General features: G+C 32.0%; 1 protein-coding gene across 4 annotated transcripts; it reads right to left on the bottom strand.

Annotated features, from left to right (window-relative positions):
• Positions 1-64,931: 64,931 nt before the first annotated feature.
• Positions 64,932-140,253, bottom strand: pigs (pickled eggs). Of its 4 annotated transcripts, none has more exons than XM_040724374.2 (10): positions 139,966-140,205; positions 107,283-107,855; positions 85,032-85,384; positions 82,985-83,288; positions 82,563-82,670; positions 82,156-82,249; positions 78,438-78,516; positions 75,805-75,879; positions 69,862-70,075; positions 64,932-66,561 (listed from the first exon to the last, which is right to left on the bottom strand). In XM_040724374.2, exons 2-10 carry the CDS (start codon positions 107,679-107,681, stop codon positions 65,548-65,550), a joined length of 2,640 nt encoding a protein of 879 aa, XP_040580308.1. In that variant the 5' UTR covers positions 107,682-107,855; positions 139,966-140,205; the 3' UTR covers positions 64,932-65,547. The 4 variants fall into 4 exon arrangements, with proteins under 4 accessions (XP_040580308.1, XP_040580307.1, XP_040580309.1 ...); XM_040724373.2 differs by having other exon boundaries at positions 139,992-140,205; XM_040724375.2 differs by lacking the exon at positions 75,805-75,879 and having other exon boundaries at positions 139,992-140,253.
• Positions 140,254-144,179: the final 3,926 nt, after the last annotated feature.

Raw genomic sequence — 144,179 nt, 5'->3', positions numbered from 1 at the left:
CTGTTTGATTTTTGCTTAATAGTCAATATACACATTATGCAATGAATTGAAAGAAACAATCCTCTTTTTACAATCATCTTAAGAGGTACATTTTGGCGGGTCCAAGTTATATTCAAGCAGTGGCGCTGGAAAACGAAGGCCTCTATGACCTTTTCACGGAAAGCAACAATTATAATTCAATTTTATAGCGCAAAACTAAACATAAAACTATTTTTTTTTAAACTATAAATTAATAAATAAACTATAAATTTGTAAATTAGTTTTTATATTATTGTTCTTAATCATGTTTTTTCTTTAGAAACGTAAATTTTTAAAACTTTAGGGGCATTGAGCTACCTCTGATTATTTTTCTATTGTTTTTTTCAATTTTTTTTTATCTAACCATTTTGAAAAATAAAAAGTATTGTGCCCAAATTTACGTGAATCGTTTGATGATTGATACTAACTAATGATCATATGATTAAATTTAGTGGCTCTATCTATGAGACGGATTCGAACTTTTCAGCTGACCTAATACATACTACCCAATAATTAACGGACATTTATTTGTCCATTTTAGGCTCCATATTCAAATTTAAAGGATGGATTAGATACCAATGAATTTATACAACAGTTGATTTTAGATACTTATGTTGACCCCGGTTTTGGCACTTTTAAATAAAAAAAATTTAATTTATCATTCATTTATTAAGAATAATTTGTTAATTGGTATGAACATTAATTATGTAAAGAAAGCAAAAGTAATCCACAAATAATTTTGTAAAAAAAAAATCATTCAAGCTTACCTTGGTGTTGCCAAACCACAAATATATTTCAAAGGACTCTCGATACTTTGATCTATAAAATCTTTACAAAAATATCCATTTTTTTTTTTGTGAAAAACAGATAATTGTTAATTGATAATGCAGAGAAAATCATCACTCATGTGGTTCAAACATTTCCTTCTTCCAATAGTTTCCTAAAATAAACAAGGAAAACATTCGTTCTTAGAAAATCTATTAGTGTTTAAAGGAAATAACTACCTAAAAACATGCATCCTTACAGTTACGTTTACTCAAAATTGGATGATGCTTAAAATTAATAAGGAATGAGCTGATTAAAAAGACATTATGGTAAATATATATTTATTTGCTTTAATAGAATACTGACAGGGGCGTCTGCAGGGGGTTGACTGGAGTTGCTGTATCTCCCCCCCCCCTCCCCCAAACTAAGGAATTTTTTGCATTTTACAAAAGTTTTTTTTGTGTCATTCGAGCAAATTATGCAGCAAAGCAAAAAAAAATCATAGTTGAAATTTTTGAGTGAATAGTTGTGGGTTTTTCAATTTTTTTTGAAAAGTTTAATTATTTGTAAAATACTGAAGGTTTTTGAAATTTTTTGTGAATAGTTATGAGTTTCTGAGTTTTTTTTTTGAAAAATTTACTTTGTTGTAAATAGTTGTGGATTTTTGAAAAAAAAAAATTACTATTTAAAATTTTTTGTGAATAGCTGTGAATTTTTCTAATTTTTTTTCTTACCAAAAAATTTTTCTAATTTTTATTTCAAAGAATATATTTTCTGTGAGTAGATATGGATTTTGAATTAAAAATTTAATATTTGAAATTGTTTCAAAAAAGTTAATTTTGAAACTTTTTGTGAATAGCTTTGAATTTTTGAAATTTTTGGATTTTTTTTCAAAAATTATTCAAAAACCAAGCATCCCCCTCCCCAATATAATCCTGCAGATGCCCCTATTTGACGTCATAAATTGCATCTTAATTGAAGGTGACGTCATCTTTGTAAGGCATAAAATGTGAAAATCTCCAATAAATCTTGAGTAAACTTCATCAAATTGTTTTAAGCATCAAAAAATAAAAAACTTCACACATGCCTTGAATAATTTGAATATAAACATAGTAGTAAGTACGAAAGATCTTTAATAATGTATAGATTTCTACATTTTTTTTTTTTTTTGATCGATTAAGGGCAAGAGAAGTAGGTTAATGAGATAAAAATATCTAATCCATTCCATTGTAATAGTTATTTTTTTCTACAATATGCAAATAAGATTTTATAAAGATGTTATAATTTATTTTTAATATATTTTAGGGACTGATTAAAACAATAGATTTTCATAGAAAGTAAGGTTTAAGTTCTTTTATTTGTTTGTTCTATTTTGACATCCAAAAGTTCACTATTTTCCTTAATATTGCTGAAAAAATAGTTTTCATTGTTATAAGCCTTGGTGGTTTAGCCCTTCAAAATGGGTGACATCAACAGCAGTCATATCCCATGAAAACACTCTAGAGGTATTAAAATACCTTTTTCAATAATTTAATGGATTTATGAATATATGAAGACATAATACCTTTGTATAATTATTCACTAATATTAGTGTTTTAATACTGGGGTGTGAATTATATTATAACCCCCCCCCCCCCAAAAAAAAAATCAAGAAGTGGTTACATTTTTTTTCAACTTTAACTGGTATTTAAAGTTTTAAAATAATTTTGATAATTTTTCAGAGCATATTTTTGTTTCAAATACTACGAAGTATGGTTTTAATTAATAGTTTATGTTTCTGGATTATTCTAAAGAAAAAAAACAAAACCCTGTCTAAAACGTTGACTTTTATTAAATAACATTAGATGAATCTTAGTCAAAAGACGTGATAACAATGAACTATGCAAAAGAAGTTCAAAGTACATATACAAAATTTCAGATGAATCAGAATTAGGGTTAAGGAAAAACATTCTTGATCTATTTACTTGACGTCTCTTTCCCTTATCGTCTCTTTAACTTTACCTATTATGAACTCAAGGAATAGGATTTGCATTTCTGTATCAATTTACAATTCATGTCATTTCATACTCAGTTATTCATAAGATTTTTATTTCGATCTATACCAGTGTGGTTTGAAAAGCTTCCGACCTAACAAAGATAGAAGACATTTTTTCTGATTTTTATTTTATTATTCAACATAGACTTCTTGTAAGCGCAACTTTACGTACTTTTACCAGCGATGCTTCAATCTATGTAACCCACCAAAATAGTACTGTACGTTTTTTTTTGCAAAATAATTGTTCACGAGAGAACATTTTGATTTTTGGTTCAATTACTCCAAGTTTGACTGACATAGACCAGTCAAATTTTAACAAAACAAGTTTCTATATATCTGCTATTGTGTGAATCCATTTAAAGGTTACACTTACAAAGACAAATATTTATAAGAGCTCAATACTTGATTTGGTCCATTTTCACAAACCCCTCACATCAACTCCCTCTAACGTCTCTAACATAACAACTGCGCGTTCTAAATGGCTGAAACTTTTGTGATACTCTGTCAACAGATGCTAAAAAGATGTGACTAGCTTTTATTTGCGAGTGCTGTTATCCTCATGTTGAGGTCAGAAACTTGTGAGAACACTTGATCTGAATGGTACAAACTGATATTTGATTTAAAGTAATAACTTCTTAAAATGGCTATATTTGTATATCTTATTTTTTCCATTTTAATTGTTAATTTATTGTCTAGAGTATGGAAATAAGATTGTATAACGATGTAATAAGATATTTTTAATATCTTTTAGGGACTGATATTATAATATAACTAGGCATTAGTGGGATTTTTTTTGGATGAAACATTAAGTACTTAATGATTTCATTTTCACATCCAACTATGTTGAATAATAGGTTGGGTTAAAAGTAATTTCGTATTTTTTGCTCTATTTCACTACTTTATAAGAAGCGTTACAATCTTCCAATGTAATTCCCTGTTCTGTGCTATAACTTCCTACGAACGACATTGCTTTTTAACACTAATTACAATTTAGGAAATTACTACAAATTTATTTCAGTATTTGAAACTTTCAAATCTATTTGAAGGCAAATAACTTAACAGATAAGGATGCTAGAGAGTAAACTTTGGCAACATAATATTTAGTGCTATACAGTAATTTAAATTGGTTCAATTTGCCCACATCAAATAATTGCAAGATTTTTTTTTTTAATGTCAAAATTTTGAAAACCTTTGCATAGTCGTCAATTATCAATTACTTCATCAACTAATGATCCATATCCCAGATATGTTGCTAATGTAATTTTACATAATTTTGCATAAAAAAATAATTATTAGGAACTTCTCAATAAAAATTTATTTCAAGATAAAGATAAAATACTGTTCTTCTATTTATTCAGTGAATTGACAATGGGATACGTCACTTATCTTTTTAAACAGTGTAAAACAAAACTTTAAATGTGTACTAGCATCATGAAATTAAAAATAAAACTTTAATGATTAAAAAAACTTGTTTTATCCCCTTTTGTAAAAAGGAAGTTATAATGTCGCAACCTGTAAAATATTAATACATTGTGGCACATTAAAGTATGAGTATTTACTAATTCTATAATTAATGAAGGTTGAGTGATTCAAATTCATTCATATTCCGATAGATTAAAGCATAATTAATTAGTTACAAAACAAAAAAAAAAAAACTTGAGCTCTCTAGCTTACGTTCAAGTCCTGAAAATGACACTTGAGCGTGATCGATAAATTTTCATTTGCGCACACCAAGTAATTGGTTGTCTCCAGGACCACCTTCTACGCCTCCAGCAAGTCCAAAACGTTGGAAAGGTAGAAGTGCTCTGTCAAAAATATCAAACTGGACCTGGAGGAGTTAAAGAAAACAGTTCAGGCCACTACCTTGAAATCCACGAGGGCCCATGAAAGGTATCTTAGGATTTGATTTCACACCGGACTGTCTAAAGAGCTATCAAAAAGAGAGTAAAACTAGCCTTGTAAGGGTCGAGAGGCCACTTTTGACACCAAGAATGATCTCCTTTCTTGCAACACACTTTTCAATGAGTCTGTACTTGACTGGTTTGGCATCAGGACTATAGGGGGCTAAAAGTGTCAAACAAGCATTCAAAAGTGTATTGCAACCCCCTCAAGTACACCTTTTGGTGAAGGGGATGTCCTGCGGTATCTGTCATCCAAACACCAAGGCCCTCAAAGTCAGTGTCAGCCAGCACTGGGGCACCATGACAGAGGACTACATCCGCAGCGGGTGCAGTCCTTCTGTTGCAGTCTGGAAGCCATCATTAGCACTAAAGGTGGCTACATTAATGATTGAGAGAGCACGGATACACATCAATTTATGGTATAATTTTGTTGAAATTCTATTGTTAGTTAATCAATTATATCTTGATGAAGTTTAAAATTCAATGTTGATTAAATTATAGTGAGCCACTAGGTAGAGAATGATGCCATGTGATAATAAGGTCAGAATTTTTTTCAGTCACTTCGTCACATTTCGATTTGTCTGCGAATTTCTTAATGTTGACTTATCATTTGAGAAGAGTTAAAGAATCATCAATTCAAGTCTAATCGAACCAAGTCTATAATTTTTGGCATAGTACTAGTTGTAATAGCCCATAACCATTGAAGAGAAATAAGAGTTTGGTTTATGACTCTCGGAAATGAAAGGGATTCATTATTCATGGATCATTTCATTTGACCACCTAGAGGACAAAAGGCAAGAACACGGAATACAAATACGTACAAACAAATAAATGTATTGTGTCGCATTTGGGTTGTAATTTTATATTAATATATTTTCAAATATTTATTGTCAAAACATATTTGACACAAAATATATTCATTGAATACGAGGAATAAAAAACAACAACCTGGGAAATATATTGAAGTATATAATTTCAATATTCAGGAAGTTATTATCAAAACAATAATTTTGAGTAGGGTTTTTCTTCTTTAGTGTCTAGTTTTTTCTGCAAAACCAGTTCTTAGAAATGAATTTTATTGCATTCCGTATTCATTATATCATACAAAGAATATTAATGACTTAATCAAATGCTTAACATAAAGACTTGGATAAGTTAATATAATATTTGTAAGAACTGATTGACTCTTAAAATTTATTAATAGAGCTGGATAGTATCCTTGTATTAAAAGAAATGTTATACATAATAGTTTTTTGTGTAAGCAATTTATGTAAAAACATTTCTAAAAAACGAAACACTCCGAAAGTTATATTAATATTTGTAACGCATTCAATCGTTATTTGCTGCTGCCACAACTCAACAAATGGAAATGTAAGACTTAATGAATACATATAATATCAAAGAAAACTGGAAATTGGGTACATGGTCTCTGCGACAAAACGAGAAAATGCTCATGTATGTATTCATGAAAAAAGGTATACTTTTATGCAATGTAATAATTACTATGCGAAAAAACTGTGATAAGAAAGATTGTAGACATACAGAAGAAAACCATCAAAATTGATTATAAATTGTTAATATTTCTTAGTGGTCTATGAAAAGGTAATCTAAGTCGTTGCTATTAATGAGTGTTTCCAGTTTTTTTTACTTATTTATCTGTTATTGACAGATCATTGACCTTAGTTATGGATCCCATTTTAAGATATAGAAATTTATAGGATCTATCATGGAACTCTTGATGCATGGAAATCTATCGACGTCATTTTGTTTTCCCTTCCCCCCCCCCCCATATTTTTCATACTTCAGTTCTTAGTAGATTTGTATTACTGCAGTTCCGTCCAGTTCAGTCTCGGCCAGGTCCAGTTCAGTATCGGTCCGGTCCAGTTCAGTCCTGTATATTAGTTCTAAAATTGATAAAGTTCGGTGCTTGATGACGTTCATCAACTTTATTTCTTTTTTTCTTCATCTGTTCTAGAACTGACAGTCCGAATGGCATGTCACAAAGACTGATATAACCGTTCCTAAGACTGAACTGGACTAAAGAAATAAGGAATGAATCAATTATATAGATTTTTCTTAGTATTGTCCTCATGAAAGAAACTTTCAACATTAAAAGAACGCGAAAAGCTCAAAAAATAAATATTTTAGAGAGTTGTAACAGATTTTATCTGATCCCATTTCATTTAAGCTGTTTAAATTGGTTCAATTTGTGCAGATTTGTTGATGGTTTTAGTCCGGAAAACCTTCTTGCAAATGTATTAAAAATGTAAATTTTACAGGAATAAATCTTGATATTATGAAACTAATTTCAGCTCTTTAGGGTAAATATTTCTGGAGCTATTATGTTTTTTTTCTTTAATTTTGAAAATTTGATATTCCGCCCCTTATTATATTTTATAGCTTTTTTAAAGGATTGTTGAACAATTTTAAGGATTCCAACTCAAAAGCATAGTAGCTATCAGGGTTGTGGAGTCGGAGGATATTTTTATTAGTCCGACTCGATCTATTGGAATTATTTGACTCCAATTATTTGAAATTATTCTACTCCAACACCAACTATTTCAAAGTATTATCAAATCCGGGTTGGCCATATCAAGGAATATGGATTTTAGCTCAAAGGTACAGTGGATCATTCAGTAAGTATTCACCAATCCATTTGCTTGATCTTTTATCACATCCTTCTTTACCCTTCTTTTAATAATAACATCAATTTTGGGAGTTTATGTGACGTCATAAAATACTAAAATATTTAGAAGATATAATCTATTCTTCTTTGTTAACTTTTCTTGAGCCCTTCCAACTCCGACTAGCAAAATATGCAACTTAAAGACTGCGGCTCCAAAACCCTGATAACTGTTAGTAAAAACTGGTAAAAACTGTCACTCAATATGGTTCCTTCAGTCGTCATATGATATAATTTCTAAGATATTTATATAATATTAGAGGGACTAATTTCATGCCCACATATTATCTAACCCTTAGGAATCAACCTTTCGAGCCCGCTTAAAATGGAGTAGAAAGACTGAGAAATTACTTCAATGATATAATAGAAGTTTATAAGACCATTTCTAAAGCTTTTTTATATATGTTTATGGAAAGCAAAGCCATTTAAAAGATTCAAATAGCTAAAATATATAAATACCTAAAAAATGAAGCTTGTGATAGGCTTAATATTAGAACTAAATACTTTCATAAAAACTGTGATTTATGGATTTAACAGCCCTGATTTTTTTTACTTTATGTTGGTATATGTTTGACTATTTCAATCTAATAAATATATTTTTTTCACAAAAAATATGACAAAGGGTCTACTTTTGAACTTATATTACATCATTGAGCCTTCAGTTAGAGGCTTTTATTCTTTTTTTTTTGGAATTGGTAATATGAAGAATGAATTTTAATTATTTGTTCCTCTCCTAAATAGATTCAATTATATTCAAATATATATAAAACCTGATTGAACATTCGTGTGCGTTCATAAAAACAGAGAGTATCCTTTAGGGTTTTGTTCCTTCGTTATATTCCACTCATATGGGAATAATTTTGTGTGATTATTCCAGGTCTCCAGAATTCGATGTCTTTACCTATTAATGAAATCAAAGAAAAATTAATAAATTTTCTTTATATTTTCTCTCTTTTGTAATTTATGGATTCAAGCCAACCCAACGAAATAACTCACTTTAGCTTGACTCAACTCAAATCGACACACGATTATATTTATGGGTATGATCAAACTTTGTGTATTTACTATAGTTTTTTTATAATCTTAAACAATTCCTGTTTGATTAATAATTTTTCAAAGAACGTGGGTTGTCAATTAAAATCATGTCGTATTCCTATTTGTGTACTCATCTGCTGTGCTTTTTCTCCTTCATAAACTTTCAACTCTTTAATAATCAGCCTATTGATCTTACTATAAGCTATTGATATATCTACTCAATACTGTAGTAAAATTCATCATTTCCGAGTCCTAACCACCATGTTCCAATTCTGTGTCAAGTACAAACCCATTAAAAATTACTCGAGCTCAGAGTCAAGTATAACAGTTCTAAATATAGTTAAAATAATAGGTACAATTATATACTAGGTCGTTCAGGTAAATCCTGACCATCTTTAACTACACCTTGAATAAGAAAGAAATAATTTAACTCGGTTATTCAATTTTAAAGTCAGAGGTTGAGCGTAAGCCTTAATTTTGTTGCTCAAATTTTAATTGAAAACAAGTATTTGCTATAGAGGACACCTGGAGAAACACCATCATATAATTGGTTTGTGCAGGTCACATCCCCGATTAAGATACTTGGGTATCCAAAAAGCACAATATTCGACGTCTACAACCACTGAAGTCCTTGAAGTCATCTCCTGGGACGCTGGGAACGCTATGTAAAACCAATCTTGGCATTGATTGGCGATAAAAAAGATCTTTTAACATGAACCATCTACAAAAATAATAGCCTAACAGTTGCTAAGAGCCTATGATAAAATTAGGCAAGTATGTACTGTCATAACTTAGTTTTTTTTTCGTTTTGCAGATGGATAAAATAATAAAGTTACTTGCAATTACATCCCTAGGATAACTCATTAATTTAAAGACTTAAAAGAAAGTATGGAAATTAAGACGACGTTATTAATATTTGTACAGGATAGAAGTCAATGCAAACAAAAATTTTGTCTGCTAGGAGCGTTGAATATTACTCCAAAACTAACTTGGTTACATCTATAAATTTACCCTTCTTACTGAATTAGTAAGATAAAAACTGAGAAGGGAAGAAAAAGTTGCTTACTATATGTTGGAAAATAACAATGTCAGTGGTATCTTAGTTGCGAGGAAAGATAACACTACAACCATGTATCTCCTCAAGGTTAAATAAAAAAAACAGCTCAGGCCAATCTCCATCAAGTACATGAGGACCTAAGCAAAAAATCTTTGGGTTTTGCACCAAACTGTCCAGATATCTATCAAATAAGTGTGTGGAAATACCCATGTGAAGGTGGAGAGGCCACTTTTGACACTATCATTGAAAAAACCGTCTCCTCCGTTCCAAGACTCGGTTGAGCTCTTTTTCGACACTTTTGCCCGCCTCCTCCTTATATGGAAGACTTGCAGTGCCCGTCATTCAAACACAGAGGCCCTCAAAGCAACTATCAGCCTGCAATGGGACGCCCTGGCCGAGGATTACGTCTGCAGTGATTGGCAGGCCTTCCGCTGCGGTCTGGAAGTAATCATCGTTGCAATGGGCGACTACATAAAGAATTAAGAGAGCTCTGACACACAACTATTTAAAGTATTAATTTTGTTGAAATTCTATTTTTAATCAAATAATTTTTTGTTGTTGAAGTTTAAAATTCAAAGTGTTCTGATTTTAATGGACCACTCCGTACCTCACTCGTGGATTTTATTTCGTCTGTCAAGAAAAAATTATTATTTTTTCACCAATTTTGGAGAGGAATTTTCATATACAAGGCTTATGCACAATAGTATGTGGAAAAGCATAGTCAACATTGCATCAAAAAAAAATTGCAAATAAGGTGGGCAATTAATACCTCTTTTTGGGCATATCTCATTGATCATCGTCAACTAAAAATAAAAACAAGTATGGCTCAAATAGGTACTTACAATACGTAACAGGGTGCATACACAAAATGTGTATGTTTCATCACCTCAATTCTAAAACATTATAAATTTTTGTTTAATTGTTATATCACAATTGAAACACAATGGAATGGATGAATTTTATACTAATTATAATATTTAATTCCTTCTCTAGCCTTAATCATAACCTGAATCTATACCAGACACACGCCTCAATTATAGCTTTCTGTCACTTCACAAGCAGATGTGGGCTAATATATCAGATTGAAATAGGAAACTAGAATTAGAAATTTTGATATTTACTCCGATATTTTATATGATACAATCAGAAAATTGAGAGAATGGGAATTATAGAGTTAATCAATTATTGTTGCCAGGAAATGCTTATTACACGGAGTATTCAAATATAGATAAATGCAAATTTATCAATAATATCCAAGCAAGAGAAAATAAGTAGCGGCACGAAACTTCTTACATTTAAATTACAGGGTGTGCAAACAATCAGTGCCGCAAAAAATGATTTTTTTTGCAAATGCCCAAACAGTTATCAAATTTAAAAAAAAGATTCTGCACTGTTGATGGATTTTTATTTATTTTATTCAATAAAATTATCTCCAGCCTCAATTAAAGTATCTTTACGAGGCTGAAAGCCTGAGCAGGCAATCGACAATAGTCCCTTGGTAAATCCTGGAATTTCTATTTGATCCGACTGTTCGTCTTTGGTGTTGCAAGGGTTTCGATTGGTTTATCATTCAATCGTGGCCTACTCACTAAAATTCATCGGATTCAGATCCTGAGAGTTTTGAAGCCAAAAGTTGTGTGTTATAAAATCGGCAAAATTGTATCTTTTAACCTTAACATCAGCCCGCATGGCTCTTGTCTCAAAATCACCTTTTGATGCCTCGAATTCCCTCCTTACCTTGCAAACAAAGGTCTCACTGAGTCTCAGAGTTCGAGCCATTGTTATGTTGTTGCTCCCGGCACAGATTTCAAAGGTGGGCTTCGTGTCTTTTCAAATAAATATAATGGACAACGAATTCGTGAATTGATTCCATTTTTTTAACAACTGCTTAAGTTCCAACGTTTGCCCAATAGTGTGTGCCAAAGTGGAGACATATGCAGCTTGTGCAGTCTCTAATTTATGAAAGGAGGAAAAACATAATGATTTACCGACTTTTTTGTGAAAATAGCTTGTGTGATACATTTTTAGTTAGAATAGTCATATGCCATCATATTAATTACTTCTAAGAAAAATAAGGATGATTTGAATGGATTTTTTTTCGTAGAGCCTCTGGATTTATATACATATGTGCTTCCAATCATAGTTCCATTGAATTGATATCCTTATTTCATTTGTAAATCCTTGATGTCCTTTAAAAGGTCCTCGTGACTCACTCGATGGATCTCATCGCCTTTCATTGAAGTATCATTCATTGTGCAAACGCCCCTTCACACCCAAATAATTTTTTTCGTCATCAATTGCCTCAAATACACCTCCGTGCACACTATCATCGATGGAGTCATTGTATACTTCCATAAGAACAGAAAAGTTTGATGAGGATAAAGAATACCTAAATGAAATATTCATTGAGGAAAAAAGAGAGTTATCATCCTTCATTCGCAGTTCCTTCATTGAAACCCTTGAAACCTGTTTCTTTACTCAAATTCGGTCCTAATTCTAAGAAAACTCTGTTATTGATTTGAGTCCTTTGTCCCACATTTAGCCAAACAACTTTGAGCTTATCTTGTAAATCCAAATGTATACAGATTTTTCCCCTTTCAGCTCCCCGCTCAGATTTTGTTCAAATGAAATTTTATATTTTGTAGCAAAAGGATTTAAAAAGTTTTTTTTAATTCTCCTATATTTGGTCGGATAAAGTTGAAGCCATTAAGAATAAACAAAGAAGGGATCTGTGTAAAAAAAAAACTAAGTTTACCGATTACAAAAGGTAAAAAAAGTTTATGGGTATGCTTTTTTTTTTTTTTTGTTCATTATTTAATAAGTGATGAGTCTGTCGACATGCCCCTCTAAACAAAGAATTCTCAACTAAAAGATTTTCCTTATACTAATACTATTATGAATGCAGAAGGTTCTCTTTTTCATGACAGTAATTCATTTTCTCCCTCCAAAATCATATAACAGGTAGCTGATATTAACAAAAGTCATAATTCAGTTGCACTATATGCCTCGCTCCAACCTTATCATCGCACTCTTACACAAATACCATTCCTAAATATAAAAAAACAGTATAGTATTACAATTACTCCATTTATCTTAGGAATTTTTCTTGTAGTCAATATACAGAGTATATAATGTTTTAAATTGTAAGTATTTTGAGCTCGTAAACATTAAGGAAGGCAAAAATTAATACGTTTTAACCCTGACAAATTGAAGATAGTTTTGGAGGAGAGCAGCTCAGCTGTTATGAAGTTGTATTAGATTAACTGCTATCAGCTATTAGAAGAAGGAAAGTTAAACAAACTTCACCCCGTATCCACTTCCCATATACATGGGTAGAAATTACTCCGTTGTCGATACTCAATCATACTTCCAGTCTAAGAGGGATTTACACCCTAATAACATCCCAACAACTCCTCAGCGATACTCTCAGTCATGCACTTTATACTTAGATGTTCTCTCTTCCAGAATAATAACAACAGCATAAGAAAATATAATAAAACACTATTTAGATTGCCAAAAGCAACAAAACTCAGCCGCGTTAAAGTGCTTTGTACTTCAAACTTGATATATATTATTCTATAAGATGGACCGTGAATTAAACCTACGTCGATTGAACTCAAAAGAAACATTTATACAATGTTACAACGAGTTTAGTGAGCAACAATTTCAGTTTTCATGGAAAATTTATTAGCATGGTAGATGACGTCATCAGAACCCCAAATACAGGAATATTACTATGTCGAGATTATAATTGGAAAACCTAAATAAACAGTTCTGAAAAATTAGGGAATCCCTGGAAAAAAAAAAATATTTACCATTTTTTGACTTTAACTGTACATTTACTCAAACTAATGTACCCTATGACGTCACTATCAAGAAAAAAGAAATACTTACTTAATAATAATAATTAAAGATAGAATTTGAGTTAGCGCGCGAGGAGAAGGCAGGAGCAAGACATATGGTATAACTGAATTAAGACCATTGTTGATATCAAATGCCTTATTTTGGAAAGAAGAAATTAGAACTAGTACAGGGAAAATATCATAGGTATATTTAAAAACATATACATATATATATATCTCGTTGTACATTTGAAAAACAATCATCACTGATGATAAGTGATAATTCTATTTTTTGAGCAGCAGTTCCCAACTTACGGGTTGCAGCCCAACTGGTGTAGCCTTACAATTTTGCGTTGGGTTGTCTAAGTTCTTATAAAAAATTGTTGTATGATACCAAATGCCCTTGTCTTAATATTAATATTCTCTAATTATAATAGTCAATTAAGCTAAAATTTAATTTGCAATAATCAAATTACTCATGATGGATCGAAAAAGTAGATATAGTCAGGAATTTTTACAGTATAGATTTACTTTTGGAGTTAAAGCAGGAATCAAAAAGCCGCAATGTGTCATTTTGTGTCAAAAAAAAAAAAAAAACTAGGCATTTTTTTTGACTGCAAATACCAAATGCTAACTATGGCTGCTATTGAAACTTCATATTTGGTGGCTTTCAGAATCGCCAAAGCCAAGAAACCTCACACAATTTCTAAGGAATTACTATTTCCAGTAAACAAAGTCTTTATTTAAGGTATGCTTGGATCTGAATATGCTAACAAATTGAATACAATATCTTAGACTAATAACACTGTCACTAATTAGCACCAAAAACTTAGCTAACTTTGTTTCCTTGGAGTCACCGCAACCAGAAAAGTTGGGAACTTTTAGAGGGAGATGTTAACACACACAGCACATATTAAATAATCAAAAAAAGAAAAAAATAGAAGAAAGAGCACACGGGTGAACAGTTTTTTTCTTTTTTAATCGCTATACTTAGTTTTTTCTTTACACACATCACATCTTTAATAGTAATAAATATCCTGCATTTGCCCTACGATTTTTTTGTTGCCTTACCTTGCTTCAATAACATTACATTTCTCGCCGTTGTTCACAAAGCTACGCCACTCCATTTTAGCTTACGCACTCTGTACATCCATAGATATAAATATACATAATACTAATAGTAATAGACTTTGATGTAACAGAAATACCATTCAAGTATACATGAGTCTAGTCAACAACTCTCATGAACAACAGCAATTGGTACAATAATAATTACTTAACGGGTCCGTTAGTTTTTGTTTTTTCTATGAAGGAATGGATAATAGAGCCAAAGCAATTATATGCATATGAGATCCTTTTTTGTATCCTAGTTAATGATTCTACAGTTCTGTACTTCTTCATCTCCCTTTTCTCTCTCTCACTATAGTAAGAGAGACATATTAAGATGATGTCTTGCTGTAGACCTTTTGTGGATCCCTTAGGGCAGAACGGACCGTTGTGCTTCATGAAAATGAATATGCAATGAAGTAGGCAATGGTAATGATAGATAATGTCGTATAACCCTTTATTAAACCAAAAGCATAGACAACTTGCTTTGGTTATAATCGTCATTTGCCTTTTACAATTATATATTGAGGGTTGTAAATCCTAAATATTTATTAGCGCGCGAATTTTTTCTTTGCTGACAATCTGAATAGTATTTTTAATTTTCTGAATCTGTTATCATTATTATTGAAGAGAGAACATCTTAGATTAAAGTTTAACCAGGGTGATATGTTCTTATGATTGACGTAGAGTAACTTTGAGGTGAGTGTAAATGCAAGTCTTTGTTGGACTCAGAGTAGAATTGATTATCTAAAATGGAGTAATGCGAGCCTATGTCCTGCCTTCATACGGAGTGCAACTTGTTTTTAATTCAATCATAGTTTCCAAATAATAGTGAATACACACTGAATCGACGGCGGTATATCACCTATGTTGCCGAACTCCTGGTATCAAAAATGATCGCACCAATGTTTTAAAATTATCAACAAAAGAATAATGTTTGAGTCGATTCTGATTAATATGCATACTTATAACTCAAGTATTCACATGTTGCAATACTTCAAACGAATTAAGTCCTATATGTCTGAGTACTAAAATGATTCTACTGTCCCCTGAGTTAGGATAAAATATTTTAGGTCCTTTAAATTATGCTAAAATATGGGTCTAAAACTTGGTCTGGACGGACAAAATGGGAACTGAAACTTGCAGTAGCATTGGATTTTGAGATTACCTCCATTATTTGTAACTATACCTAAGGCTCCATTACGCAACCAAACGACAGCTGAAACACAAATAAACATGTTACTATATCTCTACATCTAAAAATGTTGTAGCAACAACAAAAAAGACTACGCCGAGAAGGCTTCAAAGATCGTTGGCATCTCCATCCCTACTGCATACATCATCAAGAACTCAATTACAGCCACTTACCTCCAAGAAGAAACAAAAAATCAGCAGTAGCACTATGGGTGACTTCCGACCTATCTCCAATGGAGGTCCTCCATGTGGTCCTCTTTGCAGCTAGTTGTGTCTTATAGAAGAATGTATCCAACATATTTCATTCAAATTTCAATGCACTCCAATCTGCAAATCTGTTCGCCGGCGTTATGGGGTTGTGTTTGCTTGTGAAGGAGGTCAATATCGTATTTAACTTCAAATTAAATGCAATACATAAAAGTAAAACGATAAAATAAGGTACTATGCCATACTTTTCATAAAATTCTTGATTATTCTGTCAAAAACTCTTCCCTAGTTGGAGGCCATAGATGGAATAAACATGATTACTTCTGATGCTGTGGAGACTGTATCTGTTCCTATGTTTGAAATTTCAGCTATTATCCCACATATCTCGCAGACGCGGCCAAAATTATACCTCTCAATTCTTCCACAACAATCGGTTTATTATGATAAAGGCCTTCTCGCAATAAGAGCTTTTGGTTTTAGCAGAGCAAAGTGAATTACTTTGGTTTCCAATATAGCTCTTTTTTTCTTCGTGAAAGTCCAAAAACCACAAGTTGGTTTGGAGTAATATTTTCTTGATTTCAAAGAATCCCGCTTTGAATCAGTTAGTCATGCTAGTGTTAGTTTTTGGGTCCCCATTCGTTATTGAAATGACCCCAAAATGACACTGTGGCCAAAAGAAGCTAACTGAAAAGATATGAACAGAAAAAATACCTTCTAAAAAGATGCACCCCAATGAGTGGGCACAATACAATTCTGAGTCCAAATGAAATCAAGTCCAAATTCATAAGGATCCGAAATTGAGTCAAGTCTAAATCCATATAGCTCCAATTTCAAGTGAAGTCCGAGTTTACATTGTTCTGATACGCGTACTGCAACTCTGTACAGCCCCTCTTGCCTTTTGTCAGCATTCTAATTGTTGATTTTTTGACAAAAACACCTACAAATTTGGTTCCTCACTCAATAGTGATCACATTCTTTGTAAAACTAAACCTTTTTAGAGCTAAGATTTTAAAATTGGATAACATCATTGTTCTTGGGTTAACTACAATATTTCCTCCAAGTAAGATTTGACTGGGATTTCAGTTAAACTGAAAACTTACTAGTTACATTGTGAATAACCTAATATTTTTTTCATACGAATATTTCTATTTAGAATACATATTACGTCATAGTTTAGCATAATTACGTTCAATTTTTCACAAAGGTAATTAGTTCAATGTTAAAAATTATTTATTATTTTCTTCTAAAGATGTATACATAACATGTATAAATATTAATAATAGAAGATAAGAAGGTTAAATAGAGGTTAACCACTTCATTAATTTAAATAATTTTTCGTCACATTCCATAAAATAAGAACACATTTTTTAACTATAGATATTCATAGATATAGGAGTTATAATGATTTGTAAAATGGTTGTATTGTTTTCATGTTTCATAGACATAAAAATAGTATCCTACTTTATGTAAGAGTCTAACGTTGTACCAGTCCCTCATATGGGACTTAAAATCCATCTTGTCCTTGTTATCGATCTTTGTAAACCGTTTTAAACTTTAGAGCTCCCTCTAGAGGGCATCAATTTCACTAATATTATAGTAAAGTATATTAGTTTACCATTTGAATGAGTTAAGTCAAACTTTAAGTATTTTTAAAACACGTTAATATTTTTCTATTTCTCTTTTTGAAAGATTGATTCATAATCCATGTACGCAAGCTGGCGCAAATATACTCAGCTGTCACAGTAAACAAATAAGTATACAGTGGAATCACCGTAGCTCATGGACAACGCCCTAGGGATAATTTAATATCTTGAACTCAATGAGCGTAGGTTCGTACCCCGGTCAAAAATATACTTTATCTATATGAACTACTCACAAGATTTTTAGGTTAAATGGAGTAAATTTAAATGTTTACAATAATACATCAAAGATGGCGCCACTGTATAATACAAATAAGTAACTTTTTATCATTACTCTTCATTAGACTTGATGAAATTATTTATTATTCTTATAAAAATTGGTGAAGATTCATTGAGATGAATTCGCTGGGTAATATCTATGATGACGCCATTTAACACTTCTTGTTTTGTGGGACAGCGTTTGCATCCAATGCGTACCTCTCCGTAAGATTTAGGACAAGACTTTATCGCCAAAATTTGGCCATTACTATGTCAGACAATATGTACTGGATGAAAGTTTAAAAGAGTGTTTCCCGTTATAAAATCCAATACATTTATATTTTTTCCAAATTAACCCATTATTTTCCGAGTGTAGAAATCGTTTGAATTTTTTGATAAAATTCTCTAAAGTAGCTTGTTTTAGTTTGTATATCAATATCCAAAATCATTTTTTCATTAAAAGTGTCCCTTGTGCCATTGGTGGTCATGTATATATATGTACGCTTGGGAAGATGTCCTACCAAAATATTGATACTTATAATATGACTAATTTTCGTATTCTTTTTTTTCCTAATTTACTTTATTACGATAAATATAATAAAAAATAATTTCTGATATAGATTGATAAAAACTGTTTACAAGCGCTCAATACGGTATTTTTCAAAACAATTTGCACACAAACCTACGTCACACTTTTTGCATCTATGTATGCCTCTTGACGAACAAGATGCAATTTGTTTATTTGTTTTGACAATTAAATGCCCTAAATTGTCGTAAAGTACAGAAAGAAAATATTTGTTTTATGCTTTAAAGTAGGCAAAATAATGGTTTGGATGTTTTCAGCATGATTTATTACCTAGGATTTTGTACATACTGAGTAAAATCAATTTTTAAAATATTTATTTTCTCCTTTGAATTTAAAATTACATTACTATTTGTATGAAAACTCCATGCTTGAACAATTTTCACATTTCAAAACCAATAATGAAATATCCAGTCCAATTTTTTTCTTTGTAAACTTATTGCATAGTTTGTAAACATATCCTCCAATTGGTCAAACTCTCCATTGTTATTGTAAATTTTGGATAAATGAGGCTGATTTACTGCAAAAAAAAAAAAAAAAATGTTTGCAATATAAACTGGTCTGCGCGTTCTTTCAAACAATGATGACTTTATCATTATCGTTAAAATTGCACATTGGTTCCTCTCTTTTCCCTTTCATTGATTCATTTTTTGATGGGATGAAAATTGAATTGAGTCTATTGGATCTAACAGTACCTAGTAGTCCAACTTTTTGTTTATCTCTCAAGTTGTCCATGAGGTCAAAACTAATAAAAAGTCTATCTATGACCACTTTATAACTTTTGAATATTGGTTCTTTTTCAATTAGTCCATAAACCACATCCCTCCTTTGTCCCAAATCATAAACATTTTGTTGTGTTTTGCCTACTTCATCACGAATGTAATGAAGAAGCTCGCTCCAAGATGAAGCTAAAACCTAAATCTTTGACTCAAATAGTGTTGTCTTTGATTTGACGTATTTTTCATACTGTGGGGTTAAAAGTACATGACCATCGATTTATCCACACAAATATATTCAGACGTTTCCACATATGTTTTTGCAGTTCCGTTTATGTTTCAAAGAGTATTGGAACTTTGCAAAAGGGATCGTAAAGATTCGGATAGTTGTTATTGGCAAAATGTGTTAGTGTAGAATTTTGAATTTTTATATGGTGCAACTTTACATAGGATGCGATATTTGGACGGGTCTGTTTTCTCATAAGATTTTAAATCGGTTTAGCGTTCGACTATCAGTTTAAAGATGGTTTTATTGTTTTATTTGTCTACAAATAGAGAAAATAAACACATCTGATAAACATCCTTGTTTACATATACTTGTAAGTTTTTTTGTTTTTTTTGCAAAATTGGGTTAAGTTTAATCGAAATTGGGCTTTTCATTTTCGTCTAAGGCATCTAGATGATGAGTACAAAGGTCAGTATCGGAGTTCAACAAACATGTTCGAGGATAATTGGGATTTTTTTTAATTTCTTCTTCGTTATCCTTATTTTCATCTGTTTTCTCATAAGGATCTTCGAATGGAATTACATAAACACTTGTAGATGCATCTGGAGGGGCATCCTCCAAAAGTGAAATAGTCTGTTGAAGATTCAAATTTTAATTTCGATAATTATTGGGTATAATTAATTTCAACATCGATGTTAATTAATTGATGTTAAGGTTTCTTTAGATAAAATTTCAAAAATTAAAACATTTGCAAAAGTATGTAGGAAAAATAAGATATTTCTGGGGTTCATTCCCAAACGTACATATATATGTACGTACAAAATTTACAGCAACTTTTACAAAATCCTCCAAATATTGGAGCAATTCTCAGAATAATCATGAAGACTATGACCCCAAGCAAGAAACAATTCAAGAGCCTCGTAATGAAATTTAGAAGGAGAATGATGAATTTCCCTACAATAAAAAAAATATACTTTTTTGAGTAAGTATTTAATATTAGGACTACTATTATTTAGGTCTATCATGAATCTGAATATTTTTATGACAGATTTAGAGGATCTTTAATACTTTTTGGAAAAATGAATGTTTTTTTCAACTATGCCATATTTTTTGACGGCATCAACTACTTTTTCACAACATAACTCCATGTATTTTATCTCTATGGCTCAGTTCCTCACTGTGAAAGAAAGAAAAATCAAAGAAATCAAAAGGAAAGACGTTTAAGAATAACAGATAGTTAAATTCACTAAACCTCAATTCAAAATTATTAAATATATAAAAAAATACTAAACAAGAATTACTTATAATTAAATTTAATGTTTTAGAAGCATACTGAAAAGTATTGGCGATAAAATACAGATTGAAAGGAGTCAGAAGCAAAATTAAAAATTTTAAGGTGTATAACTGCCTAACCCACAAAACTAGGGCTTATAACTATTTTGACATAATTCATGAAATTCAATGCAAAGGATTAGGCACCAAACGTTAAAAGAGTTTCATGATTTTTGTATATAATAACGTGTTTTAACTTTTGCTTAAAAATATGCCCGCTATGACGTAGGTGATTCAATTCAAACACTCATACTCAATCTAATTAACTCTTACTGATAAAATGAGTTGTATCAGTCCTAAATATGGGGTTTTAAATAATTCCCGTCCCTATTATTGTTCCTCGAAGAAGACCCAAATGTTAAATGGGCCCCTCTTCACGGCATTATTTTCTCCTTTTATTATCATATACCATCTTAGTTTAACCCTTTAAGCATCTTTTATTCAAAAGAATATTATTCATAATTTACGGCTAATTGAAGTATTTATAACCTAGACGTAGTTGAATAGAGGTTAAGCTTTTGTTTCTGTTTGTCTCTTAGTTTCTTGATCTGTTAGCCACCAGGATTACGACTAAAATTACAGATCGATTTTGATCGAAATTGGAACAAATATTATAAGTTAGAGGCCATTTTGAAATGTCAAGACCAAGGTATTACAAAACGTTAAAAATACATAACTGATCTTAACTTTGGAACATATTAAGGTAGAGAGCCCAAATGGGTGTTTTTATTGAGGTTAAATAATTATGCATGATAAAATGACAAATGTAGAGGATTGCACTCTACCGAGTGCCTATTTTAATTCGTCTTATAAACATTGATAAAGATAAAGCGGGGTTTGCGTACAATTCAGCCACGTCCTTAAAACTTAGGACGGGACCAGATGTATAAATAGATCGAACCAAAACCTCCCTATTGATAAAAAACTTTTTTCCCTTTATATAACTTCAATAAAATCAAAAAGTATTTTCCATTAACCTTGTAAAAGGATCCCGACATTTTTTTCCAATAAAATCACGTTCAAAGGATTATATTTATGCAAAGCAAACAGAAACTTAAAAAAAAGAGAGAAAATTATTGTATTTCATAATTAAAATACCAACTTTGAATATTGATGTACAAAATTTATTTCTACTCGATGAAATTTCACAAAACCGCTTTTGGCATTCAATAGATAAGTGTATATATACTTTATTTTAAAGCCTTTTTTTTCTTATTTGATGTATTACTTAGTGTGCAATTTAGCTTTAAGTGTGAAAATGAATCAATAAGTTAGTCCTAATATCATGGAATATTATAATGATTAATAGTCCTAATCATTGCAGCACTTAATTTATATAAATTAAAATTCCGACTGTATTTTGACTGCCCGAGACTTTACTTGAGCTCAAGTTTAGTAGTTCAAAACCTCGCTGGACTTACTTTCAAGATGGTGATCTAAGTACTAGTGATGACAGTGTTTGTTTTGTGTAGTTTTAAATTTAAAATTTTACCATTAATTTTGTTCCATTTTTCATTTATTTTTTTTACAAATATATAAAAAACAGTCAATATTTTAATATGAATTTGCTCGGAAGAATTGCGTTGTATTAACATAAATAAGGATTTTAGCTTAAAATTAGTATTCCTAGCCAAGATATACTTCTAAAAACAGTGAAACATTCCAACAATCAAACAGTCTTAAAAAAACAATCCCAAACTAAATAATAAAAAAACATAAAAAAAAACCAATCCATTGGTTTTTCTTAGTCGATCAGCACAAGGAGCTTTGTTGTCCTTAAAGTTAATTTTTAATGCAGTTCAATATCATATCAGAAGAAGAAAAAAACAGGAGCCGTAAATATTCTTACAATATTTAGGGGAGATAATTCTCCGCCTACCCATTGTAGCCTGAAAATCATTATAAACTATCCTTTTCTATACTTTAAACATTTCTATCAGTCTGAAAGGTTGTTTCAGTTAAAAAATCAAGGACTTTACTTGGTTAACATGATTTGAACTTATTATTCCATTATATATCTCTTGAAAAAATCCCTTTTTAGCTCAAGTTTAGTAGCCTGTCTTTTATTAAGAGTCTAATCCTCAACGTTACTCTCCATTATTACTGAGCACTTATACACTTAGATGTTCTCTCCTCAAGAATGAAAAAATAATGATAACAGCTTTTAAAAAAAATAACAAGCACTGTTCATGTTGCAAACAAAAACAACAACAGAACTCGTATGCTTAAACATTCTTAGGATATACAACTCAAACTATAGTACTGTATACCAAACAGCACCTCTATAGTAAGTTAAACTCCTCTTGAAATATAAGAACTTTCTATGACCTTTGTATACCCATCTTAAAATTTGATAAATAATTTATATTTTATGTATCAAATGTATTGAGGATTGACTAAAAATCTGATTAATGTTTTTTGAATTTGACATTTACCTATGATTTTGATCAGCCTAAATTTTTTTTGCCCATGAAACTTGGATACGCTTTCCATATATAGTATGGATAAATTTGTGAAGGACATGGCCTAAAACTTGTGCGATTTTTTTGTAGGTTTAGCATGAATTGGGTTTTTTTTATTACCCAAAGCTGCTCTTAATTTTTGAGGACATAAAATATTAGTGTAAAGTGTTGGCGTGATCATCAATAACGTGGAGTAACAATCAGAAATTCTAAGGATATTTAAGTGTAAGTTATTTTTCAACTCAGAGTACAATTGAAAATCGATATCCAAGATACTTCTGTCTTTTCTATTTACGATTATCTTTTTCTTTCCTTTTCTTATAACTGCATAACAGCTGATCTAATAAAACAATATGACAGCTAAGCTGCTCTTGTTCCAAACATTCTTCAATTGTCCGATTTATAACTTTCAAAATTTTTTCGAGAGATAACATAAAAGTATAAAGTAATCACAAGAGTAACTCTGAGGATTTGTGTTGAAGATATAAGTTGTAGTCCTTGGTGGAATCAGAATAGATTTGCCGATTGACACCAGAATAATTACATCCTATGTCCTTGTTTGATACAAAGTCGGGTTTGAGTTGATTTCATTCCCCTAACAGCTTCTTGCAATTAATTTAGTGAAACGTAACAAGAACTAAGCTGCTCTTCTCACAAAGATTCTTGAAATTGTCAGGGATACCATGATAATTTTTGGTTATTATTTTTTTTTTACAAATCGAAAATGTTCACACTTTACAACCTTATGTTCATAAAAAATGCCTTCTAACAGTCAGAGTACATTGAGAGGGAAAAATATTCTACATATTTGATTGATTATTTACAAGTTGCCAGAATGAAAAAAAGCTTAAAAAACATATCGAATTGACAACTCATGAATAAATGCAAAAATATTTGCTAAATATTTTATATGTCAATATGAAATGTATATACTTTTACATGCACAGAAAATTGCTGAGCATTATTTCCGTACAAGAAATAAATTTAATTTGGCTCAATGCAAGTACATGAATAATTAAGTGACAAGATGATTGTATCAACAAAATGAAAAATAGTTCTAATATATACATTTTACTGATGTATCGAATAGTTGTATTTGCAAATTATCTTATAATTGCCAGGGTTACATTATATATCTCCGGTTTATTTTTTTTTAGCATGCCCAAAATTCTCTGTATTAGCAAAACTGGTCATAAACTTTTTCAAAGTCTTTGTTATATACATGATATGCACGTAAGGGTTAGTACGGTAAGGGGTTGTACTGCGGTTCGGTCTGCTATGTTTTTACATTCTTGGTAGTACCTATATTTACATTTAATCACAAACTAAATATTTTGATAGGTATTATACAGGGAGCGGGGATCAAATTGTCGCCAAAATATTTTTCTACAAAAAATAACACAAAATATACATTTTTTAACTTTTTATTGAAAATCAAAACTATGACGAGCATATAGGTATAGAGTAGCCATTCATTCGATATAATCACCGCAGGCATCAATAACGGCCTCCATACGGCCTCTGAACCGGCCGCAGGCTCTTCTGACCATCTCATTGTCCATGTTGCCGAATACCTCCTTGATGGAGTCCATCAGGCTGGCCTTGGTGCTATGGGGATGTCTGTTGGTATATCTCTCGACATAGCCCCACACAAAATAGTCCAAAGGATTAAGGTCGGGAGATTTAGGAGGCCACAAATCCTGGTTACGACGTCATAACAGTTCTCAGTTAACCACTGCATGGAGATTTTGGACACATGGCAGGGTGCTGAGTCCTGTTGTCACACCCAGGGTCTGTCTCCGGCCACCCCTTGGATCCAGGGCAGAACCACCTTCTCTAAGGTAGACCTCTGTATTGACTTTTAGACCCGTTTCAAACATGTGGGGAGGCATAACATGACCTTCACTGCTGACCACCCCGAACACCACGACCATTGCATGGAACTTGGTATTCATTACCTTCCTCATATGGCTGGTGCAGTGGGCTATCCACCTGTTGTTCTGATATTGACAGAAATTATTTTCATCAGAGAAAAACTACAGCATCCCAGGCTGCTTTGGGTGCTTGAGCTTGTTGAGCAATTTTGTTGACTTCATCAGACTGTTGTCCTTTGCCTTCTGGTTCAAGATCTGGCCCACCTGCATCTTGTAGCTCCTGCACCTTAAATCCTCAGATACACAGTCCCTTATTGTTTTCTCATGGCAGCCCAGATCATCCCTCGCCATGGCCTTCATGGACCTGGTAGGGTCATCCTCAACCATCTTTTTCACCTTGTCGACAAAGTGGGTGTCCCTGACCTTCCTGTCGGCGCCCTCCTCCTTGGGTGCCCTCTTTATGGTGGCATCAACATCCCAGGTGTCCTCTAGCTTCTTACGGATATGCTGAACAGTCCGTAAATTCACTCCTAAGGTTGTAGCAATCGTTGAGCTGGAGATTTCACCTCCAATATGCCATGACTACGGCGGACCTCGAAAGCTCCTCGTTCCACTTATAGCTCTTTATCTCCTCATATGATGACGGAATGATGCTAACTGAACTACGTATCGTCAGCTGACGAAAATAGCTTTCCTATTTGGTAACTGGTTTTTTATTTGATAATGTCGTCTTCAAGTTATCAAGGTTTAAAGTAGGCGACACTTTGATCCCCGCTTCCTGTATATATATATATATTTTTTAATTAATGGATTTAGGTAGTGAAGTAAAATTTTAATCCATAAGCATCCTTTCATATCACAAATAGTATCTGTACTTTTTGTGACAACAAATAGACAATGACTTACAAAATGATAAAACACATCGAAGTTGACGAAAATCCCGTGATTGATGGAGAGACAATTGAAATAAATTTCCCAATATTTCCAAATAGGTTCACGATACCTGCCACTAACAGGAAGTACACTGTATAAGTTTGCCCGCACGCCATACTTTCTCTTTCTATCTCGAAATTGGAAAAAACAACGGAAGAAAGTCGAAACTCAACTATTGCCACTTTTAAATACGAAGGAAGTTACTTTGCAAAGCGAATAATATGATATTGTCATTCCAGTAGGATAGGGAGATCGACTTTATCGCGATATTCGGACAATTAGCACTTTGGAGGATCCTGAAAGTAGATGAAAGGTCTCATAAGGAGATGAAGTTATGAGCTCCTCTCTTATGGAGTATACAGGGGGGTAAAGAGGGCGTAGAAACAGTCGTTGTACTTTACATCATGAGAATTTCAATTTTCTGCTGTCACTGTTTCCAATTTTGATATAGAAAGATAAAGTATGACGTGCGGGCCAACTTATACAGGTACATCCGTATCAATAAAAATATTGTTTTTCAACGGCTGGCAGTATTGTGACTGCTAAACGCTCTTGTTTATTAACAAAAATGTAGACAAGCTTATACCTTTGCAAAAAAATTATAAATTCATGAATTATAGCGCTATATAAACCGTGGATGTTCTACATCAGCCTTTCTTCTTATAAGGGAAGTTATGTATATTTAGAATTAACTTATTTGATCAGAAAATAAATTATTAAGGAATAAAATATCGATTAATTTAAAAAAAACAGTCATTCTAATAAAAAAAAATCATTTTACTCTTATACCGTACCAAACTGCGTAACGTGAAGTGTGTAACGGGATTTGTACCGAACCGTGGGTTTACCATACTGTCCAAGCCATAATGTAAACATATTTCTAAAAAAAAAAAATACCTAGCCTTTCATCTTTTGAATGTTAATTATTTGGAAATAAATTATATATAGGTCTATTCTGTCAACCAATAGTACTATTTGTATATATGTATAATTATTTATATATATATAAGTTTCGTATGTGCTTTGATATCGAGGCCTATCCATAAAATAAAAACAAACTAAAAAGAAAAGTAACTTTTTATTTTTATATACATTTTGTTTGTTTTATAAGATATATACAAAGGTAACTCTTTGAAGTTTTTTTGAAAGAAGGAACCTTTTCAAAGTTATAAAATACATAATATTTAATATGAATGTTAGACTCAAAATTTATGACAAAAATGGTCGGTAACTCTCAAAACTGTCATATTATCCAACTCATTATTTATGTATAGAGTTGGAAATGCTAGGCACTCATAATTTGTAGTGCGGTACATAAAAAAAAAGAATAAGGACAAAAATCAGGTGAAGGAGAAAATACAAATTTATTTTTGTATTTCCTTTACCTACAGAATGGTCATCTACAAAATTCCGTAAAATACTAATTTATTTTAGCATTTCATTTACCTACAGAATGTACATCTAAAAAATCCATAGCATGACTAAGTTTCGAAGGGTGGTATTTTTGTGGATTCAAGAAAAGACAACTTCAAACCAATTTTGATTATGCTTGAAAACTATATTTAGCTATATTTTTTATTCAATATTTATTCACTTTCACATGCCATTGGCAACTCTCAATAATGAAGGGCCTGTCCATTGCTTCCTGCATTGCCATGATGACAGCTTAAAGCAAATTCAAACTTAGATAAGAGGCGTGGCAGGCATTTTCACCTAGACAGCTCCAACTGCACAGTCTTGGGGGTTGAGGTGAGGCCTGGATGAGGGTCACATTGACTTTGTTCCGTGTGGTAGTCAGAAAAAAAAATACAATGTCAAGCACACCGGATTGTACTCCTAGACCGTGTACAACGTCAAAAAATGTATGGAAGCCGAATAATTGCTGGACAGAAAGCCTGAAGGTGGTTGCCCTATGAAAAAGTCATCTTTCATGATCAAAGAGGCTTTCATGCCTGCATCAAGGAAGCTCATGAGATCACATACCAAGGACCTAAATGTTTCAATGGACACAGTTAGGAGGGCCATCAAAAAGAAAAATAGGAAGTCTTTGGTCATCAAGTACAGACATATTCTTCGTTGTCGAAAGTTGCACAATAATCTGATGTCAGTACCCGGCAATCAGGTCATCATCTTTTCCAATGAGATACTTGGACTATTGACCCAGTATTTAATCATTGAAATGAAATGATATATTTCATTTAGGAATGCTCATGAGGCGTTTAACATAATTTTAATCACAAAACGACTGGCCTCAGTGACGAGTCTACAATTTGTTGCATCAAGTGCCCTCAAATATCCTTGGTTTGGTAATCGGGTGTGTAAAGTCTCATGGTGGCCAACTACATCATCTATTTGAGGTCCAAGCTGATCTCTTTGGTGAAGGCCAGCTTCCCCAACGCGAGCATACTCACCAGATGTGAAGCCGTTGGATTTTAATTTCTGGATGTATGTGGAGAGCAAGGCCTGTGTCAAATGCTGCCCCAGCACTGAGGTCCTGAAAGCAGCTGTTAATGGATTGTGGACAGTATGGTCGAGGAATGGGAAAGGAAGTCATAAACTTAAACTATATGCAAAAAAGTACCGAATAAGAAAAGGTGTTAAATACATAGTTCTTGAATAAGTTCGTGGTTCCGAGTCGGGAAATTGTTTTGATACATCCGCTTTATGACCCGGATTCAAATTGTCTTTATTATCTAAGGTCAAACCAGACGTAATATCCCATTGATTTTTATGAACATGTCTTAATAATAAGCAAAGGCTTTGGTTCATCATTGATAAATGTCTATAAGGTATAAGTCTCAATTATTTTCCGCTGTATCTCTAATTAAAAAGTTGAAGGGAAAAAAATACATTCATAAGAGATGAATGAATATGCCTGCGTGTTTGTTTTGTCTATGGATGTAGAAATATATCATTAACCCCGCTTGCTAGACGAAGTTGTGTCTGGATAAGGAAGAACATGTATTTATTTATTCCAAAAAATCCACATGCCGATTCCAATAAAAGTTTCTGATTCTACATCCGACTGGGAGAATATTTATATTACTACTAAGGGCCTTTCAACTATTTTGCATATTATCTTATTTCTACTTAATGGGGGTCCATTGAAATCGGAACTCTTAAATGATTGAAATTAAATCATATCTCGATATATTAAAAAAAAAAAAAGCAATTAGTTATAAAACAATACAAACTTGAGCTTTCTAGCATACGCTGGTGGTCTCCAGGACTACCATCAGCAAGTCCAAAACGTTGGAAAAGAAAAAGGTTTCTGTCAAATAAGTCAAACTAGATCTGGATGAGTTAAAGAAATTAGCCCAGGCCAATCCTCTCAAGTCCATGAGGGCTCATGCAAGAAATCTTTGAGTTTCACACCAGACAGTTCATATATCTATAAAAAAAAGTGGGCAGAAAGAGCCTTGTGAGGGTGGAACGACCATTTTTGACACCAAAAATTAAAGAACCATCCCCTCTGTTTCTTTTTTGATACTTTTGGCCCCACTACCGCCCTGATGCCAGTCCACTGGACTACACCTTTTGGGTGCATGTCGAGGGGAAGGCCTGCAGTGTCCGTCATCGAACTTATAGGCACTCAAAGCCACTGACAGAGGACTACAGCAGGAGCCAGGCCTTGTGCCACCGCTGGAAGTGTTTAGATTTTAATGGACCACTCGGTACCTAAAAAAAATATTGGTTGTAGCGTAATATGCATTGATAAAAAACAGTTGTGTTTGTTAGCTCGCCTTTTTTAGGGGGAGTTGACCAACTGAAGAGTGTATTTCCTTCCTAAACTGTTGTACTTATTATTATTTTCCTGAGGAGTGAATCACCTTTTATACTCCAAAACCATTCAGTTATATTCAAAACCTAGTTGAACATTGGTGTGTGCTCATAAAAGACGAGGTGTAACACTGAGAAATTGTTGCGGCGTTATATGTAATTGTAAGTCTTTGCTGGACTCGAAGGTAAAATTGAGGATTAACGGGAGAGTAATTCTTGTCTATCCCCTTTTTTTTATTTCCTTCTCCCCTTTTTCTCTCCTCACAGCTGATTGTAGCTGATTTAATAAGACGTCATCACAACTACATTGCTCTGCCTCAAAATTGACAGGGTTACATTTTTTATCATACATTTTTAAATATCCTCGATTAGTATCACTGGCAATTTGTACACTTGAATGTTAACCGACATCACAGCTCTAATAGCGAGTTTAACTGGCAATCCAGTAAGGTTCCATGATGATACACGTTTAGAAACGTTCGCTAGAGGCCTGGATATGAGACAACAAGATTTAAATTTACAAAAATTAATGAAGTAAAATAACAATTTGGTGCACTGACTAAATGTCTTTAAAAGACGTTTGTTTAAATTGAATTTGTTTTCTTCTCAGTTTTTGAACATTTTTTGATCATTAATTAATTTACTAGGATATTTCACTAAATCATATATTCACAAAGTCGTTTCGTGTATCTTGACGGAAATATTTTGTATTTATTTTTTTCATAACATAGAAAAGTAATAAATAGTTATATACCAGTAATAAAATAGAATACATAAGAATCCGAATAATATAATCTGGAATCACATCTTTCTTCCCGATTCCAGAAAAAACATGCAATTTTGGTATACGATTAATCGTCCCATGATCCTTTGGAATCAAAAGTTTTGAATTGATCTAATTTTGATGATTCATGTTCCATATTTAAAGCAAAATAGTTTACTGACTGGAAAGCAGTTTTGCTATTGATGGGGTTGCATGATAATGACAGACCTTCAGGTTCGTCTTTATTTAAAAATATTTTTCTATCGACAACATGGCCCAAATGGTAGCAAAAAAGAAAAATGGTGGTTTAAATGTTCTCCGTGGGAAATCACCCACGGATTTATTAGGGATTTGTCTGTCAAGAAAATATCAATTTACTGGATTATAAGTTATAAATTTCGTAGAAGTGTTGCTAGAAAACAGAAAGAGTAATATTTGTACAAAAGCTGTCGGGAAGTACATGAAATATTGGATTATACCAAATCCCAAACGTATCATCAGAGGGATGTCCAGGTACAAGGATATATCAGCAAAAACCATGAACATAATCATAAAAGTGGAACTTCAAGCTAAGTCAAATGTAGAACGGAAGAAGATTTGATTAATGACAATACAGAGGAGAAAAGTGTGTCAAAATGTGCCCTCAATCTATAAAGACAAGGTACATGGTTCAATAAATTGATTTTGTTATAAGAATTAATGTAGTTTTTCAATTTTTTTCGATATTTTATTTTTTAATAGTTTATTTTCTGTACAAGTAAATAATTCCTAAATATACTTCTTTTCCAAAAACTTGAAATAGAATATGCATGGGTTCCATAATACAAATATTCATGAATTTATAATTTATTTTTTTTGCAAAGAGTCTACATTTTCCGGTAATAAATAACAGCGTTTAGCTGTCATAATATTTCGACCTGTCTAAAAAATTATTTCATTTGATAATGATGTTCCTGTAGGTGCGATATATTGTAAAGTAAGGCTTTAAACCAAGTAACGAAACGATTACTAACGTGATCAATACCTGAAAAATGTATTGATGCAAAGAAACTTTTTTTCTTTGCTAATGGTACTGTTTAGTTATTATTTGGTGATATAATTGTAAAAGTTATGGTTAAGATGTTATCTAATATATTTTACTCTTTAAAAGATGCTCATTCGAAGTCTGGAAAACAAACATACCTTAAGTAGAGAAGATTTTTATAATATGGAGTTTTGCTAAGCCAATCATTTGTTTATTGTAGTACAAAGATTAAATATTTAATGTAAAAAAGTATACTTTATACTAAACTATGGAGTCCAAGCCAAGTCCCGATTCCAAGTTCGAACCTCTTTCAATAATTGACCATAGTATCTTAAATTATACAATTAAGATTAGTGTTAATAATAACAAATAGTAAGTCCTAAATGGATAATTGAAAACTTTGGCCACTTCTCTCTTGGGGGAAAATCAAAAAAAGGAAAAATCAAAGAAATCAAAAATAATTTCTTCTTTCCCAACAGCAATTTTATAGTGTGAGCTAGGCCACGGAATTCTAGACACATTTAGGCGTGCTATATCAATCAGTCTCTTTATTACATCCCAGCCTCTGTCATTAGTAAGAAAAGTGACGTCATATGAAAAGCGTCATTGTGCAAAAAAAGTGTTAAAACGCTTCACCATTGTATCTACTCAGGCTAACGGTTATGTTCAATTTATAAACCAAATCAAGAATTATTTGAAATAAAAAATAATAATCAAAAAGTTTCAAATGAGATTATATATATACGAGGGTAAAACCGTACCGAACCGGAACTGCGGTGCAACTCTGTACTCTACCAGCCTTAATAATCACGAAGAATCCTGATCAAGTACCTGACAAAATTAAATTCACTTTTAAAACCAAACATAAACATCTGTACAGAGAAAGAAAAGAATTGATTTTGTGATGTGGTCTAGATCAGAAGTTCTCAAAGTACTATTTACTTTTAAAATCTTGCAACCTCTCTATTAGAAGTATTTATGTTTTAATTGATTAAGCTATTTAAATTTATTATTTTCTTGTCAATTAGATATGAACATGAAGATTTTTGAAGACTAAAAGGGCATTTATAAAAAATTGTTATGATGTCTTTCATAAAAAAATTCATCAAGTTTTGTTTCTTAATATTCACACAAAAATGATCAAATTTTCAACCATGATGGTACATGGAGAACTTTATATTTTCCTAGGAGATACAGAATGTAAAAGTTAGAAAACCACTGGTCTTGACTTCTATATCAATACATATTCAACAACAAAGGCCTATTATTGAACTTGTATAATATAGACCCCAGGATATATAAAACTGCTTCTTATTCCTTTGAATCTACATTTTATCCCCAATACTTTACAAATTGCCCCTCAAACAATAAATAAAATCATATGCAATTCTTTATATATCTTGATAATGCTTTGTTGTGGATATGTTAGTATGTTTCACAATTTTTAATCAAGGTTCAGTTCATTTGTGCTATTTTTTTTACTTTTGATTACCTTATTCAACATGGGTTAAGCATGAATTAGCCCATTTTTTGCCTATTTAAAGAAACAAATAGTTATTATCGGCACTACTAAACTGAAAACAGGGCACCTTATGAAGTTGCGTTGATATATATTTCATTTCAAATTGATTCTGATAATTTATTATAACAACAAGTTCAACATTTAATTCCGGATATTTATATATATATCATGTTATATTTAGATATGAATGCTATGAATCTTTAATCGGAATAACTCATGAGGAACCTATTTCTTGTTCAGTTCTAGAATTATTATTTTTATTTGAAAATCCTTGCATGTATTGCTTGCAAACAAATGATATTTTTTCATAGAAAATTAATTGAGCTAGATCGGATATGGCTTGATTGAAGCTTTCTATTCTAATAATTTATAATGTATTTATTCGCTCTGTAACCAACAATGACTTATTTCATTGATTAAAATCTTATTTGCGGTATTCTTCATTTGATATTTCATGTCTCTTTGAATTATTACACAAAATCTAATAGCTTGACAACCTAAAATGAATTATAACTAGTTATCAATCATTAATTAAATAAAAATGTAGTTATTCAATCAAAAAAATAATTAAGTATCTTCTCAAAAAGAGAGTTATTATTCCACTAATTTTGTTTGTTGTGCAAAATACCTTAATCTGATTTTGTTATGAACAGCAATTGAACTTCATCTTCTATTCAATCTACTATTATTTTTGTAGGCACATAATTGATATCTAATTTTTCCTTGAGCTCCGTCAAATTTTAAGTATCATCTTCTCTTAACAACTTTTGTACCCTTAATTTTATTTCATCATTTTTCCGTTTACGCCTCACCTCAGCCATTGACATTATACTGGTCTTTTGTTATTAATCTTAAAGATAGTATAACATTTTTTCTTAAGATACATCTTTTCAGTTCTCCAGTGTTTCATTTAGTATTTGTTTCAAAATCTTCATGTTCATATCTAATAGACAAGAAAATAATAAATTTAAATAACTTAATCAATTAAAACATAAATACTTATTATAGAGAGATTGCAGGATTTTAAAAGTAAATAGTTTATCCAGATGTTAAGTAATTCATGCTTAAACACACCATTTATTTTATAGAATATATTGAGTCTTGAGACTATAAACATAGATTTAATGTGTAGCTATAGGTACTTTTGCCAGCTATAAAGAAAATATTTAGAATATAAGATATTTATTGCGATGAGCAGCAAATGAAATGGATCAAAAACTTATTGCTAATGCATTAAATAGTTTCTGAACATAATTTATGTATTCGTAATCGAGAAACAACAATACAAACAATTTCTACCTGCAATGTTACTCTAGTCTCTGATGACATGGACTATTCACAAGACTAAGCAATGATCAAGTATGGCTAGTGGTCATGCTCTATACAACATAATCATTAAGACATTAGATATTTTTTGATTGTATAGACTTTCGAGCGCGTTTAAAATTTATAAAGTAAACTTATAAATGATTTACATTATCAAGATGTTTCATTTATATAAATTATAATAATTTTTGTAGTCGGAGTCGGTACAGATTTTCCGACTCTTGACTTTGACTCCGCCAAAAAAGGCACCAACTCCGACTATAGAGTCCTAAAATAAACACGTTTTATTTTTTGGGGATTTCTTTTTTAACAAACCGTGCTATAAAAAGGATTTACACTAAAGGAGGGGTAAGGGAATATTGTTCTCCATAGTATATGAAAGCGCCATATTGATCTGTCTTCATCTTGAGTAAATATTTGCCAAGTATTTTGATGCTCTATTGCTGATATAAGTATTTTCAAATACTTTGTAGCCTCCAAATGTTCCTGCCAAGAAAACTAAACTAAACATATTCTTAATAGTGTGAGGGGAAGCAAACGGCAACCTTTTTAAGATGTAATGATGAGGTAGTTTTTATTTTCCTTCTAGCGACGTCATTTCGAATGATTTCAATTAACTTTATATTTCACATCAAACCTTGAAGTCAAAAAACCAAATATATATATATATTAAATAAATTTAAATTCTATCAAACGTGAAATGCAATTAATTTTGATCACTATTTGTAAGGAAGGGGATAAAGAGATTAAATGGATTTAATTATTAAATTACTTCATTTATCAAATTGGTGCTTTAATTTGATTTATTCGAAGTGTTGAAATGAGGAAAGGTAAATTCTGAACCATTTTAACATTTAAATGTAGCTTCCCCTAAAATGAACATTACTTTTTTTTTAATTGATACTGAGGGGTCCATTAAAATCTAAACACTTTGTATTTTAAAATTCAACAATATATAATTTATGAATTAACAATAGAATTTAAACAAAATTAATATTAATACTATAAACAGATATGTGTCTGAGCTCTCTTTCTTAATCTTTAATGTAGCTGCCTTTAGCGGCAATGATGGCTTCCAGGCGGTGGAAGAGGCCCTGAAACCCTCTGCAGATGTAGTCCCTTGGCATGGATTCCTAGTGCTAACTGACAGTGGTATTGAGGGCCTCATTGTTTGGATGAAGGATGCAGAGGGTCTTCCCCTCAACATGCACCTAAAAGGTGTAGTCGAGGAAGTTGGCAACAGGGCTGTAGACAGCTCTACATCCCTGTTGCTAACTTCCTCGACTATACATACATTAAAAATAGTTTTGCAAGGGAAGAGATAGGTTTTTTTCATTGCTGGTGTCAAAAGTGGCCTCTCCACCCTCACAAGGGTCTCTAAAAGCAGTGGGTAGTCTGGTGTCTGGTGTGAAACTCCACGACCTCTTGCGTGGACTTTAAAGGATTTGCCTGGTCTGTTTTCTAGAGCTCCTTTGAGTCCAGGTTGGCATTTCTGACAGAGCCCTTCTTCCTCTCTAACGTTTCGAACTTGCTGACGGCGTGGTCCTGTAGACACCCAACTTCTTGGAGTGCACAAATAGAAATTCGTCGATCACATTCAAGTGTCATTTTCTCAACTTGTACGTAAGCTGGACTGCTAAGGTTTGTTTTGCTTTGTAACTATTTGCTTATACTTTAACATATCGAAATAGGAATAAATTTAAATCACTCAACCTTCATTAATTATTGAATTAATAAGTGTTCAGATTTCAATGGACCACTCGGTATAGTGCCCTTTGTGTCATTTATAAGATACAACGGGCCCCAGCAAATCGTTTATAAAATTTTGGAAAGATTTTATTCACTTACAAAACAATCTGCTGATTTTCCCCCGTAATATCCAATTGTAGAATGACTGTGAAACATTTTTCTTCATCAGACCAGGGACAACTGAAATGGACGCCAGTAGTAATAATTTATCAGCGTTTCTTGACAAGGGAATGATATATGATACGATCTCCTGCATCGTCCTCTGCTTCAAGGGTCTCATTAGCAAGATTAAAAAGCTATATAATTAAATATGTAATGTTTATTTATACTTGATCAGTGCAACTCCAGCTGATCCATAAAAGGAACATTAGAATGAAAAAAAAAAATTATTCTGCTCTTTTATATGTGAAAATGAATCATTTTTCTAAACTGGTATATATTAAAAAAAGATTCTAATTTGATCACACGACAGCTTTTAAAGATTCTTGGATGATATTTTTGGATGGAAAATCTACCTCCAAAAACCCTTCTCCATTAGGCTATCTTTATTTTAATAAGTAAAATTATGTAAATATATGACGTAATCAGGGTTATGATTATATGATTAGATATGTGAGAGAGCCAAATTTCGACAACAGCCAATTAGAAGAAGAGGAAAAATTGACTATTGAATAATTTTAGAAGATAGGAGAAATACTTTTGCACCAAATTTTGAAATCCTAATTTTCCATTTATGCAGAAAGTTGGACGAATAATCAGTGGTGATGATGATAAGAGGCTTCCCTCTAACAAGACTCTTGAACATCTCACTAAATTCAAATATGGTTCAACTACTAGTGTAAACGTCTTTTTGTATGTTTAAAACTACCAATAGAACAAATCAATGGCAGAAAATCTATATATAATTTTTCAATATAATATGCCAAATTTTATGATAAATATATAGAAATAATTCTAATTACTTTAAAGTACAATGACGTGTATAACATTTAAACAGAGATAACTTGGATTAATTTTGATCCTGCCGTCTCTTATATGTATATTCTAGAACTTATCGTGTACTTTTGAGATTTTTTGGAGAAAAATGAATAACAGTTGATCTAGAAAAAAAGTATTTCGTAATTTATGAGAACAAAAAAATAGGTCCATAGATTGAGATAAAAAAAAATCTGTCCACGGTCTGAAACCGTGGTCGGGACAAAAAAATCGATTTAAATCGGTCTAAAAAAATCACTTAAGACCGAACCGAAAAAAATTAATCGGTGCTGGACCGAGTCTCAGTACTATTAAGTACTATCAACTTAAATACATGCAGTGTCCGAGGAAAAATTGTTAACTTTTAGACAACAAAAATATTAAGTAAACTTTAAAATATATTTTTATTTTTCAAAATGATTTCTTTTGGCTGCTACCATGGCTTCCAACCTGGGCCCAAAAGGCATTGCAGCACTTCTTGATGAAGGCCTCGTACATTGCCACCCACTGCTGTCTGGGAGAGCCTTAAGGTTATCAAAATTTCAAGAGTGGAGCAATCTTGGAAGGAGGCTAGCCAAACAGAGTTTATGCTTTTACCAAGTCAACTAATTATAGTCTCTCTTAACCCAGTTCGTCTAGGATGTTAATGGAGTCGTTGTTGATGTTGTCGAATATAAGAGGTCTTCCTCAAGTCCTTCCAATACCACCCCACAGTCCGATTACTGTCTTGGTATGCTGCCTCCTCGAGTTGGCCTGACTTCTGGTAAACACTATGTTCACGTCCTCTATGATCTCGATTTTCCGGCATCTGCTGCTCATAAAGGAGCGATTCCATGCTGACAACTGTTGATTTTTTTAATGTCCTTTTTGTTTATTAACCGGAATAGTTCATACTTTTATTTTAAAATATATAGCCAATAAAAATCCAAATTGATTTAAAGTCAAGTTCACAATTGTACCTTGCACATTGTAGGTGATAATCTCTGTCTTTTCTTCGAAACAAATTAAGAAATATTAAGCATTGTAGAGGTAGATCAGTTGGTTCGTGGTTTGTTGAAAAATAAATAAATCAATCAAAATGGACTAAAAAAAATCCATCAAAGTTAAAATTTCATCATTTCTATATTTGTTGTGAGGGCCCTGAGGAAAAGGAGGTAAGGAATTAGACATGACGTAATAGCAGGAAGCATGAGGCAATATTTCAAGAATGATTTCTTTAAAAAAAAGTATAATGTATATAATATAATACAATATATATATTTAAACCTTAGAATGCTTACATACATAAATATGAATCCACAATCCTTTGAATTGTTAGATAGTAATTAATCATTATGTCACAACAAAGTGTAACATAAATACACAGGCTAATCATCCAAAAATGTCTTAATGCGCCTAAACAAATCAATCAAAGGACTCCATTGAATTACACACATAATTACGTATATAACTTCCGAGAAGTTCTTGTTCGCAATATTGATATGATTTTTGTTACTGTCCTTTTCCAGTTCTGCTCACCCCTTCCAAGACTCTGGTTCCTTCAGTTTTTTTTTTCTTGGTACAGAGACCCTTGGAAAATGGGACAATGAGGGAGACTTCGTTATAACTCATTACCACGACAAGAAGTCTTGACACATTTATTTTGCACTCCATCTCAGTCGTCCTTAGTCTAATGAAGAAACTTGTTGTATTAGGGTTGTTTGCTTTAAATTGCTGTACTAGTTAATATGATTAGGAAATTTTTTGTATATTATTTAGTAAGTCAATGAAAACCTTCCAAGGATTCATTTGCGATTTGCTGGGACGCCCTGTACATACAGTAAAGGACATAAGTGTTAGATCCCTTACCCGTTTTATTAGTTTGCCATTAAGAAGAAAAAAGAACGATCTTAAATTTTAATGGTAAGTAAATTTTAACATAATAAAATTAAATAAAACAGTGAAGTTGTCCTTTTTTCTTTCTAAAGAAATTCGCCCAAAGCATTATATTTCAGCCTCCTTGCTTGACAGTGGGGATGGGACTCTATTTTTTAAACTTTTAACATGATGGGATTTGTTGATTTTTATATATTCTGTCGGTCAAAATTTTTTGAAATTATTGTTTTCCTATTTAGTAGACAAACTTGCAAAATCGGCAAGGTACCCCATATTAATTTCCTCCTCCATTAATCAAACCTAACGAGAATACATATGGAGACAAAATAATGATAGATGGCATAAAATGCATATATATACCCATTCATACCACGGGAAACATGAGGGTTTCAAATTTCGTTGACTAAGTTTCTATGCATCTGAAAGTATCGACATACTTTATCAATCTAGGACTGTATGGTCACTGTTCTTAATCATATGATTATCAAAAAGTATGTTATTTCAATATTCACATGATCGGTTGGATTCCTTTGTTAAGACATAAACCTAAGAAAATAGATTACTTTATAAAATAGATCTATTAATCTATCGTGAGGATATTTTGTGTTAAATCTCAAAATATAGTGATGCATTGATGTAAAAAAAAATTATGTTTAAGGATAGGACTTTTGAAAGTGCGAAGAGAAGGCGGGAGCGTGAGAAGGATTATATTTTGGAGGGCTTGGTTTTTTAAAACATATATTTTTTTAAATATTTAATTTTCTTCTAGAAGGGAAAATTCCTTAATTGGGGGGCTACATCCCTTCCAGCCCACCCCTGCGGACGCCTCTATATAGTATTACTAAATTAAGACCCAGTTGGCACTTATAAGAGTACTTTGGGGGGGAATGAATTACTGCTATAAAGAGTTGAACCTTCTATACATAATAAAATATATAGTAAAATAAATATTTACTGACTGGAATCATTACAATATTTCAGTACACAGCCAAACTTACAAATGTCAGAGAAGCAACAAAAATGCAACGTGTATGTAATATCCTTCACGCCGATATCAGTCCCGAGAAGGTTACAAAACCCGTTAATATCTCTATCTAGTTTTCTTACAATATCAAGAAGTCCACTACAGCCACCCCAAGAAGAACCAAAACTTCTGCAACAACAATATGGCCGACTTATGCCCTTCCTTCAATTGGTTTTCTTCCACTCCTGACGTGAAACCCTTGGCTTTTTGAAAAATGGATTTAAAACATAAGTCCAAGAAGGTAAATAGCGAATCGTACCTGTTAAGTGTGGTACGCCATGGGAACAGCCTTCATCGTGATCTATTAAAGAACGAGCATAAAAGAAAAAAGACAAACCTCAGCAATCGTTTGTCGATTTGTAAGTGCTAAACGTTGTATTTTCTCTACTAAAGTATGCCTCCAGCCTTTAAAAATAATCAGGGATTATAATTATGACAACAAATCTGTTTGGACTGAATGAAGGAGCATTCTAGAAGTATTTTATTTTATTTATGATCTAGTCAAACGGTAATTGAGTGTTAACCATTGAATTGATTTTTTAAATAAGGAGTGGCAATTCGTTTAAGCAGTGCTTTTTTTTTCTTGACCAATGCATGTATGGGAGAGATTGTAAATCATCTTGAATAATTAGTAATCGACAGCTAATTATGTATTCTACAACATTTCTCAATGACTCTTAATCTCTTACAATTTTTATAATAGAGATGAGTAAATAAGAACGGTTGGCCGGTATCTGTATTTCATTTAATAATTGAATTTAGTAATTGAAGCAATGGCTTAAATTCATAATACAATATAAATGGAATGCTTAAAGCAATAAAAGAAAAAACACATATAAATGAGGCTGGAGTAACAGAGGGCGGGCCTTTAAAAGAATGATGCAAAATAAAATAAACTGATAAATAAAATAATAATAAACCTATAAAAAATAAACTGATAAATAAAATAATAATAAACCTATAAAAAATAAAAGGAAAAAAATCACACAAAACATGCTATTAAAGGAGATCATTAATTTGTCTTCTTTAAAACTCTCATGTGAAGTTGAAAATAATTGATACACTATCTGTAATGCTAACATTTTATATAGTAAGCAACAGATTGATAAAGAAGTTTTAAAGATTTACAACCGTATAGAAAATGATCGCTACACTCATCCTCAGTGCGGCAAAAACAACCCTAATAATATTTATCCGAAAAAAAAATGGATTTCACTTCAAATGTTCCAGAGAGTACGCGATATTTGAAGCTCCTTTCTCAGGAAGACAGTATTATATTTTTTATAGCTCTAATAGTAAAAGCTGCAGGAAGATCCCAGTTTCTTCCCTTCAAATAGTTGATAAAAGGATTCAGTCTTAGTTCTTGGATAGTTTTTTTCAGAAACAAGGTCAAAATTATTGACAAACGCATTTGAAAGAGAATTATAGGCCTTGCAACAGGCTGATACTGTCCAAAATATACTTCTTAACCCACAGAAGGCACCCCTTGATGAACGAAATTGAATAAACAGTTTCAGGAGCAAAATTTACTCTAATGCAAGGATAACAGAAATATATATGTTGCCTTACGCCACGTTAACGGAGACTAACCCTTAAAAAGTTATAAGCCTTACTCTATACGAAACAAATAACTACCTATTTTGAAAAAATAAGGGCCTTCGATTTATTATAATGTTTAGGTTCGAATAAATTGGGGGGTACACGAATATAAAACACAAAGTTAACTGAATATTAAACCAAAAATAATAAAAAAATAGAAAGGTATCTGTAATGAATGGAAGAAACTAGATAATAGTTCAAGCAAACCATCATGTAATTGGGAAATTATATGTACTGTACCGACTGCTGAGAACGTCAAGAGATTTTGACGTCACTATTAAAAAGCGTGGTGGATGTCTAAAGTTAGTTGGTAAAGCGTTATGGTATAATATTGTATTTCTATTAATCTTGGTCCAATCGTTTGAAGTTCAGTTAAGCCAATATAATTTTTGTTAAGAAATTCCCAAACCAAGTACTATAAATCATTTTTTTCATCCTTCCTGAGTAGTTAAATAGGTTGTGCTTGTATTTATTGTTGACTATAAAATATTTTCAGAATATAGTTAACGCTTTTTTGAATTTCTATAAATTCAACAAATCATTGGTGAAAAATGAATCGTAGATCATAAAATAAAATAAGTGATGATTCATTGAATCCATGCTCTTTGATTTATTTGGTTCGGAAATGCCTTTAAAAGTCGTATTATATTTGAATTGAAATATTTGTAACCTAATTGGTTAATCAGTCAATCGAGTAATTTTCTCTATATTGAAAGTAGGTATGGGGAAAGAAATAATGGTATCATATTTAACCTCATTTCCACCAATCAGAATACAGTTATCAACAAAAGCAACAAAATACATTTAATTCAAACTAACATTGTTCATTAAATCGTTGTGTTTTTTTTATCTCTTTAAGCAATACGAATGTTCAAAATAGAGGTACATCTTTGTACAAATAGTTTCTTTCATTTTAGCATATGTGGGCGTCAACATAGAAGCGAAATAGTTTTTTTTTTTCAAAATCACATTTGTAATATTTGAAAAATGATCATCAGTATAGTTGATAATATTGTAGAGAAAAACGCGTCACATCAAAATGATCCTAGGAGAAGAAAATCGCATATTGGGGGAAGAAAAGACATATGCCTGTTTTATTATGATTTTTGAGGGTATAACGAAAGTATTTGTTTAACAAAGATATACTACGTATAATTGACTTAGACGGTTTTTATCCGCTACAGTAGACTTGAAAACGTTGGTTGTCATTTCGTTACGTGGTGTTGTAGGGAGAGATTAAAAGATTGAAGGAAGCAGGACTTAAACAATAACTATATGAATAACTCCCTTTTCTAAATTTATTTAAATCAAAAAAAGTTATTGGCAAAAAAGAAATCGGTGAAAATTGCAGTTTCGTATTTTTCAGGTGCTAAAACAAATGAACTTCAAACAAAATATTGGAATCGTTTTTAAAATAAAGTCTGTAGAAATGTGTATGGAAATTGTTTTCATATAAATTTGACTAATAAAAATACATATTTAGCCGAAGTATCTGTCATTTTCTGAATAACTTTTATTCTTTTAATATATTGTTCTCTTTTTAACATCAAACTTCAATTTTTAAGAAGAAATGCACCAAAACGATGCATTTTGTACATAATATTTTAGACTCAAGCATTCCTTAACTGAATTTTTTTAATTTCCGGAATATATTATAATATAGGTTTTGCAATATTTTCAAAAATGTACCTAGTTATATAAGGTCATTTTTTCGACGACATTATATTCTATAACTTTTGGGATATTGGGAGTAACAAAAAAATATTTAAAAAATATATATAATATAATATATAAAAAAGTTTTCTGTTCCTATTTACAATTTTAATAAATGCTAATTTCTTAAAAAAAATTAAAAAATTAGTGCAAAAAAGTTTTTTTTTCTTTGCGAATTTTTTTTCTAACACTATCCATTCTCATCAAAAAAAAAAAACAGGCGAACATTATCATTATCATCAAATAAGTAAATAAGTGGCTATAAATAAGAAAATATACATAAACACACAGAAATTAAATTATAATAAAAGAGATTTTTACAGATTCATTCATTTTCACAGGTAAATATCTAAAGGTGTATAAAATTAAGAAAATTTAAGATATTAAAATGATAATTTCATATATATAATATATACAGGGGTGACCACAAGTTTTAAAACTTTAGAAATAATCGTTATAGATAATTCGATTCATTGAAGTCCTTGACACGTTGAATCCCTTAGCCATTTTTGCCATTGATCTGTTGGAGTTTCTGTATATTTTGAATTTAAATTTCCAGACGTTTTTCAGGTTCCGAAAGGACCTTATACAACGTTTCCAGTCTCTCAAACCTTTTTAACGTTATATTTAACAGAATTGAGACTGATTGAAGGTCTCAAAATGTATTTGAAGGGATAATTTGCCATCACGATGAAGACTCTCTACTAGTTTTATTAGATGATGCATCTTGACTAATAAAAATATCTTAAATGGTCCTCTTTTTTGATATCAGAAGAGAAAAGTTGAACTCGGATTGCATAACAACAAATCAGATTGCAGGTAGTATACTTTACCGCCAAAATTTTGGCCGCCAAATCTAAGAGGTTTACGACTTTTGCACACCCCTGTATATAAATATATATTTTTTTCTTTTCTTCCCCACCCCACCCACACAAAACAGATCAAAGAAGAAGATCACACAACAAGTAAATAAATAATAAAAAATCTGATAGCATTTGTGACTTTAGTGGACAGGTTACCAAGTGCACCAATAGCTATGGACATTATATAATATTGTTTATAACAAACAACAAAAATGAACAATAAATACCATTAAACAATCACGATCATCATATTCTCGTTGCGTTAAATGAATTTAAAAGTCCGGCTATAATTCCGTTAACTTAAACTCATCAAGAGGCAGCTCCGCTTTTCTTGGTGAAGGAAGAACATTGCTGAAACATGCTGTAGAGATAAGAGTCTGAAGCCCCCATGTTATCTTTGATGTCAAACAGAGTCCCTCACTTGTTCCTTCAAAGTCATACAGAAGCTCATTTGGATTAGGGTGTCTCCCTATTTTCTCGCTTACACCCTACCCATCGTTCTCTGTGATGCCACTAAGAGTCACACAGTTCTGGAAAATGTAACAGGTTGTCTTTACTTGATTTACAGAGCGCCCGAGCATCATTTTATGTCTCCCAGTAAAGAAGACCCTCCGACCCTCCGACAATATCCCATTTTTCAGTTACTTTTTCTTTGGATTCAAGACTGGATCTCAAATTGTCTTGTGATATTGATCTATCTTCAATATTGTCCTAGCAAAATTATCTCTGAAATCGTCCTTCGCCATGTTGATCCTCATCTTTCTATTGGGGATGTTATGTGCTTCATTCCGGTTTTAAAGTTTTGGCTCCGATCTAGCTTACCCTACTTTTCTATCAATCTATATTTGTCTTGGTATATGGGATATGATGCAAATAAAGGTAAAAATTATTTGTGTTAATTTACATTGTAGATACCTAAACCAATTTCTATGTCACGTCCACAAAAAGGTTGTCTGTTCCTAAAGCTTTCTAATAAATACAAATATATGTTACAATGTTAGAAGTATACACTATCTAGGTATTGATATAATAAGTTTTGAGAGAAGGATAGAAAGCTTAGTAAAAAAACCGAAAAAATAGGTTTGTAAGCAATATACTATTATGTTATATACCCAGATTGTCGAATAAGTATGTGGCTTAGAAATGTTTGATATTTTTAGAAATACAGCTTTTGCGTAAAAGTTGCCATAGGGTATGAACATCACCTATAAAAATTTTAACTGTCCTAACAGGTCACTCATCTCGACCAAATTATGGAAAAAGGCAAAACTCTTTACTTAGAGAATAGTTTTATTCAGAAGACATTTTCAATTATTTTGCATAAAATAACTTTGATGAATATTTTTTGACCTATAAAAAGGGTTTATAAAGTTTTATTTTAAAATTGTTTCATGCAACAAATAAAATAAAGAAAAGGTATAAAAATTGATGACAAGTAATTGAAACACATGCCTGGAAGTTACGCCCTGTGAAGTTTCGCCCTCATACAAAAATTATAGCATTCATGTATCCTCCACAAATAATTTAAGGTCTTCCTTTACTTCAACTTGAAGTCCTTCGTAATTAATTATGAAATTATGGCATTTGAGTAATTTCATATATAATCAATGTTGTTTCTTATTATAAGGAATTCGAACCGTTTGATATGTTCTATTTTAAAATATATTAAAATTGAATCAAATGCACTCATTTTGCAATATGCCAAAATGCATTACAAATGACTTTAATTGGGGGTGGGGGGGAGAATAATTTTCAATCTTAAATTATAGGTGGAAGATGCATTTATGCTATAATATACATGTATGTATGAGGCCGAAACTTCTGCAGAGGCAAAACCTCCCAGGGCAGAATCTCCCACTGCGAAATTGCCCGTGGCATAACATCCTAGAACCTTATTAATCTAATTATTCTTGATTTAGATATCAGAAACCACTAAATATACATTTTTTAGAAGATGATCATATGGTCATTTTGGGTATTTAATCATACTATAACAGAGCCCTTAAGTAATAATATGTCACTTCATATATTTTATTTATCTGCTGTACATACATATTTTTAGATACGATTGAAGGTTGAATCCAAGGCTTGAAGAAAAAAAATATTGGAGCGAGTATTCCTTTCGGAGCTTCATTTCTCTGGTCTAAAAAATATTGCTACAACAACTTTTCCAATCCAATATCTTCTTCTCTTTCAATTAAAATGGTCACAAAACAAAACAGACAAAGAAAAAATTAAATAAACCCTATAAATACTTTAGATTTGTACAGTAGCATAATCATAAATCCCTTAGAATTGTAAAAATAGATGCCCTATAAATCTACAAGTCTTTGACAGTCCATCAAACACCCAATGAAATGGAAAAGTCTTTTCTTAATCAGACATTTTCTGCACTGATTAACAAGTATCTATAATACATTCACTCTATATCTACTAGGGTTTCTCATTTGCTGGTAAATACATTTTTAAATAACGGGGTCCTGCAGAAAAAAATAATTTATTGATAGGCCACGGCATTGGTGTTATAATGTTAATTATGTTCAAGGAGAAATTACAAATCTGCAGAGTCCGTATTTTTATCATCTCTACATATAAATGTAGGTCTTGGGTGAGCGTTAGAGTAAAATTGAGGGTACAGTCCTTATGGTATAACTTTGTATTTCTATTAACGCTTCTTCCTCGTACAGCTCCTTGCATGCTTTATTCACATAGTCTATATTTTGGGTTTAAATTCTAAGCGCTTTAGATATGTATATATACAATAAACAGTAAATTAACCTTGGCTTAATCATGCCAATTTGAAGAATGTTTTAGAGAAGAACAGCTTGGCTGTCAATACGTAGAATCAAGTTAGCTAGGAGCAGCTTCGAGATGAAGAAAATCTATAAAAGTCCCACTCCGTATCTAACAATGAGATCAGTAGGAATTTCTAAGTTTTCAATCCTGAATTCTGCTCTGAATCCAACAGGGACTTACATTTGTAATAACACTTTAATATTACTCTACGTCATTCAAGTGCATACATACAGCATAATTACATTTGATACTCATATGTTCTCTCTTCAAGAATTTAAAAATAATAATATCAGCTCTAAAATATAAAAACCAAATTGATTTATACTCCCCTTTTTTATTACAATATGACACACCGAGCTATACTAGAGGTCCATTGAAATCTAAACAATTACTAATTCAATAATTAATGGAGGTTAATTGATTGAAATTAATTTATATTAAAGCATAAAGAATTAGTTACAAAATAAACAAACCTGAGCTCTCTAGCGTATGTACAAGTCTACAAAATGAGACTTGAACTTGATCGACGACTTTCTATTCCTGCAATCCAAGCGGTTGGGAGTCTTCGGGACCACCGTCTACGCCGTCAACAAGTCCGAAACGTTAGAGAAGAAGAAGGGCTTGTCAAAAAGGCCAAACTAGACACAGAGCAGTTAAAAAGCCCAGGCCAATCCCCTGAAGTCCATGAGGGGCCACACAAGATATCTTGGGATTTCACATCAGACTGTGTAGAGAGGTATCAAAAAAGTGGGTGAAAAGAGTCTTGGACACCAGGAATCCAAAATTCTTTGCAAGACTCTTTTGAACTTTTTTTGACATTATTGGCCAATCCATACTTCTGATGCCTACCCTCTTCAGTACACCTTTTTGGTGGTTGTCGATCGGAAGGCATGCAGTGTCTGTCATCCAAACACCAAGGATCTCAACACCACTGTCATCCAGCAATGGGACGCCATGACAGAGGACTATATCTGAAGCAGGTGCCAGTCTATCCGCCACCGCCTGGAAGTCATGATTGCCGATAAGGGTTGCTACATTATTGATAAAGAGAGCTTAGACACTCATCTATTTATAGTATTATTTTTGTTTAAATTCTGTTGTTAATTTATAAATTATTAATCTTGTTGAATTTTAAAATTCAAAGTGTTCAGATTTTAATGGACCACTCGGTATGATATATTGTAAATTAATCAAAGTATGATTTCCCGTAGGTGTGATACCCTGATAAATTCCGGGGAAACAAGATCCTGGGACCTCGAGTTGAGAAACCCAACTGTCCACTAATGTACATCTATGTATTTAGAATGAACTCAGCCCCCATTCTTGAAAATGAACAGTTCCAAAGTAAAGAAAATTTAAGTAAAAATAAAAATAATAAAAACTCCAATTATTTTTACTTGAGTGGGTAAATAAACTTCAAATGGAAAAAAGAAATATATATATTTTCTTGCCAAAAGCAATTCGACATTTAAATGTAAATTTTATTTTATATATTCTATCAAAGTGAACATGCTACTTTAAATATAAACGAATCTACATTTACTATATAATATTTACCTGCTCAAGCAAGACAGAGGACAATTACAACATATTCTTTTATTTTAACATGAAAAACACTATTACCACAAAATTTACTTCACAATTAAAATTTGTAGTTTTAGAAAAAAGTCGTAAAATGGTAAATTAAATTATTGTAAACTTTTAATAATAGGAAAATAACTTCAAAAGGTGAAGTGAAACGAAACGAAGTATATTAAAGGCTACTGTCTAAAATCCAACACTTTTGGAAATTTACAAAAATTGTTATATAATTGTCAAATTGGGAAAAGTTAATGCATAAACATAATTAACTAACATTATCAATCAATATAGCCAGCTTTTGTCTTTTTGACCGATGCCACCCGGATACGGATCTTTGCATATTATTTATGTACAAAGCTCGACTCTAGGTTGGCTCAAGCTTTGGTGATTACGGCCTTTAATTGATCCATTGTTATGTATCGAACTCGCAAAAGCTTCCACTTGAGTTACCCACCAAAGTCCAGGAAGAGCGGTCAGGGCTGTGGGGTGGTTTAGAGTGTTATTTTTCAAGATTGTCAAGGGGTAATTTTCACTGGACCACACCCTTGACTCGATCCAAAAGCTCCAAACAATTAGGAAGGTTTTTTCTTGTAGGAATTAAGGTTTAAATCTTGCTTCACCAAGCGGCGCATTTTGGTCAAGCTGCTGTCAAATATACAAGCATGGTCATAGAGGGTCACCTTGCCTCTTCTGCCTTTACTGAATTATATTGTCTGAAAAATATCCATTTATATCATTTTCAAAAATTGTTGAAATTTAAAAAGAGGAGTCTTTAATATTTTTTTCGCTTTTCTTATTATTAAAAGGTTTTAATATTTGAATAATAGCCACAAAGTTTAGATTACAATTTGACAATAGGCTCATTCCATTAAAAGTAGAAGTTCTTTTCAATTTTAGAAAAAAAAGCTTTGATCTACATAAAATTTCAAATAGTAACATCTTTTGAACGGTTCTAAGATACTTGTCTGAAAACTTTTTAGCTGAAAAACTGAACGAATATATTTGATGATGAATTATACTGCTATACAATGTAACTATTCATTTTGGGGTTCGGTCTTGTGATCTTAAGCTAGTCTAAGACCATTAACAGTTTTAAGGGGATTAAACTAATCCGGTCTATAAAAAAAAAGAAATTCAATCTACACCTGTATTATAAAAAAATTCGGTCTGGAACGGTCCAAAAGGAAAAAATTGGTCTAATTCGGCCCAAAAAAAAAAATCGTTTACTTTTTTAATTTTGAAGGTTTTCCAGACATTTATAATCTATTTAACTCACGTACAGTCGCCAACCCTCAACAAGCTCGTATCCTAATAAAAATTCGTAAATCAAAGTATTTCTGTTTTTTTTTGTTTTTTTTCTTATCCTCTAATATAGCGGATGTTCACTGCAGATTTTAATATACTACAGAGTTATTATGCCAAACTGCGAATCCAAATCCCCTAAGCGTCTCTTTATATTTTTTTACAATTTATATTCATTGAATTATTGAATATTTGTAAGTATCAATTTATATAATTATATTGTAAATCAAAACTCACTTATTGAGAAGAAATTTGAGATTTTATAACTTTCAATAAAATAAAATAAATAATATTTATTCCTCAAATTATAAGTAAATTTGATTTTTTTAAGTCGTTACAACTCGGGTTTCTTCCCTGGGATCTGGTTTCCTCGCATTTTACGAGGATTTACACCTAATTTTAAGAAACCCATTCTAACTTGTTTTTATATTAACAGGCCACGTAGATAAACATACATAAGATATTTAGATATCATCATCAGAAAGAAAATGAAGAGTTGTAACAGGTTCTTTTTCTTAAACATTACAAAACAATTTCAACAAAATTTGCATAACAATTTGATATTGTGGTCATTCCATATCCAATTGTTGATAAAATGTATTTTTTAATTTGACCACAGAAAAACTAAAAGAAATGAATCAAGTTTTACGAAGATAAAGCTTAATCCACGAAAGCAAATTTAAATTTAAAGGTCATAATATGAAAGCAAGATCGATAAAAGTTATAGCTACTTTCTTCCTTACCTATATCTAAACATACGATAACATACGAAGTGTGTTCAAAAAGTAAGTTGGCTTTGTATTTTTAGGGGAAAATATTTTGTAATTCATCAATATTGATGTTGTCCCCTTCAAAGTAATTCCTCTCAGATATATGTGGCAACATTTTTTTTTTTAATACTTGAAGTACTTCTTATAAGCACTTTTCAGAATAACCTTAAGCTCTTCCAGCTATGCAGTCTTTATCTCCTTAATCGTTGCAAATCTTCGTCCTTTTATAGGTCTCTTCAGTTTTGGGAACAAGAAAAAGTGATGCAAAAGCCATGAATTTTTTTTCTATAATTCAAGACGTTTTCTTTGTATTGCTTCTCGCTAGTGGCGTATAAATTCAAGATAATATTCTTTATTGATCGTGAAACTACATGGTAAGAACTCCCACTGCACTACGCCACATTTGTTGACAAAAAAAGTGATCAAATTTGATCGAACTTGGCGTGTTGTTTTTTTATCTTAACTCATCTGGCCTCTTCCATTGGGACGATTGGGTTTTAGTTTCGGTGTCAAAACCAATTATGACGAAATCAAGATTATCATAGACGTCTGTCAATAGCTCATGAGCGATGCTCATGCGAAGATTCTTTTTTGTCAAAATTTAGCAGTTTTGGTACAAACTTCGCTGACACTCGTCTCATGCCCAAAATGTTTAAGAATATTTTATTGCACGAGCTAAGGACTATGTCATTATCCTCAATAACTTTTCTGATAGTGATTCCAAAGTTTTCAAAAAAAATTGCTTTTACATTTTCATCTGCTGTTGACATGCTTGGCCGTCCAAAGTGTAACTCGTCATTGGCATCTTCCTGGCCATCTTGGAAGAGTTTCTTCTACTTGTAAACATATTTTTTTTGCTCAGAACCATTGTTAACATTTCAAGTGTTTTGGAGAACTTTATTTCATTTTTTACACAAAATTTGATTCAAATTCTTTGATCCATGTTTATCAATAGTAAAAAATGGGCAAACACGCAAATATCCATTATGCCTCTCATAAACAAACTAAATATATATTATATGGGTGAAACTATATATATATATTCTCGTAAAGAGTGGACTAACATAAAAAAAATCAAGCATACCAAATTTACGTTGCCCGCCAAATGTTTAAAAGTCACCCTAATTTTTTAACTCACCTTGTATGTCTTGGAGTATGTACAATGGCCAAAATAAGTAAGAGATTTATTGTTGATGTTCAAAGTTTGATCACTGAGAAAGAAAAGAATAGTCTATAAATGGTGTAGTGGGTTTATTTCAACAGTGAGAGACATTATTCGAACAAAAAAAGTGAGGGCAGGAGGAAAAAAATCCTGAGTATAGCACCAAGAACACCATCCGTGATATCAAACATGTAAAGAGACGTCAGATCCTCATTTTCCAGGTGGGTTAGGATCTTTAAACATAAATATTAGAGTAAATTTTGGGTACTTGAACTTTCAAATCCAGATTCGAAACCAAAACAAAACGGATTTTTATGTCAAATTTTATAAGCATTTTACCCAAAGTTCAGATCTAATATAATTATAGTAAGATCTTAATTATTACTTATTATTTGAATTAATTGTGATTATAGTTACAATGGATACGTCATTGCCTATACTGTGTCTATCTCGTAACCTCAGCTCTGAAAAGCACTCGAAAAAAAGCCCAAAATCAGTTATTAGTTAGCCAATTCTTCTGACTAAGGAACTATAATTAAATAATAGTTGAGAACTATTAATTACTATAAGCTTAATGTGAACTAGTTCGTATCCGACCAATCAATATTAAGAACACTGATTAGAAGAAAAGAGGAAGAAACTTTAACTTCTGACCAATAAATTAGTGAACATTTTTTACTTAGTCTTGAACACTTATCAATGTGTTATGTGTTATATGTGTTTTTGATCTAATAATAACATGTGGAATAACTATGCAGTGCAACTGTTTATGTAGATACCCCTCCAAACCGTAATCAAGATAGATAGAGATGCTCTGTTCGATATTGATAATATTTCCTTTTATAACCAGGATTAAGTTTTGAGCAGTACTAAAATATCTCAGATCTATTAAATGATCCGTTAAAGTCCTTTTACGCCAAGCCTTTTTGGGTCTCGGATCTTTACGGATCATACTATTTTATTTATGCAGAACACGGATACTTCTAATCCAGGTTCAAACCCCATCCTATCTCTGCAGTATTGTGGTGGAAACATTACATTACGTGCTAAGGACGACTTTACCACATCGAAAAAGGATGGAAGGTCCCACGTAGACTGGAAATCGTGAGCTACGATCTCTTTCACTCAGGGCAGGGTCCAGCTCAGATTATGGGTCGTGTAATTGGTTCTCCAGCACAATAATTACCCAAAACATAAAGCAACAAATGAGTCGCTCAAGAAGTAGCACATTAAGCTCATGGAGTGGCATCCAAGACTGGAAAGTGCTGTAGAATGGTATCAGTGCATACTAATCTATTCTGACTTGGTGGCATTTGATTTTTTGGCCAGCAAACTGGTCAGCTCTCTAAGAAGAAGATAGAAGAAGGGGATTAAAGACAAAGAATGAGAGACGGGGAACCTCCTTCCTTGAGGGCAGGGCACTGATAATAGGTCGTGTAATGGGTGTTCCAGTAAGACAATGACCCAAAACTTACGACCAACGCAACAAAAGAGTAGCTTAAGAAGAAGCACATTAAAGTAATGGAGTAGTTTTTCAAGTCTTGGGCGTGCTGTCCCAGCACACTACTCTTTGCGACCTTGACAGTATTTGCTGCTTTTTTTTAAGGGCGCATTGGTCGGCACTGTAAGAAGAAGAAAGAAAAGAAAAAAAGGGGAGGAAAGGAAAAGGAGATTAGAGAGAGAGAGATTGGCAACCAGGGCTAATATAAATTCAAGTATATACTATCATTTAATCACACCTGCCACAATTTTGAATTTTATGTACCTTACTGACTGCTGGACAAGATATATATATTCTGACGTCATAGAGTATAACAACGTTACTCTAATAGTAACAGTCAAGGCAGGCGATATTGTATTTCTACTCTTGGTAATAGTTATGCACTTGACGTCACTATTAAAAAGTGTGATGTAAGTCAAACATTAGTCGCAAAATTAGTATGACATAACCTTGTATTTCTATTACTCTTGCAGGCAACCTCGTTCCTTCAGGTTAAACAATGATAATAAGTCGTGTAATGAGTCTTCCAGTACGACAATGCCCCAAAGTAAACCACCAACGCAACAAAAAATTGGCTCAAGTTGACACACATTAAGGTCATGGAGTGACATAGCCAGTCTCCAGATCTCAACCACTTAGAAAATCTTTATCAGTGGGCAACCTTATAAAATCGACGAGAGAAAAAAATTTCACTTCCCCTACTTTTAATTAGACTTACATACGGAGAGTTTTTCGAGTATGTATGTAAATACTGAAATGAGGGTATTTCAAACAAGGAATAGAATAATGGGGAAAAGTTTTGTTTCATCACGAGGATAAGAGGAAAAATAATCTATAGAAGAAGGAGCAACTCCCTGGAATGAATTACATCTTAATGTAAATTAGTTTATTTTTATTATTACTATTATTAAATATCCACGTAGTTTAAGTGTATAAAAAACAGCAGACTTATAAATGTAATCACTACAATATTAACGCCCATTTCCTGAACAGAAAAACAAACTTCATACTAGTACTTTCAACTTCTTGATTCTAAAGAGGAATAACATGTAACCTTTAATAATTATTATTATGAATATAGAAAGGTTCATTTACTTTTACGTTTCTTTTAATTAAGACTTTAATACCAAAGACCTATATAGAAAGTTTCTAATTACTTCAGCTTATAAAAGCCTTTTCTAAATCTATAATATTGGACAGTAGTTAATGCGGGTTATCAGGTATACAGGGTAACCCATAAGTCTTTGTACCACTTCAACAGCCAAAAAAGTGCGCAAACATATTTTTACACCATTGAAATGAGCGTGAAACTTACTTCAATATGAGTTCATTCCACATGGCAACTATTTCCGGTAACTAAAACTCTCAGACGCTTCCAAACTGCTTTACACATGGTTTCCTCCAACAACAACTTGCACATGATGACATTATGGCGGCATTCAAGTCCTCCACCCTGCGGTAGGAAGTCATACTAGCCCCCCTCTGCAGAATGGACTATAGGGAGAAGTCAATTCAACTAGAAATAATTGAGATAAATAAAAAGTGGCTTCGGAACAATTACTTTGCAGAGAAAAACACTGAGTAATATTTGGACGGGTTACAGAGAAGGGAACAGGGTTGAGAGCAGTGTGTTAAGTTGCCAGGAGGCAAATCAGCAAGGACGCCTGGTAGGTCGGAAACTTGCAGACCTCACTCGTAGTTATAAAACAGATGAAAGGAGTATTACGACAAATAATGTATATTATACAAAAAAAATATTTTTTCTTTTGCAATCCTTTGTCCATTCCGTATATCGATATATTCCTTGCATCACCCAACCTCTCCTTTCCAAAAGAAAATAAACACAAAAAATGATGTTCTTATATTTTTCTCTTAATTACTCAAAAATACGACAATTAGGTATAGAAGCAAAGCAGCTGGGATATAATATATCCTCGGCAGTGAATTTCAGGGTTTAAAGTCTCTCACAAATAAACAAAAATTTGCTGTACACCATACAACATTCTGTTGCGGCCCTTTTGATCCTGCTCCCATTAATGAAATATATCCATAACTCTAGTTTATGTATGTATAAACCTTGAAGAACTGCTTACATTCGTCTAGACGATACAAATCAATCATTGATATACATACACATCACTTTTGTCCTCTACCAAAAAATAACGTATTATTGATGATGGAATAAAAAAAAAAAAAAAAGAAATGCCTTTCCATATATGGTGTCAGGTTCATGAATGCAAGTCTGCAGTTGTATAGATATGAAATATTCATAAAATAGGTCCACAGTTGAAAAATAGTTTGATGCATTGTTAAATATTTTGTCAAAAATAAATCTGTCGTCAATTATGCTTCCATAACACACGCTCCCTAATATATTCTGTATGTTGTGGTCCACTGTTAATGTTTGAACTCCTTTTCCCCTAGTCAATGTTCTGAACGCTGATTGGTTGAATTAGACTTAGCCCCTCTTAAAATATTTACAATTATTAGGAAACAATGAATAAAAGTTTCATACTTATGAAAACTTGGCCAATTACCAACTAGTTTGAGGCCTTTTACGGTTTCTTTTAGGGAGAAAGGTTGCGTGATAAAATAAAAGCAACGATGTGAACACAAAGGAGGGAAAAAACATCTCAAAATTTATAAACTATTGGCAAATTCTTCCCAATTGTAGAATAATTACAGTTGGTATAGACGCTGTTTTACGTCCAATACGATTTCTCACCTAATGCACGGAGCTGCTAGTATCGCGGCAAAAACTCACAGGATTTGAAATAATAATTGTGATGGAAAACATATTGAAAGTTGAAAAATCCAAGCTCAATGCAATGGTTAAAAGTAACAAATCTTCAATTTATACTTCGAAAAAATGAGATCTCAAAGATTGAGATCCTTTTTTAAAATATTGACTTTTATCTAGAAAACTCATTGATATACAAAAGTTTATGGAATTATTGAACATCCTGTACATTATTTTCTTCACTTTTAAAAGGAATGTGAATATGGAATTAATGAAATAGTTTATGGATTATTATTTATAATAAATATACTTATATAAATATAATTTACTATGTCTGAATTTTAATAATTATTGAAAAATTGGTAAATAGTACAAAAATGTTTGAAGAATTACAGTGGAGATACACTTCATTCGAAACATACAGTTTATTAAATCAATAAATAAATAATAGAGAATCCCTTGGGCAGTAGACATAAAGATATTCTGTTTTTGCAGGACATTGTCGAATGTCATGAAAAAATCGTTATTTTCAATCAAATCTGCAGTCTTTACAGTTTGTTAAAGATCTTGGATCATGCCCTTGCGAAGTTATGGAAGATAATACAGTCTTAACTATATAAAAAAATAAAAAATCCTAAGATGAACTCTTGTCATATCGCCATGAAGCTCAGTGATGGGAGGCCTTTCAGGAAGGATCCCTACCATTTAGGAGCACAACAGATCTGACAACAGGAATCACATCATGAACTTCTTAGTGAACCAAAAGATCCTCTTGAGTAGACAGCTGAATAAGGCCTCTACAACATATCCGGTTAAACATCATACGGTCATACAGTGGCTTGCGAAGGATCCCGAGGACGTGCTTCTCATAGACGAAACTAAGAAACGGGCATCTTTGCACGTCATGTTTGTCTTCATCCAGGAGGAGGCGAGGGGCGTGTCAAGCCACACATACAGCTCGGATTATAGAATATCTCAATTCCTACATCTGCGGCTTGAATAAGATGTACCAACAAGATTGATCACCTTAACATGGGCTCCCTGAGGCAACCGCTCTTCTTTCTTCACCTAATTCGGAAAATCAATATAGTTTTAAAATTGGTTAAAAACTAACTCATTTTCATAAAATTCTTGATATATCACAATTTTTAAAATCAGCAGTCTCGATATTCCTGTTGAAAATCCCAACATTTAAAATAACCTTTTGGTCATTAAATCTGTTCTAGAGTTGCAATAGACCTGAAATTTGGACCAGAAAAGCTAATTGATACGATAATTTCAAAAGTTGTATTTATTTGTCTGAAAAACCTTCCATTTTTCAGATATGAGACGAATTCTTTTTTTCGTTCAATCCACAGTTCATCGGAAAAATTAATGTTGGAATAGATATCGGACCAAAAACTATTGTTAACATCCCTTTCAAAGTCTGGCAACTTCATTTTCACCAAATATTTGTTTTGGGAAACAATTCCTTCTTACAAAATTAATACCTTCAATTTCGTCCAAAATTCGTAAATTCACTACCAATCTTTAAATATAAAATTAAAGTGCACAACTGGAAGGCAACTATTAAGCCCTCTTATGACTATCTACCACCAACCAACTGAGGAACCACCCCTTAGTATATTGGGACTGGGAATCAATAAACAAGAATGCACATAAGAACAGTTCAACAGTTTGGACATCAAAATGCAATGTAGAATGTATACAAAACCAGAAATAGAAAATGTACCATAATAATACTGAGTGTAAAAAGCTATGTTATTTCATTTTTGAAATTAAACAAGTTGCAAGATAAAAGAAAGTATTATATGGTTATAGTAAAAAGGAAAATGCATGGAAGACTTAAAAGGTCCAAGGATCGTTTATTGATGGAATCTTTCAAATGTACAAATAGAATTTTTATAATCTATGTCAGAGATCTTGTAGTAACGGGAAGTAAAAGTAGACATGCTAATGAAGGGAAATGGAGCATAGAATATTGGTACACGGAACAAAGCATTTGTCGACACTTTTTGCCCGGGAAACAAGTTTCTCGGACCATATGGATGGAGAAATTTCACTTCAAAATCCCCCTTTTCCTTACAAACACTCTCTACCAATCCAACCCACCAGTGAGTGTTGTATATGCATGTGATACATGATGCAACAGCTGGGTTGAGGACGCTTGCTTGGGGGGTGCTGTTGAAACGGAACACTGCAACAGCCTTTCTATCTTCACTGGTCAGATAGTGAGTGATGGTGGGAGTGGATGTTGGTACAAAATGATGACTGCTTCGTGTTCCTAGTTAAAACCAAGGTTAAAACGTTCAACGAGACTTTTAGGGATAAGAGTCCTTCGCTCTTCACTGATGTCAAAGAAAGGGATGTTGGTGAGTTCCTCCCTACAAACCCCAATAACAGACTTGTAATCCATAATCTGATTCTTGAGTGGCCTCTGAAGAAGACTCCTCTTAGCTACATGTCTCTTCACAAATCCTCCAATTCTGTCACAAGGGGATTTACCATGACTGGTAGGCAAGAATGTCCGCAGAGCTTCAATCCCGAAGTCCTGTTTGTGATGGCTAACCTGCTCTCCTCCAAAACATTCGTCAAATTGTTACCAGTGGTAGTCCTTGTTGCACCCAAATTAGAATTGAGTATCAACAATGACGTAATTCCTGCTTTGGTCCTTGCTTAATACGGAGCAAGACTTGGGTGTATTTCCTTCCTCTTCCTGCAACTTGTATCTAATCTAATGAAACGTTATGTCAGCTAAGCTGCCCTCCTTTCAAACAATCTTCAAATTGCCATATTCCCATATTAATTTTCAACTTCTTTTTGATATACCAAAAGTTCTTACGATTTACAACTCCTTGTTAGAGTTATAGTATAATTAAGGATCGACAACGGAGTATATAGTAAACATCTCCTTAATGGTTATGGATTTGCTTGCAGCTAATCTAATAAAAATTTATGACGGCTAAGCTGCTCTTACCTGGAAAACTTATTCATATCGTCAGGGTTACCATGTCAATTTATGGGAACCTTTTTTTTACATAGCGGCAGGTCCTATTTACACAATTTAGTTCCTATTATGAATCAACTCATTCTAATTTGAGCACAAATGACGTACCTTGCATATTTTATTTATTTCTGCAATCCTGTTTTATTTATGAGTAAAAAAAATCCCTCCTTGATAAAAATATTTTTTAACACATAAATTAAATTATTTTCGCTATTTTTATGTAAGAAAAAAAGACAAAAAAAATGGTCAACAAATTTTATGATTTTTTTTTATCCTTGATAAATTTATCTACGACATAAATAAAAGTCACTCTCAATGGACTCATCTTTGGTTAAATAATAAAATATACTTTGTCATAGCGATGACGAACTGCAAAAAATGATTATTTGCAGTGATTACTTATAATGATACTATGAGGCTTGTCAAAAAGCAAAGAAGGGCTATGACCTCAGACATATAACATATATAATTTTTGACTCAAGGCAAAAGTAATTTGATGTTGTATGTGACTACTAGTGTTGACATCAAACTTTTTTGTTCGTTTCGATCTTAAATGATTTTTCAAGCCTGATTTGGACCGATATTTCGGTGATTCATATTGCAATCTCAAACCATATACTAGAACTTATTCGTTTATATCGTGAACCAATTTTTTGTTGTCCAAATATGATTCATGTAACATATTTCATTTCATGTAACGTTATTCTGCCGATGTTCACAGTTCTAAAATACAACTGACTTATTCAACAATTTATCTATAAAATCTGTCTACCACCGAATTTTAAATGGGACCTTTAGTCTCTGGACTATCCTTTTACACAGTAAATTTTCTAACAATATGTACCGTCTAACATTTTATGCAATCATGTTTCTACATTTTCTCTCGTCTGGAGTACCCTTTCATTAATTCATTTTACCCCTTGGCTTGGCGACGAGTCTGGATATTAATAAATTCATTATCTCTTAGGTAAGAACACCACAGGCCCGATCCAGTCTGATATTTTTGTAAGATCAATTCCGACAAAACTAATTTAACGAACTGAATTAGTTTGGTCCACTAAGAGTCAACAAGATCCCAGACTTCAAACTTCATTTGACCTCACAACTTTTTCTCTAAAATTCTAAAGAAGATGACTTTTTTTTTTTTGGTTTTTATTAGTCAATTATTATTTTTTGGTTTGTTATTACGTTATTTTTTCTAGAGCAATTTGGATCGACAATTCGGTGGGCCAGCTTTCAATCACAGACCGTAGACCAAAATTTAAACGTTATTAAATCATAGACCGATTTTCTTGTTGTACAAATATTATTTATCTTCATTTAATGTTCTTCTGCCAATGTTCACAATTTTAAAACATACCTGACGTTTTTTAATATAAATCTTAAATGAGACCGATCCATGCTGATTTTTTTCTAAGATCAATTCAGGTAAAACTTCTTTAATTGACCTAATTAGTTCGGTCAACAAAAAATCAAAATGGTCTCCGACTTCAATCTCTGTTGTAGCTCTAAGCTTTTCATCTAAAAGGATAAAGATGAACAATATTGATGGTTTTTAATAGTGTTGAGACTTGGTCCAAGGTCGAATATTTTTTCGGTCCGGTCGTAAGTCGATCTGGACCGATATTTTCGTGGATTAGACTGCAATGAAGACCAAAATGTAATCGTTTTTAAATTGTGGACAAATTTGGTTTCAGTTTCAATCTATGGACCTTATCAAACTGATTTATGAGTTGTCCAAATATAATTAAAGCAACACAAAGAACTTCATACCGAGTGGTCAATTAAAATCTGACGAATTTGAATTATAAAATTCAATAAGATTGATAATTTATCAATTAACAATAGAATTTCAACAAAATTAATACCATCAATAGATATGTGTCTGAGCTCTCTTAATCATTAAAGTAGCCGCCCTTAGTGGCATGGTGGCTTCCAGGCGATGGCAGAAGGCCTTTCACCAACTACAAATGTAGTCCTCTGTCATGGCATCCCAGTACTGGCTGTCAGTGGCTATGTGGGACATGGTGTTTGACATCAGGGCTGAAGAAGGGCCAAAATTGTCAAAAAAGATTTCAAAAGAACTGAAAAAAATTATACAAAACTCAATGAAATTCGTCAATCACGTTCAAGTGTACTTTCTCGACTTTTACATAAGCTGGAGTGCTTAGGTTTGTTTTGTTTTGTAACTAATTGGTTATGCTAATATATAACGAAATATGAATTAATTCCAATAAATCCACATTCAGTAATTATTGAATTAGTAAGTGTTTAGATGTCAATTTCCCACCCAGCATGACGTTATTATGGCAATGTTCAATAATTTTTAACCCATGACGTCATAACCAATTCATCTTTACGCATCGGACAAGACAGAATTTTACTATGGGACCGATCCTGTCCATTTTTTATTATGTCAATGCAGACCGTATTTAGTTTTGGACCTACTAAGACCAAATTATTCTTTGAGACTGGTCCACAGCGAACTGTTTTAATTCTAGACCCAATGAGTTTAGTCTCCAAAAAAAACCATGACAGTCTCAAATCGGTTCAAGACTTTGAGACCGAACCCCAACACTAATGACCAAGTATTTTAAAATACTTTTCTATTTTTTTTTTTTTTTTTGAGTAGCAAGGGGGCGAGAAGTTAAAGATCCTTGAAGTTGAAGGAGCAGTTTGTCACTAGTATTTATTTATGAATGTATTTTGTGACAGTTTCGTGGGTTGAAAAGAAAAATTGAAAAAAGGAAAAAAAATCAAATCCGTAGATAAAAAAAGTCATCATTAGACGTTGATGAATAGAATTAAAATGTGGGCTTGTGGGCAATGTACTCGTATGTTTGGTTTTAATTGGTTTTCGTATACCTGGTCTCGTATTAAACTACTTAACTTAATAAAAGATTATTTTTAATCAAAGGTCTAATCGGAATTAAAAGCAGACTTATTCCATATTGATTAATAATTAGAATTATATTTTTCAGTGTTGTATTCGCGTCCAAATTTTCGAGTCTGGTTGAGTTTTGAGAGTTTTCACCTTCAGATATCTAACTAGAATGAATCGTCACTTGATCGAGTGCGCAACTCGTGTCACTAATTTGAGTATTGTATTTCAATTTGCTCCAATCTATGGTCGATTATGCATTTTTTAATATTTTGCGTGACCTTGACCTTTAACCTTGACCTCTCAAAATGTAATGGGCTCTTCTTGTTAACTTATATAGTCTTCCTATAAAGTTTAACTAATTTCTGTCATCAAATTTTTTCCGTAATCCTGACAAACGACAGAGGATGACAATACCTCTATTTAATTTCGTTAATGGTGTGCTTTATCCTTTGAAAAACAATATCAACTCATTTTCTGATAAGAAATGAGCGTCAGAAATAGTGATTAACTTTCCTTTTATTTAGAAATCTGCAAATAATCATTGCTTGAATATTTTGATTTTTGATTATTCGAGTTGTCAAATTTCCCAAAAATATTTAGGGGGAGTTCGAGTCTTTTGTAGAAAATTGTAGAGTTTAGTAAAGCCGAGTTTAACTCGAGTTTTTGAGTAATAATCGAATACAATACTGATATTTTTATAAACAATAAATAAATAAAAATACTTCAAAAAAAATATTTTGGAAGTAGCCAAAAAAACAACAACCCTGAAATGGAATCTGTTGATAGTTTTATCATATTTGGTGTCTACAATTTTCTTGGATGGATAAGTTTGATTATTTATATGGATATGGACCAATCCCTGGAATTCTGGTGAGTGTAAAAAACCCGACTGAGACTTTACCGCCTGGCAACGTTTAAAAAATTATTCAGATTAATAAAGTTTCATGTCCACACGATCAAAAATATCTGCTTAATCTAAGTCGGGTTGTCTGTACAGTGTACAAGTTACAGCTTGTAGAAGCAAATTGTACAAGCTGCTATTTTTTTGTTTTAAATTGCATTATTTAATTACACAAATTTAATTGTTTATTTATTAATGATTTTTTATTTAAAAAAAGTCATAAACTTCACCATTAATATACATTCCCATTAAATTAATAAAAGATTCAAATATTGCATGATCCTCATCCTAAGTAATGTAGATATAAAATTAGTTCTTGCATTTTTGGGCTTGTAACTTGTACAGTTTTCTTATACAAGTTACAATTCGTACACAACATATTTTATGACAATATTATTATTAAAAAAGGAATAATTATTTTTAGTGATATTTTGTTACGTGAAAAACTCGATGGGTCACACTTCGAATTTATTTTACATCGGTGACTTTCAGACATTAAAAGTAAGTTTTTCTAGATGCAAGTCCAAAACGGATAGATATTTTGCACTTTTCCTCAGAAAACGTTTCTTTTTTGTGGATAGGGCCTCAGATATGACGTTAGAATCTTCAAAATTCCTAATACCTCATGCACGGAAATTTGCTCGGGAGTAAAATTTCCCGTCATTTACTAACAAAATCAGAATACGTCTGCCAAAAACTTGTTTTGTGCATCCCGATTTGCTCAAAGGTTATGACCGATTTTGCATTTTTAACTTAATTACCAAAATTGATTTGTAACTTTATAACAGTATTCCTGCTTTTAAAAAACAAAAAAAAATTTGTCTGACTTTTAGCCTCTACAAAGTTTCACTATCCTGCTTATGAAGAGTCAAAACAAACCTAGTCAATAAAATAATACCATTTCAACTTCATTATCGGAGGTGTTAAAAGTGTGCTCAACATAGTCCCATGGTGAAGTTTTTAGGTCCAGGTCTGAGTATGACCCCTTCTTCTACAATTCATTTCACATACATAGTATATTTATGAACACGGCTAGATAATACACGGACTCAGGCATCAAAGTACATTGATGAATGACCAGATGGCAATAAATTTACATTATGAGCTATTTGCGTAGTTTCGTTGGAGGGAAGTGGTTGATTCATTTAGACCACAGACCTAATCGTACGTCTAGACGAATAGTTCCTCATCTTTTTATATATTACATATTTTTTATTGAAAGAGCCAAAAATAGTTATTTTTAAAACCTAGACGAGTCTTTTCCTTTAAAAAAAAAAGTTATAATTAAAAAAAATTGCTTTGATACTTTAAGATTCATGTCTAGATCGATAGTGATTCTCAATCTTTTATTTGTTGGCAATTTGCTTAGGTAATAATGTATATTCTTACACCTTAAAATATCCTCGTTCAAAAAAATGGCTGTCCCTCTGTGATCTTTATACTATTTCTCAACTTTTCAGCAATGGTTCTTACTTTTATATTGTATCCGTTCTCTCATATATACATAGGTAGAATATTTAAGAGCCACCAAGGAATAGAGTTGTCAGACATAAGCATTTACTCTTTCAGTAAAAAAAATCTAGTAGCTAATCTAAAACAATTTTTATATTTTCGAAAGCTGTCATAATCATCCTTTCTTTCCAGAAGAGAAAACAACTAAGTATAAAGTAGATGTATACAAAATTAATTTGTCAACATAGTCTCCTTGATACTTCACTTGCTTCTCACTCAATTACTCCGATTAGGATTGACAGGACAAACACAACGAGCCTTACTATGTCTACTATTGTTTGAATCTAATTAAAGCTTCCACATTCAAAGACACATACTTAATGACAGGTTGGTACTCGATTTTATCAATTTTCACAAAAGTACTCACTCAAACGACTGTTACATAACAACAGCACATCCAAAATGGCTGAAACTTTGGCGAGTAACTGTCAACAGACGCTACATAAACGTGACTAGCTTTTATTTAAGAGTACTACCATCTTCGCATTGAGGTACTAAACTTTTCTGACCACCCGCGTATAAGAAAAGTAGGGGAAATGGTCGCATTCGGTGTGTAAAACTGAGCTCCTCCTTTTAACATGAATAACCTACTTTTACCCTCATACACTTAAAAAGGGACGGATTTTGCACGTCTGTATCCATAAATTACCAACTCCAGATTCCCCCCAAAAAATAAATAAAAATGAAGGATTCATTTGATATAAAATTATTCTTTATTATTAATTAAAAGGATTATTTCTTCACAGCCATTACAAAAAGACAAAAAAAAAAAGTAAGTCAGTAAATAAGTAAATAATAATAAAAACAGAGAGAAAGTATTCAATCATCATAAGATATAAAAACAAAAAGGTGTAATCATCATCAAAAGGTAAAATTATTTTATAGTAATAATCATAAAGCAAAAAAAAAAAAAAAAAAAAAAAAAGAAAGAAAGAAGTTTATCAAGAGTGTGATTTGTTCTCAATTAATTATTATGAATCAGCACCATTCAAAAACACAAACAGCACGCTCATGACACAGAAAATAAAGACTCAAACAGGTGATTGAGTTGTATGTATAGGTATGTATAAGGTTTACATAGGTGTGTAACGATCAAGTATACACAAGGAATTGATATGAATGGATTTTACAATAAGAAGTATATCTCAGGAGGGAGGTGGGAAAAAAGTTCTTTTGTTTCTTTCAAAAAATATATAATTAAAGCACCTACAAAATAAATAGATGTAGATTATTAATCATCCATACTCTTATAGTTGTTAATTAATTAATTAATCAATAATCAAATGGTCATGGGACTACCATCAGGATACTTAACGATGAGGCGTATCCGATTGGGAAGAATAAAACGTCGGGACCGGGATCTTTGTCTTGTCTTTCTTGTCTCTAAACTCCTTACGAGGAGTAGGTGGATTCAATGGTATCTTCCCATTACCTCCAACTACGGCCACAGAGCCCCTCTCTGGTGGTTTGGAGGTGGAGTTCACCCAATGACTAGTGAAATCTTCAAAGATCTCCTTGGGCAACTGCCGTCCTTCTGCAGCCAATCGACCCTCAACCCGTGATTTGTAGGTGAGAAGGATCTCTTCCATCTTTTTAAGGATGAGAACGTCATCATCCTCTCCGTCAATGCCCAAAGCCTCTAGCGTGGGTAAGTCAACATGGTGTTGCTTACGACTAGGAGAGGATTGTGATGAGGCTGTGGGAGGGGGTGGAGGGTTGTTGCTCAACTTTCGACGCATGAGTTGTGGTGTCGTTGCAGGAGATGAACGTACGTAGGGACTAGGAGAGGCGGAGGATGAGCGGGCATAGTTGCGTCGAGGGTCAAGACCACGTGGGGCAATAGTTGGTGTTCTGGGTGTGCCACGTTTGGAGGCGTAGGCCTCTGCAGCCTGCATGTAGCGTGAATTGGCCACTGGTGTCCGATAGGACCGTCTCTCTGATCCCAATCGACTGAAGTTGGAAGAAGCAGAATGGACACTATTGATGGATTGGGATCTGTTCATAATGGCAAAGGAAGTATTTCCATCCAGGGATCGAGTGGGGGAAGATTTTTTCTTCCGAGGAGTGGGTGGGAGCCAAGTGGAGGTGGAGTCCGTTTTATCATCTTCCTCATCCGTGTCAGAGGAGATGGTGGAAGAGCAGTCCGATCCAACGGTAAGACTAGATTCCGGTCGAGGTGGAACGGGTTGAACAGGAGGAGGAATGCCACCTTGGCAAGATTTGTAACCCTCATCAGAGACTTCAGATCCGCTGTCTCCGAGATTGGATGTGGATGGAATGCTACATGATGAATCACTTCTATCTGACATGGATTTGATTCCAGGCTAAAGTTAGAAAAGAAAAGAAAAATTGTGAGTTTGAATATATACATGGGAAATAAATGACAGAATATTTAGTTGTACAGTACACATTATCAACAAATCAATTAACTCCTTTGCAAAAAAAAAAAAATGTTTGTAGTAGGGGTTTTCATTTCGCGGGATAATGTCGCTCAGACATTCTGGGAAACTAAATATTTCATGAAGAAATAATATACCTAGAGCTGGTTTTACCTCAAGTGACTCTAAGAAAAGAAGCCACATCCTGGTTAAAATAGTAAATAATCAAAAAACCTGTACTTTAAATATGTTCACTAATGAACAACACCCTGGATCAATGAATGATCAGGGATGGGATATATTTGTAGAATATTATAACATCAAAAACTCTCCTTAATGAAAAATCAATAGGAGCCCTAAGTTTGTTTCTTTGCAATTAGACGGTACCGTCTGGGGGCCTGTTTCTTACTCATTTTCCTCACTGGGTTTAACTTTGGCGCGCATGTGAGGAAAATACAGTCATTTTAAAATAAAGGACCGCTCAACTTTGAGTGGGCACTTACTACTATATCTAAAGTTGGTAGGGCACGAAGAAGTATGAATGCAAATAACAAAAGAGCGTGGAGAACGTGTATTGTAGCTTGTTACCCGTGAAATCTGATGAGTCAAATAAAAGTTATCAAGCCAAAAATAGAGAAAACATTAATTATCTTTTGTTATTCGCATTTATAATTAATATTTTCTTATTCTTCCCCCAACTGTAGATGAAGCAGTAAGTACGCCTTTATTATCATCCCAGATTTAGATAATACATGAACCATAAATAACCAATTAATTTGGTACCCGAGTATTTTGCCTTCTAACGTTTCGCCTTGGAAATTTAAATAAATTAGATTTCAACTTTGTATTAGTATATTTTTGCTTGAAATCAAAATATGCAATATTTATTACTATAAAACCCATCTAATATTTGTTTTCTGTTGGAATAATGATGGAATTAAGCTCTTGCCTCATATTATGGTTGGTCGTCAATCGATGAGTTTTTTCTAGTATGAAAAATCCATCATGTCCAATGATTTTAATTACAAACAGAAAAGGGATCGTTGCCGTATTTCTGTATATTTTTGTTTTTCTTATAATACTACTTTTATTACTTACTTTATCTCTGATTGGAGTTCATTACACAGGAAGATTTTGTTGGTGATAACATTGACATTTTGGAGCATGATTCGGTCATATTTCCAACAGAAAACAACCTTTTATTGCGTTTTATACTAATACACATAACATATTTTAATTAAAATTTTCTAAAGGAACATGAATTTTAACGAAAATAAAGAAAACCACATTTATTAATATATTAGCTTAAGTAAAAAGTTGAAAGCATTTTTCGCTAGATGTCTATGGTGAGCTATATCTAATAATTAATACATTGCATCAAAAAAGTCTCAAAGTATTCTTAAAGGGTAAGCGTACACTTAAAAAAGTTCATTTTGTGTTTGGTAAAGCCAGTTGTATATTAGAATGTTCCAAAATGGAAGTAAAATAAGAGAAAATTCAATACATTCTTCAGTATCACAAAAACCAAGGTCAAAAGGCGGAGCAGGCGGTCAAAAAAAAAAATATATTGTGCTCTTTATGAGTGTAATACAGTATCGAATGAAACAATAAAGCGGTGATTTCCAATGATTTCGTTCTGGTAACATGTACGGCGAAAATGTAGACAATGGAAATCGTCGAGTTGGACAGGCTCCATAGCTGATGAACTAAGGATTAGCCAGAAAATCGTTTGGAACCATATAAATCGGTAATCCTAACAATATACATTGTTAAAATAAAGCAAAAAACGCTCATAACTTTTTATTTTACCTATTATAAAGGCGAAATATCCTTGAGGCAAAGTGTTATGAAACAAAATCACTTAACGCCAATTAATTATTGTGCGGCCCAGTACTGATCGATCCACAGATCGGAGGTTGAGTACCCCTTGTCTAGAGCAAATTTATAACAAGACCCATCCACACACCTAACTTCTTTAAATGACCAAACACCTTTGGTCCACTAAATATCAAATTTTCATGAATTTCGAACCAAAATCCCAAAACATATATTACAAATGTACGTAATTGTGAGAATCCATCAGATAAACGTTCAAGAACTCTTTCTAAATAAATAAATGCTTTAAAATACAGATGATGAAACACTTGATGGAGTGTGTGTGTTGAGCAATTAATAACTATCATAATATATATTCTCGTGACGAAAAGTAGGAATTGAAATATTATATATGACTTCATATGTAGACAGGATTTCTTTGTCTTTTCATTTGGAATCCTTGATAATAGATATGCACATACTTCCGCGTGAAAAAGAAAAGAATATATCCTACACATTTTGAATAAATAGTGAGTAGGGTAGACAGGGGGAAGTGCATTTTACTCCAGTTTGGTCTTGAGGATTTTTTCTAAATCAATCTTCATATGATATTTCGATAAAAACCGAAATTCAGATAGTAGACCGAAATTTTACTACTAAATAATTTAGACCAATTATCACTGACCGGTTGAGGATATCCAAACTGAAACCCAACGCTAATAAAAACTGATCTTGAAGGGGGTGTAAAATCAGTTTTTTGATCATTATTATTTTTTTAAATAATTCAGTCAGTTTTTCAATGGTTTTTTTAAATAATTTATAACACTTGAATTTTTGATATTTAGCTATCAGTTAATATAATTAATATCTGGCATAAAACTCACTCGTAAGGAGAAATTTAATCCTCAGTACCAGGTGAGGTAGTTGCAACAAGTGATTTAGTTTTCCGCGAATTGTTCAAAGTATGTTTTATATTAAGAACAAGACTCTAAAAAGGTTTCAGAGGGTCAATTTTGCTCATTTACTCAATGTAATCATAAGATATAATATGAATCTGCATACTACAGACATTTATTAGTTCAATATCATGAAAAGTAAAATTATTTATTCATTAATACATTATTATTTAGTCTAGTTTTTTATAATTTCTAATAGTTTGTGAAAAAAGAGCTAATTGCTAAAGTTTTGTAATTATATAAAAAAACAATAGCAGACATGTCAAATTTTGGAGTGTTTAATTCAACTCACTTTGAATAATTGAATCAAAAGCAAAGGTGTAGTGATGAAACTATACCACGTACCCCCTACCTCTATCATTGTACAAATGAATGCATGTAATATGTACACGACCACCTACACAAACAAACAAACAAACATTATAACGCCCACATCCCCATCATTCCTTCTTAAAAATGAAAATTTCTCTCTTACCTGTAAGCATTGTTGCTGTTTAATAATAGATGACGTTGAGACTTTGCGATAGCCCTTTGTTTTGTGAAGTAAATCCCTTGAGGAAGAGGATCGAGGTGAGGTACTCCTTCCTTTTTCCAGGGGGTTAACAGAGGAGCTTCGTCGACCCATGTTGCTCAAATTGGTAGCAGACGAACGACGGCGGGGAGTTCCGGGCGTACTAGGGGAATCGGACCTGAAAAATTGTAAAAGTATGAATTAGAGAATCAGTTAGAAAATATGTTAGTTAGCAGAATTGTACATGACTATCCTTTGTGGTTGGATATTGTAGAGAGGGGCGTCCACAGGATCTTATTTTGGAGGGGCCTTTTTTTACAAGATAAAAAACCCAACCCATGCGGACGCCTCGTAGAATCATGCAAAAAGATAGATGCAATCAGCGAGACAAGATGTTTCTTAATTTAATACAGTATACAAATTAAGCGTTTTAAGATGATGTCATCATTGCGGAAGTCGGTCATGTTTGGGCCCGGTATAAACAAACATATTTTATAAGAATAAAAACCCTGACTAATTTATGATTAAGGTAAATTATTGGGGCGTATTTGGATGTCATAGCACGACCGACAAACATATTTAGAACTTAAACCTTTACTGCGAATCAACAACATATGTATTTCTTTTGATTATATTAAAGATCCAAATGTGTTTGGAGATTGTATTGAAAAATGAACAGTGTTGACGCTTTCTGTTCATTTTGGAACGATGAACGAAATAAAAAATAATGAAGAGCGTTTATTTTCTTATTGTCTCTATTGTTTTTGTCGTTTTACAACATTTTTTTTTCCAAAGGTGACTACAAGGGAAATTAAATATGGGAACGCTTTGTACATTTAACGTCTTGAAGCAAGTTTCTCATTTGGTAACAATTCTAAATATGAATTACTGGATATAGGTGCTTAATACAGTGACACACTTACAACAGGTGGCCGTTAGGCCAGGTTTAATATATATTTATTAAAGGAGATGACTACTACAAGGACTAAGAATGTTTGAAAAATTTAAAATTATACATTTATTTTGACCATAGAAAATATAATGTATTGAGTTATGATGGTTTACTTGGGAGCACAGTTACCACATGATTTCATGTCATTTGCTCTTTTTATGGTAAAACAAGATTTGCTTTTTTTTTGTAAATATAACAAAAAACTCATTTGACATAAAAACATGCCATAACAGCGCACTCAAGCAGTTCATGTTGATCAGTGCCACCACCTAAGAAAATAATTACAGTGTGTGCTCTCCTCTGCCTCCACTTGGTATTCCTAAATAAATATCACGTATCCCCAATGGTACACCTAGCTCAGTTTGAGAGCCACTATTTTGTATAATATATACATATTTTTAGGAGCAGTGATCGATAATTTTGCTCCAAACATTTTCGCAGCCAGTAATTTTGCTTCCTGGAGATTTTATGTTTCTATATTATAGGTTCCAACTTTAGTCTTTAATTTTGTACATCAGCTGTAATATATCTGAAGAAGAAGAAAAATGGAAAAAGTGAGGATATATTAGAGTAATATTATTTTTAAGGAGTCACAGATCTGGGATGATGAATCTATTACGAAAGGACTCATTGTAGCTTACTCATAGCCATGATCTTAGTTGAGGCTTGAATACTTAAATGATAGAAACTCCATTGATAGAGAGAATAGAATGTTTCCACAGTTAAGACTTCAGGTAGAAACATTAAAAGGTCGCAAAACATCCGGAAGAGGTGCACATTTTTGCAGCAAAACTACCTAAAATCCTTGGGAGCCTCACATTGCAATTATCATTGGATACAATTAAAGAAACACTCAGAGGAGACTAAGAGTGAGGGAACTCATCACATCACTCCCCTTATTTTAAATTACCAGAAATGGGCCGAATGCATAAATGACTTCTATATCAACGTAATATGTATATATTTCCAATATGGATCAGATCACAAGTGCCTTAATTCCCGTTTCTTATTTCAAGGTTGGACTTCTACTACTCCATATGTTCAAATAATTATATATATCATGATGATACAAAATGACTTTGTCGGTCGAAGTGAATTTGTAACCTCAAAGTCATATTTCAAATAATACATAACTCTACTTGTAAATGATTACAGGCCTATTATGTAGGTATATTAATTGATCATTTTTTCAAAGTCAATTCGTCAATGAATGTACGAAATAGGCTACAAAGAAAGACTAATGTGTGTTTACTGATTATGAATATTTATAATGCATATTTACACAACTCAAAGTGGACAGATATCTTTTAAATGCATCATAATTCAAACAATATGTCAAATATGATGATTAATCCATTTTACTAGATCAATACAAAATTCAAAGAAATTTGTAGTGTTGTGTCGATTCGAAATATTACACGAGACACAAACTTGTACTTTATAAAGAAATATTTTGAATTCCACTCCTAATAGTTCTTGACGCACTGATGTTGTGTCAGTCCTTAATTAGGGCAGAGGACTGCAGTCTAATCCAGTGCCACTTGTCCGTCCTTAAAGAACGTAAAATCGATCCCTTACAAAATTACTATGGGTGTTTTTTATACTTATAATATTGATAATTACAAGATATGTTCATTGATGAAAATCCAGTGTAGAATGAGGGGAGGTTCAATAAAAAGAAACCAAAAATCAACATGGTAACACTGACAATTTGAAGAATATTTTGGAGGGATAAAGAATGAGTCTGATGACGTTCGATTAGATCAGCTACAATCAGCTGTGACAAGGGAGGAAGGAGAAAAAGAAATAAATAAGGACATTTGCTATAATTACTCCAATGTCGATCACAAATTCTACTCTGAGTCTAAAAAAAAGACTTACAATTATAACCCCGCAACAAATCTTCAGGGTTACGGTCCGTCTTTTATTGGCAAACATGAGTGTTCCATGAGGTTTTGAATATAATGGAATCTATTTAGAAAAGGATGTTCACTACGCAAGAATTCAATAATAATGACAACTGCTAAGGAAAATAAAATAAATTCTTCAGACTACCAATTATAATAAAAAAAAAACAGGTCAGCAATAGGAATCACTGAATATGTTGAATGATCTTAATACATATCTCAAATATTTTATTTGGCATAATAAACCATCTACATTTTTATGAAATAAAATTCGAAGGACTGATAAACCAAATAACTAAGGACCAACACAACACTAATTATAGACCCTTACAAAATTTAAAAAAATAGTCATGTTTTCTCATTTATTCTCCTTTTCTGTTTCATCGACTCGAGTCAATCCTTAACGACACAAGTCGGCACAACACTATAAATTTGTTTTTTAATGTGCATAAATTACTGTTTATAAAGAATATGTTCTTAAGAAAAGAGTGACTCTATTTCAGATGAAGCCCTACAAAATAATGATAGATACAATAAAGAAGTCCACACGTGGATATATGTACTACAAGAGTATTAAGTAAACTCAAATTCAAGGACATTCAGAAGAGGGAAAACCCCGAGCTTTCTTCCAAAATAAAATGACTGTATATTTAAGTTATGTCATCTTTTTTATGGGATATTCTTATAGGGTTGGTATGCTACAAAGTGTGTAGAATTATTAAGGGATTAAACTCCACATCAAATAAAATAAAGTCTTATGTAAGGAGAGGAACTAGCCAGCCCCAGTCCAATTTGCAAAAAATAATCCCTAAAAAATTTGAATGAACATATTGTTTCATAAAGAAAGCTCTTTAGGCTCTATCCTCAACTGACCTCCACGCTCTTGAGCGTATAAAGGGCCATAATGTTTATGGAGGAGAGCAGCAAAGCTGTCATGACGTTACAATAGATTAGCTTACAAGTAACAGCTATGAGATGAAGGAACTAAACACCAACCCCCACTCCTTATCTAGCAATGAAATAGGCGGGAATTACTTCCGACGACAATCCTCAACTCTACTCCGAGTCCAACAAGGACTACCACGAATAAATTCACAACAAATCCTCAGAATTACTCTTTCTCTTTCACGCACTTGTGATTACTTTATACTTATTGTTCTTTCTTCAATATCAAAAATAATTATGACAGCTTTGGAGAATAAATAAAAAAATATATATTCAAGGAGCAATTTAAAAAAAAAAAGGTAGAAGTTCATATTTTTTTAACCTCTGGAAAATAAGTGTAAGTCTCTGTTGGACTCTTAGTAGAATTGAGGATTGACGTCGAAGTAATTCCTCTCTATATCATTGTCAAATATGGAGTGGAGTATTTTTTTTTATTCCTTCCTCCTAGATCTGTTCGCACCTAATCTAATATAACGGTAGAGAGCAAAGCTGTTCTTCTCCTAAAAATTGTTAACATGTCATTTCTCAGTTTCGTTTATTTTTACATTCTCGCAGGTCATATTTGATACAGCACTACTAGTGATTGATATGTACAAGTCAACTCTGTTTTATAAGAACGTTTCACAATCAGGTTTGTTTATGATAATTACTTAAGAAGCTCTAACCATGTTCACAGAATGGAATGCCAAGAATTATACCCGTACAAAGAAGTAGTCAGTATTATTTCACACGATTTCTATTTTCCTTATCTACTCTTCTTCCAATGTTTTATTGCATGGAAAAATCCTGTAGTTAGGAATACGTAAGAGACAAAGACAACTTTTTTTTAAACATAAATAGTTCTAGACTGTCCCGTTTCCAGGGAAATATTTTTCTACCCGTACACAAAGACTGTTTCTACAAGAAACGATCAAAAAACCACCTTTGATAATGTATGAAGCGTATCAGAGTATTTTAATACGGGAAAAATTGGGGTTTTTGGGGTTGAAATACGTTATTTGAAAGCCTCTTATAACGTACCAAATATGATGCTATATATTTGTAAAAATACCTTGTGCAGTTGAAGTTTCCCTGTTTTACTATACATAACATGTCAAAGTGTAGCCTTTGTTGAAGTAATAGTATTTGAACAAAACGGAAGAATATTGTCTTTATTAATAAATTAAAGTGAATCTGTATGTATGAATTTGTGAAAAACAGTCACAGGCTGTATTTAGTGCTCCCGGATGTATATTGTATTCCAATAAGGTATATTAAAAAAAGGAATATATTATACAGGGAGCGCTCTATAAAATAAAGAAAATGTATCAAGGGTTTAGTTGAACTCTTATTAAAAAAAGAAAATGAAAGGAAGTACTTTACATAAAGTTAAAAAAAGGAAGTACTTTACATAAAGTTTAAAAAAAAAAGTGACTTTAGATTAGGTTTATCAACGAGCTAAAGTACTCCCAGGCTCCATATGAATTTCTTTCTTTATCTGTTATTATTATAAATTTATACTTTAGGAGGTAAAGTCTCAGGTTTGAGTGAGTAGCTAAAGCGGAAAGTAACACTAAGGCCTTGCTGGGAAGTTATCTTCTATATTATTCAAACACAATTTGAATGTTTATCGACGCCTTATAGCTCCGAGTACTACTCATAGTGTTTGATAAAATAGGGAAGCCCCAAATCGTTATTGAGCACATCTTTGTCCCCTTAAAGATTATTATTCAAAACAAAGTGCACAAGGAATTTTTAATCGATAAACCGGAAACAAAAAAATATAATTTTTTACTCATAGGATTGTACTATAGGCCTAAAAATGTCGTGTTTCGCTAGAAATACATTAACCCCCCAAAAAAAAAAGACAGTCCCCCACATAATAATGGAGGTTGGTAGTTTGTATTCTAGGTAAAAATTATACTACTCTCATATTAAAGGAACTGCCACCAGGGAATATGTACATAAAATACTGTGCCACCAGATGTGCAAATGTTTTAAGGGGGATCTTTTTTACAAATATAGTAAATATGTGTAGTCTATACAAAATTAAAACTAAATGGTAAGTTTCGGTGCATTGTCCCAATGATCCACTTTGTTTCAATCAAATGAAATAAATCTTACCTCCAATGCATATCGGAATATCGATATACCGGGGGTGGTTCAGAAGTCTTTCTGAATCCAAATATTAACTCATTTCTGCATTTAAAAAGAGAGAGAGAGAGAGAAAAGAATATGTAAATAAATAAAAGTGACTTGCAAAAAGTCTTTCCGACCTGATGGTAGGGAAGGATGGTAGAGGGTTATGATCTCTTAAAAATATTATCAATGTGGCATAAAAGGAGTTTCTTACTTTTTGTAGATTGTTTACAAAACTGCGACTAGTGGCGCCGTCTTGTAGCTTAGTTTATTACGTCACAAGACAACGGACACAATAATCACCCATGGACATTTGTTTATTTTATAAATAATAGGAAATGAAATTGGAAAGAATTCTCAGAAGGGGATACGAACACGGAATACTATATGGGTACAGTGGAGAAGTTAATTAGTTCATACCTTGCTGATTTTGAAAGTTAGCCTACTGATACAGATTTCATATGGGATTGAGGTCCGGAAAGTGTATAAACCCCTCCGAGACATTAAATATGCTTTTTCTTGAGCCAATCATTTGATGACATGACCATATGTTTTAGATCACTTTCGTGCTAAAAGACCTTATTGCACGCGCCATTTTCAGTACCCTTGCCCTAAGGGAAAGAAGTTGTCACCCAATATTTCCAGGGTAGAAGGTAGGTATACCTTCCCCGTTGATGCAGGGAAGTTGTCATTTCCCTCGCCAGAGAAACACCCACAAAACATGCCCCCCTTGCAATTAATGTTTCTCCCCCCTTCACATAATTATGGACCGTTCTTTTTTCATTGTCAGCAGGCAAACTAACAAAATCGATAAGGGATCAAAACTTACTTTCTCCACTGTAAGTCCTTAAATATTGGACTTCCTATCAAAATATCCCTCCCTTCCATCAACCGGGTACAACGTAATAATGTGGCATAGCTATAATAATTATTAAAAATATAATACTTTATAGATGATAAGTTCGAACACCTTGGACTCGAAAATAATTGTATTCCCTTTTAAGAATTGTTTTCAATTTTCTATTATTTATATAATATAGTTAACATAGGTCCCAAGGGGTGTTTGCCCATCATTTGTTTATTATTAAACTGAATAGAGTATCCCCCCACCTTTGGGATTATTTATAGTTTTTCATGCCCTATTCTTTGTAATAAATAGATATTTTTAACATTAGCGGATGGGTCTTTGTGCAATAACAAAATAAATTCTTGATTAAAAATCACTCTTTTCAACGAAAATCAAAATAAATTTTAGCCACAAAATTATATTAATTGTTACATAAATATATTTGTGTAATAGTAATACAGTTTAGACTGTATTTTGTTGTCAGCTGTCAATCTTTCTGCTCCTTTCCCTCCTATCAAAGTCTGAACGTTGATTGGGGGAACTGAAATTCGCTATTATTAAGCTTTGAATACTTCTAAGCTATTATTGAATATTAATTACTAAGTTGCGAAGAATTGGCCCAGAATTGGTTAACTACCAACTGATTTTATGACTTGTTTCTGTTTCTTTTTGGTGGAATGCTTACAAAATACAGTAGAGGTGATATATTATAAATCTTTTCTGCTAAAATGCATTGAAAATTAATAAATAATTCATAGGAACAATTAGGGGTGAAATTTTGTACAAATGAATGGAAGACAATAATCAAATTTATCTATGAGCGTACACTCCAAAATTGATCTCATTTTTTATCTCTGTCATCTGGGATTATACAAACTCGGTTCAATTATTTTTCAAATGCATATTTTTGAAATAGATCTTTTTTAAATTATACATTGAATATTTTTTATGACAGAACCTATGATATTCCTCATCACAATGTATTATAAATAAGTTATAAGGGTCTATAGAAGAGTGTCGTTTTTCATCAATTTCACCCTAAAAATGGGAATATATCATAACAAGATATAGAATCAACAAAAACACTTTTTATCATAAAAAAACAATCTTACATAAGTTTTACTAATCCTACTTTTAATAAAGGAATCTTTTTAAGGGTAAAAAAAAGACTCTGAACGATAATAGTCCCGAATTACTATAACGCCAGATATTTCAGAATTCAGATGACTTAGAGAAAAACTGAGATCAGTTTTGGATTATGCGCCCAAAGGTAAAATCTTTTTTTTTTTGGGGGGAGGGGGATCTTGAATTCATTTCTACAAAATGAGTGTTCCCATTTGTAATTGTTCAACACTCACTCATTGATATAGTTGCAAATTTTGACAAGTCAGACTTAATTGCAATTTGTATGGTAGAACAACAAATTCAATCAACACAAGCAGATGTTTACATGCAGTGTTACATGTTGGGCCAACATTGTTTGCGTGTCTATCTCAAATAAACACTAAGCTATTTAGCGGAAAATAACAATTGTTGCAAATGTACCCGGCTCCCCCCTATGTAGATGGAAGGTTGAATGTTGAAGCAAATTAATGCTGTCAAAAAATCAGGTCGGAAAGTGTTAGAACTAAAAAAATAGGTATGGAAAATTTAAAAAAAAACGAAGTATCGCACAGAAAACAATATTAAAATATATATATAATTTAAGGGATAGGTAATACATACAATAAAAACCCCAAATACTAGAAGAATATAAAGAGTTCTTCCTTACCGATCATAACAGACTCCAACTGCCATTGGACCTTTTCCCGCACGTGTCGTCATATGAGCTCCAAGGGTAGCTTTGTGTCCTGAAAGAGAGGATACATAATCATAATTAGTATGAAATGAAATGAGAAAGACAATCAATATACAAAATTTTCGATCTACAACCTTTGTTTTTTAAACATTAATAAGTCATTGTTTATTGGACAATTATGACGGCAGATGTGGAGTGTGTTGTGATGTTATATAAAAAAAAAGGAAAGGGTATCAAGCAATCACAAATTGCAACATTTCAAATATCTCGTGGCATATTTCACAAGATACTGTTTATTTTTCAAAATGACAAAATTATCAGTTAGGTCTTGTACTGTCAAAAAATATAGCTAACTGTGTCTCACTTTAAATTGAATACTCTCATAGGAGCTCAACACAATAATTTCCCACTCTTTGAAGATGACACTCGAAAATGTCATATTCAACTTCAAATCAGACAACATATTATTTGAACTCTTTTTAAAACGTCTTATATTTTTAGTCTCAGGACATCTAAAAATAGCCAATTTATAATGATATAACACCGTTGATATTTTGAAGATTATGTTTTTCCAATGCTTTCCAGTAGGAAATACAACTTAGAAGTAAGAATATCGTAACTTGGGGAGTTATCTTCCATATTATTAAAGCTGAGTTTGTCTATTCTCCGATGTCTAAAACTCCGGGTAATCCCTAGTACTACTGCTAGTATATAAATATAACAAGTGTCTTAATTCAGTAGTACAAATAAGTCTTCCTATCACCTTCTCTTCATTGGCATACAAAATTTATAACCCCTAGTGACAAGAGTAATATTAAAAAAAAGTAATGGCCACATAGTTCATAGCGAACCTACTACAGAAGACATACCATAGAGCGAGCAGTGTTTCCCAAACTTTAGTGAGTTCGATCCTTAAAATATGTGACAAGACAATCTGCGACCTCTACACCTCTCATTGAAATATGGATATGAGTGTCGTTTATTTTTGCAAATAGAGTACTTGTTTTTGGTTTCTCTCTATTTTGCTATAAAAAATTATAGTTCAATCCCAAAATTCCTCGTATCCAATATGTTTTTGTTGGAAGACTATTTATTGGCAAATACTTTTTAAAATGATCCACAAGATACTTATGAAAATAAATATATATTCATCATTATTTCAGTTTTGATACCATTAATTTTATATCTTATACTTCTTTTTTGAAAATCATCTCGCTAACCCCACTTTGGGATCCACTGCCATAGAGGAATAGTGATGTATTAATACCCAAACAGCACGAGGGAAAGATATTGCCTACACCCCCCTCCCTTCCTCTCCCCAAAAATAAAAATAAAGTTATCCTATTGTAAGTTAGTTTGCCTATCCATGCCTCATTTTCCATTGTTTATACTAAATAAATGGTTTTTTGTTTCTCAAAAAACATAACCATAATCATAACAATAATTATTACATCTACTCATAAACCTACGTAGTGAACAAAACAAAGTCTTGAGGCTCATTTCCACCTATTTCAGACATTCCTTCCTTTACAAAATAATATAAAATAGGAGGTTTGGTAAGGATATAACTGGCTTATAGATGTAAAAAATATGTATAAGAATAGAACGGCTAAAAAAAAAAAAATTACAACCACGAGTGTTGTTTAGTACACCTGTACTATAAAGGCATCAGACATCAGATTCAATAAAAGTATCTTAAATCAAACAAAAAGTATAATCTATAGCTAAAGTTCTTGTGTATTTTATATCATCCCAGTGTAATTTGAATACAAACCCTATAATGCCCTCAAATATGTCTGAAATATTAGACTGTATTTGTATGTGACGAATTTTTTTTTCAAGATTGTTTGTATGTTGAAATGCTACAAGCAACAAGAATGATTTGCTGCTTACATTAAGAGTCAATGGGTAATAAAGAAAGACGTTTCTCTCAACATGGTAAATAAATAACTAAACTATGGATTTATTAAATACCATTTTTTTTTTTTTTAATGAATAACCAATTATTCATCTTTTCAAAAACGTAATTCCATTATTAATCATTATGATTTAAAGCTCCCTTCTTCCTATTAAGGAGAAGAGGGGCCGGACAACCCTGACTACAACTACTACATATTTCTTTGGGGTTTTCTGTTTGGGGGAAAAAATATATATTCAAACAAAAGATCCTTAAGAGATTTTGAAACGCCTTGACTCTTTAAAAAAAACTCACATTTTATTTTAACGTAAAAAGATAAACTCTTTTCATAAGTTTATGATGTACTTACACGGCCTCAAACAAACAAACAAACCCTTTTATAAAATGATAAATACCCCTTATTTAAATAATAATCATAATATAACCATAAGAATTCTCATGAGGAGTAGAAAGTTACTTTATGTATACTTAATATAATATATTCTATAAAGGTAGACTATTACTTCATTTCTTTTGATTGTAAGGAGTTGGAAAAAAAAATTGCTTAATCAAGTCATAATAAGAGTCAGTCATAAAAATAAGTTTTTTATATATACACTTTATTTATAAATATTGGTAGAGTTGTAGAAAGAATGACCTCCAGTATGCTACAAAAACAAGAAAATAAATAGACATAGTTATACCCAGACATCACAAGTTGATTCTCTCTCATTACATAGACATTATCAATTCAAGAATTAAAAAAAAATAATATGATTTGATGAACCAAGTAGAACTTTAGCTCGTGTTATACATTTTATATAAAGTACTTACGTCCTTTTTTTTTTATTTTTTAAATATGAGTTGAGCTAAAGGCCTGGGAGATTCCATTTATTTTATAAAGTACTCTCTTTATATTGAATTCTTATTTTTATTTACTGTATTGGTATATAAATCAGGGATCACTATATTCAGTGCATCCGATGACGTGTTTTCATAAATTATTCATTACTCGCTAGATGGCTCTTTAGGGAAATCAAGTTTGTTTTTTAAATACTTTCATCACGATAATTAGCAAGATTTTTTTTTTACTCAATTGAGTCAAATTGTATCAATACACTGATTATTGAAATCATATCTCATGGTGCCATAATGAATGCCCTAATTTGATTAATGGGGCATCCTTTTAGATTGAAGTAAGTAAGTGTTGAGGATTGATATTATTATAAATACCCAGGATCGAATTTTGTTTTATTAATAGGGAAGATATCTTCGAACGTTGTTTATCCAAACACAAATAGTTTGTTTTAGTTGTTTAAAACTAGTTCTCGTTTCCTCGAATTTGAACTGGAGCTAAATAATTTAGTAAAAAGAATGTTCATCAACGATACAAATATAGGCTTAAAACGCAAAGAGAAAATGATTTTATACACTCATGCGCAGATTGAAGGTGAAGAAGACTATAAAATATAACTGATTCAATGTGAGTGTCAAATTGTATTGTTATTCCGTCAATTATAATTTTCTAGGGAGTTCTGTATTGATTCTTGGGATTTTCAGATGTTCAGTAATCTATCTTCTATATTGCAAAGTCAATGATGTTACTATCAGATGAATAATGATGCCAAAATTGCTCAACATTGTATTTGAATCATTTCATTTGGACCGTGGGATAGGGGCACTTATCAAATACTTTAAATTTAATTTCATATAAGTTAATGGGACTTTAATTTTTGACCTATCTACTCTACTTTTACAAGCCAAATGATTTAAAAATAATTTTAAATTTCTTACCAAGTTTGCATCGACAAGGATCGTGTTTGTCCAGGTAGTGTTGAAGAGTGTCCCATCCACCACCAACGCGCACCATAACATGATTACGTAAAATCTATGTAAATATATAATTATTATTACATTTAAGGGTTTGCGGTTTGAAAATAGATATATATTGTAAAATTAACTAACAAAAAAATATTATCAAATAGAGTAACCCTCAAATACTATGTAAGCACATAGAAAAAGATGGGTGGCCATAGGTCCATGAGATGCAGAGAAATTGCTCTCAAAATTTTGACGGATCCTATACAAAGTCGTCTTATGGATATCATCATCTATCTTAACACAGACTTATAATGTCCATTGTAATATTCATTATTATAGAGTTTTGACTTTGTCGTAAAATAAAAGCAGTCAGTTCTTACCCGAACAAAAATGAGAACTTTGGACTCTCCAATCCTATATTTTCCTTCGGAAACACGTATCATTGGGAACTGCGTGGGACATTGACAATCAGATACTAATTCTCTCACCTAAAAATACCAAAATGATTGATAAACGGTATTTAAATATAATAAGTATGATAAGATGGGATTTTTGTACAGACAGAAAATGTGACGTTAGAAATTTTCGTGCTTCTAAAGTTTAATTTATCACGACATTTTGGAAAATTACAAACGTCACATTGACTCTCCATCAAACAAAAAAACATTATAAATCACAGAACCTCCTTATTTTGACAGGGATAGCTGTTGAGGTTTGGCGATTATATTATGAAAAGTTATTCTAAATAAATTGATAGGGTTGGTAACCCTCCTTAATAATAAGTAAGTAAATGAGCGCTCACCATTTCATCCAGACTCTTTAAATCATTCGTAATGAGTTGTGGAAGGGGTCCAATGGGATAATTATATTCCATGTCTTCATCATCTTCCTCCTCATCCGAGATCTCTGTCTCCTCCTCTTCTTCTTCTTCTTCAATGTCTTCTTCATCTGCATCAAAGTCACGTAGATGATTGATCTCATCTCCATCAAGATTGACATGCAAGGAATTAAACTGTTCCTCTCGTTCCTTGAGGAGTAATCGTTTCTCTTTCTCTTTCCGTTCCTTTTCTTCACGCCTCTGCTTCTCCTTTAACTCCTTTTCCTCCCTGAAATAAGTACATAAATGAGACTTGGAATGTTGAGTAGAAGGTAGTATGGTGTAAACAAATGCCTAATTAGGCATGGCCCATCATCATTGAAAAAGGGTGGGGAAGGGCAGGAGGATACATTGCAAATTGTACATCAAATTATTAGGGGGGGAAATACCGACATATACAATATATTAAATACAGGGCGGTAGCTTTGTAAACGATTCTTAACTTTAAATGACTAATATCTCCAGGAGTGTACGAATTGGCGCTTCAGTTGATATCATAACCCATATGCGTTATTTCAATTATAAAAGATCAAAAAAGACAGTGTTAACTCATTAACACACTGTATTTTATTGTCAAATGTCGATTTGTGGGGCGTCTGACGGAATGGAGGAGCAATATCCAGAGGTTTCAACGGTTGTATTTTTTTGCAAAGAATTTTTAAAAGTTAACTCTTTATCCGCCAGAGAATTTGATCGAATTACTTTTTTTTTGAACAGAAATCCTTGTAAAAAAAATTTAATAATAACATTTTTTCTTGATCATGATCATATTTTTTTAATCAAAATAAAAATTCCTTTATTTGTGGGGGGAGCTACAGCTTCTCCAGCCCCCTCTCCTCTCGAGACGTCCCTGATATCCTTCCTCCCTCTCAAATTGCAAACTTATGTATCCGTTACGTTGAGATACGTTGTGATAGACCCACTCCCCCGAAAAAAATCATGCCCCTGTCTACCAACTGATTTTGGGCCTTTTCATTTTTTTTTTTTGAACAAAGTCTGTGATATTCAATAAAGGTATAGCATGTAAATAAAATAAAAAATTGAACAGGTTTTGTAGATGTTTGTTTGTAAACATCCGGCTCGAGCTTTTTGGCTCATAAGTTTTAGAAATGAAGTCATCCATTTTGGTATGATTATTATTACTCTAAAGGTGGAAAATGGAAGCTTAAAGCAAGGAACTTGCCGTTCTAGTCTATGCCGGTCACACCAATACCAACATCATGAAAATACTCTCAGTCAGCAACCAGACGATGTTGGTATGACTGCCAGGGACTAGAACGGTAACTTCAATTATTTTGGCTTCAATTAGGCCCTTATGAGAATTTAATCTGACCTTAATTCTAAAATAACCGCCTCAAAAAGTTCAACCGGACCTTTACAAAAAAGCCACATAATTTTTTATTTTAATAACATTCCAAGCCTTTTGGAACACTCAGTAATGTCATTTGGGAAAAGATATCAAAAGAAATTATGAGAGCCACTTACAAAGTGGTTTTATGCAAAAGTAGCACTCTTCTTTTGTAAAGGGTAATCTTCAAAAAATATGTATTAAAATCCTTAATCAATCTACTCGTTCAGAATAGTCTAATATTAAATTGACTATAGGAGAGTTTTACAAGAACTACCCTGTACTAAGTATGTAGTATTGAATAGCTGTGTTTGGATCTCAAGGTCAATTAGAATGTCAGAGATGTAGGGAATTACTGCTTGAATGATTTGATGCTACTAGCTAGTCTGCTTCAAGCATAATGAATCAATCCTATTCTTTCTCTTGAAGAAAATAAAAATAATATTTTGTTAAATGGAAATAAAAGTTTTGAACAAGCATGATATTTAAGTTATCTCACATATTGACTATACATGTATAGCGACATTTAATAATTGACTTTATCATCCATGTTTTGCAAAAATTAAAAAAAAAATCATGTTCCTCCTTTGTTTATAAAAAGTACTTATTAATCACTGTACTTACATCGCAATTTCCCGATCAATCTCCTGCTCAAATTGTACAAGGATAGGAGCAAGCATTCCCAACTTTGCTCCTCGGCGTGCCACTTCCAAGAGTGTCAAAATGACATGTTTTTCATTCTTTCGACAGACTAAATCCTCTGTTTCAAACATGATGCAATCCATCACGCCCAGGTAACGGCAGAATTGAATAAAGTTAAAGACATTGTCACGAGCAAACCAGGAGCCGGATGGAACCTTTTCGCGAAGAGGAAGCTCCTTCTCTGGGACAGAGAAGTTGGGAACTTTTCGGCGAGTTTGTCCTGAGGCGATGCGTTCCATGATTTCGGAATGCTTGGCTCGGATTGCATTGGCGTGCTAATAAGATAAAGAGAATAATTTAATAATACTGTTGTGGGTAATTAACATGTAATTACAGGATACTATTTCATAGACGTATTTCGGTCAATTGTAGGCTTTGTATTCAAATTCATGGAATTGATTTCTTTAAATTTCTTATTTAGTTTATGAGACTAAGTGTGACACTGATATTTGACTTTTCAAGTCAAATGTATCAATTTGCAAATATTTCCCTGTGGCACTGTTTTTTTTTGTTTTTTTGACTTGGCACAACTTCTTTTGAGTCAAAAGGTTATAAAACCAGTTTTATTAATCAAAAAAAGAATGATGTCGGTTTCAAAATGATAGTACACTTTTAAAGTTTTGTTTTACACGATTTTAAAAATCATAACAAATAGCTGACGTCCCCCATTGTCCACACACTGAATAAACCGAACTTTGGTATTTAAATAACCAGTAATATTTTCATTTCTTTGTAAATAACTTGCCATTGAGTGGTTTTTAAAAGATAGTTATTTGATGTAAAAAGATGTAGAATTTAATTGGTAATATAGAATAATTAAATAATGCAATAATTCGTTATTGTCATTTCCGTAAAAGTCTTTAAAATGTTGTTTTTCCCGAGTAAATCCGATTTTATTTACCCAATTTGCACAAATTGAAATAATTTGTGCAAATTATTGTATTACAAAATATCTGATGAAATCAATTTTAGTTCTCTAACACAATTATTTGTGGATCTTTTTGTGTTAAAAATATTGATCAAATCGGTTTTTTTTTAAATAAGAAATTGATCATTAATCACAGCATTAAAGACTCAGGAAATCATTTGCAATTAGTTTTAATTTAGAAATATTCTGTCAAACCATTTTTTGCTAATATTTATATTGAACGGCAAACACACATTCCTCACTACCCTTTTTCATGATGTCGACAGACTATATTTCGAATAAAACTTAGAATATCACCGCTAGAATTAACCCTTGCCTCTACCCACCTACTACTTTTACAGCCTTATAACCATACATTATAAAAAAGAGAGTTTATTATTTTTTTTTGCTGGACGCTGTATAAATGCAATTTGCAGTGGGGCCACTTGAGTATTAATTATAGTAATTTGTTTATCGAAATTAACGATGATTATTTGTGAAAGAATACAATTGCATTCCTAACACCATTTTGAAGAAATAAATGTTCTATCTTGCTTTTCTATTGACGGTCCCACATATGTATATACACAGTACAAAAAAATTCCTTTGTTTGCATTGGACATAATACAATGAATAAAATCAAAATGAACGACTCATGAACATGTTTTCACTAACAAACATTTAAAAGCAAATCCGGAAATAAGAAACGCACATATATTACTTCCACATTTGTTGATCGTGTTTCGGAAGGTGTGAAATCACTCTTAGACATTTGATTATAATGTCAATCGTTATCAAAACGTATGTGTTGCGTCATCTATATATACATCCCTATATTTCAAAGCCATATAGGGGTCAATATAAGGTTATTATTCAAATTTGGAGGATGAGTTAAGATACACAAGACTTTCAGCCCTAGTTAAGAACTTTTATTTGATTTAAAAGACTTATATTGACTTCTTTCTCTCACATCAATGTTCTGATTGTTGATTGGTTGAATTTGAATTACTACATTAAACAATTCCCAATAATTATTATTATTTAATTCCATGGTTGGGATTAGGCCAAAAAAGTATTCATACAAATACGTAACTAGGTAGACATGTCCTTAACCTTCGTCGTTTCCGATGGTATTCACCATAACGCAGCCCTAGTGAAGTAAGTGGATTCCTAGTGTCGCTGGTTCTTTTGGTATTCTTCCTTGACTGTTCTTAAGCCAGATGTTGTCACTGTCTTCAAAGAAATTGGAGATGCGGTCAATTTTTTTGTACCAAGAGGATCAGTGACGATTAATGCGGATTCGACTATTTAAATCTTGGCCAAAGAGGCTCATCCTCTTGCAAAAATGGGTCCTACTGCTGCCAAACAGGCGTGATGAATTCAAGTAAATATTTCATGAACATATATTAATCAAATATGGGCATTGGATTCAAATTACTGGGATGAATTAAGATACCACAGAATTTTAACTATAATTTAGAACCTTTAATTGATTTAAGAGGCTTATATTCGCTACGACATATCCCCTTTCAAATACTTAGTTACTTTACGAATAAGTAATCTATAATCGCAATATATCGTATTTTATAGTTTAAAAAAAATAAAATATGTCTAAGACATTTTAAGAATTGGGATCGTTTCTTGATTGCTTGTCGTCAAATGGGTAGTTATATATGAAAGCTTGGGAGCCACTGGTTTAGAAACTTACGAATATGGGACCAAATATGACCCCTTTTCAAATATAATAGGACCATTTCTCAGTATTTTATTGTGATGATGAATTTCGTCTACTTTAAATGCATTTTTTGACACACCTAAGGGATTAATAAGAATAATCCTCTTTGATAGAAATAGATGAAAAAAACACTTTAAACAATAAAAATGTAATCAACACTCAATTTTGATAAACATCATTCTAGCTTTTGTTTGTATTGACGGGCCACATGTAATTAATTACATCTTTTCCACAATATCCCATGATCTCATAAATACCTACATACATTCGTAGGGAAAAAGGAAAGTGCTTGCTTGATTAATGATGGGCCCATCTTTCCTACCTCATAGATACTTAACATATACTATAATTTTTTTTAGAAATTATATTTTTTTGCGTAGATCATGCTGAATTTATTCATAGTCAAAATAATAATTAGCACACAAACATATCAAGGACATAACGCTCTATTGTTTTACTTACGTGACTCATGATTAAAAATTACTCTTTGTGTGTGTATAGGTAAGGATTTTGTAATAAAAGCCTGTAGCTACCAAAAAATAAAAATTCAAACCAGCCACTATATTTGTCATTACGTTTAAATATTATTTATATGAACATTCCCACAGCAGATTTTAATTTGTATTTTTCTTTTAAAGAATAGGAAGTTTTAATTAACTTTTTTTATAAATCGTTTCTTGGTTTTCCCTTTCCTGGTAACTTAAAGTTGGTTTTAGGGTGAAACTTCCAGAGCGTACAAGTCTATATACACTATATTAGACGCAAAAAGCTATTATTTTTAACTATACGTGGTCTGAAAAAAAATAAACCACCATTTTCTATTTACGAATTACACTCAAATTCTGAAAAATCAACTATTGCGAAACTTCTTTAACACTGTTCAAAGATTGTTTAGTCTAGAGAATTCAGTATTTTGTAAAATATAACTAATGAAGGAAAATAAACAATATTCCAAAAGTTTTTCAAGAACTTTCCCCTAAATTGTTTTTTTCTTTTCACTTTTTGGAATACTAGAAAATCACAGAGCACACCATAAGACATCCAAACTATTTATCTGTTTACAACAAACCTACAATGCATAATGCCATATATTGTTAATAGTTGTTGCTGACATTTGTACCAAAAATACATTTAACATGTGGAACGAGATTTGATAATAACGTTTTCTTTTTTATCATACCTATGAGATATTAACTTATCCATTGGTTATACAAAATATATCATTGGTACACCATCATTTGACCAAGAATTGCCCCGTGAGCCAACAACAAAAGTGGCACAAGTCACGAATTAAGAGATAAAAAACCCTATTTATATTTCAAAAGCACACAGAAATGAAAGAAGGAAGAAAACATCGCTCAGATTGTCAACTATAATCTTATATACGCGCAATTAAGGGCATACTTTTAACAACTCTAATTATTATCACAAAAATAAGATTTTTTGCACATATTTATACATTATTATAGGTATACTTCTCGATATTAGACAAATACTGTAACATAATAAAACAAAAAAATTGAGAATTGTACTCGAAATTAGAAAATAAAGGGTTCTTTCTGTATCAGACGGTTTATGAAACCATTGAAAACGGATTTTGCCTCCACATATTATGCACCAAAAAAAACAACCTTAACGAAAGGCTCTAGCAGTAGTTACACGCATTACGTAGGAACTTCTAAACATAAGAACTATTGAGAAAGAAAACACAAATCTTGGCAGGAATAACCATTTGTACTTCATAAATAGTAATTCTTTTCAATACGTAATAAGAAAGAGAAGGGGGGAAGGCACACAAGTTTGAAATAATAATATAACTTTTCTTTTCTTGGAAGGAAATCAAGAAAAATACATACCCCTATTAACAGTTAATAAAAAAACATAGCTCCAAAAAAATTTCAAAAAATCCATTAACATGTAAACACTAGTTAATTAACAGTTACTTATTTACTTAGGTATATTTATTAGGCACTTGCAAAAAATATGCAGAAATTTAGCAATAGTCAAATAATAAATCAATTAGTGTTGCCATTCAGTCTGAAAATCCTCGAACGGTATTTGCCCTATATAATTTTAACAAATAATTCGGTTCCAACTTTGTTTGGTATGTGTAGACTAGATCGTCTATAAATCCGCCTTGACCCGGTCCTACACACCGAAAATGACTCATTTTTTTAAGAAAATAAATTTTTTATGCATGAACTTATTGATCCACACTTTCAAATCGCAGGGCTTTACGTACGAAATATCGTTATAAATCAGTTTAGAAAAAAATATTTAAATACCAAATCGCGAAAAAAATTCGGTTATGGACTGAGTATTAATAAATACCTAAATTTTAGTATTACGTTTGAATCTGGAAATCCTAGACTGCTCTGAGACCGTTAGTATGATTTTGACTACTTTATAAATTTCGATCCAGGGTTTTATACCACAGGCTGGACCACCAAAATATCAGTCGGATTATTGCTGGATCAGTTCTAGTAGAATATTTAAGGAACTGTATTCTTTGACGAATTAGCATCCACTTCTATTATTAAATTATTCTAATTAACCTGTAAATGCATTTGAATTGGCAAAAATGGATTATAACAAGAAAAAAGTGAGAAAATGATCTACAGGTCAGAGCAAAACAACGTGGGCTGTTAATTAATGTTAATTTTCTTGTTCATATAGGAAGGTTCCTTTACGACTTTTTGACACCCTGCTTCAGCCATCCTTTGTGGATAAACAAAACAAAATAAATATTTCGTCATCCGTTCATCCTGAGTGAGCAGGAAGCCAAAAGGTAGCAAAGATCAGATCTCCTAGATGCAGAAGTAAAGTTGGCGCGGATTATGGACATTGTTAAGTGTACCAGGAGCAGTGAAGGGCAACATGGGATTTTTCTCATAAAAGAGGACTTGGGCATTGTGATGTACTCCAGAAGCCTAGAATTCAAGGTGGTCAAAATGGAGAAGACCTCTCCAGGGCAGAAGGAAGTGGAGGGTACAATTTAAAGAGGGACTCGGAGACCCTGTCCAGCTTGGAGATAACTCCAACAAATCGATGAATCGCCTCACCAACGACTTATCCGGGGCTATTAGGACCATCAGGAGGACTGTGAAGGGCGACTTGGGATTATCGTCATACATTAAGATCCCACGCCAGCTTCTGAAAGAGGTCATGAAGCCAAGGAGGCTCCGGAGTCCATATTTTGCTGGCCAACCATGTATATTTTATGGTTGAAAGGGCCCATATAATGCCAGTATAACTCTTAAATCAAATAAAGATGAAAAACCGTAAAAATGCAGTAGTTTTAGTGTTTTCAGATAGATAGTTAACATTAGTCCTGATACATCTAAAAAAATTAATAAAAACCGAACTGGAGAGAGGGCTCGGTTCGACTCTACAAACCAACACTAGTATCAATATCAATAATTAATTGTACATATTATATAGTTATTAGATAATATAATTATATCAGAAGTTGAATAAATAAAAAATACGTAACTAATGATTATAACTGGGCATTTTAAACTCAAAGAGAGAGAGAGAGGGGGGGGGAGTCGAGACCCATTATATGGAAAGAAAAAGGCACAACGCAACCTCTTAATCTGTATTATTATTATTGTTTTAAAGTCCTCAAGGACGACAACAAACATATAACATAATATTTAACAGTTAAAATAAAGTATTAGAGTGCTTTTAAAGTATATATAGTTGAATATTTATTATTGTAATGAAATGGGGCCCATATATATATATATATAGGCACATTGGAATGTAGGCACATAAAATGAAGGCAACAACAACAGCAGTAGTTTGACCCATATATGTAAAGTATAAATAAATTATTGTACGTAGACCTATTTATGTAGTAAGGCCCTCAAGACAAAAAGCTCTTTTCTGACAAGACATTAAATATACTTATATATATATACGAATAGAGGGGGAAGGGGGGTAACAAACATGTTTAGGCTTTTTTCCCTATAATAATATATAAAGAATAATACATAAAAATATGTGGCACGTCTACACAAAAGCAAGCTAGAATGATCTTTCTACAAATTCAGTGTGGATTACTTTTGAATTCTTATACGAGTTATCGTAAATTTTTAGGAATAAATTAATCTAATTAACCTTTTGAACGGGTCGTAAATTACAATTAAAGTAGCCAAAATTGATTGTCACATTAATAGTATGATAAATGGATGGATTTTATCGTTGAAGGGGTACATATATGCCTCCTATATCAAATTTAAGGATTAAACTATAGCCGAAATTCTTGAGTATCTTATATCATCGCACAAATTTGAATAATAAGCCTATAATACACTCAAATATGTCATTGAAATATTGGATAATATGTAAATATATTGTACAAGTTGTAATTTATTCGTCCTAAAATACGTTATTCAATTACAACATTGGTTATTCTAATTACACACTATTAATTAATACTATCATTTCATTTTGATCTTTTCAAATTAGATGGTAATTATTTATTGATGACTAATATAACTGTGGACATTTGAACTTTATAATGTGCCACATAGTACTTATATTTGGGAAATTTGTAGTAAAATAATCAAAAATTACACAATTAACTGTATATGGATCATCATGCTATATTTAATTTTGCTTTATTCTCATACCGATTACTTTAAATCCTTCATTTAAAATTAGTCATTTCATTTTTTAGTCACAACTTGCACAAATGTTCAAATGATTTTACTCAAGAATGAGTGTAGATGCTGTCAAATCGAGTTTTGTCTGCGAAAGAAGTTCCAGATATTCCTCTATAAATTATACATCACTATTATTGCTATATCATCGTTTTTACAGTTATAATTATAATTGAAACCAACCTATGTTACAAAGCCTATGTAATATATATTTACAATGCTTGATTTAAATGTAATTACACTACTAATAATTGTTTGTTGATCAATGTGCATGGAACGTAATTACATCATCGACATACAAGGAAGAGAGATGTAATTGAGAGATATATAAGTTATGTGCTGAGTTTCGATCTGGAAGTTTTAAATCGGTTAGATACCTTTATAATCCTCGTAAGGCCGAACTAATATGATACAAGTTCGGACCAGTATGGCATTAAAATCCGGACTCCAGTAAAAATAAGTATTGATAGATATCTCCAAAAATAACGTAATTTTTTATAAAGATCTTTTATAGAAAAGGTAATTTAAGATGCACGGTTTATATTTTAATCTTCGGTTTCAGGTTTCAAATATCGCTCTACAAAAAATCATTTAAGACGAAATGGAAAACAGGTTCGATATCGGATAGAGACTTATCACTAGTTTATACATGGATTAGATGTGTAGGATTGTAAATCCTCAGCATTTTTTACCATTTGAATTTTTGTTCATGTTCGGAACCTTGTGATTGTTTTTATTTAATTTAATAAAGCTGTTATAAGGATTGATTCATTCTCGAAAAGAGAGGAGGACGTCGGAGTATAAACTGGACCTACGACTGTGTGTTCATAAATGACAGAAAGTTGTTTGGGAACTTAATGCAGTGATGAAAATCTGACGCAAAAATAAATTTTCTTTTCCCTAAAAGTTGTCATTATTATTTAATTCTTACGAATTCTACGATCAGTAACAAGTTTACAAAGCAGAATAAATGAGTCACATTTTCTTCAAAGAAAAATACATAAATTAAATAAAATTTTCATTTCATATAATGATTAACAGAGAAAGGACATGGAGAAGGGGTGGGGCACTCCCCTCTTTTTATACAGGTATACATGTAACAAATTATAGCTATTTGTTTAACAAGAATGTAATTAGTATTTAGATTCGAGTATGAGTATTTAATATTTAAAGACAATGTCATTCATTTTCACAGGGATATTGACATCAAATCAATATCTTCACATCAATTTGAGCACTTTTTAGAGACATATAATCATTTAAAAATGACAAATTAATCATTTTTAAGTACTCAATAAGCTTCTTTTAACTTTTTAATACGATAATTATTATTGTCTGACTATTAAGAAGAAGAATTTTGACCTTTAAAAATGCTGTTCCCATGATTGGACATAAAATATGAACCCATATTATTATAGTATTATATTTCATAGACATAGTTGAGTCCTTGATAGCCTTTTTTTTTCAAATTACTGGTAGGATTTAAGATACCTCAGAATTTTAACTATAATTTAGAAACTTTATTTGATTTAAGAGACTTATATGTGGTCCGATATCGCCCCTTTCAAATAAAATCCCTCAATTTCTCATTCATATAGTGTGACAATAAATTTTGGCTAATTTAAGTCCAAATTGTGGAATACTTAAAAGGGTTATTAAGATTATTCCCTTTTCGTAGAAATAGAGGATAGTTTATCGAAGAATACAAATATAATCCAAAGTCAATTTTAAGCAAAAAAAATAATTGTAGCTTTCTATTTTTTTTACGGTACACTAATGTCCTTTTTCGGAAATCAAAAAAGGACCCTACTATCAAATACTATTAATACTTCGTAGAATTGAAGTATATTATCAAGCATAAATAGTTTTTTCCCCTATTTTAAAACGATTTTTGTTATCAAGCACATTCTTTTCAAATATATATATATTCACGGCGTTTCTTCGCTAACAAACACAAATATACCGTGTATTTTGTTATCAGCTGTCGATGTTTCTGCTTCTTTCTCCTCATCAGCAATCAAAACATTGATTGGTTGAATAATAAACATCTCTTTTTAAACAGTGATAAGTTCTCAACAATTATTGAATAATCATTTCATAGTTGATAAGATGTATTTTTGATTTTCAGCCATTATTTATTTTTATTATTATTATTATTTTTTTTTTTTGCTTAGGAATAAAGGTTGCGTGATAAATTAAAAGTAACGACGGTAACAAAAAAGCTGGGATGTGGAGGGGGAAATCTCGAAACTACATAATCTTTAGATAATTATTCCCAAGTATTGAACAATTAAATTAAAGGTACTGTTTGACGTCCAGCGGGATTTGTAAGCTGTTGAACATCGGTTGTATCACGTCAAAAACAAACTTTGTTTCTTTTTGTATAAGATGTTGGGTGTTCAATATACTGTATCATTTATGGTGATATATTGGTATACAATTTGGCATTCTTCCTGAATGTATGCATGTATATCACGCTCCTCATTACAGGATGGATTTCTCCCTCCCTCCCTTTAACCAGGTCAGCGGGGATTACGCAATGTTACTCACATACAAAGTCATGTTATGCCTAACAATATACAAACATGCTTACGTATGTATGAGTGTATATTAGTTACACACGCCCCGTTTACGATGGTTGCCTTTTAATTTATTTAATCTACGTGGTTCGCTCTACAGGGTGTGTCAGGATAACTATTTATTTTATTTTGAGGGAGAGAGAAATATATGGAATTTGGGTGCGTCGAGCTTTGATGTTTCCTCAGTAATATACTGGGGTACTGTTGGATCAGGGTCCAATATTAGTCTGAGTCCAACTCACTATTTCTAGGGGTGCCAAAAAATAGTGTAGAATATACCATGAATATCCCTACAAACCATGTTATAAGAAGACATTTTGAAAATGTCAACACAAAAATTAAACTAAATCAATCTTATTAACGCAGTGAATGTCCGAACAAATTGCATTTAAAGTAGTCAAACTTCATCTTCACAATAAAAAAAAAGATGTCATATGCAGTACAATATAAGTCTCTGAAATCAAATACCTAAAGGTAATAATAACCTTTATTTGATTTAAGAGACTTAACTATACTTAAAGTTCATGAATTCAAGTAATCTGAGAACAATGTCTTACAAATGTATACTGAGGGTCTGAAAAGTAACCGACCTCAGCGTGAAGATGACAACACTCTTAAATAAAAGCTAGTTACATCTATCTATCATCTGTAGACAGTGTCTCACAAAAGTTTCAGCCATTTAGGACGCGCAATTGTTATGTTAGAGACGTTTGAGTGGGTTGATGATGTGAGGGTTTTTGTGAAAATTGAAAACTCGAGTATCAAGCTGTTATTAAATATTTGTTTTGAAAGTGTCAGCTTTGAATAGATCTGAACAATAGAAGACATGCAAATACTTGTAGTGTTGAAATTGCCAAAATCCATTGTCACAATAAAATAATGAGAAATCGACAGAAGGAGCTTTATAAGGCTTAAATCAAATAAAGGTTCTAATCTAGGAATGAAATTATTGCCTATCTAAACTTCTTTCAAAAATTTGAATAATGAGCCTAAGATGGACTCAAATTTACCGATTAAAAAATCATCAAAGTTCACAGGAGTACGAATAATTTTGAGTACAAGTGTATGTGGCCTGTCAACATAAAAAAAGATGGAAAGATATTTAACAAATTTGATTGTGGATTACATTTGTAGTCAAATAAAATTTATCGTCAATTTCTATCAAAAAATATTTCGATTAATCCTTTTACAGCTCCAAAAATTACATTTAAACTATTGGATACATTTAATTTAACCTCATAATTATGTGCTTATATAAAAAAATAATTATTAAACTCATAATTATTGCCTATATAACGGGTGGCCCATCTAGCGGTTCACTTTAAACTACCACTTTTTTGACGTCTGACAGCTGTAGTAACATTCTCATTGTGTCTAATATTTTGTAAAAGGTTTCCGGTTTACGAAATGGTTAAGTTTACACTCGAAAAAAATTGGGAGATACCGAAGAGTTACTTCCAAAATGGAGAGTCTTCAAACGAAACTGCAAGAAAATTACGTCGGTCGAAATAAAGCGCCATCGAAGCAGTTTGTGGATAAATTTGTTAAGTTCCCGTGTTCGTCCAGTGCACTCAATCGAAAACATTGCTGCTGTTACCGAAAGCGAAAAAACGAGCAAGGAGCTACCGTTACGGTCAATGGTGAGCGCTATTGGGCCATGTAGGAAGATTTTTTGTTTCCCCAAATGGAAAAGAAAAACATCGACGACATTTGGTTCCAACAAGATGGCGCTACGTGCCACACAGCCAACGTTACAGTGGATCTTTTGCGCACTGTCTTCGACAATCGCATCATAAGCCGAAACGGCAACGTCAACTGGCCACCTCGTAGCTGCAATTTGACTCCGTTATACTATTTTTGTGGGGAACCGTCAAGGATAAATGTCACACCAACCATCTAGATACGATTGACGATTTGAAACACAAAATTGGAGTCGCCATTACAGCTATTGAAGCACACACAATCGAAAATGTATTGAAAAATTGTGTCGACAGAATGGGCTACTGTAAGGCCACCTACGGCGGTCATATGAATGAAGTAGAGTTCCATCATGAACCGGAATGTTGAGGCTTTCAAATAAGAATAAAATTATTGAAAAATATCCATCCGTTTTTTTATAGCAATATCAAAAGGAAAAAAATTCGTGGGCCACTCTTTAATTAGAAATTGATTGAGTTTATTTTAAAAGACCACATTCCGGACAAATTGAATAATATCAAATGAAGGTTTTTAGCTATCGTAAACATTCTTAGAAATCTCAATTAATCTCATAAAGTTGAATATACTAACCAATCATTTTCTCCTTTTTTTTTTTTTTTTTTTTTTAAAGAATGTTTTAATGTTAACGTGCGCATATGTAGAGGCTGATATTTTATGCATCTCATGAAGTCTTATTTAATAATAACATTTGGCAATTTAATTACAAAGTACAATATAATATCAATGATATCTTTTCCTTTTGATCTATTAATATGTCTTATTTACTGACTATAAGAAGTGTGGGCATATTTTAATTTTATTACGTAACATAAAATACTGATCAATTAGTAATCTTCATTAGATAAGTCAAATATTTACTCTTTAAATAAATATATCAAACATTACATGGAATGCATTTGACAGATAATAATTGTCTTTCTTTGTTTTACAGATATTTGACAACGAACTATATCAGGGGGGGGTTATCTCAGAAATTACAGAGTGGTGAGGACTGAAAACTTGCAATTGAACTTAATTATAATTTTATCTCCCTTATTTATAATTGAAAGGTTTTATTGGACAACCAAACAGCAGCTGAAATAAAAGTAAACAACTTTGGGTTTAACTCAATTTTGTCTGTATGTGTAAAAATGTTGGGACGACAAAACATAAGGCAATGCGTGTGCGATCTCCTCCGCGCCAGTGACAGTACCAAGAAAGCTGCTCGGACTGCCTACAACAGGGATGTTCAACCTGTGGCCCGGTTAACGTTTAAGTGTAGCCCACTACTCATTCTTACTTCAAGTAGTATTTTTTAGCAAAATGGTCACAATATAATCCATTCGCGCATAATACGTTAACACATTATTAAATATCTCTGGAGAATATTTCTTATTTATAAGAACTTTTCTAAAATAGCAAATCATTCCATTCAATTAAGCAGTGGACCACCTCAAAATATAATCCTACAGAGGCCCCTGAACCGGGTTGCCAGATTGGAAGATAAAAATTAGATTTGATCTTTTTTTTCATATTTAGTCTAAATTTGAAATAAATATGAAATTTATAGTTTTGTTTTATGAAGCCATTGATCATGAAATTTAATTTAATAGGTTAAATGGGTCATTAAAATATTTCAAGTGGAAATGCAGCCCATTATATTAAAGGTTGAACATCCCTAGTCTATAACATTAAGAATCCCAAGGTTAGCCCCATACAATCAAGAAGAACCATACCTATGCAGTAGGGGATCCTCCAAACCTTACCTCAACCCCTGGGTTTTGTAGTTTGGGGTGTCTTGGAGAATAATGTCTGCTACACTTTTCATCCAAATTTGTATTCTATCTGAGCTAACATGATGACAGCGTGGTACGCATTGAAAACTGAGACAAGAGCTGCGAATCTGTACGCCAGGGTGTCAAAACTGTTATTACTTGTGAATGAGGACATATTGAATAAAAAATGTAGCTAAATATAGTATTTAAGCAAATCACAAATTGGGTTTTGAGTTACCTTTTCTTAATTCCATAAAAGTCACGTTTGTCGTAATTTAGTAATGATTCAGTCAGTTTTGGGTTCAAACTCTGTACATATTTTGATTGTCAGCTGCACATGTTCAATTTCTCCCTATCACGACTGAATAAACTAACTCGAATTAACTGTTACTCACCTGCTTACAATTATTATCACACAACTTTGAGAAAAATCATTCTAGCTTGTTTTTATGTTGAGAGACAACATCTCTAATTGTATTTATAATATATATCTCATCCTCAGGTACAAATAGAATTTAATGAATCATTTGATGACGGAAAAATAGAAAATAGTTTATTTCCTTCCTTCTTTTCAAATCTATTCAAAAGAAACAATATGCAATACTACAAATAATTATTTTGACAAATAATGCTAAAAAGTATTAATATATCTGCCCTGTCAACATAGAAGCAAGCTAAAATAACTTTTCTCAAATCTAAGTGTAAATTACATTGATATTCATATACGAATCATCATCAATTTCAATCAACAAGGAGTGAGTCGCAAATTGCACTTACAGAAGACAAAATCCATCGTCACAGTAAAATAATAAGAAGTGATTCTTTGAAAGAGGCCATATCGTATCGAATATAAGTTGTCTTGAATAAAATAAAAGTTTCTAACTATAGCTACAATTCTTGGGCATCTCATCTCATCCCAGAAATTTGAATAATATCCCTATAAGTGACTCAAATATGCCCATGAAATATTGGACAGTAATTTATATATATATTCAAAACAAAAAATAAATTGAGATTTTCTCCTATTCTTGATTTTTGGTCAAGATTATTTTTATATTGACGCACCACCACATATGTGACGTGTCAACATAAATAAGGCTGGAATAGCTTTTTGTTAAAATTAATTAGCAAGCTTAAATAATCCATTATTTTCTGTTCGTTAAAATGTATTTACAACTTTTTTTGTTTCCTTGGGTTGAAGTAGGTATTTTAACAGCTTTAATATGTGAGATCAAAATTAAGTATGCAATGTTAAGCAGAGAAATGATTAAAAACCGAGAATTATAAGGCCTTACATTTAAAATAAGGAATATTATAAACAGCTCAAAGCATCATCTACAAAAAAAAAATAGATATAAGGGAAAATCCTGTCAAAAATCATATGATCCTGTCTTAAATCTTTTTTTATCCCAGCCTGTTTTTGTGTTGAGACGTCACATATTCATTTTGCAAATATGTACAGTTAATGTATTGAGAAACAGGAGGGCAAACAAAAAAAAACAATAATCATTCTTCATTTGAATTATTTCTTTATAAAATAAATAATTATATGCAAAAAAAAACAAAAAAAAAAAACTCCCAGTATAAAAACACAATCATCTTGTATCAAATCAAATTAAGCTGTGACTAAAAAAATTAGCGAATAATAATATAATTAACTAATACTTATTCTATAAACAACTCAATGCTCTCAAGTAAATGTCTAATGTAGTATGATGTAAAAATAAAGTTATTCCCGGTGCGCGTCAAAGGATTTATAAAAAATTAACATGTGGCCCGTCAATAAAAAAAGTAAACTAGAATGATTTTTCTCAAAATGGAGTCTGGATTAAGTTCATTTGTAGTCTTTGACAAATTACTATCGTCACATTACATTAATAAATTATAGAGTGGCTTAGGTCTATGTATAACACGCTTGGTAATAATTATTCTCTTGAACACAACGTGTGTAGATTAGATACTCGGTGGCTCATAGAGTAGAAAATAAATGTACTTCATGTTTGTGGAACTCTAAGAGAATTTCTAGGTCCGGAAGAGTAATTGTAACACTATAAGTTTACCTATGCTTAATCAGTAGAACTTCATCCGGCCAATTTAAGAAACATTAAAAAAAGAATACCAAATTGAAATGGATATTCAAGAACTTTTCGCAAATGATTTTTCGATACATTAATATTACTATATCTTCAAACAACAGCAAAAATCCGGTTGCTCACAAAAAAAAAAAAATTTAAAAAAATAAGAATCCCCTAATGGTCAAAGACCATATATTAATTTATATTCAATTAAATACTTTCAGTTAGTACTTGTGATGGCATTTTTTTTTTTTTTTTTTGCTATATGAACAAGCCTTAAGATCGTGCAATTCATTACAAAACAGTTAAGTTGTAAATCGTAAGCTTTTTAGGAATACTATTTAAAAAAATAAAATTCAACATGGTCACCCTGACAATTTGAAGAAATTTTTGGAGTTGAACAACTTATGAATATATATATATATATATTTATGGCCTCTTTGGAGAACGTGCCGTAAAGTGCACCTAAATTTACAAAAAATCCTAAAATCGATAAACTTACATTGTTATTTATCAAATCAGAATTATAAATTTGTTAAAATTTTGAGGAAAAGCAAAGTTTGTCTCTGGATGCCTCATTTTTTATTGTGCCCTTAGTATCTTAAAACTACACAATAACTTGATCTAAAATATAACATGTAGTAACATGCATGTACATATTTTAAAACAAAGTTTGTCAATCTGTGTGTCGACGCCCTTAGTAATCAATAAGTAGAAAACTATATCTAAAAATATTTCCCAGAACAATACCTGGTTCTACACGTATCTTGAAGTTTAATTACTCGCTTTAACCCTGGAACGTATTGTATATTGGTCAAACGAACTGCCAAATCAGCCTACTTAGTTCAAAATAGAAACAACACGTATATATTATGTCATTTAATGAATGTTTCCTCTTAAAAGTGACTCAATAAAAACTGGAAAATCCCGATTTTATCAAGACTATGTATGTATAGTTTCACTTGAAAAATAATATTTATCTTGAAAAATAATATACGTCTTCTTTTAATTTGAGCAAGAGTATCATTAAGAAAATAAGACAAAGCATGGCGGAAAGACATACATATAATGTTACACACACATGCCTAGATTAATAAAAGCCTTTATTCCCATTTGTAGACTTTTTTTGCAAAGGTGTGTGACTGAATATGTAGTAGAAATGCTTGTTTTGAATAATGACTAGGATTCGTAAGCAGTAAGGTTATATCAGTCCTTTATATGATACCTAAAATCAGACCAATGAATAACGTCCTTAACTTACAAGCACCAACTATAAATCATCTTTATCACTAAGGTACTATGATAAAGTATCTTAGTTGACCTCTTCCCTACAGTGTTGACCAAATTCAATTGATATAACCCTGGTATCCTAGCACTGAGATCACATCAGAGCATCTCAATTAAGAGGTTGCAGTCTTGAGTATAATAATATGTGATGAGAAAATATTGACTATTGAATGCTAAATGAACTCTCAAAATGACAGATGGCTCTCTACGTCCGAGGACAATGTCCCTATGTGTACAAGTCCAAGACCTCCAGCTCCAACATGATCTTGGGCGTCATCACCACCAAGGGAAAGGTCATTCCACCGTTCTTCTTCAAGAAGGGAGAAAGGGTCATTTCCACTGTGTATGTGGAATGCTTGAAGTCCACTGTGCTTCCGTGGGTGCAGGCAAACGTCCCTGAGCTCTACCTGTGGCAACAGGACTCTGCCCCTACCACACGTACAAGATCAGTCAATAGTTTATCATGACCAACTTTTGCACCCAATACCTACAGATGTAGAGAATGCCTGCAAAAGCTTCAGGGGGAGGATCAAGACAATGATTGCCGCTGAGGGAAGTCACAGTGAATAAAATAATACATAAATGTCAAACGAATAATGGTTGTTATGTTGCTTACATCTCTATCTAGTCTACAATTTTTACAAATCTTACAAGGAAAACATTATCTGCTTCTTTTGTAAGACCCTTCTCTACTATTGTCAAAAAGTGAATCAGACTTTAAAATTAGCTATTACATTCTGATGTTTTATATATATTTAGTTCTCATGAGTATATATTGGAATACTTTCATTGCCTGGATTCTCGTATTTTGGCCCGAAAGCTCGCAATCTGGCGCGAAATCTGACACCTTGTAGCCCGAAGCCCGATCCACCTCTAGTTTCAACACTTATATCCACAATGACAATTAAATTAAATAGTAAATTGGATGTGAATTTGTTTGTTCAAAAATATTTAATTGATGGAGCAATTTGTCAATAATAAAATTATGGGGTTTATGCTACTCAGCTATTCATTTGCTTTTTAGTAGGACATATTAAGTCTTCAAAAAAAGATGCATAGATAATGTATCAAACGCTCCTAGTCTATATTTTTCATTAAATACAAGCAATATGTATGTATAATCCTCTGATTAGATGACGATATTAATATATTATATATTGTTGGATAAACAAAATACAAAATTATGTATGGATTAAAATCAGGATTCATTAATTGAAGTGGACAGCTTTTTGTGAGATAAAAATATATATATATATATTTGAGACATAACTCTTAATATCACTATAACTCAACTCAATTAACTTGAATAACATCTTATTCAAATGCGTTTCAAGAAGTAGCACAAATAATTATGTACGCCTGAATCCACTTAATTATTACTACTAAATTGTTATTTGAGTAATCATGGATCAAGAGACATCAATAAATATGTGGTCCATTAACACAAAAGCAAGCTGGAATGATTTTGATCAAAATAGAGTATTCTTATAAGAATTATCAACAATTTCTATCAACTTATTATTGATATGAACCCTTTGGACGTGTTACAAATTCCACTGCAAGTAGGCAAAATTGATGGTCATATTCAAAGAATGAGAAATTGATAGATTTAGGTACTTGAAAGGGGCCATATTGGGGACAATATAAGTATCTTATATCACTTATGGTAATAAACTATAACTTAAATTCTTGGGTATCTTAACAAATCCCACAAATTTGAATATTAAGATTTTAATTGACCCAAATTTGTCAATTTAGGGGTGTATGCTGTGGAACCGAAACAATTGGCACTAAAAGGCCATTACCCCACATTATAACAATAAAAAGGATATTTGTTAAAATTCAGCCACTTCCCAAGATTTTAACTCTAAAAAGTATACAAAAAAAAACTGTCAACATGGTAAAAAAACGTCCAACGGTCCTTCCCCCAAAAAATAATTATCATGCAAGCTCCCCTGATGGTGTCACAATTACATCATTTCCCCATCCCTAACTACTTAAATAAGGTTCTTCCTTTTTATTTTACTTTAAATACGATTTGACCAAAACGCCTGCGATGTTTCAATCATTTTGACCTACCTTATAAATACCAATACTCTTTTCTTTTTTTTCTTCCTTAATAAGACGTGCATGCTTGATTGAATTGGTATTTCTTAAATCAAGCATCTACACTACAAAATTGCTTACTTTCAGACAGACTTTACTTTATTAATCCTTTTAAAAATGTTGAAGACTAATAGATGATGAGGTCACACGCTGTGAGCTGACTTTTGCAAGTTAATGAAGATATTTAACTATATATGCATAAATGTAATTTAAACACATTAAGTAAATGCTTTTGCAAATATAGTTTAATGTAAGATTCCCCCCTTCCCATCTCATCTTTCTTTATCTCATATAAGATGAAAATAATGGAGTCTGTTATTGTATATTTATACAGTGTTGGACAACAAAGAAACGTGGACTGCTAATTAATGTTAATTCCATCATATATAGGAAAGGTTTAGTGATTATTTTTGAACATTCTGGTTTAGCCATCCTTTGTGCATAAAGAAACAATAAGAATAAAAATCTCGTCATCTCGTTGTCATGAGTGTGCAAGAAGATATCCTAATCGGCGAGGATTTTGGACATTGTGAAGTGCTCCAGGACCAGTTTTTCAAGGTTTGCAAGATGTAAAATGATGGAGAAGACATCTCCAGGAAAGTAGGAAGTGGATGGCACAATTTAAAAAGGGATCCAGAGTTCCTGTCTAGAAGAAGATTAAGGAGGACCACAGCAAATAAAAGAATTAATGGCTTCTAGGACTATCAGGACGGCTGTGAAGGAAGAATTGGGATTGACGTCATACAAAAGGACCCCCCGCCACCTTCTGACAGAGATCATGAGGGCCAGGAACCTCTCAAGTCCACCTTTTGCTGCCCAATCCCGTACTTATATAGATATTAATTTCTAGGTTTTTTTTTTACATAGTTACGCAACCAAAAATTATTTGAAATTATGGAGTCTGTTATTGTTGATATATGCATATTATGGGCTGTATGGGATATAAATTTATAGGAGTGTGCCATAAAGTTTATTATGGCACAATACAATATGTATATATATATATATGTAAAATTTCTAATGCGAAATTTTATAATCTTATCCGGACCTGACTGGTTCCAAAGCATGGTTTAATCTCACTAATACAAGAATTTATTTTGTGCTCAGTTGGGAAGGGTTGAATCACTACAGGGTGTCCCACCAAATAGTGAATGCCTCTTTGGAAAGGTTTCATTCACTTACTAAATTCCTAATTTGTTTCCGAAGTATCAACTGGTAGAGTAATTAAATCAAAAAATACTTGTGAAACAAATTACTCTCATCAGAACAAGAACAACCTGGGGGCCCACAGGGGCTGGGCTGGAGGGACTATAACCCCCCACCCAAATTAAGGAATTTTTGCTATTTACTAAAAAAATGAATATTGCAAATTTACATTTCATTTCTCAAATTATTTTCTATGGATATTTGAAAATATTACCCAAAAATTTAATATTTGAATTTTTTTTCAAAAAATTTAATCTTTTGAGGACATTTCTAATTTTTTGAGAATAGCTCTAAAAAAAATAATATTTTGTATTTTTTTCGAAAATTTTTAATTTTTTGTGAACTGTGGATTTTTGAATTTTTTTTCGAAAAAATTTAATTTTTTGTGTTTAAATGAATTTTCAAAAAATAAATTTGAAAAAACTTATATTTGAAATTTAACTTTTTTAAATAAACTCATAAGGGATTCGCAGACAACATGGCGAATTTCTTGGCCTCGCCAATGTGGCCTCTTTCCTCACCAGACTGCAAAAATCTTGAGGATTGAATCAGGAGGGCACCATCGAAAAGAAGGGTTGAACCCCCTCTCATGTGAATATGGATCCTAACATGTCGAAGGAATACGTGAAAAAGACCTGCGAGGTCTTGTGGCCCATGATTAAGACCATAGTGGATGCCAAGGGTGGTCATTTTGGGATTTAATGGTTTATATTGTGTAAAATAAAAATATGAAGTATATTGCGCACTAAATGTTATATGATATTTGGTATTGCCTCAAAAAATAAAGATTCCACAGTGCAACTACTTCTCAAACACCAGAGTTGCCTTTCCATGTCATGTCATGTTTTCCAACTAATATTTGTCTACACCTGCACAAAGACCTTTTCTATAGGATAAAATAAAAAAACGGACGTTTGCTATTGTTCGAGACCTCTCAAAACATTTTTAGGGGTGCACATGCCAATTTCGTTTGGATAATTTGATATTTTGTGTCAAAATACGCCATTTTTATACACCTTGTGGTCCCAAATATGACTTTATGAGTAGAAAATATTATTTTTAACTATTTTTAGTAATTGTGATCCTTTCTTTTTTTTAAATCATTTCATGGGTCTAAGATGTCCTGAATGATTTTCGATTTCCCTCTTTTATCAAACATAACATATCAAAATTCGTAATTGTGCCGCATAATTTTCCCTCATGTATATTTAAAAGTTGAAGCTTTACCTCTAATCCTTACTTTTATTTTTTCCATAGTGAAATAGGTTGTACCACGCATAAAAGGGCCGGAAGGGCCTGAAACTTTGGCAAAGTTGGCTTTTGTCTTGTCACCAGCAGAAAATATGTATTTGTGCAGTGGTAAAAAATATTGAGCCAAAACCGGGACAGTCCATACTATTTCTGCAACTACCTCTTTATCAGTAGAGTCCATCATGACTCATTCTCATACTATCTATGGGCATACTTAAAGACGTATATTCCTATAAAAGTATGTATGTATGACCAACGAGCATACACCCAAAACCAGTTCCATCTTTTATTAATGTACTCTTTTTATTTTTGTTTATTTTAGCAAATAAGCAACAGCAGCATGGAAGACAAGAAACCCGTTTCATGTTACTAGCTTTTATTATAATCATCATCATGATAATAACATGATCAGAGTCCATCATCTACATCAAAAGTATGTACAAGGTATGTGAAGTTTGGGGTCATTATCCACGTTCTAAGATGGTAAATTCTAAGCAGTTTGAATATGTAAGAAACGAAAAATAAAACGAAAAATGACATGCTAATAACTTTGATAAAAATATTCGGGTTAAGAGCAGCTTAGCTGTCATGACGAAGGATGTAAATATTGGCTAAATTGCGGTGGCTGTAAATTAAATATATATATATATATTTAGCCTGTCAACATAAAAGCAAGCTAGAATGAGCTTACACTGATTGGACATGAATAAACAAGGATGAATTTACTAATGAATTATTTAGCTCTTAAGACCCCCATTTATAAAAATCTACGCAGCCAGGCCAACGGTACTTGAAGCAACAACAAAAAAGTAACCTATTTTCATGACAGTGTACTCAATTTATACGTCTAAGAAAGACAAATGGATATTTTCTTGTGTTTTTCTTACCTTTACCAAATGCTCTCCCGTCTCCAAACAGTCCATGAAGTTTTCAGCATGTATTCCAATTCCATCATATAACAAATTCAACCACTCTGAGAGATCCTCTTTCATGGCATACAAGTACTCATCCGCACGTGAGAAAGAGCGAAACTGTCGACGCTCCATGAGTTGAAGTCCATTCTCAGACTCTTCAAAATCCTCTGCACGTGACTTTTTCCTCTCTTCAAGCTTGGTGAGGAGTTCGGCTTTAAAGCTATCTTCGTCCTCTTCTTCATCCTCGTCTTCTTCAAGAAGCTCCTTCTCCAGAGTGAGAAACTCTTTTGTTTCCGGAGAGTTTTCATCTTCCTTGACACGAAGAATGGGCTCCTTGAGGAGAGAATTTGAGGGTGGTTCCATTACTTCCATGGTTGTGAAACGATTGGAGGAATTGGATGATGTGTACTATCCCAATGGGGTGTTGTAGGGGTAGTTTGGGGCCTTCTTAGTGGATATATATTTCTTTTTAGTGAATATGAAATTTCAGCACTAAATTAATAAAGGTCATATTTATTCCTCAGTTCTCGGAATAATTCAAATAACCTGCAATGAAAAAATATTATTAAATAAAGGTTATCAAATATGCATATTTATATATTTGATTGAAAAGTGGTTTTGGAATGTTTTATATGTAAAAAATACTTATCATTATCCTACAAGTCTTAAGTCTCGTCACACTTTTATTCGTCAGGCATGACATCAAATTCATACTCATCAGATAAGAATATTTATGTAAGAACATGAATACAACCTAAATTTTATTTGGTGTGTGAACTAATCCACTGATCATCATTTATCATCAGGCTTAATCGATAAAAAAGGAATTTATTTTCGTTACGTCTCATGTGAGTAATCTATATTCATAAAACAAAGGTTTATTTGTCTGAGGAGAACTCTTTTTTGCGTATGCGCTTAATATCTTATATATAAAAAATACCGTTGTAGCAAGGAGCTTGTGTAACTAAGGCTCAGCACGTCATATTAATACAGAAAATAAAAAAGAGTACATATATAAAACATTTATGCAAAGTTAATTGCCGCTTAATAACTCAGACTAATGTAGTCTACTCCTGTTATTTGGTTGATATGAGGGTATCATGGATTACGAGTAACCTTCGTGTGAAAGAAATGGGTACACGTAATCCGAATCTAAGATATATTTTAATGATAATATAAGAATTAATCCATAGGAAATATCCAATGACAAAAATAAGCTACTACTATCTCAATGGTAGTTGACCCAATCAGGTCCAAGGTCGTACGCCCCTTAAGTGTTGTAAAGCTTTGAAAATCAATTTGTAAAAAGTGAAGGTAGTAGCTTTCAACATTTCAATGCTCACCTCCAACTTATAGCTTGATAAAGTATACTGATCTTTTGAAAAATTTTAAATTAGTATCTATTGGCTCTGATAAAACTGCGCTAAAAATAACAAACTAATGTTGTTCGGTATACCAGTAATATTGTGATACCATAATCCTAACGCATTAACAACCCAACTGTCAAATTACAGGATTTTTCAATGATAACAAAATTAAATAAAAACATGAATAAAATAAACAAAAAATAGCCAATTTCTAATATATTTATTAGTTTTTACTATAGACACATGTTATAAAGAGTTAGAAGATGGGTCTATGACAATTTGTGCAGTTAAAAATCTTTAGATATTTGTATATGACATGGAAAGACTGTTTCTAGTTCATAACACTCAAAATCCGATATATGCCTGTATGTGGAAAATGTGTATCTACAATATTAATTCATCTATGAACTTTTAATATGTATATATATATTTTCTACAAAAGCAACGCTTCAACAAACAGGTTCTACTTAGTAGTATTGTTTCTTGGTTTCATGTCTTTTTATCTTAGAATGTTTTGATTGGTTCACACAACCTTTCTTCTGAAAATAAATTGGGGAAATGCACCGAAATACTTTAGAATAGCTGTTATAAAGTTGTGAGGAATTGTTCACAACTTACAAGACGGCAATTCTAATTCTACCAATCAACGTTCAAAACATTGATTCAGAAAAAAAAGAAGCTGCAACAAAATATTCTAATTACATTTCTGCATTAACCAAGTAACGACATGTCAGGGGTGTCCGCAGGGTGTGTGCTGGAGGATTAGTAACCCTCATAAATTAAGGAATTTTTGCTTTTAGATACAAAATTTAATATTTAAAGGAAAAAAAAATCAAATTTCAAACTTTTTCTGAATAAATTTGATTTTCTCAGTTACTTTTGATTTTTGAAATTTTTCTCCTAAAAAATTAAAAATAAATTTTTTTTGATATTATTTTTTCCAAAACATTTAATTTTTTCGGAGCAGATGTGGTTATTTAAATTCTTTTTTAAAATATTTAGTTTTTTAGAATAGCTATGGATTTTTGATTTTTTTCTGAGAATATTTCATATTTGAAATTTAATTTTTAATTTTTATTCCAAAAATTTTAATGTTTTCATTTTTATTGTTTTTATGTGACGTCAAAATTATTGATACCTTCAATTATGATGCAGTTTATGAGGTCAGTGAAAACTCTTTTCATATTATATACTGTTAATCTGGAGCTTTTTTACTGCCTTTATAAATTATTTTATCATAACTGAAGGAAATGTCATCTTGAGGGCTCAAAGTTGATATTTTACCAACATAAAATAAGACGAATATCCAATAAATCTTTATTAAACTTTATGGAAGAATCAAAAAGATTTAATAGCTACATTAAATACTTTTTTATACCTATAATAAATTGTTATATTTGAATATAATCAAAGTAATATTTACTGAAAATACAAATTTATAGAAATAATTTTTTGATTAGTTATTAGAGAAAAACATAGTTTTCTTTCCTCTATAAATAGAATAGTGTATTTTTATCTATAATGTGGAAATAGGATTGTTTAACGATGTAATAACATCTTTTTAACATATATGAGTATCATATATATGTATATATAACTAGGCAATATAATACAACTAGGCAATTGAAAGATATATTTTTAATAGACAGTAAGGTTGAGATCCTTTTATTTATTGGTCCCATTTTGACATGACCTAATAGATCACTATTTTCCTTAATATTAATGAAAAAAGGGGTTTTATTCTTATAAACTAAACTTGATTTTTAGGCCAGCGGTTCCCAAAGTCTGGGTTGCGACATGATTTCTAAAAAACAAATGAATATAATTTCAATTTTGCCATCAAAACATTAATAATTATTGATTACGCAAAGGGGCGTCTGCAGGGGTTATATCCAATCAAGTAACTTTTGTTTTCTAAAATAAGGTAGGTAGAGGAAATATTTAAATTTCTGATTTTTTTTTTTTTTTTTTTAAATCTAAATTCAATGTATTTGCATAAAATGTACTCCAAATTTTATATAAACCTTTCCATGAGGGGTGTAGGGATTGCACATTGTCCAGCCACATATTTGAAGGGTCGAACTTGAAAAAGTTTGGGAACCATTGATTTAGGTCCCTTAAATGGCCGAAATGAACAATTGTGACGTCACTTGAGAAGACTCTATTTATTGTATATAAAAGTATATGCAGTAATGACGAGGGGAAAAAAAAGAAAATACATTACAAAATCACTAAAAAAAAGATAATTCTCCGCACTCACACACAGATGATGATAATTTGATACTTTTGAGTATGTCTGTGTGAGAATTCCCATGGCAAATTTAAGAAAATTCCATAGGAACCAAAATAAATGTGACTCTGTTGAAAAGGAAGTGGAAAAAGAGTTAACCTTTTTTTTATTATTATTATTAATGTATGTTTCCATTTTAACTTTCTTAACGCCGTCAACCCAAGAAAAAAAAGAGTATGTATATTTTCCCATATAACTTAAAAGTTTTATGAAAATATCTATTTTAAGGCAGTACAAAATGTATAGAAAAGTACAAAAGAGTATGTCATGGAATATATGTGGCTTGTCAACACAAAAGCAAGCAAGAAAGATCTTGCTCAAAATTGAGAGTGAATTAAATTTGTATTCTTCGAGGAATTACCGTCAATTTCTATAAACAAAATAATTATAATGTACCCTTTGGGTGTGCCGCAAATGATATTAAAAGTAGTCAAAATTGATCGTCAAAGGAAAATAATGATTAATTAACAAATATAATTTGAAAAGGAACAATACTGGGGCTAAAATATTCTTTAGTTTGTGAGTTTTTGTGCTAAGTGCGTTGACGCCACTTTTTTTTTTATTTACCAAACCATGGATTAAAAACAATTTCGTACTTAATTTTTAATTGCTTCTTGATGGGGAAAATACCGTTCAAGCTAAGCAATGGTTTGAAAAGTGTTATGTGGACACCACTCAATAAAGTGAAGAATACATTTTTTTTAAAATTGTTAAAATTACAAAAAACAAAACAATTTTGAATGGAAAAACGTGTTTTCTTATTTAAGCCAGTACTTTTTAGTCCATATGTCGTAATCACGGTAAGAGGTGGTTTTGGTCTAGGCTCGAGCGCAAAAGCCCACCGTCCAAACCTCACTTTGCCAAGCCAGAAAAGCATTGCACCTTCCAGCCTGACACTTATTTCTAATGTAATATCATACCTTTACAACTAATCGATGACGTCATTTTCGATTTACTCTCACCCTCCAATAAAGATTTTTTTTTTTAGCTTTTCTTTTCTTTAAAAAAGTTAATTTAAAGCCCCCCCCCTCCCTCAAACCAAAAATATAATCCTGCGGACTCCTCTGTTGTGTGATACTTTACTTCATCAATTAGTTATTACATTCTGATGTTTTAAATGTATATAGTTTTCATAAGTATATATAGGAATATTTTGATTACATAGATTCTCATATTTTGGCCTCAAAACCACAAGCTGGCCCCAGACCCTACACCTCGTAACCCCATATTTTCTAACCCGATCCCCTTCTATTCACTGTTCAGTTATTGGGTTGTGGTGAGTTGGAGTTACTATGGATGACTTACCGTTAATAGACATATAAATAATGTCTGGTCCCTTTGTGATTACAGCCTTGATACGAGTAAACTGGCGATTTTTCAGTTGTCACAATTTTGCTAAGATTTTTTTTATGAAACTTTTTTTTTTTTTTTTGTATCATCATTTTGTGAAAAGGCCTTTGAGACATTTATATATGATAATATGGGGTACATATTATATCTCATACTTGCAAAAAAATGAATTCTATTCAAAAAGAGATTTACTTATTTTACAACCGAGATATATTTTTTATAATATGTAGGAACATAGATAGATATTAGTGATGGGTATAGGTCTAAAAACCAGAGAAAATTTATGATTTTTGGTGGAATTATCTATAAAAAAAAATTCACTCACATTTAAAATTTGATTACCACCAAATTGAAAAATGAATGGCTAATAACGTTAGTTGTCTTTCCAAATAGTGAAAATGGACCTTCAATAACGTCGTATGAATGTGAAGTATAAATCAGGCGGATTGTGGAGAAAATCGGTCCATATGTTGAGACCGAAAAATCGGTACACGATTTAAAAATCATCAAATTTCGATCTACAGTCTAAGATCGCGGTAAGATAGGGGAGAAAATTGGTCCATAGATTGAGACCAAAAAAATTGGTCCACGATTCGAAAACGATGAAATTTCTGTCGAAAGTCTGACATTACGCTCTGGATCACCGAAATATGGGTTTAAAAAAACAAGACTAAATACCAAACCGAAAAAAGTTCGGTCTTGGATTGAGTCTCATCATTAAACAATATATATATCTACATAAATAGATTGCTATTTTTAGATTATATCCTTATATACTTGAAGGCTATAAAAAAAGTTAAAGGAAGACCGACAAACAGTTGGACATTCACACGTTCACTTCATACGGTCTTACATACATAAGTTTTTAAAGCACATATATAGCCTTAATCAATATTCATATGAAGGCCTTACGTTACTTCAATGCAGATACTTTTATTTGTATTCCTTTCTTTTATTATTATTGTCTTCCCCTCTTGAACATAAGTATGTATACGGGTAATAAATTATGTCTCTCTAACACATATTAGAAGAAGGGATATTATCAAATTGAATATGATTATATACTGTCTTACTTGAGTTGGAGTTTGGTCTGAAAATCTAGACGGGTCTGAGACCCTTAGGACTTTTAGTGGACTTGACTAATGTGTTCATTTAAAGACATTCAGTCTGGAACGGTCTTGAAGAAAAAATCGTATAAAATTCGGTCCCGACCGACTCAATTGTTCAATCGTTCTTAACGTCAGTTTTGTTTTAAAATTGTCAACAATAACGTCACATATGCTTAAATGTACTGCACAAAAGATGCACCTGATTAATATGCTTCCATGATTATACCATAGACGTCACTTATTCAGATCTATTTATATTATAAGTATTAGTCTTTGGGTTTCAGTCTGTAATAGACCGTTATGATTTTTAGCTGATCAAACTAATAACGTCCTTAAAAGAAGGCCATACCGGACTGGTCTCAAAGACAAATTTGGTGTATCAAAGAAATATTAAATATTGATCAATTTAAAATTCAGTCAAACTGTTTCTATAAATGAACTATACATGACGTCATGTGTATTTCAAAATTGTGAATATTGACCTATAATAACGTCATATAAAGTTAAAACTGTACAACTCATACAAATAGATTGAGACCGAAAATCGATGAAATTTCGGTCCAAATTGGTCGCACTAAAATAGGCCTTGTCCGTGGTTCCTACACCAAACCAATACTATCTCACATAGATATGGCTTTAAGGGTTGGGCTGGACCGCTCTCAAACCAAAATTCGGTCCGGATTGTTCCCAACAAATAAACTGTTTATAGTTCAAATTCACTTTAGACCGTCTTTATATATGAATTATAGATGACGTTATTTACGGCTTCAAATTGTGATCATCGGAGCAACTACGTCATTTAAAGATACATTTGTTGCATAAATCATATTTGCATTACACATTGATCAGGCTGAAAGGGGAGAAAAGCTGTCCAGAGATTCAGACCGGTCCACGGTTTGAAAGATATGAAATTTCAATCTACGGTCTGGACCACCGAAATATCGTTCTAATAAATATCAATTAATACTAAACCAAACCTAAAGTTCAGTTTCAACTATATTACCTACTACATTATACATTTTCAATATTCCTCTTCGTTTCTTTAATATCTTTTTTTTTGTAAACGTTGTTGAATGCTTTCTATTTTGTCTATTGTCTGACATTTAAAAATTCATATTTTTCTATGCATACAAAAGCCCGACCGATTCTTTATAAAACAGTACGATGAATCCTCGAGTGTTCGTCTTTGTCTTTCATGCACTTAGTGATTCTATTTCGGTTACATTTTTCAGCTCGCCCGTTTTTTAGGAGTTGTGAAGAGTGAATTTTCTTTTCTTAAGCTGCTATCAATATGACTTAATTCCACAGGGGAGTCAACCCGCTTTTCTACTACATACCACAAACAAGCTATCATTGAGATATGGTATACGAGATCGGATTTGATCTTTTGTGTGTTCTCATAAAAGATGGAAAGTAACCCTTAGGATTTGTAAGGGATTAATAAGCGCATGTTCTTGTTGTACAGAAAGTAGTCACAGAGGATTGTAGCTGATCTAATAATAGATAATCAAAGCTAAGCTTCTCTCCATCCAAAAACTTCTTCAACATTAAATAATGCTGTAAATGAAGAAACTTATAATAGCTACTATTTGAAAATATGTTTTTATATTTTCTGAAGCTGTTGAGGAGAGAACATGTAAAATGTTACCACGAATGTTATAAGTATAAGATCTTTTTTGTACTCGAAGTAGAATAGAGGATTGAAATCGGATGCCCTTGGTAAATACGGAGGGGGGTTTACGTCTATTTCGTTCATCTTATAGGTGCTTGCAGCTAATTTAATGAAACGTCATAACAGCTAAGCTGTTCTACCCTCAAATGACCTTCAAATGTTGTAATGGTTTCAATGTCGATTATGGGTTTTTTGACATGCCCAAAATGCATCCGATGAACACCACTGCTTATTCTTCTCTTTTCAAGAATAAAGGAATACAGCTTTGGAAAATTAAAAAAATCCTCTTCATAATCAGATTTCAATAACAAAGAGAGCGTCATCTTCAATTTTCATAATTTTTTAATCTATGCTGATGCATTAATAAGAGAATCTATCTATCTCTTTGTGATGATCTATTTGTGTGCCTATAAATATACTTTATTTGTATTTCTTCCCAGATGCACTTTATTAGATCATTCTCTCTACTCATCGATACGTATCTCAAAAATAAATCTCTCTTGGTTACGAGTATTTTTAATCATGTACATTGAAGAGACGTATTTGTCTCTGAACTTTACTTTTATAAAGACCACTTCTTTTTTACAAGTTAGGTAACATTTTATCATATTTTAACTACAGTGTATTTTGTTGTCAGCTGTCAATATTTCTGCTTCCTAATCAATTTTATGTTCGTTGATTGGTTGAAGTACAGCTTGTTAGGGGCTGTGAACAGTTCACAACAATTATTGAATAATAATTCCGTATTTAGGAAAAATTGACAAACTAACATCTGACTTTGGTCCTTTTCCCGCCATTTCTGTTTTGAGGAAAGGTTGCGTGATATAACACCGGAAGATAATTTATTTTTGAGGCAAGTATAACAGCATATTGATAGATTTTTAGAGTATAAAAGTCATTCAATATATTGAAAATGTATGATTAAGATTAACTGGAGTTTTAAACGTTATAAAACACAACTCGAAGTCTACGGCATTGCCCCTAGTTGATAAGTGTAAACAAACAGACAAACGTTGCTTTGTTAATATAGAAATAACTCCCATAGGAATCCTCAGAGTTAATCTCCGTTTTCCATGAGTACACTCACACATAGCTACTCAATACTTATATTTTCTCACCTCAAGAATAAAAATTTAATTATAATAACAGCTTGAGGGAAAAAAATAATTATATGACGTGACGAGCCAGGGAGTGCTTTAACTCGTGGCTGAACCTCATTTAAAGTAACATTTATTTATTTTTTAAATTTTATATAAAGTACTTCCCTTTTTCTTTTCTTTTTTAATATGAGTTGACCTAAACGCCAGTGTGATAAAATTCATTTTTACATAGCATTTTTATACAACTCTATATTAATACTCAAATATTTATATTTCTCAAATATAACACGCACGTTCGATCGTATTGTTACTTCTTAGATAAAGTGTATACACACAAAAATGACTTATGGATAGCATAGATACAGACAAACCTATACATTCATTAACTGATTCGTGGACCAAAAGTCAACCTACATATCACTAATACACACTACATTCCCTTGTAGCTTGAATCATTGCCTTATATTAAATACGACTATTTCTAGGATATACTATCAATCTACATGTGTTTTTTAACATATAATATATTAAAAACTTTTTTGCAAATGTGGAGAAAATAATCTGAGGAATTTCCCCCCCCCCTCTCCCCATTCATATGTTGTTTTCGTAAAATTTCCTTAACGAAATAAAGATTTATTTTTTTTACTTTCAGAGCAAGGAAAAAAAACATAGTTTATTTTCGTCCTTTGCCTTTAAGTAAGATACAAAATGTAGGTATTAGTCATTCTATATAACCCATGTTTAGACTTTTTTTTGCAAGTAGTGAGAAAATGCGAATGAATGATGTAGTATCGTGTGACCTGTCATTGATACTTTCTTCATTTTTTGATGACACGTATAATGATTGATTAACTCCGCTTTGATAATGAATTAAACACTAATAAAAAACATTTTCAATCAACGTCAGCATAGTTTATATCGGTCATCTATTGGTGCATACATAATCAAATTTTATTAGAAAAAAAAAACCCTTTTATATTAGTATTAAGTATAATGCTGAACACGTCCGTCTATTTTGATGTTCATATGAGGGTAAAAAATAAACAGACTATAAACTTTACAGTGCATCAAAAAGTTATCCCTCTATGACAAGGATTCTCAACCTTTTCATCATTGTGGAACCTTATAGCATGTTTTAATAATAACTGTACTACAAATAAATCAGTTATTTTTCTAAAGATGGCTTAAGTAATGCGTATCTCGCATCGTATGAGTGCGATCTGTCTACGCTAGATGGCGTTAAAAAATGATTTCCTACTACAAAAAACTTTTGAGGCAGTTTTGTCACTGTTTGACTAAGCTTTGCTTGAGCGTGTGTCAAAGATGGCCACGAGCAAAAAGTGAAAATAAGCCATATTTTTCAGCTTTTCTTGGAACAAGGGTGCAAATGTGAGCAGTGTTTATGGTCCTGATACTGGAAAAACCTCTCACTCGGTATTTTGATTTTGTCAATTCCTTTCTAGTAATTTTGATGCTAAAAAGGAACCACGCTTTTGTAAGACCAAATGTGGATAAAATTATGGAAATTGTCGAGTTTTTTTTTGGTTTTTTTTCTACACCTTATGCATACGACATCATTCAAATAAAAAATAGAGAGATTAATTTCATAGCCCCATTACGTCTCTGAATTAACCAAAAGAGAACAGTGACATTGTACTTTTTTTTATAATAATTGAGAGGGTCATACATCAATAACACAGAGAGTTTTCAAGACAAATCAATCAGAATACCTATACAACTTGTACTAAAATCTAATAACTCCTTTGAGATTGTGCAATAACCTTGAGCATAAATTAAAAATCAATTACATACTGCGTATGTCTGCATAGATATGTAGAGGCAATCAGTGTGTCTAGGAGGATTGTAAGACCTTGAAAGAAAGAATATATGTTGTTCATGACCCTTGTAGATTTGTGCTGTAGGCATATAGCCGAAGTATTTTTGCATAGTCGTATGCAAACTATATAAATATAAGGTGTGCTAATCAAGAAGGAAATGCAATAGAAACACCACACCTTATCATGGAAAAAAATGAAAGCAGGGACTTTCTTTTGTTTTGTCAAGAGCCTCATATGGCTCACGTGAGAAAAGTAGTCATGCGTGACGTGGAAATAAAAAGAAATACTTATTCCTTCCTGGAGTCTTATAGTCGATTTATAATCGGGTTGCAAGGTAAATGTGTCATCAACACATAAATATATTACTTGTGAGCTTTAAAGTATGATTAGGTATAATGATAAAGAATGCATTAATTTATCAATAAAACCCATTAGGGGAATCTGATTAATTTGTGATTTCCTGAGAAATGCACTATCTTAATAAATAAAAAACATATTGAAATGTGTATCCCTTGGATTACGAGAAATATTCGTGTGAGGTAAATCGAGAACATCTTAAAGGAGGACAGTGCAGTTCTTACTTTTTCTTCTTTTCATTTATCAAAGCGTTACTTTGCTATCACACAAATACTCTATCTATTTTGCTGTCAGCTATGGATCCCTCCTCTGACTCGATCCGTCATGGCTATTTCATAATTTATTCTTTTTGATAAATAATCAAAGTAATAATTTATGCACCGATTACAGGAATACAAGCATTTTATTATTTATAGGAAGAAGTTTTGACCATCACATAGAATTACAATTGTATAGTTGCCCTATTAATAAAATATTACTAAGTAATATTTTAAGGCAGTATCAAATAAAATACTATGTAGGAATTTAATATCATGAAATATATGTATATATTAGTCTTGAGACTCGGTCTTGCACCGATTTTTGTTTTCGGTTCAGTCTTAAGTGATTTTTATAGACCAATTTTTCGGTCCAGACAGCGGTGGTCCCAGACCGTGGACAGATTTTTTTTCTGTCTCACTTTATGGACCGAATTTCTCTTATATTATGAGATATCAAATTTAATTGATTTTCTAAATCAACCGTCATTGATTCTAGAGAAAATACTGTATACTTATACAAGACGATAGAATCAAAATGACCTAACTCTGTTTAAACTTTGTATGACGCCATCATACTTCAAAATACATACGATGACCTCTTATTAATAATTTACTTGTAAAATCGGTCAAGACCGATTTTTTTGGGACCGAACTAGTCCGAATTTATCTATTAGCCCGGTCTAGACGGAATTCTTCTATGAGACCAGTCCAGACCTAGTTTTTGTGGTACCGAATTAGATTGGTACAACAAAAAATTTAACAGTCACAAACCAGTCTAGGATTTCCAGACCGAACCCCAACACTAATAGCTACGCTTTTAATACAATATTACATCAATACAGTAGACTCAGTTCAAGTCTACTATTTTACTTCATATATACGTCCAGCCCAATATTTCGTATACATATTTGAGTCAATTATAGGGGGTCTATATGCAAATTTGTGGGAACTATATCGTATTCCCAAGAATTTTGTCTATAATTTTATTTGAAATAGTATTGGCTCGATATATCCTCTTTCAAATAATATCTTTTAATTTGTCATTATTTCCTTGAGGTGATCAATTTTGGCTACTTTATGTAGAACTTGCAGCACATCCAATGGGTTAAAAAGAATCATCCTTGTTGATAGAAATTCGGGATATTTCGTTTAAGAATAAAAAAATTTGACAAAAATTATTCTAGGTTGCTTTTGTGCTGACGGGCAACACATAAACAAACATACATTAAAAAATAATGTCTCACATTACACAATTACACCTGTGACGTATGTACTTACAGACAACTAAATATAAAACAGGAATTTTCCACGGTTGAATTCACATTTATATATCTATGTAAGACCGTTCTGTGTACATGTAATGGTCTACTAGCCTATTTAAAGGGGCTGCTACGTAAGTAACGTTTCACTTTCACATCGACCTTCTTACACAACTAATCAAGTCAATATCATTATTATTGGTATTAATCTCATACTTGTATGCATATGTGCATATAGGCATTTTAGAGAAACATTTCACTATTTATTGATGAATATAGATATATAAAAAAAGTTATTTTTGCAAACCACAAAAAAAATAGTATAAGAGAAAATCAGACCATATATGTATATAAAAATTTCTTTTTTCCTTCATGGTGTAAAATATCATGAAGAAGTTGTGAATATGGGACAGAGGAAAAATTGTACAGAGTGGCAGGATAAAATTGTCTCCCCAGAAAAGACTACATAATTACATTTCCTTGATCAAAACCGGTTTTCTGTTTATGTAGAAGACCATCTACAAGTTGCCCAGTGGTACACGACTCCCAAAGCAATAGGAGCCTTCTTTCACACAATTTTTAACGAGCAAGATCGATGATACGCCGCTGTAAATTCATGCTGTATACCGATCCAAGTTACAACAACGCTTATAGGCACCGCTCAACACTGCTCACGGAGATGAAAACAAAGTTTCCACACCGTTTATACCCTTTGGTGTGGTTTCAAATGAGGGCCACATTATGCCGCCTCGCATCTTCAAAGTCAGCGTGAGAGTCGAGACCAGAGTGGACCCCAGACGTACTGAACAGTGGTGATCTCTGAGTAAAATCAGATGGCCGCTGACAGACCATGGGTGTGGGAGCAGGACTGGACGCTGGCTCATAATTCTAAAGAGACCCAGGTCTGTCTTCAGAAGGAGTGCCACTACTTTGTAATTTTCAAATTGCCCTGTATATCAAAATACCGAAAACCTTCAATTTGCGAGGGGTAGTGAATAGAGAGGGAATTGTAAGGAAGTTTATTTCCTTTTAATCACTTTAAAAAGGTCAACAACACGTTCCAGCTCATAAACAGTACTCATATGAGAGTTTTAGAAGGCATCATTTCTAGTAATATTAGAGTAAAGTATCTTCAGCATTTTGGGTGCACGGATATTTCTCGTAGTGTAGGATATTACTGTCTATTTACACATTTTTGACGGATAGAATGTCCACTCCAAAAAATAAAAACGTCAATAGCAACAAAACAAGGAAAAAGTGATAAATTTGTCTTGCATCTTCAAAAAGAAAAAAAAGAGAAAAAAACACTCCATGGGTCAACAATAAGCTCATGAACGATGTATGCCATTTATATATATAAATATATATATATGAACATATTTGGACATCTATGTACATAAAATAATAGTGTTGAGACTTGGTCCAGCACCGATTTTTTTTTTTTTTTTTTTTTTTGCTTCAGTCATAAGTGATTTTTTCTAGACGGATTAGGACCGATTTTGCGGTCCAGATTGGGGTCTCTGACCGTCTCACTTTATGAACCGATTTTTTTCACTCTAAATTTATGGACCGATTTAAAAAAAAAATAATTCAAAAGTACACGATAAGTTTTAAAACAAATACTGTATACATATTAGAGACGACAGGATCAAAACTAATCCGAGCTATATCTGTTTAAACTTCGTATAAGGTCATTGTAATTGAAAAAATAAATTTGTATATTCGGTCTAGCCCATTTTTTGGGGACCGAACTAGACCGAATTTTTCCTTTGGACCAATCTAGAACAAATTTTTATAAAAGACCGGTCCAGACCGAGCTTTTTTGTTGGACCAAACTAATTCGGTCCAACAAAAAATAAAACGGTCTCAGACCGCCCGAGGCCTTCCAGACCGAACCCCAAAACTAATAATATACAATTATATTTTTGGGGGAAGGAACCAAGCAACCGGTTCGGCTTAATATATAATTATAAAAAGATGTTCATGATTGTAGATGGATTGACCTTGGCAGAGGGTATTCCTATTGATTGAACCCCAACTGTTTTTCGTTCGTCTTGTTATTGTATTTACATTACTTAATTCCCTACTTTTTGGAGTATATAGATTATGAATGCAGATGGTCAATTTCACATGGACAAAACCTATTTTTTTGTTTCCTTTCTTGATCTGCGGATTCCTCCTCCCCTTAGTTATGAATATTTTCTTTCTTGTTAATTAGAGATAAGAGAAACAGTCTTGTTTCTCCAAATAAGTAAGAACATAGGTAGAAAAAGGGGTAACGAACATACATAAATAATAGTGTTGATACTTCCTCCAAGAATGAACTTTTTGGTTCGGCTCGGTCTGATGTGTTTTTGTTTTTCGTAAACGGATTTGGAGCAATATTTAGGAGGTCCAGATGGCGATGCTATACCATACACCGAAATTTAATCGTTGTAAATCGTGTACCTATTTATTCCGTCACAATCTATGTACCCATTTTCTCATCTTCCCGCCTGATTGATGAGGTGTACAAATATAAGTTATGAAAGTACATTTTTGATGTTCAATATTCACCATTTTGAAACATACTGACGTAATCAACAGTCCATCAATTGAAGTGCTCTAGAACGAATTTTTTTATAAGCCTGATCTAGACAAAAAACATTCAAAGGACCGAATGAGTTCGCTCATTTAAAAATCATAATCGTTTCATATATGAATCCTAATTGTATCTCTCAACTTTACCTCTAAAATAATTAACAAATAGATGAAAATATTATGTGTTGAGATTCGGTCCAACGACCGAATTATCTTTTCTGTTGAGTTAAGTCTTATGTTACTTCTTATATATTGATTTGGACCAATATGGCTATGGTTCAGATCGCGATTTCAGAAAATAAAACAAAATAAAATCGTTTTTAAATCATGGGTCAATTCTATGGGCCAATTTCCAAACGGATCCCCATTTATGAGCTGTGCAATTATGAAATTAATCAAATGTATCAAATGATGTCATCGTATGTCAATGTTAACAATTTTGAAACACAACTGACGTCATATACAATTCCTTAATAGAGTCGGTCTAGACCGAAATTTGCATGAGACCGGTTATACCGAACATCTTTAAAGGACTGGATTAGTTCGGTCCACTAAAAACCATAACGGTCCCAGACCGATCTAGCATTTGAGACCAAAACAACCCTAATAAATACATATCTGATTGGACAAAGTTTTTAATCTACCTTCAGCAGTTTCTTTTCAAAAAACAAAAACAATGATACTCATCAAAGATGTAGAGAGAGGGTTCAACATTATTAAGTTGGTCGTCGTTGAAAGTAAGATAGTTAGTGAGCAATAGGGTTGTATTGGTCCTTATTATTGGACTATTAATCTTTTGGCCAAGAGACCAGATCTGAATCCACTGGATTATTAAATTGGTGGCAAATTGAGGAAGAAGCCTCTCATCCCGGTCCTTGAAGAACGTACCAAAGCCCTAATTTTCACAAAGGTATGAAAGTAAAGTATCTAAGTTTACCATTTGAATTAGTTTAGTAAAAGTTTAAGTATCTTTAAAACATGGGAATATTTGGATATTATTCGGAATTTAGGCCTAACTAAAGTATAAAGTAAGCTTATTAAAATAATAGAAAATTGGTTGATGATGGCGTGTTGACTAGTCAATTTAACACATGGGCTGAAAATTCCCTTGGTTAAAAAAGAAAACGTGTTTTTGTTTTGTTTTTTCCTTCCAAAAATTTGGTTCTTTTATTTTATTATTCACTTTATTCCAGCTGAGTCCCCCAATAACACTTTTCAAGTCATTGCTTAGTTTGCACGTTATTTTTTCCCCGTCATAAAGCACTGTAAAGTTAAAAAACAAAAATGTTTTTGATCCATTGTTTCGAAAATAACAAAAGTAGCTTCGTCACACTAAAGAACAAATTCTCATGCAATTTTGACAGCTGTCAATTAAAGGTTGACACTCACTGAAAATGAAGTGAATTAATACAAATGTCTCTATCTATATGTAAAGACCAGGACTTTTAGCCCATGTATTATAAAATGAATCCAAGATTGTTCTATTCGTTGGCCGATTCGGACACGTCTTTAAACTTATGGAGGGGACTTTAGCATTATAGACTAATGCATCCCTAGTGAGTTTGTTAATTAGTAACTCTACTTTGAATGCTTTTAAAAAAGGAGTCCCACACAAAAAAAAGAAGAGCAAAGAAAAAAAGAAGTAACCAGAGCGGAACGACCAAAAGTTCAAAGGGACAAATATATACATCTGCTTTGCATTAATCCCCCCCCCCTCGCCAATGTAGGGTACAAAAAACAGCAAAAAAAAGAGGGGAGTGTAATGAAAAATCAATTTGTAAGATACACAAATGAACTAACTGTCACTTTTTGAGTAATGGTGTTTGCTTATAATCTTAACTAGAGTTGCTTCAGTCCCTAACTCCATAACGCATAATAAGAGCTGTATAAAATTTGTCCTAGAGAGCAGGAGAGGCTTTTTCTAAATGTTAATCTGTAGAGGATTTTTTATTATCCAAAGCTGTTGTCATTATTATTTCATTCTTGAAAATAAAACATATTTTAAAAAAAACATCTGAGTAGAATTGAGGAATTTTAGTCAATATATACCCCTAAAATTGTAAAAATTAAAAAACCAAGTAAAATAACAAAATTCAATTTTTCTTTTTTCCTATGTGAATAACAATGATATATTCAGTTATTATGCATCCAAATTAATTAGCTATCTATATTCCATTGTTTTCAGATTTGAACAATGTTTTTTGTATCTCCAACAATATTAGAAAAGGTAGATTCACAAATCCAAGTGAACAGAGATTTCATAAACTTTTATGTACTCGTTTACTACTTTGGAAAATTAAAGATTATATAATTACTTTTGTTATAATTTTACTAAAACATTAAATGTACCTCCAGGAGTACATTTACGCCAAGTTGGTAAACAGTGCTATAGCGTAGGATTTGAGTTTATTTCGATCCTCTCACGGCCATAATAATAACTAAGCTAGTCTCCTCCGAAAACATTCTTCTAATTGTCAGGTGACCATCTTAATTTTTAATACTATGCCTTACTGTGCATAATCTATATAATATTTAATACATGAGTTTTAGAATCATTTACCGGGTGTTGTTTTAAAAAGTGATTTAACACTTCACTCTCAGATTCATTTTACTTAAGCCTGATTCAGATTGATGAAGTTGAATACAGTTTTTTTTAAATTTATTCGATACATGTAAAGCACCCTTAATAGTTTTTATGGTATCCAAGGGCCTCCATAATGAACTCCGGGTAAGGCTGTAAAGTCATACAAACTGTATAATAAAACCCTTGTCAATTGTTGACCTCCTTTGTTGATGGCTTCTGTTTTTAAACTTTTCTATGGCGTATTTAGAAGCTCTTACTATATTTGAAACAATATAAAGCAGTCCAATGGTTTGAAGTTGAGGGTTTTTGGGGGGTAAGGTTCTTTTAATCAATTGATAATTAACATTATGATAGTTATTATAACATTTAGAAGGAGACTTTGAAACCAATACATTAAACTACACTTTTATACATAATAAAATATATGTTCACCTAATAAATTGACCAATAAGCTTCAATCGGAGCCTTAAAGGGCTTAAATTTCAAAAAAAATATAATAATACAAAAATCAGAGACTTTCTTGAAATCTACACCCTTAATCCTTATAACAAAGAAGACAACAACTGCTTATTTTTGTGTAGTAGCTCTTGCTGTTATTTGAAGACACGGGTAAGTAGATAAAAAAACACACACAATTATTATATCTGCGGTGTGTCAACGTAAAAACAATCTGGCAAGAAATAATCTAGAAAATAAGAAAATCCTAATTTATTTTTTACAGCCAATATTGGCCCCAATATGGCCCATTTTACATAAAATATAGATCATTTTCTCACCCTTTTATTGTAAAGATTCGTTTTGGGTACTTTAAGAGAAACTTGCAAACAAACTAAATGGATCAATAAGAATAATACTTTTTAAAGTGAAATGAACGATAATACTGAGGAACACTCATTTTGTGCAAATGAATTCAAGCCAAAAAATGAACTTATCTTTCAGCTCAAAAATCCTTGGAGATGCAAAAATAGATCGGTTTTTAAATTATACATTGAATGTTTTTCCATAATATAAGCTATGATATTCCTCAGAAGAAGACACTCATTTTTCATCATTTTTCCGCCTAAAAATGGAAGTAAGCTCATTGATAAATTCGATTATTGTCTTCAATTCATTGGTACAAAATCCTCCCCTTATTTTTCCCCTGTGTGTGTAATTCGTAGCAGAATACAAATGTAATCCACACTCAATTTTCAGATAAATCATTCTTTCATGCTTTTGTATTGACGGGTAACCTCTCTCCTATTATATGCCTATGTATTGAGTATATTATCTATGCATTAAACTATGACATAGAAGTAAGATGAAAAAAAAAAAACACTAAGTAAAGACAGATTAGGTAAAGTTAGTTGACATTTATACAGAATATGTAACATTATGTAGAAGGTAAAGGAGAAGTGTGAGAGAGATTAAGACACTCAGATTTCGAAACGGAACTTATCTTTCATTTATCCGATTAAAGTAGCAAAAGCAACTAATAATAAAAACAAAAATATATATAATACTAAATCAGCTAGAAGAAAAATGAAGAGAAACAAAAAATAAAAGGGAAGTCAAAGATTAATTTGAACTTTGTTTGATGATATATAATGATAAAACTCCCACAATAAAGTTGTAAGGAAGTTTAAAGGTGTGAATCCGAGGCATTTTTTTAGCGTCTGTTTTTTTTGTGTTTTTTTACTCATGGCAACTTGACCCATCATTACTTTTATTGTATTACGTAAACATGCCTCCAAAAAGAACCAGGGAAAAAGCTCAAAACCAGTCAGTAATTTGCCAATGGGGTATGAGCGTTCTTTACTTCTTAAATTAGTTTGTAAGCAAAGAGAACGAACGTGGCGCCGTCTTGCGGTAAACTAATAAAACTCCCAGAATAATAATATTATTTAATAACAAATATAAGTGATTGTTCAGTATGGTGTGTATTTTGGGCATGTTAAAAAACCTAAAATGAACATGGTAGCCCTCACAATTTGAAGAATGCTTTGAAGGAAAGCAACACCGCTGTCATGATGTTTCATTAGATTCCCTCCAAGTGAGGTAGTGAGGTAATGCCATGTCATGCAGCAGACTTATTCCTTTCTTTGACCATTTCATGATATTAATTAGACTGTCCCGTTTTCGAGTTAATTTTATTCTCCTTATAGAAGGAGACATTTTCTGCTCGTTATAATAAACAAAACTGTCTTTGACAAAGTTACAAGCCTTTCAGACCATTTTTGTTTGGAAAAAATGGTATTTTTGTATCAAAATACGCCTTATTTAGGCCTCATGTACCTCCGGTCCAATTATGATGCTTTAAGTAATAAAAAAACCTTGTTTTTAACTATTAATGAGGTGTCAATGTGCTCAATAACGTTTTATCAAACAGGGACACAAGATAATATTTTAACTTTTAAAAAATATGACAAAGGAAAATCCCGCTCTTTTTTGTAATTACAACTTGAACAGTATTCCTTATTTTGAGCAACAAGATGTCCACCAAATGGAAACAAGGAGTAATCTTTCTCTAGAAAAATAAATAATTTTAAAACATTATGTATGTATAATTATTTGAAACGATGTCTGTAGAAGCAAAACTCCACATGGACATCCTTCAAAAGATCTCTTCATCTGTGAATCAGTTTTGTTATTCGCTCAATATGTGTACTGTATATATTAATATATATACAACATAACGATGTGAGCCGAGTTACACACTCACACAGATCCATCCATATAAATAACAAAAAATATAATGAAAGACAGCAGGAGGGATGATGGAAGGAGCAGAGGGCAAAGTATGGGAGAGGCTTAAAGAACAACAGCAATGGAATTTTGTTGACAAGACGACGTTGTATGAACACTATACGTAATATATACATTAATATTAGTGTTAGTTTCGTGTATAAATGCAAGCCCAAAAATATAAATTGACTTTACTAGTAAAGTCAATCATTTTATCAAAATAACTCGTACTCTACCCAAAAATATCGTTCGAAAAACTGCACTAAACTCAAATGATCAAAACTTTGAATATTTGAGTGTTGATTAATATCCTCCAAAAATCAAATTGTAGTCAAACCGTGTCAAAAATGACACTTTTTTATAATCGAAGGCTTACATTGAGTGTTCGATATGTGTTTTTCTAAAGGGTTATAAATTAAAAGTATTGGAATGTTGAAACTAATTGATAAGTTTACTTCAAAAAATTCCAAACGCGTTTTATACGTGCCCTATAGTATATATTTAAATTATCATGAAACATCGAGTGAACTAGGCATGCTAGTTCATTACTTATCCTTGTAAATAGTCAGTGGCAACAGTGACAAGTTTAAAGTTGCAGTGAGAGGTTTTGTGTACTGCCGTTCCTCGATTACGAGTGCATAATTTATGATCAAACACTTATTATTAGCAATCGATCCATTTCATTTGAAGTTCATCATGTTAAATATCTTATATTCCAAATATTTTCTAAATAACTAGCAGAATTATTTATTACATGTAACGAATAACTACCTATAACTATCAATTAAATCGATGTTGATAGTCTCTACACTCAAACGAATCAATAGTACTTATAAAGGGCTATCAAATATTATAGAGTCGATAACATTCACAATACTGGAGTTGAAGTCGGGCATTTTAAGTACAAACTCCGCAGTCCTAGTTTTAAGTGTGCCACAGCACTTAGTAGCCCTATTTCGAGACAATAGGAAATTTGGTTTAAGGTAACCTGCACTAAGCGGTCCTTTTTTCCATTTTCATCGCCAACTGATCCCTTAATAGATGCTTGAATGTATCTCCCGTTCTTCCTGATATATGTCAAAGATTATTTTTGTATTAACACATCACATATGCCAAACTCTTAATTGAATCAAAGAAAGACTCCAGGATAAAGCTAATTATATATAATATATGTTATTGTAAAATAGATATGTTTCATTTACTACATTCTTTATTCTTAAGTCTATGGAGGATAAAGAAGATCTTCTCATAATAGGGTTTTTCAAAGAGGTATCGTCACTGGGTCAATAATTATAATCCACTAGCGTTTAATCAAGAGAAATTACATTAACTATATTAGACATGCAGTAAAACTAGTTTTAAGCGTGACACAACACTTAGAGGCAATATCCAGTTTTCAAATGGTGTAACCCTTCACCTACACGGTGAATGCTTGGTTTTCCGTTTATTTAGTCTGATTGGTTAATCCAGGTATGATTGATTATAAAAAAATAAAAGGCAGCCTTAGTCGTGATTAATGTTTTATAAGTACTTATTTAGGACCGAGGGCTGCGATCCAGTCCAGTTCCACTTGTCGGACTAAAAGTACTCAAAATGGATCCCTCGAGACATGATTGAGGGTATTTATAGAAAGTTGGAAGGAGCAATAGAACCAGTCTGAAAAAAAACTGGACTATACAATTCAATACTAATAAATATGTAAGTAGTAGTGTTGAGACTCTGTCCAAACCCAATTTTTTTCGGTTCGGTCTGAAGTGGTTTTTTCTAGACCATTTTTTCGGTCCAGACCGCCGTCTCTGACCGTGCACCGATTTTTTTGGCCTCACTTTATAGTCCAATTTTGATTCAGTCTCACTCTATGGAAAGATTTTTTTCGGTCTCAACTTATGAACCGATTTTATTTAGTCTCATATATTATGAAATACCTTTTTTTTCTAGATCAACTGTCGTTCATTTTTTTCAAAAAAAATATCACAGGTGTTCACGATAAGTTCTTGATCAAATACCGCATACATATAAGAGACAGCGGGATCGAAATTAATCGGGGCTATCTCTGTTTAAACTTCGTTTAAGGTAATTGTACTTGAAAAACATATGATGTCATGTTGTGAACAATTTATCTGTAAAAGCGGTCTAGACCGAATTTTGCCTATGAACCAATCTTGACCGAACTTTTCCTTTGGACCGATCTAAACCGAATTTTTATATGAGACCGGTCTAGACCGAGCTTTTTGTTGGACCGAATTAATTTGGGCCGACAAAGGATATAACAGTCTGGACAGGTCTAGGATTTCCAGACCGAAACCCAACACTAGTAGCTAGTAAACTCATCAACGTTGAAGAAAATAAATAAAACATAATGTTGTTTGTGAATGTTCAACAAGACGAGAGTGAAAAACACATTATAATGTTCGATTGCATAACAGACAAAATATGAATGCAATCATGCATATATTGGCATTGTATTGAGTTAGGTATTTTTTGTAAAATATGCCGATCTCTACAAGCATATTATAGGAAAATTTGATCAGGATATTAGTGAGTTACATAGGTAGGACGTCCAATCTTTGCCTTATTGAATTTTGCAAAAGAGTTATTCAATTGAATATAATTATCAACTATGAAATTAATTTCATATAAGTTGTGCAATATGGTACTGTAATCATTTCAGCGAGTTATTTTTTCGGATAGCCTCATTTCAGAGAGTAAGATATGAATAATGATGTCCTTATTAGATACAGCGGAGGAAATAAGGATTTGATCCCTTGTCCACAAGATTTTCTATGGGATTAAGGTGCGGGGACAAGCTAAGCAACTCTATGACCTGAATGTGGTTCTTCTTGAGCCGCCAATCCTTTGTTGCTTTGGCCGTATGTTATGGATCATTGTCGTGTTGGAAGGATCCATTTTTAGTTCCCCTGCCTTGAAGGAAGGAGACTGTAGTCCAAGATTTACAGGTTACATGGTCCTGTCCATCCTCCCTCCAATGCAGTGTAGTTGTTCTTTCCCGTTAGGAAAGAAATACTCCCAAAACATATTGTTTCCACCCCCTGATGGACGGTGGGGATGATATTCTTGTAGCCATACTCAGATTTGTTCCTCTTCCAATACTTTTCTTTTGTTCTTATAATAGGAACTGTTTAACGTTCGACACGTTTTGTCAGCTAATGTAAGGCGCAAGCATTGGGCCAAAAACTCACCTTTACTTCATATATATATACCACTCAAAATTTCATAGATATATATATTTGAGTCAATTAATTACTAACTATTCAAATTTGTGGGATGAGTTTAGATACCAAATAATTTTAGCTATAGCTTAGAAACTTTATTTGTTTCAAAAAACTTATATTGGCATCAATTTCATAGACAAAATATAGTCAATTATAGGCCATATATTCAAATTTCTCTGATAAGATAAGCTACCTAATAATTTTAGCTATACTTAACAACCTTTATTTGATTGAAGTGACGTATATTCTATGAATTTCGCATTATTTTATTGTGATAATCCATTTTGGCTACTTTAAGTGGAATTTACATTCTTTCCACTTAAACTACCTTTACCCCCCTTTAAAATAAACTATAGATCCATTTCGGCTACTTTAAGTGCACTTTGATGGTTCTCCAAAGGTTTAAAAAAATAATTTCTTAATAGAAATTGATGATAATTCGTCCAAATATACAAATGTAATCCACAAACAACTCGGACCAAAATCATTCTAGTATGCTTTTATGTTGACGCTCCACAAATATAAGTTCAAATTATTGCAGTTTATTTACGGATATGTACTATAGTGTCTACGATTAAAGCAGACTAAATTAGATATACCTGATGTATAAAGAGTGCTTGCTTTTACTTCCACGAAGCCCTCATATTTTATTTTCGCAATTAAATCACATTTGACATTTAAATATACGAATGTATAATATATTGCATTACTACAACATTAATTAGAGTCTTCATTCTTTTAATTAAGCCATTATAACCCTAGGCATCATGAAGAGAAAATAAAAGAAACTCAATCTACAAAACAAGAAAGGAAGAAAATCAATTGATGGCCATAAAAAAGAATAGAAATTGGCAATTATGATCAAAGAAGCGATGTTGCGCTTGCTACAGGAACAACTCATAAATCATGTCTTGTATTTTTTCTATATATTTTTAAACAATAAAAAAACAGAAGAATGAAATAATAGGAAAATTTCGTAAATTAACAACTAGGGTTGAATATTTACTTTAAAAACTGTCCATTTTAGAGATAATATTTTATACCGTCCGCACAAAGTACTTCTCTGCAGCAGATAAGTAAAGAAATAACATTGTCAAACTCTCAGACCTCTCAGATCATTATTTGTTGTGGTACCAGGCATTTTAACTGAAAAAAATGAGAATTTTAGGCATCATATACCACGATCCTAGATATGATACTATGAGTAAGGAAGGGCTTTTTGTAGAGAACCCCCACATTTTTGTAATTAGAAAAGGAAAAACGGTGGTTTTTTTCTTTTTTGCTCGTTTTTAATATATCCTCGAGGGGATCTATCCTTGAAGGAAGAATTCTTTCCTCTTCTTGGTTATATGTATTATTTAAAAAAAAAAAAGAGCGTCTATTAATCGATGCCTAATTACTCTGAACAATGCCGAGTACTCCAGCTAGTATTTGAAGGATGGGTTAATTCCAACCAAAAAAAAGGAATTTTTTTGACTCATAACATTGGGACGGTAATAGCGGCTTGATAATGGCCAATTTCTTCCATAAAACTCCTTCAATTGTATCTATCAAATTAAAGGTATCTACCATGACAACCATTGGGTATAAGGCCTTAATCTTTGTCAAAAACAATTTTTTAATTGTCTCCAGGAGATTTTTTTTTTTTTTGCGAGGGAGGGTCGATATTAACCCGAAAACGAACAGTCTAATAATATATGTACATATATTTTGTATAAATTTTAATTCATGATATTCAGTATAATTTTCTCATTTTTTTGTTTCTTTCTTTCTCAAATGCATAATAAGGCTATGTATTTATAAGGATTAAAGCAATATATGTACAATACATATTATAATATTATAGAGCGTCATTAGCATAATTAGACCTTGATGAGTGAATTACTACTCTATAATATGTATATATATATACAATAATATATCAAAATGAAGATTGAACACAGTACAAGGTCAGAAGAAATTAATATATATTTATATATATATATATGTAGAGTTGGTATATTTGTAACAAAAAAACTAAGTTTAGAAATAAGAAAGGAAAAACGGTTAATGCGTCTGATCTTTTTAGTTTCGTATTAAATAATTTACAATTTGTACAAAATTGCGAGTTCATATACATTTATAAATACATTGGTGTCTCATTTATTGGTTGCAACTTGTACAAACTGCTTGGACAAATTACAACTTCTACTCAACATATTTAGCTACGGATATCTTATTTATGAAGGATTCAATCCCTATCTAATTTCTCCTGAAAAAGACTCTTGGAAAAAAAAAACAGTGGTCGTATCAATGAATAAATATTAATAGCTTTAAAAGATAAGATAAATGAAGAGAAACAGTTTTGTATTCAACCTAATATATATATTAGACTGTCTTGTTTTCGGGTTAATATATTTTCCCACCTGCACAAAGATCTTTTCTGCTGGAGATAGTCAAAAATCCTACATTAACAAAGTTACAGGCCTTTTAATTCCTTTTTGGTATGGTTCAGACCATTTTAGTTCAGTGAAATGGTACTGTTGAATCAAAATTGGTCACTTTTAGACCTTTACATCCGTTCAAAATATGATAGCTATAAGTAAAAATTGTACTTTATATATTTTTTTAGTATTTGGTGATCAGTTCAAAATATTGCCCTTAATAGTTGGAAGTGCTCAATGAATTGTCATTTCATTATTTTATTAAACATAATACTGGAAAAAGGAACAAATCATTGAACAATCTTAGACCCATCAAACCAGGGATGTCCAACCTGTGGCCCGAGGGCCACATTATTTTTCACCTAATTTTGAGGTGTGGCCCTCTACTTATTCTCACTACAAATAATATTTTTAGCAAAATTGCATCAATATCATCAAAACGTATAGAACCCACATAACACGTACAAGCAATTAGAAATATTTGACGTCACCTCGTATTTTCTGAGACTCTAACAGAGTTGCCAGATTGGACTTTTTTGAAGCAGTTTACCCATGATTTTTTTTTTTTTTTTTTTTTTTTGCCGAAAGTAGTAATAAATTTGTAAGTTTTATTTCAAGCCATTTTTTATTAAATTTAATTTAATAAGTTCTGATCCCCATTAAAATATTTCAAGTGGCATTCCAGCCCATTATATATTAAAGGGTTGGACATCCCTGCTCTAAACTATTAAGGGCAAGGTGGACAATATTTGGAACTGATTGACCGAATGCGAAAAAATATAAACCATATTTGGAAGAGCGATACATAGCAGTCAAAATGCATAATCGACGATGAAAAGGTATGCTGTTTTCATTACTACTAGGGCGTTTATATTTTTCATTATTGGGGAGGGTGGATAAGGGCCAAAAAAAAATTCAACACCGTAATAGTTATGTAAATATGTTTTTTTATATATATATTTTTGCATATGATAAACATTGGGGGGGGTAAATTCCCCCTTAAATTATGTCCATGCCTATAAAGATATTCTACAATTAACAAGTGAGAGGCCTTTTTATAATATCAATCAGTGTTATCTCGGTCCTTATTTAGAACTGAAGACTGCATTCCCGTCCATTTCAGTCTCGGTCCGGACCTTGATGACGTAACTCAATGTATTTCATCAGAGCTGGTACTGAAAGTCTGACGGACAGGTCTCAATGACTGATAGAGCGAATCTCAAGTCGGGACCGTATAAATAAGGACTAACATAACAATAGTATCGATCATTAAGACAAATATTTGTGGTTGAAAGGCTGGCAGTGATCTACCGAAGAATGACATATTTTAAGACATTAGCCATAGCACATAATAACTTCAGAACAGATTAAGATGGGGGCTATCATAGAAATTATTGCAAATTAATAACGAAACTATATATAACTATTTTTGACAAGAAAATATCATTTTTCAAATTAAAATGACATATTCCACATTGGAACAGGGGGATAAAAATTTTAACACAAATTAGGGACAGTCTACAATGTACACATCAATTGATGATAAATTAATTTTCTATTAAAAATATCTTATTTTTATAGATATATTTACTCTACAGAAATATATACATATTATACATAGTACATAAGATCACGACCCCAATAGATAAGATGAACCCTTAGGGGGTTATAAACTTATCAGGTGTTAAAAATTACTTTACAAGCAAAGTTTTATGTTGAAATATGTGCATGAATATATAACTATTAATCTATTCTTAATCCAACTCTTGCTTTCCCTTAATCATTTATTTTCAGACATGTGTGCTGGCCGCCTATTAAATATACATATATGTCGTGTACATTTATGCCTCTAAAAAATGTATTTCACACTATGAAAAATTCATCTATTCTTAGTTAGAGAATATTTTTAATACACGAGTCTAAATATGTTTATATATGTTGTGTACAAGTTGGGCCTTGTACATGATGTAACTTGTATTAGGGAATTGTACAAGTTGCGACTAAAAAACTAGTCATATAATTTTAAATGTATTAAGTACTGTAGATTTGTCTAGTTTAACCATCGTAAATCGGAAAAAATGACGATTCTAGAGTCTTGTCAGGATTCATAGTCTATACGAATATCCCTTATAGTCAAATTTCCGTTTAAATATAGACCAAAGCTATCACGTAGACAATTAAGTCACTTCAGGGGTGTATATTACTTTATAAATGTACAATATATTCATGGCTGGCCTTAGCTATTGCAGTGCCTTAAGCGAAACGGATTACTCGAGGCTTAAATCCTAATTTGAAAATTTGATTTGGGAAAAAATATTTTCACTTTTGAGTCATTTAAATAGTCCACAAGCAATAGTAGGTAATTACAATGCCTGATTTTGTAAATAAACAAGGCTTTATAAAAGTTGTACCTCCAATCTACTTAATTGTACAAGTTACAACTTGTACAGAGTTATACAGAGTATAAATATACATCCCTGAAAATAAATACTTTATACTACACAAAAATCTGATTCATTTTTCCTCCTAATTCAAAGCCAAGTTTTGAGCACAAAAGTTCAAAGAATTTTTGATACTCCCTAACTTGAAAATACTGGGTCATATATACAATGTAGATTTATAAATATATATCTATAAAATACTCAAATCCATGGTGAGACAGCAACGATTTCTGTATCATCGGTATTCTTCATAATAATTAGTGTTGGAGTCGGATAATATTCAAACTCGAAAGAAAAAAACTCAACTTTTTGACAATCTAAGTCAAACTACACGTAAATATGATTTCAAAACATGAACTCAAATGATCGAATAATTCAATATAAATTAACCTCATCAAAAAATAAATTTAAGCTTCGTTTTGATAGTATATGTGGCCCGTCAACACAAAAGCAAGCTAGAACGTTTTGTTTATCGAAATTGAGTGTTAGACAAATTGAACTTGAAATTGAGTAGCCAAAATTGATCATGAGAATAAAAAAATGAGAAATTGATGAATTATATTTGAAAGGAGACACATCGAGGCCAATATAAGGCTTTTATATCAAAGAAAGATATTAAACTATATCTACATCTCTTGGGTATCAGAGCCCATACTAGAAATTGGAATAATAAGCCTAATATTGACTCAAACATGTGTATGATATATTGGGTAGGATTGAATTTATCTTGATTTTTGTTGTAGATTGTTTTCATATTGACGTACGATATATTTTTTCTAAGATTACCAATATTATTTGAAGGATAATAATTGACTAACTTATTATCGTTGAGGTTGTTCAACACACGTCATTGGTTGAACTACAATTTTATCAATTTAATAAAAACCTTACTCAAACTCAATTGGCACAATATTGAATTAATCGAATCCAACTTTTGAGTTGTGTACAAGTTGCAATTTTGTAAACTTTGTAACTTGTATAAGCAAATTATACAAGTTGCGACCATAAAATGGGATGCCTAATTTTAAAGGAAGGATTTACATGCAATGATTGAGCATTTCCTGGATAATTGACATATTAATGGTCTAAATTATGACTATTTTAATAAAAATGACTAAAAAATTAATTATTATCTGCCACATTATAAATCCCCAAAGTTAATATTACTCAAAAAGAAATAACAATGAATTATAACAGATCAATATGAAATGTAAGTATCAATCAATAGATTGAATGAAAAATGACTAATCTTGTAATTAAATAGTGGATTTTAAGACGAAGAAATTGCTATTTTTTTCATTCATGAAAAAGAGAAGATTCAATGAAGCATATGTCGCAAATAAATCCTTGCGTTTATCATAAATATCCGGAACAGGGACAATTTTATGTATTTTTCCATTCTGAAAGAATGGATATTACATGTACCAGGGATTTTTTTTGTGGTTAATGAGAAAATCATATAGAAACAAACATAAAAGATGAAGCAATTTTGTTTTGTTTATACATATGCAATATAGCACAAATGACAATTAAATTTTTAATCAAGTTAATTAATATTATAATTACATATATGTTATAAACATATGAATGAAACGAGATTTTTGCGTTCTAATTAATACGGAGGTAGATCCTTGACTTATTTTATAGTACAAATATATATATCAAAAATGAACATATTATATATAATTTGTTAAGTAACTAACTCATCAATCATAAAATTTACGTATGTTTTTTTTGTTTGTTTGTTTTAACATATTTTAATATACTACAAATATAATTCATTGTATATACGTAAACCATAAGGTCAAACGGAAATTTGTCTATTTTTCAGTGAATCTATGTCAGTATTAGTGTTGGGTTTCCGTCTGAAAATCGGTACTTTAATCAAGTTTAGTCCGGATTCGATCTCAAAGAACGTTTTTATCCATGATTTGAAATGGATTGAATTTAGGTTTACTCTCTGAGACCAAGGTTTCGACGGAAATATTGCTACAAAACGGTTTAGAGAAAAAGCATATCACATCGAATGAGGGAAAAAATTTGTTTTGAACCGATTTTTCACAAAGTTGTATAACTTTATGTACAAGCAAAAAAATGAAGGCATCAAGTATTTTTCAATTTATGGCAGTCATACTAATATATATTTATAAAGGATAAGAAATTCAAAATCGTTTATGACTCAAAGTAGTAAATGATTTTGAGTTAGACACAAAATGAGCATATTGATATAGGGATGGACTTAGTCATGTAAATTTTCCTAATGGGGAGTGGGGCAGCTGCTGCAATGTAAGATTACAATAGCCCATGGTATAACACATAGGGTTATTTTGATGAATTTCTTCTATTGAATAGCCATGAATTATTATTTTGTACGTATATTTTCTAATAAAAAGTTATTTGTGATGAAAGAAATGAAGGGGTTAACACGAACTATGCTCTAGCCAAATATAATATATTTGTACACACACAGATGGAAGTCGTAAAAATACAGTCTTCTGATGAATTACGGATGGGGGTGAGGAAAAGAGTTCAACCCTTGCAAAGTATTTTAAGAATGACTACTGAGGAGAACACGTCTTCTTTTTTTTCTCCTTATGAAAGGTAATTTGATACTTTTGTATACTTATTCTATAAAGATACATCACGGAGAGACGTAACAAATTCTCTGCTTTGTGGTCAATTAGTTTCTTGTTAGCATTTTCTTATAACAGACATTTGACAAATGTGTTTTTTAGGAAAAACTATGAATAATGTAGCTGATTAGATAAATACTGCTCAAACTTTTATTTATTATCCTGAGGCGCATTAATTGGATTTATAAACCCGTGGGGCACACGTTTGAACGATATGTTTATCCATATTTTCTAATATATTTGTTGAGTCAGCATAGAAATAATATTGAACAAAAATCAAAAAAGGAGAAAATTCTTAATTTATTTAATTACTGCATATATACACAATATTTCATAGACATATTTTTGACAATTATAGACTTATTGTTCAAATTACTAGGGTCTGTAACATAACCAAGAATTTTGCTATAGTTTAGAATCTGTATTTGATTTTGAAAAAATATATTGGACCAGATATGTCTCCTTTCAAATAAAATCTCTCAATTTTTAATTATTTTATTGTGACAATCAATTTTGCCTACTATAAGCGCAATTTGCGACACATCAAAAGGGATAATAAGATAAACCACGTTGATATAACTGAATGATATTTCGGTTAAGAATACAAATGTAATCCACTCTCAATTTTGATAAAAATAATTTTAGTTTGTGTGTTGATTGACCAAATATGTTGCGTACAAGATGCAGCTCAAAAATAATTTTAAATGGAGAATTTGCAGAACTTGTGACAAAGATCTTTCAAAAATTGAAACTTTTTACGGATAACCAACAAGTCAATATTATAACTATTGACTTTTTTTTAAATATAAACTACTATTTAACAATAGGATATTGTGGACCATTATAAAATTCAAATGCCCACAGTTACACTGCTCATAAATATGTACATCACAACCAAGTAATTTTAATAAATCAATATGATAGCAGAAATTAATGGCTAGTAATTAAAATGATTAATGGTTGAATTTAAATAAGACGTTACTGGATGAAGAAATGACAACTTGTACAAAATCACGACATATATAGCAAAAACAAGCATTTTTAGAACATATATCTTTTCTCTATGGCACACCGTCGCGTACAGATTGATAAATATGTGACGATATAATAAAATTGGAATATAAACTATTCTTTAGACACGTGTTTTATCAAACGAGCCATAGATTTTGTGGACTTTGTAAATAGATTTACCATTTTTACTAGATAAGTCCATCTTTTGAAATCAGTAATGAAATATGACACGTTTTTATTTTCAAGAAAACTATGCGTTTAATAGCACCCTCCCCCCCCCAAAAAAAAGACATTAAGTAATCCAATATCTGCATTTCTTTATAACAATACTAAAATATATTTTATTTTATTCCGCCAAAAGTAAAAAGTAGAAACAGATTAATAATCAAAAATAAAACTTGTCAAAAATAAATCATATTTATTACCTTAATTATAAAAATTTGTAGCTCACTTAATTCCTTTACTTATTCGTCAATTAAATGTTTCTAAAATAGTGTTTTCCTTTTCTTTCTTTTTTGAAGCACAAATATATATATATTTATTTTAGCACTTAAATTATTTTTCCCCTTATAAAATTTTGCAACTACAACACCCTTGTTCGCACAGACAAATATTCTTTGAATACCATACACCAGTCATCCCTCTAGGAGACTCTTCAAGAAACTGATTAGCTATTATAATAATAAATTCCCTTCAGTACTCTGAAGAAGAAGAATAAAAAAAAAAAGTAAGGCAAGAGCGCACGCCTCTTGATTTTTTTCCCTCCAAAAAACGGCCCGGGCAATAATAAAAAGGAGAGAGAATTTAAAATTACACAAGTTTTTTATTAATATATTAAATTATATTCTTAGTCGAGGTATATTTGTAGTCTTTAAGCTTATGTATGTTCAGCTGTTGATTGTTGTTTTTTATAGAAATAAAATGTTCCCAAATCAAAAGAATAAATAAACAGCTGTAATAAATAAGTTATATTTTATATTATTCTATATTCTTTTCTTTTTTCATAACGCACGCTTTATTGAAGAAAAGGAGAACACTAGGACAACACAGGATTACTCTACAACTAAAAGGCAGGCAAAATGAGTTGTACCATTTTCCCCCTGCTCCTACTGCGTAGAATTAGGTTTTTTATGTTTATTATACCCCGTAGAACCTCACACAAATTTCAAATCAACAATAAATATTTCTTATTATTTTATTGTACAAGCCGTACCTTTTTCTTTTTATGATTAAAAGTAGGTTGCGCCTTGTAAATTACCAACCAATCTATAAATGAGAGGGGGGGGGGAAGTAATAATATTTGTTTTTCAATAATTTTTAATGTTTAGACCTTTCATACCGGGTGTAATAGAGAAATTAATACACTACACGTTTTGGGAAGTTTACGTGATTTTTCTCCTGAAACATCCTTAAAATTTATGATAGATTAGACGTATAGGCAGATATTTTGTTGACTAAAATTTTTTCAAATGAAAGGTGTTCGATGAATGCGACAAAAGAATCAATATTGAAACATTTATTCACGGAGGAAGAAGACATAGAGATACCTCCTGGTTCTGGCAGGAAGCCTAAATTGGACTTCAATGTTGTGAAAGAGGCTGGCAATGCTTCCCTTTATGTAATAATGTTGTTTCATGTAGATAACCTTAATGTAATCCAAGAATAGAATGTCCAGAACCATAAAAACAGGAAAATGGTTTTTTAGCAGGTGCCCTAGTACATCATGCCACTAAAATATATTTTATCTGGGTCTTACAGGAAGGCTAAATTTGCCCCCAATGTTGTACAGTTGGCTAGCAAGTCTGCTCCACTGATGAGTATGCGGGCCCATACAGATAACTTCAATATTTTCTCATATCAATGTCCAGAAACGTCGTCCAGGAAAATTAAGTGGCCCAAAAGTTATTTGAGTACCATGTGATAGACCCTACAGCTCGGTATCAACACTATGGTTAATTCCTCTGACCGCAAATTGAGAAAAAAATCCTGAAGACTTGGGTACCAAAACATTGATGTCTGAAGAACACAGTACATAATCAATGGTCCATGTTTTCTGAGGATCAGTGATATTGGAGCCATAGGGGCAATTGGTCCCCCACTTTTGTGGTATTTTTAAATGTATGACAATAAAAAAATCTTCTGCTATAAAAAACTTTCAATTTCATAATTATCGATTAAAAAATATCAATTTCCAAATAATTTGAATGAAAAATTGTTATTTACTCAAATTTTGTGTTTTTTGAAAAAGTTAAACACAAAAGCTTAAGAAAAGAAATTGTTTTGTCCCATCAAAAATATTTTTTCCTATAATTTAAGCTATAAAACTTTAAAAAAAGTGTAATGTCTTATATAAAAGAATTATTACTCAAATTTAACACTTATTTAAAAAAAAAATATGTCAAAGCTGTCAAAAACACCCTCAACCTCCAATATTATGCAAGTCACCCTCATGACGTCACCATTACAGAGCTAAAAATATTCATTTTCATCTTGTATTGTAAATGTATTTATATAAAAATCATCAATTTCAATGTATATTTTTTTCCAGACTTGTAATTCTTGATGAATTCCATGTGTATCAAATTTTCCGTTGCACCCGGTAATATAAGTTATAACAAAAAAAACCTATTTTAAACTTGGGGCTATTCATCTGACTGTTAATCGTTGATTTATGAATAGCTAAAAGGGAATTATTACTTCTTTGGATGTTATCTGTTCCATTCTCCCAAAAAACATTTATTAGTTTTTTATGATTATTAAAATACATATATTCTGGAAAAAAAGAAAGAAAACAACCGTTTTACATGATATTTTCTCTGTCAACAAAATTATTTATTTAATTTCTCTCTCCAATCCATTTTTTAAGTATGGCTCTACGTTTTTTTGTATCGCTCAACCTTTCAACTTCCATTAAACAGAAAGACCAAAGCTATAAATTAGCCAAAATGGTTCCTACCCTTTACTCTATTATTCAACGAATAGATAGAGCTGTTCACAGCTTAAGAAGAGCCGGTTTGAGTGAAACTAATTGATACAATTGTAAATCCTAAACATTTTCAGTATGATAAAAAAATAGAACCAAAAAATGACAATTTGACGAATATTAGAAATAAGTTTATTAGATTAACTACACTTAATACACTTACTAATTCAATGATTAGTGAAGGTTCAGAGATTAGAATTTATTTATATTTAGATATATTAAAGTATATACAATTAATTACAAATCAAAACAAATCTGAGCTTTCTAGCTTACGTAAAAGCCAAGAAAATGATACAAACGTGATCGACGTATTTCTACTTCCATACTCCAAGCAGTTAGGCGTCTCCAAGACCACCGTCTGCGTCGTTAGCAAGTTCTAATCGTTGGAGAAAAGAAGGCTCCGTAAAAAAAGGCAAACTGGACATGTAGAAGTTTAAAAAAAACAGTCCAGGTCAATCCTTTCAAGTCCATAATGGCCCATGCAAGAGATTTTGGGTCTCCTTGCCAGAGAGCCATAAAAAAAGTGGGTTGAAAGAGCCTTATGAGGGCGGAGAGGCCACTTTTGACACCAGCAATGAAAGAAACCCATCTTTTCCATTGCAAGACTCTTTTGAATGAGTCTTTTGAGTTCATTTGAAATATTTTTGAAACTTTTGGACCCCTGTATTTCAAGGAGAAGGTTTGCAGTGTCCATCACCCTAACACCACTGCCCTCAAAGCCATTATGAGCCAGTATTTGGACGCCATGACAGAGAACTACATCTGCCTCTGGCTGGAAGCCATCATTGGTCCTAAGGGAAGATACATTAATGATTAAGAGAACTCAGACACACATCTATGTATAGTATTGATTTTCTTGAAATTATATCGTTAGTTAATAAATTATATTTTATTATACAATCACTTTGACTACCTTAAAAAGGCTATTTTCGTCAAGTTTTGCATTTTTGGGACATCTGGCGGATTGAAATTATGGGGTTTTCCTTGATCTTGGGCTTCACAGTAGATATGAAGCCCAACTAATGATTTTAGTTGTGGCCACCACTACCAGAAGGCCTTTCGTAATAATACTATCCTTAATTGACTTCTTTAAATTGTAGTCAGTCCTGATGGAGATTCCAAGGGCCTCTGCAGCCTTCTCAACACTGATACGGGCGCGGAGGTAATTGCACAACTGTTACCTTTTTCGTTGTTTCTCCGATATGTTGACACGTAGAAACATGGGATAAAAACGAAATATGTTTATATTTTTGTTTCAGCTGTCCTTACGTTGTCGAATGAATGTTCATAAAGAAATATAATGGGGATAAAATTGTAACAAAATGTTACTGATGTTCCCTCCTCAAGAATTTAAGAAGAACTACAACAGCTGTGAAAATTAAAAATAAAGTTCTTATATTGCCTAACACACACATCTCGTTTACATGATAGGTTATATTTTCTACGAATCTACTTATAGTAGGAGTATACAGAGCAACATGGGTCATAATCACACCTGGATACAACACCACATCAGTCAAATGTATCAACTCTCTAATGAAATTGACAAAACAACCCATTAATACTAATTAGTCAAAAAAGTTTGAACATACGGAGTCTGTGAATGAGAAAGAGGATGGGTCACCATAGGAGTGGGGTTACATAAGCCCCTTGTCT

This window comes from Lepeophtheirus salmonis, chromosome 13, assembly GCF_016086655.4.
Source record: "Lepeophtheirus salmonis chromosome 13, UVic_Lsal_1.4, whole genome shotgun sequence".
NCBI lineage: Eukaryota > Metazoa > Arthropoda > Copepoda > Siphonostomatoida > Caligidae > Lepeophtheirus > Lepeophtheirus salmonis.
Note: the sequence above shows the minus strand (reverse complement) of the source record. Positions and strands in the feature narration are given on the sequence as shown.

Coding starts and splice junctions, on each gene's coding strand:
- pigs (XM_040724374.2), bottom strand. CDS start 107,681: ATGGAAGTAATGGAACCACCCTCAAATTCTCTCCTCAAGGAGCCCATT. Junction 82,250..82,562: donor AAGTTCTCATTTTTGTTCGG/GTAAGAACTGAC, acceptor ATATTTACATAG/ATTTTACGTAATCATGTTAT. Junction 78,517..82,155: donor TCCTTGTCGATGCAAACTTG/GTAAGAAATTTA, acceptor CCTCTCTTTCAG/GACACAAAGCTACCCTTGGA.